Source organism: Arachis stenosperma, chromosome 4 (assembly GCF_014773155.1).
Source record: "Arachis stenosperma cultivar V10309 chromosome 4, arast.V10309.gnm1.PFL2, whole genome shotgun sequence".
Lineage (NCBI taxonomy): Eukaryota > Viridiplantae > Streptophyta > Magnoliopsida > Fabales > Fabaceae > Arachis > Arachis stenosperma.
Genome location: NC_080380.1, coordinates 146395749 through 146522477, shown reverse-complemented (window position 1 = coordinate 146522477; position 126729 = coordinate 146395749). Strand labels below are relative to the sequence as shown.

The following is a 126729-nucleotide window of genomic DNA, read 5'->3' as shown; positions in this document are numbered from 1 at the left end:
CACCCTGATTATATGTGATATTATGTATTTATTTAAACAATAATTAATAAATATAAACAAAAGCCAAAAAGATAATACTATTTTTCTTTCTGTCTATATTTCTTTAGATAAATACTATTTCATGACAACTATTTCACTCGGTTAAAACTTAAAACGCATTCTATATGATGATGATTGGCCTAACAATTTGTCCGATTGTAGTGTGAAATTTTGACTAACAGTTTCACTAGAGTTGCGTTATATACTAAAATATCTCTGTCATGATAGAGACAAGTCTTTTTTGTCTTTCTTGGATTTCTTTTCTATATACCTAACCATAACTTGAATCTTAGAGTTGTTCAAAAATAAATAACCACAAACTCTGATCTCCATGGCTAACAAGGTGAATCATAATGACACAGTAGTGAAAATCATAGAGCAATGTCAAGTTGGTCCTCCACCAGGTTCTGTTCCTTCAACCTCTCTTCCCCTTACTTTCTTTGATCTTCCATTTTTATGCTGTCCTGTTACATGTACACGCATCTTCTTCTATGAATTCCCTCACACCACAACACACTTCATGCAAACACTGCTTCCAAATCTCAAACACTCACTTTCACTCACTCTTCAACACTTCTTCCCTTTCTCTTCACACATAATATTCCCTCCAAAGCCACAAGCCCCTCACATTCTCTATTCCCAAGGTGACACTACTCTTCATTTCATAGTTGCTGAGTCCACAACAAATTTCAACAACCTCGTATGTAACACCCCAAGAGATGTTACAAGCATGTACCCTTTTGTTCCTGAGTTACCTCAAACAATTGCCTTACAAGATGGCACCTTGTTGATCCCTCCAATGGCAATTCAAGTCACTGTTTTTCCCAATTCTGGCTTCACCATATGCATCAACTTCAGCCATGTGGTCACCGATGGAAAAACCTTCCACAGTTTCATCAAGTTCTGGAGCTCACTTTGTAGGTCTAAAGAGAATAATCTTGTTGCTCTGCCATTGCATGATAGAGACATCATTCAAGACCCAAATGGGCTTAACCCCATCTTCTTAGAATCAGTGTGGAATTCTCCAAGAGAATTCATCATGAACCCTATCTATAATGTCCCTAATGACAGGGTTCGCCACAGGTTTGTGTTGAAGCGTGAACAAGTGGAGATTTTGAAGAGATTGGTTTCTACTAAACACCAAAGCCTATTACATGTATCAACATTTGTTGTGACATGTGCTTTGATTTGGGTTTGTAAGGTAAAATCATCAGAAGATGATATAAAAAGTAGTGGTAATGATGAAGAATTATACCTAAGTTTTTTGATAGATTGTCGTTACCTTGCTGAATTGAAAATTCCCTTAACATATTTTGGGAATTGTTTGGGTAATGGCATTGTAGGAATTAAGAGAAGCAAGCTAGTGGGGCAAAATGGTATTTTTGAAGCAGCTGTTGCACTTAGAAGCAAGATTAAAGAATTGCAATCTGGTCCCTATGAAGGTGCTGAAACATTGATGTCGATTTTTAGTAAATTTGCAACAATGGGGAATCGTATCACGGGAATTGCAGGTTCACCAAAGTTGGATGCATACGAAAGTGATTTTGGGTGGGGAAAACCCAAATTGAGTGAAGTACTTCATGTAAATTCTCCAGAGTTGGTGTCTCTTTCTGATTGTAGGGACAAAGAAGGTGGAATTGAAGTTGGTGTAGCATTTGGGAGGGCTCAAATGCAAAAATTCAACACTATTTTGGAAGAGATCCTTGCTGATATTGCACTTCATGACTCATGAAAAGGTTTTCGACTAGTTTTAAATACAATATTTAAGGGTTTTTATTTTAGTCTATGTTCTTGATGTTTTTGCAAGAATTTTATTTTCAATTGAAGTAATGGTATTTGCCATTATAAGATGAGACAAACAAATTACAAGTTTGCTGTAGTGTAAGCCTTTTAAGTCCCTTAAATAAGTAATATGATTTAAATTCTATTTTAATCCTCGAATGTGTTGTATGCCACCCCTCTTATTTAAAAATAGAGTTCATCATCGGTCCTATTCTACTAGACAAGTATTACCCCTTTAACAATGAATATCTTAATTTTATCCAAAACCTAGAAAAAAAAATGATTTAACTATCCTATGTTTTAAGAATAGGTTTAATTTTTAAAATTATTTTATGTATTTAATATATTAAAAAAGTAAAAAATGATTTTTTTAAATAATTTTTACTAAAATACAAGTGTAATTACCCGTGCGCCATGCACGTGATAAAATTGAAATTATAATTTTAAATTATTTTTAAAAGTAATTTAAATTATAATAATTTGATTAATAAAAAAATAATATGTTATACATTGTTTGTTTTTTTTTAATTTAGTATTAATTGGATTAACTCTAAAATAGTTATTAATCGATTTTAATAATCTACTTCTTTTAATAAATCAAACATATATACTGAATGTGATCATAAATAATATAGTAATAGTTAAATCTACCAACAAACATATTGGCTATTATCACACTCTAAAATAAATTAAATATAAAGGCTATTAGTACGCACTTATAAATCTATAAAATCGCACTATCTTTAATTTGTGCAAAAGTTTATTTATCAAATAAACTTAAAATATAAACAAAAAATATTTATAAAATAGACCTAGCATCACTTGAAAGAATCATGAAAAATAATCAACTTACCTTATCATCCATAAGAACTATTTTTATGTAAGTTGTGTTGTTCTTGTCAAATTTGGATGAGACTTTTCATAACCTTATAATTCTTGCCTATTTTTCAAACTTTTTCATTACATAATCTATCATAGGTAATACTATTGATAGAATCGTAGTTAGTATCCCTTAGTTATGAAAAATAATAAATAGAAGAAGTTCTATGTTGAGGTACGAATTTTCTAAATGATAAATAATTGTAACAATTCACTATTAATCCTTATATATATATATACACACACACACTAATTATACACGGTATTAGTTAACAAATATTTTCAATGGAGATACTTACTCAATATATATGTTATCGACATTAATTATATGCCAATATTTTTAGGAAAGAGATAAAAGAGGAGATATATAAATATATAATATTATTGCTATATAGGAAGCATACATAAATTGCTACATTTTTTTATTATATTATACAACTTAAAATTATACTATCATGTTATTATTAATTCTAGATACTTGTTATAATTATATCAAATTTAATTATGAATCTAAATAAATAAAATAGATAATATTTAATATTATTTTTTTCTTTTTTACATTCAATATTACTGTAAATATAAAAAATAATATAATTAATGAAAAAATATGAGCAAAAAATAAAACATATTAATTAAAATTCAATTTGTTATCTAATTAATCTTGTGTCCATACGATATAACTTTACAAAAATATTATGAATCACAACCTTTTTTATTCTACAAAAAAGAAAAAACACTATATGTAGCTTTTAATAGTACAAAAAATAATTATAAAAATTAATTATTGATATTGATATTAATCATAATTGATTATTAATACTCTAATTTTTTAAAATATATTTTACCTTTTTAAAATATAATGCATGTACCATGTAGACTTTATTATTATTATTATTATTGTTGTTGTTGTTGTTGTTGTTGTTGTTGTTGTTGTTGTTGTTGTTGTTGTTGTTGTTGTCCACTAATTGATATCGTATCAATTATCTCCTAATAAAATTATTGCACTTGAATGAGAATTAGAACTATATCAATTGATATAATTAGAATGATTAAAAATATCGATGATTTATAAGTAGTTGAATAACGCATTAAATATTAATTTGATATAATTATAATGAAGATATTTTCTTAAATTAATATAATCATGCATTATTCACGAGCTAATTGTAATATAATTAGAATAAATTTATTTGAGAAAAAAATTCGTATAATTTTCAGAAATTATAATAATTTTTTTATTTATATATATGTATATATTAATTTTGTTAAATAATTCTATATATATATATATATATATATATATATAAATAAAAAAATATGAATTATATTTTGTTAAATTTCATGTTACCGATTATTAAAAATATTTAAATCACATGTATTAATTTTTTTTTGTTATAATTATTTCGTTTTATATATATGATTATTTTTTATTCTACAATCGTGCAATAATATTTTCTATAATATTATTGCTATATATGAAGCAGCTTTATATTACTATAATTATATCAAATTTAATTATGACTGTAAATAAATAAAATAGGAAACAATCAAAACTAATTTTTTTTTTATAGTCAAAATTTACTGTAAATATAAAAAATAAAATCACTAATGATTAAAAATTTGAGTAAAAAATAAAAATCCATAAGCTAAATTCAATTTGTTAACTAATTAATTTTATGTCCATATAATAATATTATTATTATTATATATTGATTAAAACTGTGAATACATACTAATAAAATTATTACATACGAATGAAAATTAGAACCATATCAATTATATCAATTATATAAATTCGAAATTATTATTATTATTATTATTATTATTATTATTATTATTATTATTATTATTATTATTATTATTATTGAGTAATGATGATAATTCATGTGATAATGAATATTACCTATAAAACATCTAAAATTAAATAATATTCAAGTATAATTATGTGACAATTATAATTCAAAAATTACTGTATATAAAGTCACGTGAATTATTATTATAATTGATATAATAATTGCTATAATTGCTACATATTCTCAATCTTATCGGTTGTATCAATTTAACTATATCAATTATATTCAAATTAGTAGTCAATTATTTTTATGAAAATTCTTGCTATAATTAGGTTATACTTATGAGATTATCTTGTATTAATTGTTATAATTAATTTAATAAAGATATTTATTAACTATATATATGTTATCTATATTAATTATATGCTAATATTTGTAAGAATGAGTTTAAAAAGGTGATATATAAATATATATAATATTATTGTTATATAAAAAATAGATTTAAATAATATATTAAATATTAATTTGATATAATTATAATAAAAATATTTTTTTAAAATAATATAATCATGCATTATTCATGAGCTAATTATAATGCAATTAAATATATAATATTATTCTATATTATTTATTTACCGTCATTATTTGATTTGATTGTTTTCTAGTTTATTTACTTACATAAATGATTAAAATATATAACATAACTATCGTAATTATTATAATTTTATGATATAATTATAATTAACATATTTGATCATAATTAAATGTTGATTTGATATAATTATAATGAAAAATTTTTTCTAAAATAATATAATCATACATTATTTATGAGCTAATTATAATACAATTAAAGATATTATTATATCATAATGTCTACTTGCTATATTAATATAATTTCAAAAGATACATATTTCATTTTTATTGGCAACTCAATTGTGTTTAGGTCAACGAAAACTATATGTTTAGGTAGAGATTTTTTGTCAAATATAATAAAAATACAAATAAAGAAATAAAGGATAAAAATAAATTTAAATAATATATCTGACACCATTTTATTTTATTAATTATTAAATTATTTAAAAATAGTACATCCACGAAAAATATTCATAATATATAAATTGAGGCAATAATTTAAAATTTTTTAATTATAATTTAATCAAATACTAATATTAAAACCAAATTACTTAAACAATATTGAATCTATTATAGTTCTTAGTCACGTATAGTATAGAATCATTATCGTAACGATAACCAACTGAAATAACATCATAAATATCAACATTTAGAATTCGTGCAAATTCAAACTATCCTCTTGTTAAATAAGCTTCATCATCCGCTATCCATGCAATGCGGCAAGGTATAAAATTGCCACACCGAAAAACCAAACTAACCCTTATTCCTTTCAATGGCATTGCATGCATGCAAAAGAAAGCCGGTAATTTCTGAAAAAAATCACAATATGTTATAAAATTATTCTAATAATGAACAACTTAAAATAAGAAAATTTAAATATATTACCAATCGTTGAAATTGTATATCCGAGTTTGTCACGAATTTAGCAAAACTAAACTTAAACGGAGAGAATTCAATCTCATTATGTGCACCACTTCAAAGATTTTCGGGCAGACGTAAAAATTATGGAGGGGATGGAACTTGAACTTGCCCTATAAAGTTCTGTGGATGCAATTTCTCAATAAAAAATCGAGCTCCTCCCAAGAAAGCTAACTTTAACCACATTCTATTAGGTTGGTCATAATAGGTGAGTAGATCCAACCATCCTTCGATAAAGTAGAGATTATTGTCCTTTCTTTGAATGCTTACATCCATGTAGTTGGAACCTGAATCAGTGAAGACAACTCGATGAGGTATCTCATGGATGTGATACATTGTAAACGATTGTGGTAAAAGACAATCGAACTGAAACATTAGATGATAAGAATAACTTAGAGTAACAATAATTAATAAATTATTAAAAGAATAATATAATAGAATGAGTATATGAAAAATATTATAAAAAATTATAAATTGTACCTTAAATGATCAACTTTAATAAAAAACAAATAATACATTCTTATTATATGAAATAGTAAAAAATACTAAATATAAAATTATGAGCTGATGACTCTCAAATTTAGATTCATGTACCACAGAAAAATACTATTTATAGACCTTAGTAAAACAAAAATAAATATGTAAATTATTATTATTAAGACAATTTTTTATTATGTACAGTAATTACGTATTATAATTGATAAGTAGTTTAATAGTGCATTAAATATTGATTTGATATAATTATAATGAAGATATCTTCTTAAATTAGTATAATTATATATTATTCATTAAATATTAATTATAATATAATAATATAATTATAATAAAGGTATTTTTTATAAAATAATTTAGAATAGATGAAAAATTTCATTCGTTTTGGAGGAAAAACAGACTCACGAAAAATCGATACGTCACCCTTATTAGTTGAGGGAAAACACAGTTTTAGTATATTAAGTAGATTTTTTTATAATATTCTTGAAGTGTGCTATTAAAACACATCTTAACAAGTCTTTAAAAAAAAAAGAAATCATAATTTTTAATTAAACAGAAATTTTTACATATGAATGCGTCATTAACGTAGTCTAACGTATTCTCTCACCAAGAATGTTAGAGATTAATAAATTTTGTAATTTATAATTATTAATTAATTATTATTAATATTTTTAATAATATTAAATTATTTATTTTATTTTATTAATTAAATACTAGTCATATTTTAATAAAATTATTGGCGTCTCAATTTTCTTTTCCCTCACGTCATGGCAACTATGAACATTGAACTTTTTTATACAATACGATCCAGCTCTACAAGTTGAAGTTTTGAGCATGTGGTCCTACATATATGACAGTAATTTTTTCTGAGCAATTTGTTTATCTTTAATCTAATAATATTTAATTCGTTTCTTCCTTTTCTAGTCTTATATCTACATATACATAGCCATCCGTTATTTGTAGTATTTGTAGAATTAAAGGTGAAAACTAGGTGTAATCGACTTCACATGAAGTTGATAATTAAGAGTTATTAGATGAAAATTTAGTCAAATCAATCAAACTATCTCATAACTCTCAACTATTAACTTCACATAAATTCGACTGCACCTGAATTTTCACTAGAATCAAAACGTAAAGTACCAAATTAAAAGAGTTCCATTATTAAAACTTGACGGCTAATAAAAAGTGAAGGTGATAGATCAGTTAAAAAATTTAGTTATAGATTTATTATTGGTGTTTTATTTGAAAATGGGTGCAGTGAATGTATTACAAATTGATAAAACTGTCAGATGAAAGATTTAATATGGAGAGGGGCGTGTTGCATGCAACACATGGGGGACGTGATAGCTACATGGCGAAGTCTGATTGCATGAATTTGCAGTACATGAGAAGCATGCTGAATCAGTACAGGAGTGGACGTGTTACACGTGGCAAACTGTCATTAGCTGATGAATCAAAAAGTTGGAGAGGGGGGAGGAGATCAGAGGCGTGCTGAGTCAGCACTTGGAGGGCTTGTTGAGTGCTACTCTATATATAAGACAAAATTCGGTATCATTTTCATTGCAAGGAAAAGTGTCCTTTGAGTGTTCTTTTATTGTGTTGCTAGTGTAATGGAGGGTACCACAAATTTGATATTATGCCGATCGTTGACGAAGTGAGTATGCAGAATATGTTCTAAATTCACCGACAGACTCAGATGCGACAGCCACGGATTGAGTTGTATGTTGAATTTGAAAACGTAGAGGCAAATGAAATTCAAAATGATTTAGATATAAAGGATGATAGAGCTACAGTGTACGAAAAAATGAATAGTGACAGCGAAGAGGACTTCGAAGCCACTTATGAAGCTTGCGACGAAGACGAATATGTTGATGTGGGAGTCGAGGCAGCAACGGAGAATGCAGTGGTTCATCCCGCAGTTAGTCAACCGATGAATGTCTCCCTTTTATGCGTAGCTTGGATCTTGACGCCATGAATGCACCGGAATTCCCAGAATATGCAAACATAGGTACGTGATGAGTGAATAATACGTTTTTATGTTTTTATATTTTGGATGGATCAATGAATGATGATTTCTGCTTTCTATATAGGTGTTGCTGATCTTGAGGATAGAGAGTTCAGGATCTGAATGGAATATAGTTCTAGAAAGTCTGTTGTCGCAGCAATTAGAAGTTACACTATCTCTTGAGGAGTCGATTACAATGTTTATGAGTCCGAACTACAGACATTCTATGCAAAATGCAAGACGTATGGGCGTGGATGCGACTGGCTTATCCGAGCCAGCTTGATACGAAAAAAAGGTTGTTGGGAAATACGCAGATACAATGGTAAGCACACGTGCACCATGGGAACGATTTCACAGGACCATTCCAAGTTAGACTCGGACACAGTTGCTGATGATATAAGGCCATTGGTTGAGACTGATCCGTCCATCAAGGTCAAATCTATAATTGCGGAAGTCTATAGCCAAAGTTTTCGGTGGTTGGGAGGATTCTTACCAAACTTTGCCATGCTGGCCCTCGGTCATGATTCAGAAGATGTCAGACTCAATTGTCCAAATAGAAACAAGACCTTTGTACAACAGGAGTGAGGAGGTGGACGGTGTCAAAATACTTCACCGCGTATTTTGGACTTTTAATCCATGCATTAGGGCGTTCAAGCATTGCAAGCCTCTAATTCAGGTTGACGACACACACCTATACGAAAAATACAAAGGTTGTGCCTATCGCATTTGTCCTGGTTGAGGGAGAGACAGCTGATGCATGACACTTCTTTCTCAAGAATTTATGAAGGCATGTTGTTAGAAAAGACGGTGAGAATATGATTTCAGACCGACATGAGTCAATCCGGACAGTAATAAATCGATCGAAAATAACTATGTAAATATAAATAATATTTGTTTTCGAAAATATATAAAATATTTAACAATATTTATATTCAAAAATAAAAAATCTAAATAATATTAATTATAAAAAATAAATAATTATAAATAAAATTTTTATTTAAATACATAAAATAACAAAATTATCCGCTTACATAAATTAGATAATTCAAATAATTGATAATATATTGTTCGAATGTCGTTTAATTACATACCATTTTTTTTAATCACTACAAAATTAATAATTTTTTTTCTTTAAACACACCTAAATAAAATCTAACTCTCCTTATATAACACACATTTCACAACACGGTCAGCTTCTCCTCTCAGCCTATCTTCTTCTCCTTTTTCAGTATCACACACAACACATATTAAAATATCTCGGTCATGATAGAGACAAGTCTTTCTTGGATTTCTTGGATTTCTTTTCTATATACCTAACCATATCTTGAATCTTGTAGTTGTTCAAAAATACTTAACCACAAACTCTGATCTCCATGGCTAACAAGGTGAATCATGATGAAACAGTAGTGAAAATCATAGAGCAATGTCAAGTTGGTCCTCCACCAGGTTCTGTTCCTTCAACTTCTCTTCCCCTTACTTTCTTTGATCTTCCATTTTTATGCTGTCCTGTTACATGTACACGCATCTTCTTCTATGAATTCCCTCACACCACAACCCACTTCATGCAAACACTGCTTCCAAATCTCAAACACTCACTTTCACTCACTCTTCAACACTTCTTCCCTTTCTCTTCAAACATAGTATTCCCTCCAAAGCCACAAGCCCCTCACATTCTCTATTCCCAAGGTGACACTACTCTTCATTTCATAGTTGCTGAGTCCACAACAAATTTCAACAACCTCGTATGTAACACCCCAAGAGATGTTACATGCATGTACCCTTTTGTTCCTGAGTTACCTCAAACAGTTGCCTTACAAGATGGCACCTTGTTGATCCCTCCAATGGCAATTCAAGTCACTGTTTTTCCCAATTCTGGCTTCACCATATGCTTCAACTTCAGCCATGTGGTCACCGATGGAAAAGCCTTCCACAGTTTCATCAAGTTCTGGAGCTCACTTTGTAGGTCTAAAGAGAATAATCTTGTTGCTTTGCCATTGCATGATAGAGACATCATTCAAGACCCAAATGGGCTTAACCCCATTTTCTTAGAATCAGTGTGGAATTCTCCAAGAGAATTCATCATGAACCCTATCTATAATGTCCCTAATGACAGGGTTCGCCACAGGTTTGTGTTGAAGCGTGCGTGAACAAGTGGAGATTTTGAAGAGATTGGTTTCTACTAAATACCAAAGCCTATTACATGTATCAACATTTGTTGTGACATGTGCTTTGATTTGGGTTTGTAAGGTAAAATCATCAGAAGATGATATAAAAAGTAGTGGTAATGATGAAGAATTATACCTAAGTTTTTGGGTAGATTGTCGTTACCTTGCTGAATTGAAAATTCCCTTAACATATTTTGGGAATTGTGTGGTTAATGGCATTGTAGGAATTAAGAGAAGCAAGCTAGTGGGGCCAAATGGTATTTTTGAAGCAGCTGTTGCACTTAGAAGCAAGGTTAAAGAATTGCAATCTGGTCCTTATGAAAGTGCTGAAACATTGATGTCAATTTTTAGTAAATTTGCAACAATGGGGCATCGTATGACGGGAATTGCAGGTTCACCAAAGTTGGATGCATATGAAAGTGATTTTGGGTGGGGAAAACCCAAATTGAGTGAAGTACTTCATGTAAATTCTCCAGCGGGGGTGTCTCTTTCTGATTGTAGGGACAAAGAAGGTGGAATTGAAGTTGGTGTAGCATTTGGGAGGGCTCAAATGCAAAAATTCAACACTATTCTGGAAGAGATCCTTGCTGATATTGCACTTCATGACTCATGAGAAGGTTCAAGTTTTCGGCTAGTTTTAAATACAATATTTAAGGGTTTTTATTTTAGTCTATGTTCTTTATGTTTTGCAAGGATTTTACTTTTAATTGAAGTAATGGTATTTGCCATTACAAGATGAGACAAACAAAAACAAATTACAAGTTTGGTGTAGTGTTAGTCTTTTAAGTCCCTTAAATAAGTTGGTATATAAGAATAAAGAGATAGGAGTGGAACCAATATGTATAATTTCACAAAAAATTTGTGGAAAAGTATTGTGTCTCTAGGAATTGAGTTGCTGATGTGGTTTGTAATTTTAGAAAGATTGAATACTAAAGATAAATTATATAAGTTTAAGATTGTGTCAAAAGTAAAATCCTTTTGTGTATATGAAAGGTGTGAGGATCAATTTTGGTGGAGTGGAGTGTGAATTGGATTTGGCCACAAACCACCAAAAAATGCTTTCAGGTGTGGATAGATAGATAAGAAAAGATGTGAAGGAAGTGGATGGTGTTATTTTTTTTTATAATATAATGCACATGGAGATATAAAAATAATATTATATTGATAATAATAGGGAAAATTCCACTCCCCTTCCCTACGAGATGTTAAAATGACACTCTCCTCCCATCTATTTTATAAATGTACATTTCCTTTCCTTCTAACTTTTAAAAAACCTTCTCTTTAATCCATTTTAAACTTTTTGTGTTAACTAATGTTAACTTTATCCATTTTTTAAGAAAAAATAAATTATTTTTTAAAAAAATACCCATTAACAAAAATTTTATTTTTTATTATTATATTTTTTTACTAAAATATTTTTTAATAAATTATTTTTTATTGATTAAATTGTATTTTTTAAAAAATTTAATAATTATATTATTTTTTTTCTAAAATATCCTTCAATAATTTTTTAATTATTAAATTATAATTTTACCAAAATTTTTGTTAACGATTTTTTTATATTTTACTATTAATTTTTTGATATCTATATATATTATTTTAACATTAAATAAAAAATTTTAGTAAGATTATTTTTCAATATCAATATATATTAATTGTTATATGACGTGTCCCCCGATATCTCGGCCTTAGAGTAAGCACCAGCTAAGCAACATATGTTCGCCCAAAGAGATCAGCCCAAAATAACCGAATTAACACTCCCCTGCTAAGTCATAAGCTTGATTAGCGATATCTTCGGCCACACCCATTATCTTCGGCCTCTTACGAATAACAACAGAACCCACTCCTTAAGCAAGATCGCACCTCTGGTCAAAGATACTAACAACGGCCTTTGCCAGATACCTCGGAACAGACCACATCTCTACACTGAACGCACTTATAAGAACCAACCAACGCAACCCATAAGGGCAGGTCACAAAAACTTCACCTCAGCTTTAATTACTCCTTATCTCTTAAGTCACACACTTACTTGAGCGTCGGAGTCCTTTTTGCACGTGCTCCCGCCACCGTGTTTCAAGGTACCGAGGTCATCCACAACGCTGTTCCCTGGCGACTTATAGCTCGGACCAGGAACATTGCAGTCACTCTAGACCACGCACACCTCGGTTCATTTAGGACGGAACATTTGGCGCCCACCGTGGGGCCCGAATAATTAGCCCCACTTTTTTCTTTTTATTGTTACTTCGTTGATCTCCTTTTTTCAGATCACACGATCCCCGACTATGGCAGACAACGGGGCCCGCCAACTCACACAAGCCGAGCTTATGACCCAGATGGCTGAGCTCCAAGCAGAGGTCAAACGGCTAGCCGAACTGACGCAACAAAATCAAGCCAACAAACGGGACGAAAGCAATCCCAAAAGCTCAACCGTGGCCGGGACTGATCTATTGATTACCAACCCCCCGAAAGAGAGACTAACGTTGGACAACCCGTTTTCCGAAGAGATTACCAACTACCAAATGCCAAAACATTTTACACTACCTTCCTCGCTCGAGCCATATAAGGGGATTGGTGACCCCCGGGCTCACATTAAGAAATTCCAGTCTATGATGTTCTTTAACGGACCTAAAAACGAACCTATTCTTTGCAGGGCTTTTCCGACCTACCTCGACGGCGCGACACTCCTCTGGTTCTCAAAGCTGCCGGAAGGATCGATCTCCTCTTTTGAAGAATTGGCGAGATCCTTCATAGACTATTTTGCTGCCGCCCGCATCTACGTGCACGGATCAGACTACCTCGGCACCATCCGCCAAGGTCCACAAGAAAGCTTGAAGGACTACCTAACCAGATTCGCGGACGCAATAATGGAAATACCTGACCTAGATCCTGCTGTTCATCTCCATGCCATAAAGGCCGGCCTCAAACCAGGGAAGTTCAGAGAAACAATTGCTGTTACGAAGCCGAAGACCTTGGAGGAATTCCGAGAAAGGGCCGCGGGCCAGATGGAAATTGAAGAACTCCGGGAGGCCGAGAACAAGGATAGAAGGCAACCACGAAAAGAAGAAAACCGACCAATCAAAACGGGGGACGATAGAGGCGTCAGGAAAATGTTTAAACTCACACCGAAGTTTGACAACTACACCAGATTCAACACCAAAAGAGAAAGGATCATAAAGGAGATACTCAACGCCAAAATCATCAAACCCCCTGTCAGAGCCGGAAGTTACCAAGACCAACGGTTCGTGGACAGAACCAAACATTGCGCCTTCCACCAGAAATACGGCCATACCACCGATGAGTGCATCATAGCCAAGGATTTGCTGGAAAGACTAGCCCGACAAGGACTCCTGGACAAATACATTGAGGGTACAAGACATAAAGGAGCGAAAACGAACTCGGATGAGCAACAAACTTCGAGAAACAAGGAAAGCGACAAGTGGCAAAATAACAACCCCCCAAAAGGAATCATCAACTGCATATCAGGAGGTTTCGCATGTGGCGGAGAAACAGCGTCGGCACGGAAAAGAAGCTACCGCACCATGCTGGCAATCGAACAAACAACCCCACAGAGCCATACAGAAGTCGACAACCTCGAAATCATCTTCAATCAATCAGACGTGAACTTGGCCGTACCAAACACAGACGACCCCGTGGTAATTTCCATCCAAACAGGAGATCTATTGGTAAGAAAAGTCCTTCTGGACCCAGGGAGTAGTGCAGACGTTCTTTTCTATTCTACCTTTTCAAAAATGAACTTATCTGAAAAACTAATACAACCTTCATCCGGAGAACTCGTGGGATTCTCCGGAGGAAGGGTACCAATTAAAGGATACATATGGTTAAAAACGACGATGGGTCAGCACCCACTATCCAGAACATTCGATATACAGTATCTGATAGTGGACTGCAGCAGCCCTTACAATATTATTCTCGGGAGACCAGCTCTGAACATGTTCAGAGCGGTAATATCAACCTTTCATCTGTGTGTTAAGTTTCAGGCACAGGACGGCAGGGTAGCAACGATTCATTCAGATCGCCAACAAGCTCGGCAGTGTTACAACTCTAGCCTAAAAAGGTCGGAGACGAAACAAAGGCGGCACGAAGTCAAAACGGTACAAACTCGGAAGGAGGCCCTATCCCACGCCGAACTCGATCCCCGAAAACACACACAAGAAAGACCTCAACCGACAGATGAGCTTCAGAAAATCCAACTGACATCAAAGTCAGAACAGGTAACATACATTGGTCAAGCGCTACAGGAACAAGAAAGGTCGGACCTCATAAAACTGCTACGAAACAACTCTGACCTATTCGCCTGGACTCCAGCAGACATGCCAGGAATAAGTTCCGATGTCATTTGCCATAAACTCGCCATTAACCCAACAAGCCGACCTATAGCCCAGAGGAAAAGGAAGCTAGGAGCAGAGAAATCCAAGGCAGCCCTGGAAGAAACAGATAAGCTCCTTCAGGCCAATTTCATCAGAGAAATCCGCTTCACCACGTGGCTCTCAAACGTGGTAATGGTAAGAAAAAGCTCAGGTAAATGGCGCATGTGCGTCGACTTTACAGATTTAAACAAAGCATGTCCTAAAGATGCCTACCCCTTACCCTGCATTGACAAGCTCGTAGACAACGCATCAGGCTTCAAAAGCCTGAGCTTTATGGATGCCTACTCTGGGTATAATCAAATACTCATGCATCCCGGAGACCAAAGCAAAACAGCATTCATCACAGAACATGGAAACTTTTGTTATCGAGTAATGCCTTTTGGCTTGAAGAATGCAGGTGCAACCTATCAGCGCTTAATGGACAAAGTCTTCCACCATCAGATAGGGCGCAACATGGAAATCTATGTGGATGACATGGTCGCCAAAACCACAGAGGGAATGTCACACTGTGAAGACCTCAACGAGATATTCAGACAAATCCGGGCATATAATATGAGACTGAACCCGGAAAAGTGCGCTTTTGGAGTAAGAGGAGGAAAATTCCTCGGATTCATGCTTACCTCGCGAGGTATCGAGGCAAATCCCGAGAAGTGCTCGGCGGTACTCAATATGTCAAGCCCTACAACAATAAAACAAGCGCAACAATTAGCAGGAAGAATAGCAGCATTATCTCGGTTCATACCCGCAGCATCAAACAAAGCATATCACCTTTTTCAAACAATATCGAAGAACAAAAAATTCCATTGGACAGAAGAAGCCGAGAAAGCTTTTTCCGAGCTTAAGACAATTCTATCATCACCTCCAGTGCTGCAAAAGCCAGAAATCGGTAAACCTTTATATTTATATTTATCTGTTTCAAATTTTTCTATAAGTTCGGCTCTTGTAATCGAAGCAGGAAAGATACAACGACCAGTGTACTTCGTCAGTAGAGTCATGCAACCAACGGAACAACGATACCCGAAGATAGAACAACTCGCCCTGGCACTGATAACCACGGCAAGACGGTTAAGACACTATTTCCAGAGCCATACAATCATAGTAAGGACAAACCAACCATTAAGGCAGATACTGACAAAGCCAGAGCTGGCCGGACGCTTCACCAGATGGTCCATCGAACTTTCAGAATTCGACGTCCAGTTCCAACCAAGGTCGGCACTAAAATCACAAATGATGGCTGACTTTATCTCGGAAATGACAACTAAAACACAAGACAAGTCTTGGGAACTACATGTGGACGGAGCATCAAGCCGAGAAGGGAGTGGGGCAGGAATAATCCTCAAAGAAGGAGATGAGGTGATAGCCGAACAAGCACTCCAATTCCACTTCCCAGCAAGCAACAATCAGGCCGAATATGAAGCCCTCATCGCAGGACTCAAGCTCGCCCTCAACTCCCAAGTACAGAGCCTGACCACATATTGTGACTCTCTCCTCGTAGTCCAACAAATCCGAGGAGAATTCCAGGTAAAAGATCCGCTGCTCGAGCAATACTGGCTCCTAGCAAAGGATCTCATTTCAAAATTTAATTCATTTAACATACTGCATGTTAAAAGAGAACAAAACGTAAGAGCAGATATACTATCCAAACTCGCAGCTACAAGAGCAAACACACAAACATCTGCATTAACACAACTCTCACTTGAAAAACCAAGCACCGAGCTATTACATGTGATAAATGTTAACCACCTCCACGATTGGAGAACCCCTTTTCTTGAATATATTAGTACAGGTGCCATACCGAGACAGGAGCTCAAACCACAACATTTCAGGCAAAAAGCCAGTCTTTACACGAGCATAGGTGGAAAACTCTATAGACGAGGATTCTCACAACCACTGCTAAGATGCCTAAACGACGATGAAGCAAAAGAAGTAATGAACGAGGTCCACGAGGGAGTCTGCGGAAACCACATCGGAGGACGAGCACTAGCAGCTAAGATTGTCCGAACAGGGTATTACTGGCCGACCTTAAAGAGGGACTGTATCACAAAGGTCAAAGCGTGTGAGAACTGTCAGAAACATGCAGCTATATCTACCAGGCCAGCCGAGCTATTACACACCATGGAGGTAAGCTGGCCATTCCATAGATGGGGGCTCGACATACTCGGCCCATTTCCAACAGCACCAGGACAGGTAAAATTTCTTTTAGTAGCAGTAGACTATTTCTCAAAATGGATAGAAGCACAACCATTAGCCAGGATAACCGCCGAAAAGGTACGATCATTCATATGGAAAAGCATTATTTGCCGATTTGGAATTCCTAGGGAAATCATATCTGACAACGGTAGACAATTCACAGACAATAAGCTCCGCTCATTTTTAAGAAATTTTAATATAAAACATCACTTTAGCTCGGTCGAACACCCACAGACTAATGGGCAGGCCGAGGCTGCTAACAGAGTTATATTGCAGGCATTAAAGAAAAAGCTAAGCGATGCCAAGGGAGAATGGGCGGAACTAATCCCGGAAGTGTTATGGAGCTACAATACAACAATTCAAACCACAACGGGAGAAACACCGTTTAAGCTCGTCTATGGGTCCGAGGCACTGATCCCCATTGAGATCGGCATCCCCACCCTAAGAGCCGACCTATACGACGAGCAACACAACCTGCACGCACGCAGCGCCGAGCTTGACCTAGCCGAGGAAACCCGGGAGCTAGCAGCCATAAGGCAAAGAGCGGCGAAGCAAATAGCAGAAAAGAAACATAACAAAGGAGTCTCGCCTAGAACATTCACAATAGGAGACTTGGTGCTCAGAAAAACGGAAGAGGCCAGACGTCCCCCAACGCATGGGAAGCTCGCCGCCAACTGGGAAGGTCCGTTTCGAGTTATAAAGGTACTCGGCATGTGGGCTTATCAATTGCAAACACTACAAGGCAACCCAATTGCCGGGACCTGGAACATTTCCTCCTTGAAAATGTACCAATCTTGATCTGTACAAATAGCGGATGAAGGTACTCTTTTTCCCCCTTAGAGCTTTTTTCCCAAAAAGGGGTTTTTGCCTAAGGAGGGTTTTAACGAGGCCTGACCCACAATATATTCCAATGGTGTTCAAAGTATATCCAAATATTCTAGATTCCACAATACACAACTATGAATTATAAAATATATTCGTTATCATAACCATTCAAGTTCCAACACAAAAGCCGACCTAAAACACGGTCGGAATCAACAAGTACAGTTCAAATTAAATAAACATTCCATCTACAAAACACATTCATTTCGCTTACAAATATGACTACGGAGGGGGAGGAACAGTCTCACCATGCTCCTCCGCCGACCCATCAACAACCAATTTCCCATTAATAACCACTTTCGTCATATCTAACTGATCAATATCAAAATCAGGAACCAGCAAAGAGATCTGACTCACAGCCCGTTCAAAGCCATAGGAGAACATCTCCATGCCATTCTCCTCCAACTCGAGAACACGAGCTGTGAGTCTCCCTTTCGCAACATCACTGTCTTTCACTTCATCTTGCAATTGCCGAATCTGATCCCTCAGCCGAGTCACCTCCTCTTCCGACTCTTTCACTTTAGCAAGGGCATCATTTTTCTCCTTCAGTGACTTCTCCAAAGCTTCTATTTTTGACCTGTAAGACCTCTCAATAGTTTCGGCCTTGTCCACGTCTTTTTGCTGTTCGGCACCAATCAACTCGCCGGTACAACCAACACACATCAGACGAGAACCAACAATCTGTAAGCATTACAACTGAGTAAGCATTCTTTAAAGAGAAAGCAGTAAGCATTTTTAAAGAGAAAAACAAGAAGATCCCAAACAAGCACAACACAAACCTGAATAAACTTGCAAAGTCCCTCCATACCAACCCGAACGAGTCATAAGCATGTCTCCCGGATACTGAGAAGCTCGGTCAGATAGCTCAGCGAAGTTATAGTTCTCACTCCACAAGGAATGAGAATTCGACCCCGCAATAAAGCCGTGAAGCTTTTTCTGCCGATCAAAAGCAGAATCACCACCATGAACTTCTTGGTCATCCTCAGAAATGACTTCCAACGAAACATCATCCCTTTTCCTTTTAAACGATGAGGCCGGCCGACTAACGGAGGAAAGAGCCTGATCACCTCCTCCCTTAGGCTCAGCAGGACCAACGCCTTTTTCCTTTTTCTTGTTCAAAAAGGTTTGCAGCTTCGTAGGATCTAAGAGAGGTACTCGCCCACCTACGAAGAAGTCAACAAACGTCAGAAGGGTAAAGCAAGTAGCAACATCAACAAAGAACAGATAAAAACGTTACCTATGTAAGTCCTCAAACCCTCAATATCACCCGAATCATATAAACGTAACAGTTCGGAAATAGACATACACTCCCCAGCAGCAACGCTCTCAACTAAAAAATCCAACACGATATCCTCCTCCTCACTCCTCTCACACGCCTCCAGAATCTGATTTGGCTCGGCGCACCAGAAAAGAGGGAATCTTTCACAGAGCTCGTCATCTAGATAAAATGGGTACTCTGACTCAACAGACCGGACTTTGACAAACAGAGACTTAAAGTTCTTAAAAGAAGATTTGTAGAGGAGGAAGACAGAACGACCAGGAAAGCTACTGAGGCAAACCCACAACCCTTTTCGAGTAGCTTTGGCTTGAAAAAGTGAGAAAAACAAATTCAGAGAACAGGGGAAGGAAAGATAATCCATCAAAACCTCGAAAGCGCGAAGGAATGCCCACGAGTTAGGGTGTAGTTGGGACGGAGCACAGTTCAGTTGGGTAAGAACAACGCACTCGAAAAACGAAAATGGAAATCTCAACCCAAGCTCCACCAGACAAGGGGTGTACATGTAAAAATATAACCAATCCCCCCTCCTCTCATAAACCCTATCGTCACTAGAACAGGGAAGAAGCTCAACAGTAACTCCGGAACCACTCTTGGCAAAGTTCAATCGTTTCAAGTCAGAAAGGGAATCGGCACTAACAAAAGAAGATGAACGAGTCCTAACATCTTCATTAACCCAATGGTAAGGATCACCCTCCCTAACTTCGACAGCTTGAACCTTCTCTTTCAATTTTTCCCCCGCCATGAATCCACAGAAACGCAGTAACAGTAAAAAAGCAAAGAAAGAAAACTGACCTTTCGAAGACATGGCAGCGACAAAAAATAATGAGAAGATAGGGCAACAAAAGCGTAAGTTCCAAAAGATGTGATTATTGCAAAGCCCACTACTTTAGTGGGCAACATTAAAACATAACCGCAAGGAACGTGGGAAGCTGAAACAGAAATTAATGTGCAATAAAAATTGGCACAGGTTACTAAACAGGAACGGGTTTCAAAAAACCGTTCAAAACCCACTAAGCATTTTCAAATCTTACAAAGTACAACATACAAAAAATTCCAAATTCTCAAAAGCTCAGCTGATGTTCCTAACACAACACCAGCCGAGCTTGGGGGCTATGACGTGTCCCCCGATATCTCGGCCTTAGAGTAAGCACCAGCTAAGCAACATATGTTCGCCCAAAGAGATCAGCCCAAAATAACCGAATTAACACTCCCCTGCTAAGTCATCAGCTTGATTAGCGATATCTTCGGCCACACCCATTATCTTCGGCCTCTTACGAATAACAACAGAACCCACTCTTTAAGCAAGATCGCACCTCTGGTCAAAGATACTAACAACGGCCTTTGCCAGATACCTCGGAACAGACCACATCTCTACACTGAACGCACTTATAAGAACCAACCAACGCAACCCATAAGGGCAGGTCACAAAAACTTCACCTCAGCTTTAATTACTCCTTATCTCTTAAGTCACACACTTACTTGAGCGTCGGAGTCCTTTTTGCAGGTGCTCCCGCCGCCGTGTTTCAAGGTACCGAGGTCATCCACAACGCTGTTCCCTGGCGACTTATAGCTCGGACCAGGAACATTGCAGTCACTCTAGACCACGCACACCTCGGTTCATTTAGGACGGAACATTATATATATTAACAGTGGTAAAATTTTTTTATTTAATGTTAAAATAATATATATTGATATAAAAAAATTAATAGTAAAATATAAAAATAATTGTTCATAAAAATTTTGGTAAAATCAAAATTTAATAATTAAAAAATTATTGAAGGATAGATATCTTAGAAAAAAAATAATTTAATTATTAATTTTTTTAAAAGTATTTTAATAAAAATACAATTTAATCAATAAAAAATAATTTATTAAAGGGTATTTTGGTAAGTAAAATTTAATGATAAAAAATAAAAATTTTTGTTAATGGATATTTTTTTAAAAAATAATTTATTTTTTCTTAAAAAATAGATAAAGTTAACACAAAAAGTTTAAAATGGATTAAAGAGGAGGTTTTTTAAAAGTTAGAAAGGAGGGGAATGTACATTTATAAAATAGAAGGGAGGGGAGTGTCATTTTAACATCTCACATGGGAGGGGAGTGGAATTTTCCCATAATAATATAATGTTAGTATTAGAAACGTTAAAAGAGAAAATTATAAAATGCACAAATCGATGGTGTGAAGATCGACAATAATTTGTGAAGATCGACAATATAAGAGTAATTGATATGTTTATAAGTGCAAATATCAAATCTAAGATGAATTAAAAGACATAAGAAAATAATTTATGATGATTTGCTGTTTAATACTAGGTGCTATGTTTTCTTTTATTATTATTGTCCTACTGCTGTTTTTTAAAACTATGCTCATATTTTTTAGAGTTGAGTGAAGATGTAATTATCTGAAAAAAATTCCTTAAATAAGTAATATGATTTAAATTCTATTTCAATCCTTGAATGTGTTATATACCACCACTCTTATTTAAAAATAGAATTCATCATCAGTCAGTCCTATTCTACTAGACAAGTAGTTAACCCTTTTAACAATGAATATCTTAATTTTACACAAAACCTAGAAAAAAAAATGATTTAACTATCTTATGTTTTAAGAATATGTTCAATTTTTAAAATTTATGTATTTAATATATTAAAAAGTAAAAAATAATTTTTTAATAATTTTTACTAAAATATTTTTTTTATAATATTCTTGAAGTGTGCTATTGAAACACATCTTAACAAAACTTTTAAAAAAATAAGAAATTATAATTTTTAATTAAACAGAGATTTTTACATATGAATGCGTCATTTCCCATACTTTATAGTTTATAGGTGGCGTTTGATTTGTAGATCAGAATAGAATATGAGATTGGAATTTGGAACAGAGACTAACGCAGCCTAACGTATTCCCTCACGTCATGGCAACTATGAACATTGACCTTTTTTTACACAATACGATGCTCTACAAGTTGAAGTTTTGAGCATGTGGTCCTACATACATGACAATAATTTTTTCTGAGCAATTTGTTTATCTTTAATCTAATAATATTTTATTCTTTTCTTCCTTTTCTAGTCTTATATCTACACATAGTCATCGGTTATTTATAGAATCAAAATGTAAAGTACCAAATTAAGAGTTCCATTATTAAAACTTGATGGCTAATAAAAGAGTGAAGGTGATAGAGCAGTGTCATATCGGTCCTCCACCAGGTTCGGTTGCTTCAACTTCTATTCCCCTTACATTCTTTGATATTCCATGGCTTTGTTGCCCTCCAATCAAACGCGTTTTCTTCTATGAATTCCATTATCCCAAATCACACCTCTTACAAGAAGTGATTCCAAATCTGAAACAATCACTTTCACTCACTCTCAAACACTTCTTCCCTTTCTCTTCCAACATAGTGTTCCCTCCAAAGCCACAAACCCCACACATTCTCTACAAAGAAGGTGACACTCTTCCCTTCATAGTTGCTGAGTCCACAACAACAAATCTCAACAACCTCGTATCTGACTCACCAAGAGATGTCACGTGCTTGCACCCTTTTGTTCCTGTTTTGCCCTCACCACGTGCCTTGGAAGAAGATGAAAGTGGAACCTTGTTGATTTCTCCTATGGCCATTCAGGTAACTATTTTCCCCAACTCCGGCTTAGCCATATGCATTACTTTCAGACACGTGGTTGCTGATGGAAAAGCGTTTCATCACTTCATGAAGTTTTGGGCCTCGCTTTGTGGGCCTAAAGTGGGCCATGATTTACCATTGCTTGATAGGAACATGATCCAAGACCCAAATGGGCTCAGGCCCATTTTCCTAGAAGCTATTTGGAATATCCCTATTAAAACCATGGAATCCAAAGGCCAAGTTAATAATGTTCCTAGTGACATGGTGAGGCGCACGTTTGTGTTGAGGAATGAGCACGTTGAGAATTTGAAGAAATATGTGACTACTAAATGCCAAAACCATGGTCTAGAGACATTGCATGTTTCGACATTTGTGGTGACATGTTCTTTGATTTGGGTTTGTAAGGTGAAATCAGAAAATAATACCAAAGATGATGATGAATTACACATATTAGCAATTATGGCAGATTCTCGTAACCTTCCTCAATTTTCAATTCCATTAACATACTTTGGTAATTGTGTGGTTTGTGGCAATGCAGAAATTACTAAGAGCAAATTAGTGGGGCAAAATGGTATTTTTGAAGCTGCCATTGCTATTGGAAGCAAAATTAGATGCTTGCAATATGAAGGTTATAAAGGAGCTGAAACATTAATGTCAAATTTTACTGAGTTTGCTACATTGGGGAAGCATATGTTATTAACTGCTGGTTCACCAAAGTTGGATGTGTATGAAACTGATTTTGGGTGGGGGAAGCCTAAGATGAGTGAAGTAGTTCAAGTAGAGTCTTCAATGTCAGTTTCACTATCTGATTGCAAGGGCAAAGGTGGAATTGAAGTTGGGATAGCACTTGGAAGGACTCAAATGATGAAATTCAATACCCTTATGGAAGAGTTCCTTGAAGAAATTGCCCTTCATGATTCATGATTGAAAATATAGGCGAAATCTCTCGTGCCTTTAACTTGCTGTCGAAATTGCCGAAAAGTAACAAGTGGGTTCCAGTAGTCAATTCACTGGGTTAACGGGGTTAGCATCCTATCGTTAAGTAGCACTGTAGCTATGTAGCATGTTATTATTTTTTATTTTAATTTAAAATTGGTAACTCCACTAAGGGCTTGTTGGATAGTCGACGTATATGAGTCTTTTTTATTATGGATTATGAAGGGTAAAAAAAATTCTTATTAAAAGCTATCAGAGGTTGTTTGGGTTAATTTTTGATAAAAAAAAAGATTTTTTTAGTTATTTTTTTTAATTTTATAAAAAAATAAAAGTAATTTTATATTTGGATATTTCATGTATGTAAGAAGATTTTTTTATTTATCAATTATGTTTGGGTATAACAATATAAAAGTATTTTTTTTTATTTATTATATAAAAAAAACATCTTTTTTTAGAAAAAAAGATCTTTTAAAAAAAGATATAAATTACAACTTCTCAAAAAGGATGTTTTTTTTATTTTTTAATATTTTTACTACTAGAAATTTGCCAAACACGTTAAAAAAAATATTTTTTTTATCAAAATAATGACACCCAAATAAGTACTAAATTAGATTTTTAATAATAATTATAATAAATAATAATATCAACAACAATATTGATAATAAAATTTGGAGTGAATATTCATTCTTGATTTCTAACAAATTTTTTTGAAGAATTATGAGATTTTTTTAAAAAAGAAAATATTTTTGACTCTTGACTTTTAACTATATTAAATTAATTAGTCTCTTTGTCAATGGTGTTTAAGTGCCAGCTAACATTGACAAAATTTTTTTGTTGAAAGTCTTATTATTTTTTGAGATAATTGTTAAAGCTTTTTAAGAGTTTTTCTCTATGTTTTGGTATCTTTATTTATATATATTAGTTAAAATTATTGTGTAAAATTAAAAAATATTAATAATTTTTAATTTTTTATTTATAAAAATTGAATAGAAGAAACATATTAATAAAAAAATATTACTAATTGTTGTTATTAATTTTATCTATTTGTTATCAAGTTATTTTAAAATATTAAAATTAAAATTTTTAATATTTATCTACATAATTAGTTGACATAAATATTTTCATTTGTTATATATATTTTAAATAAAATATTGTATTAATTTTTTATTATCTATTATAAAATAAAATATACACTTCTTCTAATAATAATGAGTTTTTGTGAATTATAATGATTAATTTAAATTGAATCACCTAAAATTTAACATAATTTTAATAATATAATATCTTAACAACTTTTATCAATAACAATAAAAATATTAAAAAATATATCCTCTATCTAATTTCTATAATAAAAAAATCACTAATATTTTTTAATTCTTACACAATAAATTTAGCCAATATATATAAAAAATATAATAAATAAAAAAATCTTAAAAAAGTGCCTGATAATCATCCTAAAAAAATAACGAAATTCTTAATAAAAAAAATCAATCCTAATTGATAATAAATAAATCAGCAGTTTAATGTGTTATATATGTATATTCTATTAATTCAATAAAAAAAATATTGACGAAAAAGACTATCCAATCTCACGAAAATAAAAATTAAAGGTTGAAAAGAATTTTTTTTATGTTAAAAGTCTTGTTGTTTTCTAAAATAATTTATGAGGAGACCGTATAAGATTTTTTCCCCTAAAATTTGTTATAGTGTTATTTTTAATTATTTTATAATAAAATTTATTATTTATCAGAGACGAAAATAAAAAATTATAATTCCTCCTTCTGTCGACTAGACGATAGTGTTTTTAGCCATTAATATTTTGATGTTATATTATAGAATTTTTTTTTTAAATTTTAAAATTATTAAATAAATAGATCAGATCAGGTAAGCTTGATCTGTTATATAGTTAATTAGACTCAAAGTCTTAATAAGCCTGATCTGTTATATAATTAGTTTGAGCCTATTCTATAGTCTATTATAAATTTTTTATAAAATACTAAATCTGATTTGTTATTCAATCTGGTCTGATCTAAAATTTATTAAAAAATTTGATTATTTTTTTAAAATATTATTTAAAAAAATTATTTTTAATAAAAATATTTATATGTAATATATTATATTTAATATTTATAAAAAATTTTAATTTTTTAAAATATTTAAATATACAAAAAATATTTATAATAAAATATAAAAAGACCGCTGGGAAGAGATTCCCCTAACAGACTCCCCACCTTTTCTCACCCCTAGTTCTAAAGTTAAATATTAGAAAGACCAAATATAATTTAGATTATTGTGGTTTTGTTTTTGTTTTTTTTTTTTTGTCATGACCGCGGGCCACATAACTGACCCGGCCAGACAACCAGAAGTCCAGAACAAGAGAACCCCCAAGACCCGACCTCTTGGTGCCCGACCCTGCCCCTCTGCTTCCCGACCCTGAGAACAAAGTTCATCTTCTTCGAAACACTCTCTGTTGGAGGTAGCCATTGTCGCCGGAAACTTCAACACGGGTTGAACAACTAGATGCATGGATCTGAAGCCTGGAGAATTCCTTCGTCGTTGTTGTTGTCAGCCTGAATCTGCCGGGATTCAACTTGGGTTCTCCGTTATCGCAATTCGTCTTAAACCCCAGATGATGACGCCCCTGGTGATGGAACCGCGTTGAAGCTCCTGCAGGGACTTTCGCGTTCTCAGCGCCGGATGTCCTCTGCCTCGCAATCGATTGCACATCTATGGGTTTGACAGCACTCCCTCTTCTTTCCACACTCCGTGGTTCGAATTTATGCTAGCTGATGTCTGAGGTTGGTCGATGGACCTCGGTAGATCTCAGCTGCACTCCCCCTTCAGCTAGTTGCTTGTCCTGAATCTCCATTTCCGTCCTCTCAGGTAACCATTCTTCTCGATGTTGTCCTTGTTGGTTGGTAGGACCTGAGACTCCTTTGATTTGATTTTGCATTCGATGATTGTGCTGAAGAATTGCGAATCTAGCTTCTGTTCTGATTGTGTTCCTGAATTAATTAGGAGGGTCAAATATCCACTGCCTCCTTAGTTCATTCCCTGCTGCCATCGCTGCCAGTTGGTGAGCTACTTCATTGCCTTCCCTTGGAGTCCAGGTAGCTCCCACATCCGCGTCCAGCAGTTGGAAAATGTCTCTGATGATTGCATCCGCTTCTGCTATGGGCACTCTAGCCTTGATGGCTTGAACCAACGGTAAGCAATCAGTTTCAATTATGCAATTCACAATATGTAAATTCTTAATTAGAATGATTGCCTCTCTGCATGCTTGAGCCTCTGCTGCTATGCTGATGTTGTGGTGAACCTTGATGTTGTTCCAGTGATGATCTTTCCCTGCCAGTTTCTGACGACGACTGCTGAAGCTGCGATGCCGGTTTCCCTATGGAATGCCGCGTCAGTATTTACCTTCAACCTGTTCTGTGGCGGGGGCCTCCAGGTAATTCTCCTCCTCTCTTCATCCCTATCTGCTCTTGGTATGTTATCTGTGCTGCGCCCTTTTGTTGTATTGTGGTATTCTGATGCTAGCTGCTCTGCATTGATAATTACCTGTTCTGGATTAATTTTTGTTTGCTGGAAAATGTACTGATTCCTTGCCTTCCATATGCACCAACAAACACATCCCAAGTTACTCAAAATTCTGTCCTGTTCCTTCCCTGTCCCGCTCTTTATCTTCCGAACTGTATCCATCATCCATTTTTCGAAAGATGAGACATTATTGGTTGTAGGCGCTATTTGAATGCTTGAGCCGAACCAAACCGCTCTAGTCCACAGACACAATAGTAATGCATGTTCGACTGTTTCGTTTTCAATCTGGCAGATGCTGCATGATGGTTTAATTGCGCATTTTCGCTTGCACAAATTGATGTTCACTGGCAAGATTCCATACACTGCCTTCCACAAAAACATTTTGACCTTTTGTGAGATTGGTAATCTCCAAATAGTTTCCCAAACCTCCCTAAAATTCTGACTTGTTGAGGCTTTGTTGCGTTTTATCTCCTCCTTTGTATCTTTCTCCTCTTTCGCAGATTGGTATCCAGATTTCACTGAATATTGTCCATCCAACCTGTTTGGCCATACAAAATGATCCTTCTTGTTAATCAGACTGATGGGTGTTCTTTTAATCAATTCAGCTATGTTCTTTGGAAATAACTCCTGAATTCTATTTGCGTCCCATCCCTCGACTTCCTTTATCAACTCGCTTACTCTTCTGGTTTGCCCATCACCATGTCTCCCCAGTTTGTCTATTCCTACCACCCAATTGTCATTCCAAATGTCTATCTCCGTTCCACTCCCTACGCTCCATCTACCTCTCCTTCTCAGAAAGTCTCTTCCCTCCAACAAGCTCTTCCATATCCATGACGCATTCCTTCCTTCTCCAGCCTTCCAAAGGCTGCAATTTGGATAATAAATGGCCTTTAGCGTCCTAGCCCAGATAGCGTCCTCCTCCTTTAGTAATCTCCATGCTTGTTTTGCCAAGTGCGCAATGTTTTGACATTCTACATCCCTAAATTCCAGGCCACCATTTAATTTACACTTTGTCAAATCTGTCCAGCTTTTCCAATGAATGCTCCTTGTGGTTTTGTTTAAGCTTTCACTCCTATTATTTCAGTCACGTGGCTGTAGATGGGAAGGGATTCCATCACTTCATGAAGTTTTGGGCCTCAGTTTGTGGATCTAAAGAGAATGATATTGTTCTGCCATATCATGATAGAAACATGATTGAAGACCCAAATGGGCTTAAGCCTATATTCTTAGAAACAGTATGGAATTCTCCAAGAGAAAGGTTCATGAGCCTTGGCCACAAGCCCACAACGTTCTTAGCGACAATAACCATGTTCGTCTCACGTTTGTTTTGACGCGTGACCATGTTGATAATGTGTTTGAAGAAATGTGTCTACTAAGTGTCGAAGACATGGTCTAGAGATATCACATTTGTCAACCTTTGTTGTCACATGTTCTTTGTTTTGGGTTTGTAAGATAAAATTAGAAGATATAAAAGTTAATGAAGTTACCAATACAAGTTGGCATAGATGGATGAGGATATGTGTCTCTTAATTATCTCTTTCAGGTTGAATATTCAATGGAGAATGGGAATGGAACTTATTTGCTTGGGAAGGTTGCTTACTTTGCCTCTGCAGTAACCGAGAAATTAGTATTTTTAGTGAAGTTGCTACAATATGGCACCGTATGTTGCGGATTGCATCTTCACCAAAGTTGCATGTGTATGAGACAGATTTTGGGTGGGGAAAACCCAAATTGAGTGAAGTAGTTCACCTACATTCTCAGTTGGTGTCCCTCACTGATTGTAGGGACAAAGAAGGTGGAATAATTGAAGTTGGTGTAGCACTTGGGAGGACTCAAATCCATAAATTCAACACCATTTTAGAAGAGGAGCTTGCAAATATTGTAGTTTGTGACTAATCAAATGGCACAATCTTCGTGGTCATGTTTTATTGTTATAAGTGGAACAATGTTATTCGAATTCTAATATTTCGAGACATGTTTCGGAGAATTGTATAACTTCAATTATAAATTCACAATGTAAGAAAATTCATGTCCTTCATGCTTGGCACTTTTGCTAGAACCATACCGAAGCACTGGCAATTTTCACTATGATGATGCTAGAGCGCCGCATAATAGTATATATTAGAGTGGTGGACTTAAGAAATTAAACTGTTAAGTAAAATTATTGCCTTATTGGCCAATTGTCCAATAAAACATAAAAGATGAATTCTAATATGATTATATTATGGTGGCTATAGTAACTATACAAATGTTGTTAAAATTAAAGTTATATTTTTTTTTATATATTTTGGTAACACTTTTTTTTAAGTAATACTTTTTAAAATATTATAGTCATAATAGTCAACATAACATAATCATATTAGAATTACCCGACATAAAATTGTTGTACAGCTTTTCTCTTTTCCAAATCTCATATATTTTTCACCCTTCTTAAGAGTTTTATTTGAATACATTAACAACAACAATAACAACAATAATGTGACATTTAACAGGCAGCAAAGAAGGAAACAGAAACAGGATTAGTAAAAGCAGGACATGAAATTCAGCTGATACTTGCTCTTAGTCACTACTTTCTTCCGAGAAAGAGCCTTCCTCCATTGAAGCATCAAAGGTCAGATTACCATTACTTATACAACCTGAAAATATATGGGACAAACAAGTAGTGGATAACAAAGTATAGTGAGCAGCATTGGTGTTTGTAATATCAGCTTGTTCCTGCAATGAGAGAGCATTCTCAAGCAATATCTCAACTTCGCCCATTGTAGGTCGCTCATCTGCTTCGTGCTGCAAGCATCTCTGTATGACACTAGTGAATACCTGCCAACATTCTGGTGCAATCTTCCCATTCAGATTTGGATCTATTGTCTCCTCAAGAGTGTCGGCATCATGTTTGAAGCACGAAACATCGTGGCCCATCACGAATTGCAGAACGATACCAAAGGAGAAAACATCACTTTTATCAGTGACATAACCATGCCGGATGTGTTCAGGAGCAATGTATCCAACTGTGCCTGCAACGCAATCTACTTCAATTTTCTTTTCCTTTGATGCAGAGAGCGCTCCGTACAATGATAACTCAAAACCCGAGATTTTGGGAACCATATTCCCATCCAATAGAATGTTATGAGGTTTTATGTCACGATGAATGATACAACAACGCTTGGCTCCAACGTGAAGGTAGTGAAGAGCACGTGCTACTCCGATGCAGATCTCTAGTCTCTTCTTCCATGATAGTGGTTCTTTGTTCTTATTATTCAAGTAATCATGGAGTGATCCATTCACCATGTACTCATATACAACAATACGTTTCTGTTTTCGGTAGCAGAAGCCTATAAGGGAGATTATATTTGTGTGACGAAGCTCACATAGCATCTCAATTTCCTTCTTGAACTCATAATATTCATGGGACATCCAAATAGGCATCACCTTCAATGCGATCGTATGATCACTTGCATCACCATTATTATGTTTGAGACAACCTTTGTACAACTTACCAAAGCCTCCTTCTCCAATTTGAAGATTCTCGTCAAAGTCGTTGGTTGCCTTTCTAAGAGCTTCAAATGAAAAATGATGGCATTGCTCTTCTATTACTATTGGATATTTTCCCCCCTTCTTTGAATCAGCAAAGCGTAAACATTTGAGGAACATTATTCCAATCTGAAACATTGTCAGTCATGAAAAGATAGATGAGACTTAACATTATTTCTATTCAATCATTTACATATATATAGAGAGAAAAGTTTGCCAAGTACCTTGATGGAGAAGTGAAGTAGCTGAAGCCTGGGTGAAAACGAAGTTAGAGACAAAAGCTTGCTTGACTAGTTTGATTCTGCTTCTTCACTTGTTATGTTTTCGTTATATAATTGCATCTCCGTTTTTTGCTTAACGCGTTCCCTGTTGAAAATCAAAGTCAAACAAGCGTAGAAGATGGGAATGGAAATGGAGTCAATAGCCCTTCCGAATTTACCTGGAAATGCATGCTTTCTTATATTTACATTTTAGAGTCAAGAGTTTCATTCAATGGGTCCTTGTATTAATTAACCACTGGACTAACTCAAATGTTAATGACTATATAGTAATTTATTTCAAAAATAACATAAACAGCTTAACGCCTTAACCTAACACAAGGGTCAATGCAAAAGTAAAGAGGAGAAAATTAGTGGGACTAAATGATATTTTTTGTTGTCCATATGTCAGCTGCATAAAGATTTCTGAAAATTAACTAATTTGTAATCTTTTAAGATTTCTGAAAATTAACCCTTTATTTTCAACTATGCATGTTGTCTTGTGTCCATTTGCGTATACTTTACTTTCTACTAGTTTATTTTGTTACTCTATTTAAATGGAAGAGACAAAAATGACTGTGGTGTGAGGCCGTAGTGTTTTAAAATATGGTGGAAACTCAGGTGTCAATTTTACGTGAAGTTGATATCTAAGAATTGTTAGATGATTTGACTGATTTGACTAAATTTTTATTTAACGGCTCTCAAATATCAACTTCACGTAAAGTCAACTTCACATGAATTTTCACCTTAAAATATCTTATTAATATTGTAATTTCAACCCAATCTCCTCATAAATAAAGGATTGATTATCCTCTTTAACTTGTTCAATTATTATTGAAAGAATTAATTTCTATTATTATAATTAATACTAATCATCACTACTCTAATCTTAATTAAGTTAATTAAACTCAATTTCTAATCCATGATCAAATTCATTTTGCAAATTATAATTTCTAATTAATTTTTTGTAAATAATATATAATTTATTCTATGTGACATGTTAATTTTTTATTAATTAATTTTTATATAGTTATTAATTACACTGTTAATTTAGATTGCTTAAATTTGATCAAAATTAATATTTAACTATAGTTTGTTACTTTACATTTGAATTCTTGTGTAATTTTTAAAAAATATTATCCCAATTTAAAATTTTCAAAATTTTTTTTTAATTTCAGTTTTAGACAAAAAATAAAATAATAGAAAAGGAGCTATATTATATATATTTTTTAACAGTAATGCATAGAAGTGTTTAGATTTAAATCGATCCAAAAAAAATTATAAAATTGTATCGATTCAAACCGAAAATCGAACTAAATTGAACCAAACTAAATCTCATATTGTGTATATAATGATAATATATAATATTAAATAATAATAACAATAATAATAAGACCCTTAGGTAGCGTTTGGTGGAGAGACAGAGACAGAAAGACTGAGACTGAGAGACAGAGACTAAGAGACAGGGATTGAAACAAATCTCAGTATTCTGTTTGGTGCAAAATGGGAGACAGGAATTGAAATATGAATGAAACTCTAATTTAATTTGCACAAAGGGTAAAATTGGAATTAATTAATTGAAATGAAAGTATTTTAGGTATAAAATGTTATTAAAGTTTCAGTCTTCATCTCTAAAAATTTCAGTCTCCTGTGTCCCTACTTTTTGGAGGTACTGGAATACTGAAATTTTGGAGATAGAGACAGAAATTTTAGTACCAGTCTCTAAACTAACAAACACAATACTGAGTCTCAGTCTCTCAGTTTCTGTCTCAGTACCTGAAAACAAACGCTACCTTAGTACTTAGGAGCGTCGCACACACACCCCAATCCCTACAAACACAAACCCTAACCTAAAAAAGAAACTCCTCTCTCGTATTCTTATTTCACTCGCTCTCACTCACTCTCACCATCACACGCCTTTCGCTGTCTCCTCTTTTCAATGATATCGTTCACCGTCTCCTCTTTTCAGTGACAATACTGCCGCCTCCTCTTTTCGATATGTTTATACTTGTTTTTGTTTAGTTTTGTATTGTTTTAGAGAAACTTGTTATTGTTTTTGTTAAACTTTGTGTTATTCTTGTTATTTTTGACAATTTGGTCTTATTGATTAAAATTTGTTAAACTTTGTGTTAAATTAAGTATTCTATTCTTGTTGGATGAATTCTATTTTTTTTTATCTACATATATTAATTAACTTTACTATTTGATAATATGTTTAAGCTACTGATATTTATTTATTTTATTATATTTTATTGTAAAATTTGAGCTAATTCCTCAACTAATAGATGAAGAAGGCTCTGGTGATGAATCTGAGTAGTAAGTAGTGGTCAATGCTTCACTTCTCAACTTATAGTTTTTATGTTATATTTTTATTAAGACTTAGTATATTATTTAATTTTGTATTGTTGAGACTTGTTTTTATGTTGAAGAATTATTATTTTACCAAAATTTGTTGAATTTATTGGATGAATTATTCGACAAGTTGTTTTATAATGTTTATAGAATTTATGTTTTATTATTATGTTGGATTGTTGGACATGTTATTTTATAATATTTATGGAATTATTAGTACTTTAATAGTGTGCATTTATACTATGCCATACAGCATTAATTTTGTAAATTAAGTTATTATTTTTTATTTAAAAAATTACAAATTCAAATTGATCCAAAATCGCTTATAATCGGATCGGATCGAATCAGATTTTCAAAAAAAAAAAAATTATCTAATTCAAATTCCATTGCATATAAAATAAGTATTTACATCAAATGCATATAAAATAAGTATTTACATCGAATGACTTTTTTTTTTAAAATTAAACCAAATTGCACTGCAAATATTCCGCACAAATAATGAACGGTTTTTGCATCAATTCTCTGTTATAATAAAAATTGTATTTATATGTTTACTATGTGTCACGGTCTTGGACACATTCCAACGTTACCGTGCCGGCATTCGGACTTACTCAACCTCTTGAGTTAAGACCAAGTCAGCCTAACCCTCAATACTTAGCAAGAAAGCTAAGAACACAAGAGAACACAAGAAAAAAGAAGCTTGGTAGAAAGAACACTTTAGTACTCAAGTGTAGTTACAAATGATTCACACACCCTCACACTAACTCTTACCTCCTATTTATAGCCATCCACCTCCTCAATGGATGGTTAGGATTAAGTCTAATCAATGATCTAGATTAATCATCTAGAACCTTCTTTATAAATATCTATCCTACCACTACTTTCTAAATACTTCTAGATTGTTCTATACAACTATTCATACTTTTATATCAATCCACACTTTTCTAAAATATTCTATGATCTTCTAGAGTCTTCTAGAACCTTCTAGGGTATTCCAGGAATTTTTAGGACATTTTAGAACGTTCCAGAACCATCTAGAATATTCTCAAATACTCCAAAAAACTATACAAACACTGTTAAATCTAACATTCTAAAAATTTACCGTGACATATAGCTCCATTTCATCGCTGTGTTTTTTTTTCAAAAATAATATAAAAAATGAATTGGGCTAATATTTTTTAAAAAATTGCATAACAAAATTTTAAAAATAAGTTAATTACGGACTCTGTCATAATTGAAATACTAATTTTGGTTAACTTTTAACAATCCAAATTAAAAGTGAAGTTAATAATCAAATCAAAGAATCAACTAATCATAAGTTAACCTATTATAAAAGATAAATTACATATTAATTTAGAGAAAATTAGTTAAAAATCATTTATAAAAAAAAGTATCTTCACATATTTCTTATAAAAAAATTCGCCTAATAAGTTATAGTTTTTGTCTCATTTAATGTTTTATCATTGTACCAAAGCAAAATATTTATTTTAAGTTTTAAAAATATAATAATTTGATTTTCAGTGTTTTAAAATGATAGTTCCAATTCTCGAAACTAAATTACAATAATTTTTCAAGTAGTGGGATAAATAAAGCAAAAATGATGCAAATGACCTAGAATCATTTGGGCTTATATCAAAATAAAATTTAATTAAGGAAGAAAGCTAATTTTCTCTCAAATGTTTAACAAAACTACATTGAAACCGGATATATATTTCATCTATTTGATGTCCTGATTTAACCCATCAATTTGTTTAATTGTATATATGATCATTTTCAATAGAGTATTTTTTAGAATATTAATTTTGATATTTTTTAAGAAATAAATTGATTTAAAATTAAAATCTGTATTAAAATTTATTAATAAAATAAAATTGGTATCACTTTAGAGATAAGATACTACTTAATAGAAAACTAATAAAATTTTATCATTTATATAATTATATTGATAAAATAATTAAAAATAATATAAAATTATAATTAAACTAAAACTAAGTATTAGATTGACAATTTTTTTAATTTTAAATTATTATTTATAACATGTAATTTTATAAATATTTATGTATCATTTTATAGAACTCAAAATAAAATTAAATTAAATCTACCATTAGCATTGAAAATGCTCTAAAACTTCTCTCTCTGTAATAGAGACAACAACTCTCTCTATAATAAGTAATAATAACCATTCCCATCTTGGTTTGCTTTTCTACATAAATATATCCATTTCTCGAGGAATCAAAGTATTAAACTAACACAAACTCTCTGTATCCGAGTTTCATTTCATCATTCCATGGAGAAGAAGGTGAAGCATGATGACAGAGTGAAGGTGATAGAGCAGTGTCAAGTAGGTCCTCCACCAGGTTCTGTTCCTCCAACCTCTGTTCCCCTTTCTTTCTTTGATGTTCCTTTTTTATGCTTGCCTGTAACATGCAAACGCATTTTCTTCTATGAAATCCCTTACTCCACAACACACTTCTTACAAGAAGTGATTCCAAATCTGAAACAATCACTTTCACACTCTCTCAAACACTTCTTCCCTTTCTCTTCCAACATAGTTTTCCCTCCAAAGCCACAAACCCCTCACATTCTCTACTCAGAAGGTGACACTCTCACTTTCATAGTTGCTGAGTCCACGACAGCAAATCTTGACAGCCTCGTATCTGACACACCGAGAGATGTCACGTGCTTGCACGCCTTTGTTCCTATGTTGCCTTCTCCACGTGCCTTAGAGGATGGCACCTTGTTGATACCTCCTATGGCTATTCAAGTCACTATCATTCTTCCCCAACTCTGGCTTCAATATATGCATCAATTTCTGGTATGAATTTTCAAGTGCAGTTTGGATTAAACTACTTGTAAAAATTATGTCTCTCTTAAAAACATAACTGATAACATATTAGATAAAAACGTATGAACTCTTATATGTTCAATACTATCTATTTGAATTGCATTAGATTATTTGAGACTAGATCTGAAATCAGATTCAATGTATGCAACTATTTTTAAAAAGAAATTCAATCTAATTCGTTTTTGTTTCAGTCACGTGGTGGTGGACGGGAAGGGATTCCATCACTTCATGAAGTTTTGGGCATCAGTTTGTGGGTCTAAAGAGAACATTGTTACTTTGCCAATCCATGATAGAGATATGATTGAAGATCCAAATGGTCTTAAGCATATATTCTTAGAAACAGTGTGGAATTCTACAAGAGAAAGGTTCATGAGTCTTGGCCACAATGTTCCTAGTGACAATGTTCGCCGCACGTTTGTGCTGAGGCGTGACCATGTTGATCATTTGAAGAAATATGTGTCTACTAAGTGCCAAAGCCATGGTCTAGGAACATTACATTTGTCAACATTTGTTGTGACATGTTCTTTGATTTGGGTTTGTAAGGTAAAATCCCAAGATATTGTAAGTAATGATGATGACGAATTATACATATGTCCTTGGTTAGATTGCCGTAACATTGGTGAATTGGAAATTCCCTCAACGTACTTTGGAAATTGTTTGGTTAATGGCATTGTTGCAATCAAGAGGAGCAAGCTAGTGGGGCAAAATGGTATTTTTGAAGCAGCGGTTGCTATTGGGAGCAAAGTTAGAGAATTGCAATCTGAACCTTATAAATGTGCTGGAACATTTATGTCAAGTTTTAGTAAATGGTCGCATCGTATGTTGGGAATTGCAGGTTCTCCAAAGTTGGATGTGTACGAGACTGATTTTGGATGGGGAAAACCCAGATTGAGTGAAGTAGTTCAACTAGATCCTCAGTTGATGTCCCTCTCTGACTGTAGGGACAAAGAAGATGGAATAATTGAAGTTGGTCTAGCACTACTTGGGAGGACTCAAATCCATAAATTCAACACCATTTTAGAAGAGCTTCTTGCAAACATTGTAGTTTGTGACTAATCAAGTGGCACAATCTTATTATTATTGGTGTTTTTAATCCCTTTTGGTGGTCATGATTTATTGTTATAAGTGGAACAATGTTATGCGAATTCTAGTATTTCAAGACATGTTTGGGACTTCGTATTTATTTATTTTGCATTGCGCTCTCTGGAGCTTTATGATTTCTAAAGTTTCTATTGCAAAATTTAATAATGTTGTAGTACTTTTAATTGAAATTATTATATAAATGCAATTATAAATTCACAATGAGTAGATAAGCGATTGAAAATTAAGACCTGGGCAAACTTATTCTAAAATCAGCAATATTAGAGAGACAATATTTAAAATTATTTTATATAATATAAAATCTTGTTATATATTTAAGTTTTTTATAATTAAGACTAATTAAATTGGTTTAAATTCAATAAAACTCAATTTCATTAGTAAAAATGTATTTACACGCTCCAATTTTTTAGCTATTAACGTGAATATGTGTTCCTCTTCTTTTTTTTTGTTCGTATTTTTTTTGTTTGTTTTGGTTCATTCTTCTTCTTTATGTGTTTTCTCATCATTGTCGTTCTTTTATTATTATTATTGCTGTTGCGTTTGTTTTTTTTCTCTTTTTTTTAGTGATTTTACAGCATTATGTATTTTTTTGTTTAATTTTTTTTATTCTTGTTAAGAGGGTAAAATAAGAAAAATTATAAGAAGGTAAAATAAGAAAAAAAAGATGAATAAAAAAAGAAGATAAGAAGAAAAAGAAGATGATGATGAAGAAACAAAGGAGGAATAATTTTGAGTTATGCATAATTTATCAAAAAATAGTACCGAAATTTTTTAGTCGTGACACAGAAATTTCTTAATTTTGACATCAAAATTTTTTAATCACAATACAAGTTCTTGTTAGGAGTTAGGAGGGTGAAACAAGAATTATGAGAATGGAAAACAAGAAGAAGAAAAAAAAGAAAGATGATGAAAAAGAAAAAAAGGAAGAGGAGGAGGAAGAGGAGTTTTGAATTATGCATAATCTATCAGAAAAATAATATCGAATTTTTTAACCGTGACACAAAAATTTTTTTATTTTGACACCAAAATTTTGCTAAAAAACATAGAAATCTCCTCTTTATTGCTGTTTTTTTTCTTCTTATTATTCTTATTTCTTTCTTTTTTTTCTTTATTTTTTGTTGTTCTTACTTCTTCTTTTAAAAATATTGTTTCTCATGTTAGACTTAAATAAATATGTCTGTATTATAATCTTATTTAATTGAATTAATGTAGATTTACACTCATTGAATTAGATTCTTGCTAGGAACAAAAATAGCACCGAAATTTGTTTAAATTGATATCGGAATTTGAATATAATGATACAAAATATAGAAAGTAAATTACATAATAAAAAATTACGTTGACTCTATAAAATAAAATAAGATAGCATCAAAATTACTTAAAATTGATACTAAAAATTCAGTAATACGACACAAAAATTATTAAATTTCTATAAAAAATATTACATATTTAATGAATTGAATACTTATCTCATATATAAAACAATATATAAAAATATAAAAAATAACATCGAAATATCTTCGGTCTAACACCAAAATTTTTAACTAAATGATGTGATACTAGTAAGAACTTATTTCATGAAAACTTGAGTTGTAGATTCACAAATTTTAATAGAAAAGAAAATAAGTGAAAAAATCTGCAGATAACACAACGAAATTAAGCAGATACAAAAATTCCAACGTATAAGAAGAAGACGACGACGCATCTTATATATAAATTAACACATGAATTTCTAAAGAATAATACCGCAATGTCTTCATTATAATGTGATAAAGCTAAGAATTTATTTCACAAAAACTTGAGTTATAGATTTACAAATTTTGTTAAAAAAGAAAATAAGTAGATAACGCAACAAAATTAACTAGAATAAATACAAAAATTTGAAAGAGAATAAATAGTGTTATTTACGTAAGAAGGAGATAATGATGATGATGATGACGACGACGGTGATGATGGGGAGGGAGGAAAAGGAAGAAAGAGAAGAATTTCAGATGAAAAAAGAAGGAGGAGGAGAAGCTGATGGCAGTGGTGGTGGTGGCGATGACGACACAATAACGGAAAAAAAGAGAAAAATGGAGGAGAAGAATTCGCATAGCAATAGGGGTGTAAGAAGAAGACGACGATGACGTAGAGTACGGGCGTAAAACACATTATAATAATAATTTGGTTAGATTTAGTTAAATATTTTGTTTAATTGTAAAGTTTTATTGTATAGTATAAACATAACATTTATAATTTCATATATATATATATAACATCCGTAATTACATATTTATTACACCTAAAATTGCACAATTATTTTACAGTACAAAAAGGAAAGAATTAAAAACATAAATAGATTTAAGAATAATATTACACATCCAAATCTTTTTGTTAACTAAGATTAACCAAATTAGTCTAACCTAACAAAAATCAGTTATAACTTGCAATATTCTAAGTGTTATTATTTAATTTAGTTAGACATAATTCATTAAAAAATTTGAATATATAGTATTATTTTAAATTTAAAGTCTTTTAAAAGCAAAATACAGAAATAAAATAATAAATAAAAAGATCCATCCAATTTAGGTGAAGCTTATCAAAAATTCATGTCATTCTGCTTAGCACTTATGCTAAAACCATATTGACGCAGAGGCAAAATCTGATAGATAATACACCGTTCTCGTTAAGAGTTTTATTTGAAGACATCAACAACAACAACATCAATAAAAGAAGGAAACAGAAACAGGATTAGCAAAAGAAACACATGAAATTCAGCTAATACTGCTCTTAGTCACTACTTACTTCCCGAGAAAGAGCCTTCCTTCATTGAGGCACCAAAGGTCAGATCACCATTACTTATACAACCTGAAAATATGATAAAAACTCAGGTACAGTCAACTTCACATGAAGTTGATAGTTGAGAGCCATTAAATAATTTGACTGATTTGACTAAATTCTTATCTAACGGCTCTCAGCGTAAATGTGACTCTACCTGAGTTTCTACCTGAAAATACATCGGACAAACAAGTAGTGGATAATAAGGTATAGCGAGCAGCATTCCTTATAATATCAGCTTGTTGCTGCAATGAGAGAGCATTCTCAAGCAATATTTAAACTTCGCCCATTGTAGGTCGCTCATCTGGTTCGTGCTGCAAGCATCTCTGTATGACACTAGTGAATACCTGCCAACATTCTGGTGCAATCTTTCCTTTCAGAATTGGATCCATTGTCTCCTCAAGAGTTTGCCCTTCATTATGGCCAACCACGGCTAGTAGAACCATGCCAAAGGAGAAAACATCACATTTATCAGTAACAATACCATTCCAGACATACTCCGGAGCCATGCATTTACATGTACCTACAATCATATCTACTTTGATTTCCTTTGGCTTCAATGTAGAGAGCGCTGCCTGCACTGATATCCCAAAATTTGCACAAGATAAGAGAAAATTAGTGGGACAAAATGGTATTTTTGTAGTAGCTGTCGCTATTGGAAACGAAATTAGATGCTTGCAATCTGAAGGCTATGTAGGACCTGAAACACTATATTCATGTCAAATTTTACTTGATTAGATTGCAATGAAATTAGCATTGATTCTGCAGCCGGGATAACCAGATAACAATACCTATAACAATGAGCCCACCATTTTTGTAATGATAAATTGATAATTGTGTAATTGTGTTGTATGTATTTGAGAAGGGAATGGATTTTTTTGGTGACTAGAAGGGAATGGATTCATTCCTATTCTCTCCATTTTTTTAATTATTTTGTAAAATATAATTTCTAATCAATAATTATATATTTTTAAAGTAAGACAAAAAAATTTTAAATAATAAAAAATTATCATTGACAAAACAGTTAAAAAAATTGAGAGAAGTTATTTTTATTTAAAAAAATTATTATTATTAAAAATTTTCTAATGACTTAACGAAAGAGATTGAACTAAATAAATAAATTTAATAGTTATAAAAATACTTTTTTTTAATCCTAATTTCTCTCCACATTTACTTTCGTTTAGGTTAAAAAGTAAAAACACCTTCCACGACTAAATTCCACTAGTAGCACTGTCTTTCATGTATATTTTTTTCTCCCATTATATTTAATTTTAGAGTTTTATTTTCTATTTTTTTATGGTTAATTATGAGCTTTTTTTAATGGACAAAGTAAATAACTAAATGTTTAATTATTCTTAAATTAAAATAAGAGAAAATTCCACTCTCTTCCATGCGAGATGCTAAAATGACACTCTCATTCCTTCTATTTTATAAATGTACATTCTCCTTCCTTCTAACTTTTAAAAAACCTCCTCTTTAATCCATTTTAAATTTTTTGTGTTAATTAATGTTAATTTTATCCATTTTTTAAAAAAAATAAATTATTTTTTGAAAAAATACCCATTAACAAAAATTTTATCTTTTATCATTAAATTTTGCTTACCAAAATACCCTTTAATAAATTATTCTTTTATTGATTAAATTGTATTTTTACTAAAATATTTTCAAAAAACTAATAATTAAATTATTTTTTTTTCTTCAATAATTTTTTAATTATTAAATTGTGATTTTACTAAAATTTTTGTTAATAATTATTTTTATATTTACTATTAATTTTTTATATCAATATATATTATTTTAACATTAAATAAAAAAATCTTACCATTGTTAATATGTATAATAATTAATATATATTGATATTAAAAAATAATCTTACTACAATTTTTTATATAATGTTAAAATAATATATATAGATATCAAAAATTAATAGTAAAATATAAAAAATTGTTAACGAAAATTTTGGTAAAATTATAATTTAATAATTAAAAATTATTGAAGTGTATTTTAGAAAAAAAGAATATAATTATTAAATTTTAGTAAAAATACAATTTAATCAATAAAAGAATAATTTATTAAAGGGTATTTTGGTAAGAAAAATTTAATGATAAAAGATAAAATTTTTGTTAATGGGTACTTTTTCAAAAAATAATTTATTTTTCTTAAAAAATGGACAAAGTTAACATTAGTTAACACAAAAAAATTTAAAATGGATTAAAGAGAAAAATATACATTTATAAAATAGAAGGGAGAAGAATTTTATTTTAATATCTCGTAGGGGAGGGGAGTAAAATTTTTTCTTAAAATAATAATATTTAAATACAATAAAAATTACAAATTTAATTATAATAAATTTTTTATTTTATTACTTTACCAATTTTTTCATTATATATTCTCTCAAAATTTTTTCGCTTAGCATCAAACCAAAAGTACTTTCAAGACTCAATTTTATTTAGTAGCATATTTTTCAAGTACATTTTGTTCTGATTACATTAATTTTAGAGCATTATTTTTTTATTGTTTATAGTCAATTATGAGTTTTACTTTAATTCTAATTTTTTTCCTTTTCCTATTCCCATCACAATTGTAATAATTTTTTTAGTTATATGTAATTGTAATAAGAATGTTTTATCTTTGTATAATTATGAATATAGTTTAGAAGCTTTTTAAGAATAAAAAACCATAAAAGCTTTATTTTTTAATATGACTTTTATGTTACTTAATTAAAAAAATATTTTTTATCCAAATAAAAATAAAAATACTTTTAATATTTAAAAAAAAATATGATCTAAATGTTAAATAACTTTTTAAATATTTTTTAAAAAATAAAAAAATAATTTTTTTCCAATATCCAATTCAGAACCTTTCCTTGGTCCTCTGTTTTTAACCCAATTTCCTTGCTCTTCCCTTTTACGAATTGCGAAAAGCTCAGCATTTCATTTAAATTACCAAGCATGGATAAGAAGAAGAAGCAGAAGCACATAACACAGAACAAACCAAAACAGCAATCGACCATGGAAAAGAAGAAGAAGAAGCAACAGCAGAATGAGAATCACAAGAGCAAGAGCATTCACGATATTCTCCCTCTTGAGCTGATTCACAGAATCTTACTTAGGGTTCCGCTCAAACAACTCGGTCGCCTCAAGTGCGTTTCGAAGATTTGGAACACTCTCATTTCCGATCTCGACTTTGCGAAATCGCATGTTCACCTCTCTGCCGCACCCACCCATGTATGCCTCTTCATAGATGACTACTCCGAGGCTTGCTCCGTTGACATTGACGCAGTATTTGACCGCCACAAGAGTGCTACTGCATTAAAAGAGGTATCTCTCCCTTTCAAGATGAAAACACATTATGATTTTGAAGTTATGTGCTCCTGCAGAGGGCTTGTTCTCTTACATCGAGCCCCGCATTTTTTTGTCGTATGGAATCCAGTGACTGGATCCAGCAAAAGAGTATCCTACTCTCACATTGTTTCTTGTTATAATCGCAAGTGGTTTATGTTTCCCCGTAGTGCGATTTTGTATGGATTTGGTTACGATGCTTCACAGGATGACTACTTAGTTGTTGTAGCTTCTCAGGATAAGAATGGCCAAGAGCACTTTGATTGCCTGTCTTTGAAAACCAATTCATGGATTAATCTTGATTTTGCACTCTCCAAACCCTTGGGTTGGAGCAACTGGGAATCTAGTGGCAGTGGGTTCTTCTTGAATGGCGCTATTCATTGGTCGTCTTGCACTCTTAGAGTTAGAGATTATAGTATTCTTATATTTGATTTGAAGGAAAGGAGTTTCTCAACCATATCTATGCCTGAACAAGTGATGGGTTATCTCAATCCCACTCATCTCGGCCTACTAGGAGGGTGCTTGGCCTTGTATTCTTGTGAATGCGATAAAACTAACATATGGGTGATGAAAGAATACAAAGTGCATTCATCTTGGACTTTCTATCAGATTTCTCGTGGACAGTATGCACCTCTATGCTTATCCAATGGTAGTGACATTGTTGCACTAGATTCTAGTCTGATATTTATAGATAGCTACTTAAGGTTTGCCAAATCTAATGTCAGAGGAGAGCTCCTCCAACTCAAATGTTTTGATTGTCGTCATGTGAGACATTTTAAAGGTTGGTCTAGTCGGTGGTGTAAGGACTGCAAAAACTACATTGTATACACAGAGAGTCTCGTGCCAGTCCCTAATGAGATTAAGGATAAGGATAAGGATAAGAAGAAGAAAAATGGTATGTAACTATTCTCCTAAGGATTGCACTATGTTATTCCTCATAGTTTTCATTGCTTTGTGATTAATTAAAAATACCTAGCAAGATGCATTATGCATCAAGTTGCAATCAGATGCGGGGTTTGGCTGTTTGAATTTATCAATGCTTATGGAATAATTGATCACTGTCTTGCTTCCTGAAGCTTACTCTTGTGATGAGGGGTTTTAAGTTATTTCCTTTTTCATGTCTAATGCGGTGCTTATCTTTTCTATAGGCCATCCGAATAAGAAGAACGATGTCAAACAAGGAAAGAGAACTAGGAGCGAATGACTCAACAACAGAGACACTTAATTATGTTGTAAATAAAGTGTAGGATTGGCAAGTTCAGCTGGAAGAAGCTTCGAGAGAATTTTGTTTTATTTTGCTTTTGCATTAAAGTTTGATTTCCCTTCCAACTATGAATGCCAAAAAGTGGAACATTTGAAAGTGCAGATAGAGTTTCCTCTAGTTAAATCAAATCTCTTATATTATCTGTTTTATCTTTATTCAATATTGCCTTGGTTGAGTTATAATGTCTGCAACAGAATATCACACATCAATATTAGATTTAACATGTAAACTAATTGTTAGTTTGTCAATTCGGTTGGGACTTTTGTAGCAAGTATTTCAGTATTTTGTTTGTTGGAACTACAGTTGGGATGTTTGTGTTTGCCCCTTGAATTCTTCAATGTTCATAGAGCATGTGCTCGTAGGTCTTTCTTTCATGGGACGTGGTAGGTTAATTGAACCTAATTAAACTTTACATGTTGATATAATCACTATAGTGGTGTAAATTTTACATTTTTATATATGGCTTTCAACTTTATTTTATTCAGGTGCTTCCGAGTATATTTACTATCCGATGGTCTCTCGGGTTTTATTTAACAGTGCGGTACTTTTAATATAAATCACTGTATAATTGCAATTATAAGTTCACAAACGAAAGTGGATTAGTCATTGAATTAAGTCCTGATTAAACCTATTCTAAACACAACTTTAATTTGCTTTGATTTCTGGGATATTGATTGCAGGATCAAAATGCAGGTTAACATTTTAAAGCGAAAGTTAACGTGTACTAGCAATAAGTTCCTCTTATTCTTTCTTTTCTTAATCTATTTGAGATGTTACATATTGCTCGATAGATCACCACTAATCATGTGTAACATGATATGCCTCATTTAGTGCAAACCTATGTGAGAACTATACATATTGTGTTTTTAGAACCTGAATAACGAAAAGAAAACAGAGCATCCATAAAAACTATTGATTAGATGAGTAGAAAAGATCCAGCACTATCTGGGTAGTGATTCATGATCATTATATCGCTCTTAACAATAACAAGGGATAGTGGATGATAAGGTATAGCGAGCAGCATTCCTTATAATATCAGCTTGTTGCTGCAATGAGAGAGCATTCTCAAGCAATATTTAAACTTCGCCCATTGTAGGTCGCTCATCTGGTTCGTGCTGCAAGCATCTCTGTATGACACTAGTGAATACCTGCCAACATTCTGGTGCAATCTTTCCTTTCAGAATTGGATCCATTGTCTCCTCAAGAGTTTGCCCTTCATTATGGCCAACCACGGCTAGTAGAACCATGCCAAAGGAGAAAACATCACATTTATCAGTAACAATACCATTCCAGACATACTCCGGAGCCATGCATTTACATGTACCTACAATCATATCTACTTTGATTTCCTTTGGCTTCAATGTAGAGAGCGCTGCCTGCACTGATATCCCAAAATTTGCACAAGATAAGAGAAAATTAGTGGGACAAAATGGTATTTTTGTAGTAGCTGTCGCTATTGGAAACGAAATTAGATGCTTGCAATCTGAAGGCTATGTAGGACCTGAAACACTATATTCATGTCAAATTTTACTTGATTAGATTGCAATGAAATTAGCATTGATTCTGCAGCCGGGATAACCAGATAACAATACCTATAACAATGAGCCCACCATTTTTGTAATGATAAATTGATAATTGTGTAATTGTGTTGTATGTATTTGAGAAGGGAATGGATTTTTTTGGTGACTAGAAGGGAATGGATTCATTCCTATTCTCTCCATTTTTTTAATTATTTTGTAAAATATAATTTCTAATCAATAATTATATATTTTTAAAGTAAGACAAAAAAATTTTAAATAATAAAAAATTATCATTGACAAAACAGTTAAAAAAATTGAGAGAAGTTATTTTTATTTAAAAAAATTATTATTATTAAAAATTTTCTAATGACTTAACGAAAGAGATTGAACTAAATAAATAAATTTAATAGTTATAAAATACTTTTTTTTAATCCTAATTTCTCTCCACATTTACTTTCGTTTAGGTTAAAAAGTAAAAACACCTTCCACGACTAAATTCCACTAGTAGCACTGTCTTTCATGTATATTTTTTTCTCCCATTATATTTAATTTTAGAGTTTTATTTTCTATTTTTTTATGGTTAATTATGAGCTTTTTTTAATGGACAAAGTAAATAACTAAATGTTTAATTATTCTTAAATTAAAATAAGAGAAAATTCCACTCTCTTCCATGCGAGATGCTAAAATGACACTCTCATTCCTTCTATTTTATAAATGTACATTCTCCTTCCTTCTAACTTTTAAAAAACCTCCTCTTTAATCCATTTTAAATTTTTTGTGTTAATTAATGTTAATTTTATCCATTTTTTAAAAAAAATAAATTATTTTTTGAAAAAATACCCATTAACAAAAATTTTATCTTTTATCATTAAATTTTGCTTACCAAAATACCCTTTAATAAATTATTCTTTTATTGATTAAATTGTATTTTTACTAAAATATTTTCAAAAAACTAATAATTAAATTATTTTTTTTTCTTCAATAATTTTTTAATTATTAAATTGTGATTTTACTAAAATTTTTGTTAATAATTATTTTTATATTTACTATTAATTTTTTATATCAATATATATTATTTTAACATTAAATAAAAAAATCTTACCATTGTTAATATGTATAATAATTAATATATATTGATATTAAAAAATAATCTTACTACAATTTTTTATATAATGTTAAAATAATATATATAGATATCAAAAATTAATAGTAAAATATAAAAAATTGTTAACGAAAATTTTGGTAAAATTATAATTTAATAATTAAAAATTATTGAAGTGTATTTTAGAAAAAAAGAATATAATTATTAAATTTTAGTAAAAATACAATTTAATCAATAAAAGAATAATTTATTAAAGGGTATTTTGGTAAGAAAAATTTAATGATAAAAGATAAAATTTTTGTTAATGGGTACTTTTTCAAAAAATAATTTATTTTTCTTAAAAAATGGACAAAGTTAACATTAGTTAACACAAAAAAATTTAAAATGGATTAAAGAGAGAAAAATATACATTTATAAAATAGAAGGGAGAAGAATTTTATTTTAATATCTCGTAGGGGAGGGGAGTAAAATTTTTTCTTAAAATAATAATATTTAAATACAATAAAAATTACAAATTTAATTATAATAAATTTTTTATTTTATTACTTTACCAATTTTTTCATTATATATTCTCTCAAAATTTTTTCGCTTAGCATCAAACCAAAAGTACTTTCAAGACTCAATTTTATTTAGTAGCATATTTTTCAAGTACATTTTGTTCTGATTACATTAATTTTAGAGCATTATTTTTTTATTGTTTATAGTCAATTATGAGTTTTACTTTAATTCTAATTTTTTTCCTTTTCCTATTCCCATCACAATTGTAATAATTTTTTTAGTTATATGTAATTGTAATAAGAATGTTTTATCTTTGTATAATTATGAATATAGTTTAGAAGCTTTTTAAGAATAAAAAACCATAAAAGCTTTATTTTTTAATATGACTTTTATGTTACTTAATTAAAAAAATATTTTTTATCCAAATAAAAATAAAAATACTTTTAATATTTAAAAAAAAAATATGATCTAAATGTTAAATAACTTTTTAAATATTTTTTAAAAATTAAAAAAATAATTTTTTTCCAATATCCAATTCAGAACCTTTCCTTGGTCCTCTGTTTTTAACCCAATTTCCTTGCTCTTCCCTTTTACGAATTGCGAAAAGCTCAGCATTTCATTTAAATTACCAAGCATGGATAAGAAGAAGAAGCAGAAGCACATAACACAGAACAAACCAAAACAGCAATCGACCATGGAAAAGAAGAAGAAGAAGCAACAGCAGAATGAGAATCACAAGAGCAAGAGCATTCACGATATTCTCCCTCTTGAGCTGATTCACAGAATCTTACTTAGGGTTCCGCTCAAACAACTCGGTCGCCTCAAGTGCGTTTCGAAGATTTGGAACACTCTCATTTCCGATCTCGACTTTGCGAAATCGCATGTTCACCTCTCTGCCGCACCCACCCATGTATGCCTCTTCATAGATGACTACTCCGAGGCTTGCTCCGTTGACATTGACGCAGTATTTGACCGCCACAAGAGTGCTACTGCATTAAAAGAGGTATCTCTCCCTTTCAAGATGAAAACACATTATGATTTTGAAGTTATGTGCTCCTGCAGAGGGCTTGTTCTCTTACATCGAGCCCCGCATTTTTTTGTCGTATGGAATCCAGTGACTGGATCCAGCAAAAGAGTATCCTACTCTCACATTGTTTCTTGTTATAATCGCAAGTGGTTTATGTTTCCCCGTAGTGCGATTTTGTATGGATTTGGTTACGATGCTTCACAGGATGACTACTTAGTTGTTGTAGCTTCTCAGGATAAGAATGGCCAAGAGCACTTTGATTGCCTGTCTTTGAAAACCAATTCATGGATTAATCTTGATTTTGCACTCTCCAAACCCTTGGGTTGGAGCAACTGGGAATCTAGTGGCAGTGGGTTCTTCTTGAATGGCGCTATTCATTGGTCGTCTTGCACTCTTAGAGTTAGAGATTATAGTATTCTTATATTTGATTTGAAGGAAAGGAGTTTCTCAACCATATCTATGCCTGAACAAGTGATGGGTTATCTCAATCCCACTCATCTCGGCCTACTAGGAGGGTGCTTGGCCTTGTATTCTTGTGAATGCGATAAAACTAACATATGGGTGATGAAAGAATACAAAGTGCATTCATCTTGGACTTTCTATCAGATTTCTCGTGGACAGTATGCACCTCTATGCTTATCCAATGGTAGTGACATTGTTGCACTAGATTCTAGTCTGATATTTATAGATAGCTACTTAAGGTTTGCCAAATCTAATGTCAGAGGAGAGCTCCTCCAACTCAAATGTTTTGATTGTCGTCATGTGAGACATTTTAAAGGTTGGTCTAGTCGGTGGTGTAAGGACTGCAAAAACTACATTGTATACACAGAGAGTCTCGTGCCAGTCCCTAATGAGATTAAGGATAAGGATAAGGATAAGAAGAAGAAAAATGGTATGTAACTATTCTCCTAAGGATTGCACTATGTTATTCCTCATAGTTTTCATTGCTTTGTGATTAATTAAAAATACCTAGCAAGATGCATTATGCATCAAGTTGCAATCAGATGCGGGGTTTGGCTGTTTGAATTTATCAATGCTTATGGAATAATTGATCACTGTCTTGCTTCCTGAAGCTTACTCTTGTGATGAGGGGTTTTAAGTTATTTCCTTTTTCATGTCTAATGCGGTGCTTATCTTTTCTATAGGCCATCCGAATAAGAAGAACGATGTCAAACAAGGAAAGAGAACTAGGAGCGAATGACTCAACAACAGAGACACTTAATTATGTTGTAAATAAAGTGTAGGATTGGCAAGTTCAGCTGGAAGAAGCTTCGAGAGAATTTTGTTTTATTTTGCTTTTGCATTAAAGTTTGATTTCCCTTCCAACTATGAATGCCAAAAAGTGGAACATTTGAAAGTGCAGATAGAGTTTCCTCTAGTTAAATCAAATCTCTTATATTATCTGTTTTATCTTTATTCAATATTGCCTTGGTTGAGTTATAATGTCTGCAACAGAATATCACACATCAATATTAGATTTAACATGTAAACTAATTGTTAGTTTGTCAATTCGGTTGGGACTTTTGTAGCAAGTATTTCAGTATTTTGTTTGTTGGAACTACAGTTGGGATGTTTGTGTTTGCCCCTTGAATTCTTCAATGTTCATAGAGCATGTGCTCGTAGGTCTTTCTTTCATGGGACGTGGTAGGTTAATTGAACCTAATTAAACTTTACATGTTGATATAATCACTATAGTGGTGTAAATTTTACATTTTTATATATGGCTTTCAACTTTATTTTATTCAGGTGCTTCCGAGTATATTTACTATCCGATGGTCTCTCGGGTTTTATTTAACAGTGCGGTACTTTTAATATAAATCACTGTATAATTGCAATTATAAGTTCACAAACGAAAGTGGATTAGTCATTGAATTAAGTCCTGATTAAACCTATTCTAAACACAACTTTAATTTGCTTTGATTTCTGGGATATTGATTGCAGGATCAAAATGCAGGTTAACATTTTAAAGCGAAAGTTAACGTGTACTAGCAATAAGTTCCTCTTATTCTTTCTTTTCTTAATCTATTTGAGATGTTACATATTGCTCGATAGATCATCACTAATCATGTGTAACATGATATGCCTCATTTAGTGCAAACCTATGTGAGAACTATACATATTGTGTTTTTAGAACCTGAATAACGAAAAGAAAACAGAGCATCCATAAAAACTATTGATTAGATGAGTAGAAAAAGATCCAGCACTATCTGGGTAGTGATTCATGATCATTATATCGCTCTTAACAATAACAAGGGATAGTGGATGATAAGGTATAGCGAGCAGCATTCCTTATAATATCAGCTTGTTGCTGCAATGAGAGAGCATTCTCAAGCAATATTTAAACTTCGCCCATTGTAGGTCGCTCATCTGGTTCGTGCTGCAAGCATCTCTGTATGACACTAGTGAATACCTGCCAACATTCTGGTGCAATCTTTCCTTTCAGAATTGGATCCATTGTCTCCTCAAGAGTTTGCCCTTCATTATGGCCAACCACGGCTAGTAGAACCATGCCAAAGGAGAAAACATCACATTTATCAGTAACAATACCATTCCAGACATACTCCGGAGCCATGCATTTACATGTACCTACAATCATATCTACTTTGATTTCCTTTGGCTTCAATGTAGAGAGCGCTGCCTGCACTGATATCCCAAAATTTGCACAAGATAAGAGAAAATTAGTGGGACAAAATGGTATTTTTGTAGTAGCTGTCGCTATTGGAAACGAAATTAGATGCTTGCAATCTGAAGGCTATGTAGGACCTGAAACACTATATTCATGTCAAATTTTACTTGATTAGATTGCAATGAAATTAGCATTGATTCTGCAGCCGGGATAACCAGATAACAATACCTATAACAATGAGCCCACCATTTTTGTAATGATAAATTGATAATTGTGTAATTGTGTTGTATGTATTTGAGAAGGGAATGGATTTTTTTGGTGACTAGAAGGGAATGGATTCATTCCTATTCTCTCCATTTTTTTTAATTATTTTGTAAAATATAATTTCTAATCAATAATTATATATTTTTAAAGTAAGACAAAAAAATTTTAAATAATAAAAAATTATCATTGACAAAACAGTTAAAAAAATTGAGAGAAGTTATTTTTATTTAAAAAAATTATTATTATTAAAAATTTTCTAATGACTTAACGAAAGAGATTGAACTAAATAAATAAATTTAATAGTTATAAAAATACTTTTTTTTAATCCTAATTTCTCTCCACATTTACTTTCGTTTAGGTTAAAAAGTAAAAACACCTTCCACGACTAAATTCCACTAGTAGCACTGTCTTTCATGTATATTTTTTTCTCCCATTATATTTAATTTTAGAGTTTTATTTTCTATTTTTTATGGTTAATTATGAGCTTTTTTAATGGACAAAGTAAATAACTAAATGTTTAATTATTCTTAAATTAAAATAAGAGAAAATTCCACTCTCTTCCATGCGAGATGCTAAAATGACACTCTCATTCCTTCTATTTTATAAATGTACATTCTCCTTCCTTCTAACTTTTAAAAAACCTCCTCTTTAATCCATTTTAAATTTTTTGTGTTAATTAATGTTAATTTTATCCATTTTTTAAAAAAATAAATTTTTTGAAAAAATACCCATTAACAAAAATTTTATCTTTTATCATTAAATTTTGCTTACCAAAATACCCTTTAATAAATTATTCTTTTATTGATTAAATTGTATTTTTACTAAAATATTTTCAAAAAACTAATAATTAAATTATTTTTTTTCTTCAATAATTTTTTAATTATTAAATTGTGATTTTACTAAAATTTTTGTTAATAATTATTTTTATATTTACTATTAATTTTTTATATCAATATATATTATTTTAACATTAAATAAAAAATCTTACCATTGTTAATATGTATAATAATTAATATATATTGATATTAAAAATAATCTTACTACAATTTTTTATATAATGTTAAAATAATATATATAGATATCAAAAATTAATAGTAAAATATAAAAAATTGTTAACGAAAATTTTGGTAAAATTATAATTTAATAATTAAAAATTATTGAAGTGTATTTTAGAAAAAAAGAATATAATTATTAAATTTTAGTAAAAATACAATTTAATCAATAAAAGAATAATTTATTAAAGGGTATTTTGGTAAGAAAAATTTAATGATAAAAGATAAAATTTTTGTTAATGGGTACTTTTTCAAAAAATAATTTATTTTTCTTAAAAAATGGACAAAGTTAACATTAGTTAACACAAAAAAATTTAAAATGGATTAAAGAGAGAAAAATATACATTTATAAAATAGAAGGGAGAAGAATTTTATTTTAATATCTCGTAGGGGAGGGGAGTAAAATTTTTTCTTAAAATAATAATATTTAAATACAATAAAAATTACAAATTTAATTATAATAAATTTTTTATTTTATTACTTTACCAATTTTTTCATTATATATTCTCTCAAAATTTTTTCGCTTAGCATCAAACCAAAAGTACTTTCAAGACTCAATTTTATTTAGTAGCATATTTTTCAAGTACATTTTGTTCTGATTACATTAATTTTAGAGCATTATTTTTTTATTGTTTATAGTCAATTATGAGTTTTACTTTAATTCTAATTTTTTTCCTTTTCCTATTCCCATCACAATTGTAATAATTTTTTTAGTTATATGTAATTGTAATAAGAATGTTTTATCTTTGTATAATTATGAATATAGTTTAGAAGCTTTTTAAGAATAAAAAACCATAAAAGCTTTATTTTTTAATATGACTTTTATGTTACTTAATTAAAAAAATTTTTTATCCAAATAAAAATAAAAATACTTTTAATATTTAAAAAAAAATATGATCTAAATGTTAAATAACTTTTTAAATATTTTTTAAAAATAAAAAAATAATTTTTTTCCAATATCCAATTCAGAACCTTTCCTTGGTCCTCTGTTTTTAACCCAATTTCCTTGCTCTTCCCTTTTACGAATTGCGAAAAGCTCAGCATTTCATTTAAATTACCAAGCATGGATAAGAAGAAGAAGCAGAAGCACATAACACAGAACAAACCAAAACAGCAATCGACCATGGAAAAGAAGAAGAAGAAGCAACAGCAGAATGAGAATCACAAGAGCAAGAGCATTCACGATATTCTCCCTCTTGAGCTGATTCACAGAATCTTACTTAGGGTTCCGCTCAAACAACTCGGTCGCCTCAAGTGCGTTTCGAAGATTTGGAACACTCTCATTTCCGATCTCGACTTTGCGAAATCGCATGTTCACCTCTCTGCCGCACCCACCCATGTATGCCTCTTCATAGATGACTACTCCGAGGCTTGCTCCGTTGACATTGACGCAGTATTTGACCGCCACAAGAGTGCTACTGCATTAAAAGAGGTATCTCTCCCTTTCAAGATGAAAACACATTATGATTTTGAAGTTATGTGCTCCTGCAGAGGGCTTGTTCTCTTACATCGAGCCCCGCATTTTTTTGTCGTATGGAATCCAGTGACTGGATCCAGCAAAAGAGTATCCTACTCTCACATTGTTTCTTGTTATAATCGCAAGTGGTTTATGTTTCCCCGTAGTGCGATTTTGTATGGATTTGGTTACGATGCTTCACAGGATGACTACTTAGTTGTTGTAGCTTCTCAGGATAAGAATGGCCAAGAGCACTTTGATTGCCTGTCTTTGAAAACCAATTCATGGATTAATCTTGATTTTGCACTCTCCAAACCCTTGGGTTGGAGCAACTGGGAATCTAGTGGCAGTGGGTTCTTCTTGAATGGCGCTATTCATTGGTCGTCTTGCACTCTTAGAGTTAGAGATTATAGTATTCTTATATTTGATTTGAAGGAAAGGAGTTTCTCAACCATATCTATGCCTGAACAAGTGATGGGTTATCTCAATCCCACTCATCTCGGCCTACTAGGAGGGTGCTTGGCCTTGTATTCTTGTGAATGCGATAAAACTAACATATGGGTGATGAAAGAATACAAAGTGCATTCATCTTGGACTTTCTATCAGATTTCTCGTGGACAGTATGCACCTCTATGCTTATCCAATGGTAGTGACATTGTTGCACTAGATTCTAGTCTGATATTTATAGATAGCTACTTAAGGTTTGCCAAATCTAATGTCAGAGGAGAGCTCCTCCAACTCAAATGTTTTGATTGTCGTCATGTGAGACATTTTAAAGGTTGGTCTAGTCGGTGGTGTAAGGACTGCAAAAACTACATTGTATACACAGAGAGTCTCGTGCCAGTCCCTAATGAGATTAAGGATAAGGATAAGGATAAGAAGAAGAAAAATGGTATGTAACTATTCTCCTAAGGATTGCACTATGTTATTCCTCATAGTTTTCATTGCTTTGTGATTAATTAAAAATACCTAGCAAGATGCATTATGCATCAAGTTGCAATCAGATGCGGGGTTTGGCTGTTTGAATTTATCAATGCTTATGGAATAATTGATCACTGTCTTGCTTCCTGAAGCTTACTCTTGTGATGAGGGGTTTTAAGTTATTTCCTTTTTCATGTCTAATGCGGTGCTTATCTTTTCTATAGGCCATCCGAATAAGAAGAACGATGTCAAACAAGGAAAGAGAACTAGGAGCGAATGACTCAACAACAGAGACACTTAATTATGTTGTAAATAAAGTGTAGGATTGGCAAGTTCAGCTGGAAGAAGCTTCGAGAGAATTTTGTTTTATTTTGCTTTTGCATTAAAGTTTGATTTCCCTTCCAACTATGAATGCCAAAAAGTGGAACATTTGAAAGTGCAGATAGAGTTTCCTCTAGTTAAATCAAATCTCTTATATTATCTGTTTTATCTTTATTCAATATTGCCTTGGTTGAGTTATAATGTCTGCAACAGAATATCACACATCAATATTAGATTTAACATGTAAACTAATTGTTAGTTTGTCAATTCGGTTGGGACTTTTGTAGCAAGTATTTCAGTATTTTGTTTGTTGGAACTACAGTTGGGATGTTTGTGTTTGCCCCTTGAATTCTTCAATGTTCATAGAGCATGTGCTCGTAGGTCTTTCTTTCATGGGACGTGGTAGGTTAATTGAACCTAATTAAACTTTACATGTTGATATAATCACTATAGTGGTGTAAATTTTACATTTTTATATATGGCTTTCAACTTTATTTTATTCAGGTGCTTCCGAGTATATTTACTATCCGATGGTCTCTCGGGTTTTATTTAACAGTGCGGTACTTTTAATATAAATCACTGTATAATTGCAATTATAAGTTCACAAACGAAAGTGGATTAGTCATTGAATTAAGTCCTGATTAAACCTATTCTAAACACAACTTTAATTTGCTTTGATTTCTGGGATATTGATTGCAGGATCAAAATGCAGGTTAACATTTTAAAGCGAAAGTTAACGTGTACTAGCAATAAGTTCCTCTTATTCTTTCTTTTCTTAATCTATTTGAGATGTTACATATTGCTCGATAGATCACCACTAATCATGTGTAACATGATATGCCTCATTTAGTGCAAACCTATGTGAGAACTATACATATTGTGTTTTTAGAACCTGAATAACGAAAAGAAAACAGAGCATCCATAAAAACTATTGATTAGATGAGTAGAAAAAGATCCAGCACTATCTGGGTAGTGATTCATGATCATTATATCGCTCTTAACAATAACAAGGGATAGTGGATGATAAGGTATAGCGAGCAGCATTCCTTATAATATCAGCTTGTTGCTGCAATGAGAGAGCATTCTCAAGCAATATTTAAACTTCGCCCATTGTAGGTCGCTCATCTGGTTCGTGCTGCAAGCATCTCTGTATGACACTAGTGAATACCTGCCAACATTCTGGTGCAATCTTTCCTTTCAGAATTGGATCCATTGTCTCCTCAAGAGTTTGCCCTTCATTATGGCCAACCACGGCTAGTAGAACCATGCCAAAGGAGAAAACATCACATTTATCAGTAACAATACCATTCCAGACATACTCCGGAGCCATGCATTTACATGTACCTACAATCATATCTACTTTGATTTCCTTTGGCTTCAATGTAGAGAGCGCTGCCTGCACTGATATCCCAAAATTTGCACAAGATAAGAGAAAATTAGTGGGACAAAATGGTATTTTTGTAGTAGCTGTCGCTATTGGAAACGAAATTAGATGCTTGCAATCTGAAGGCTATGTAGGACCTGAAACACTATATTCATGTCAAATTTTACTTGATTAGATTGCAATGAAATTAGCATTGATTCTGCAGCCGGGATAACCAGATAACAATACCTATAACAATGAGCCCACCATTTTTGTAATGATAAATTGATAATTGTGTAATTGTGTTGTATGTATTTGAGAAGGGAATGGATTTTTTTGGTGACTAGAAGGGAATGGATTCATTCCTATTCTCTCCATTTTTTTAATTATTTTGTAAAATATAATTTCTAATCAATAATTATATATTTTTAAAGTAAGACAAAAAAATTTTAAATAATAAAAAATTATCATTGACAAAACAGTTAAAAAAATTGAGAGAAGTTATTTTTATTTAAAAAAATTATTATTATTAAAAATTTTCTAATGACTTAACGAAAGAGATTGAACTAAATAAATAAATTTAATAGTTATAAAAATACTTTTTTTTAATCCTAATTTCTCTCCACATTTACTTTCGTTTAGGTTAAAAGTAAAAACACCTTCCACGACTAAATTCCACTAGTAGCACTGTCTTTCATGTATATTTTTTTCTCCCATTATATTTAATTTTAGAGTTTTATTTTCTATTTTTTTATGGTTAATTATGAGCTTTTTTTAATGGACAAAGTAAATAACTAAATGTTTAATTATTCTTAAATTAAAATAAGAGAAAATTCCACTCTCTTCCATGCGAGATGCTAAAATGACACTCTCATTCCTTCTATTTTATAAATGTACATTCTCCTTCCTTCTAACTTTTAAAAAACCTCCTCTTTAATCCATTTTAAATTTTTTGTGTTAATTAATGTTAATTTTATCCATTTTTTAAAAAAAATAAATTATTTTTTGAAAAAATACCCATTAACAAAAATTTTATCTTTTATCATTAAATTTTGCTTACCAAATACCCTTTAATAAATTATTCTTTTATTGATTAAATTGTATTTTTACTAAAATATTTTCAAAAAACTAATAATTAAATTATTTTTTTTTCTTCAATAATTTTTTAATTATTAAATTGTGATTTTACTAAAATTTTTGTTAATAATTATTTTTATATTTACTATTAATTTTTTATATCAATATATATTATTTTAACATTAAATAAAAAAATCTTACCATTGTTAATATGTATAATAATTAATATATATTGATATTAAAAAATAATCTTACTACAATTTTTTATATAATGTTAAAATAATATATATAGATATCAAAAATTAATAGTAAAATATAAAAAATTGTTAACGAAAATTTTGGTAAAATTATAATTTAATAATTAAAAATTATTGAAGTGTATTTTAGAAAAAAAGAATATAATTATTAAATTTTAGTAAAAATACAATTTAATCAATAAAAGAATAATTTATTAAAGGGTATTTTGGTAAGAAAAATTTAATGATAAAAGATAAAATTTTTGTTAATGGGTACTTTTTCAAAAAATAATTTATTTTTCTTAAAAAATGGACAAAGTTAACATTAGTTAACACAAAAAATTTAAAATGGATTAAAGAGAAAAATATACATTTATAAAATAGAAGGGAGAAGAATTTTATTTTAATATCTCGTAGGGGAGGGGAGTAAAATTTTTTCTTAAAATAATAATATTTAAATACAATAAAAATTACAAATTTAATTATAATAAATTTTTTATTTTATTACTTTACCAATTTTTTCATTATATATTCTCTCAAAATTTTTTCGCTTAGCATCAAACCAAAAGTACTTTCAAGACTCAATTTTATTTAGTAGCATATTTTTCAAGTACATTTTGTTCTGATTACATTAATTTTAGAGCATTATTTTTTTATTGTTTATAGTCAATTATGAGTTTTACTTTAATTCTAATTTTTTTCCTTTTCCTATTCCCATCACAATTGTAATAATTTTTTTAGTTATATGTAATTGTAATAAGAATGTTTTATCTTTGTATAATTATGAATATAGTTTAGAAGCTTTTTAAGAATAAAAAACCATAAAAGCTTTATTTTTTAATATGACTTTTATGTTACTTAATTAAAAAAATATTTTTAGTGATTTTACAGCATTATGTATTTTTTTGTTTAATTTTTTTTATTCTTGTTAAGAGGGTAAAATAAGAAAAATTATAAGAAGGTAAAATAAGAAAAAAAAGATGAATAAAAAAAGAAGATAAGAAGAAAAAGAAGATGATGATGAAGAAACAAAGGAGGAATAATTTTGAGTTATGCATAATTTATCAAAAAATAGTACCGAAATTTTTTAGTCGTGACACAGAAATTTCTTAATTTTGACATCAAAATTTTTTAATCACAATACAAGTTCTTGTTAGGAGTTAGGAGGGTGAAACAAGAATTATGAGAATGGAAAACAAGAAGAAGAAAAAAAAGAAAGATGATGAAAAAGAAAAAAAGGAAGAGGAGGAGGAAGAGGAGTTTTGAATTATGCATAATCTATCAGAAAAATAATATCGAATTTTTTAACCGTGACACAAAAATTTTTTTATTTTGACACCAAAATTTTGCTAAAAAACATAGAAATCTCCTCTTTATTGCTGTTTTTTTTCTTCTTATTATTCTTATTTCTTTCTTTTTTTTCTTTATTTTTTGTTGTTCTTACTTCTTCTTTTAAAAATATTGTTTCTCATGTTAGACTTAAATAAATATGTCTGTATTATAATCTTATTTAATTGAATTAATGTAGATTTACACTCATTGAATTAGATTCTTGCTAGGAACAAAAATAGCACCGAAATTTGTTTAAATTGATATCGGAATTTGAATATAATGATACAAAATATAGAAAGTAAATTACATAATAAAAAATTACGTTGACTCTATAAAATAAAATAAGATAGCATCAAAATTACTTAAAATTGATACTAAAAATTCAGTAATACGACACAAAAATTATTAAATTTCTATAAAAAATATTACATATTTAATGAATTGAATACTTATCTCATATATAAAACAATATATAAAAATATAAAAAATAACATCGAAATATCTTCGGTCTAACACCAAAATTTTTAACTAAATGATGTGATACTAGTAAGAACTTATTTCATGAAAACTTGAGTTGTAGATTCACAAATTTTAATAGAAAAGAAAATAAGTGAAAAAATCTGCAGATAACACAACGAAATTAAGCAGATACAAAAATTCCAACGTATAAGAAGAAGACGACGACGCATCTTATATATAAATTAACACATGAATTTCTAAAGAATAATACCGCAATGTCTTCATTATAATGTGATAAAGCTAAGAATTTATTTCACAAAAACTTGAGTTATAGATTTACAAATTTTGTTAAAAAAGAAAATAAGTAGATAACGCAACAAAATTAACTAGAATAAATACAAAAATTTGAAAGAGAATAAATAGTGTTATTTACGTAAGAAGGAGATAATGATGATGATGATGACGACGACGGTGATGATGGGGAGGGAGGAAAAGGAAGAAAGAGAAGAATTTCAGATGAAAAAAGAAGGAGGAGGAGAAGCTGATGGCAGTGGTGGTGGTGGCGATGACGACACAATAACGGAAAAAAGAGAAAAATGGAGGAGAAGAATTCGCATAGCAATAGGGGTGTAAGAAGAAGACGACGATGACGTAGAGTACGGGCGTAAAACACATTATAATAATAATTTGGTTAGATTTAGTTAAATATTTTGTTTAATTGTAAAGTTTTATTGTATAGTATAAACATAACATTTATAATTTCATATATATATATATAACATCCGTAATTACATATTTATTACACCTAAAATTGCACAATTATTTTACAGTACAAAAAGGAAAGAATTAAAAACATAAATAGATTTAAGAATAATATTACACATCCAAATCTTTTTGTTAACTAAGATTAACCAAATTAGTCTAACCTAACAAAAATCAGTTATAACTTGCAATATTCTAAGTGTTATTATTTAATTTAGTTAGACATAATTCATTAAAAAATTTGAATATATAGTATTATTTTAAATTTAAAGTCTTTTAAAAGCAAAAATACAGAAATAAAATAAATAAATAAAAAAGATCCATCCAATTTAGGTGAAGCTTATCAAAAATTCATGTCATTCTGCTTAGCACTTATGCTAAAACCATATTGACGCAGAGGCAAAATCTGATAGATAATACACCGTTCTCGTTAAGAGTTTTATTTGAAGACATCAACAACAACAACATCAATAAAAGAAGGAAACAGAAACAGGATTAGCAAAAGAAACACATGAAATTCAGCTAATACTGCTCTTAGTCACTACTTACTTCCCGAGAAAGAGCCTTCCTTCATTGAGGCACCAAAGGTCAGATCACCATTACTTATACAACCTGAAAATATGATAAAAACTCAGGTACAGTCAACTTCACATGAAGTTGATAGTTGAGAGCCATTAAATAATTTGACTGATTTGACTAAATTCTTATCTAACGGCTCTCAGCGTAAATGTGACTCTACCTGAGTTTCTACCTGAAAATACATCGGACAAACAAGTAGTGGATAATAAGGTATAGCGAGCAGCATTCCTTATAATATCAGCTTGTTGCTGCAATGAGAGAGCATTCTCAAGCAATATTTAAACTTCGCCCATTGTAGGTCGCTCATCTGGTTCGTGCTGCAAGCATCTCTGTATGACACTAGTGAATACCTGCCAACATTCTGGTGCAATCTTTCCTTTCAGAATTGGATCCATTGTCTCCTCAAGAGTTTGCCCTTCATTATGGCCAACCACGGCTAGTAGAACCATGCCAAAGGAGAAAACATCACATTTATCAGTAACAATACCATTCCAGACATACTCCGGAGCCATGCATTTACATGTACCTACAATCATATCTACTTTGATTTCCTTTGGCTTCAATGTAGAGAGCGCTGCCTGCACTGATATCCCAAAATTTGCACAAGATAAGAGAAAATTAGTGGGACAAAATGGTATTTTTGTAGTAGCTGTCGCTATTGGAAACGAAATTAGATGCTTGCAATCTGAAGGCTATGTAGGACCTGAAACACTATATTCATGTCAAATTTTACTTGATTAGATTGCAATGAAATTAGCATTGATTCTGCAGCCGGGATAACCAGATAACAATACCTATAACAATGAGCCCACCATTTTTGTAATGATAAATTGATAATTGTGTAATTGTGTTGTATGTATTTGAGAAGGGAATGGATTCATTCCTATTCTCTCCTTTTTTTTTAATTATTTTATAAAATATAATCTCTAATCAATAATTATATATTTTTAAGTAAGACAAAAAAATATTAAATAATAAAAAAATTACCATTGACAACACAATTAAAAAAATTGATTGAATCTATTTTTATTTAAAAAAAAATTATGATTAAAAATTTTCTAATGACTTAATAAAAGGGATTAAACCAAATAAATAATTTTGATAATTGTAAAAATATTTTTTTTTAATCTTAATTTCTCTCCACATTTACTTTCGATTAGGTTAAAAGTAAAAACACTTTCCAATATTAAATTCCACTAGGAGCACGTCTTTCATGTATATTTTTTTCTCCCATTATATTTAATTTTAGAGTTTTATTTTCTATTTTTTTATGGTTAATTATGAGCTTTTTTTAATGGACAAAGTAAAGAATTAAATGTTTAACTATCCTTAAATTAAAATAATAAAATTCATATATAATAAAAATTACAAATTTAATAATAATAAAATTTTCATTTTATTACGTTACCAATTTTTTTGTTATATATTCTCTCAAGATTTTTTCGCTTAGCATCAAACCAGGAGTACTTTCAAGCCTCAATTTTATTTAGTAGCATATTTTCCAAGTACATTTTGTTCTGTTTACATTAATTTGGGCCTGCTACACATACAAGCAACCAAGCAAACAAGTTGGCCCAGCCCAAACACCAAACACGCGCATCAAAGACAGATAAAAATGCCGCGTCCAACTCACGCGCTGAGCAATCGAACGGTTACGTATGGGAGACTCTTCCACTTCTTCCACTTCTTCCATTTCTCAACGCACGTTCAAAACAAAGAAACCCTCTCATTTTCGAGCGAAAATCAACTTTCAAAATATACAAATCGTAGTTCGAAAACTTCATCGAAACACCATCAACCTCTCTGTGAAGAAGAATCTGAAGAAAAAACACACGAAGAATACTCAAGGTAAGTGCATTAAAGTACTGTATATTTCACTTTTCTTCTACGTCGTTCTGCTACGGTTTACTGTTACTGTTGCTTCTTTGCTATACGTCGTTCTTCTGAGTTATACGTCGTTCTTCTAAGTTCTACGTCGTTTACGTTGTTATTCTAAGTTCTCCTGCTATTTTTGTTGATTTTTGGGGGTTTATTCCGTACATTCGGGGGTGTAAACTGCTTAAGCTTGTAATGTGGCTTTATATTGAAGCATGGCTGAGTGATATCTGTCTGATATCTATATGGATGTATCTGAATAATATCTATGGGTGTATCTCACTGTAATGAATGGGTGTATATTGTTTGACATTGTTGGGTGTATCTGAATAATATCTATGGGTGTATCTCACTGTTATGAATGGGTGTATCTTGCGAATATCTGGCAGTCTTGACTCATATATATGGCTGTATCTTACTGTTATCAATGGGTGTATCTTAATTGTTATCAATGGGTGTATCTGGGTCATATATATATGGGTGTATATTACTGATGCCTTTGGGTGTATTTTTATTTTCAGAGAAAATGGCAGCAGCAAACCAAACCAAAGACCTCAAATGTGCCACACATCTCCTGAATGATAAGTTCAGGAACATGACTGAGGAGAAGAAGGCCATTGTCAGGGATCTTGGATTCGGTGGGTTGATGCACATCCCACCACTGAGGGTGGATCACCAACTCTTGAGAGAGTTGGCAAAAAACTTCAAAATTGGGGAGAACAAACTGAGGACAGGGTATGGTTCTTTCCATATAACCCCAAAAAAAATTGGTGATGCGCTTGGCATCAATGCAACAGGTAATTAGCTCAAAATTATAGATATATATTAAGTTGTTGCTTGGGTGTATATTAACCTGATGCTTGGGTGTATCTGAACTGACTTGGATGCTTTGTTGTTTTCCTTTTTGTAGGAAATCTGTTTCCTGAGAAAGTTGACTACAAGAAACTTTCTGAATCTGACAAAATAATTTATAAAAGATTCCAGGGTAAGACCCTCAAAAGTCTTACCGATGAGATGATGCAAATCGGCGTTGGCAACGAAGAGGAACGCCTGATGTTCAAGAGGATATTCATCCTCTACATACAGATGGCGTTCCTTTTGCCAACGACGATAAACAAAATATCGCCGGTGCACCTGGTCCCGATTTTTGAGATGGAGGGCATAGAGGACAGAAACTGGGGGGGGCATGTCTTGACCTTTTTGATGAGGGGCATAAAAGACTACCAGGAGAAGAAGAAGAAGGCAATCAATGGCTGCCTCTTCGCCCTCATGGTAATCTACTTTCACCTCTCAAAAAACAGACGCAACAACAGGGGTGAAAGACCACCAAAGCCATGGATTGCCAACTGGAGTAAGGAGCAGTTGGTGAAAAGAATGAATGAAGAGAGAGAGGAAACTTTGGTGAGTAATCATAATAACTTGGTGTACTTTATTTACCCGAATGGTGCTAACTAAAATATCTCATGTTTCAGGGGATTCTGAATTTGGCAGAGACAAAAGAAAAAATGAGAAAAAAAGAAAAAAAACAAAAAGAAGAGGAAATAAAAAAAACAAAAAAAAGGAAGGCGAGCTCAACATCGTCTTCGGAGACAGAAACTACCGAGAGTGACACTTCTACCTCTGAGTCTGAGGCTGAAGAAGACTCGGAGGATTCGGGAATTAAACACCCCGGCAAAAAGGGGAAAAAGTAAGTACAATACTTGGGTGTAATTTCTTTATTGGGTTTGGGTGTATTTTGTTTGTCGACGTTGGGTGTATATAGTTTATTAAGCAGGGTGTGTTTCGTTTTGCTGTTTTGTTCTAAATGAGAATTGTTTGCTTTACAGAATGGACTCAAGAAAAAGAAAGCAGAGGGAAGAGGAGTCAGATTCTGATTCAGAATCTGAATCTGAATCAAGTGACGAGTAATGTCCTGAAATTATTACTCCTTTCTTTTGGCTTTGTTATAAAGATTTCGTGTATTAACTGAGGTGTCTTTTATTGACTTATAGGAGCGAAGAATCATCTCCTGCGGAGAAGGAGAAGGAAAAGAAAGAAACAAAAACAACTCCAAAAGAGTAAGCACTTCTTTCATTAATATTCTGTGATAAAATTAATTTTTTAATTCTGATTGGTACTGTTTTTTTTTTCCACCCAGAACACCACAAAAAAAGAAAAAAGTAGTTGTTGAGGATTCACCTCCTGAAGAAGATCAATACTTTGACGGGTACAGTACCTCGTAAGCTATACTACGGTGTATCATCGTAATTATCTTTGTTAACGTCTTATTTTATGAATGTAGTGAGACATATGAAATATCGAGTGACGAACTCGATGAATTGCTAGGGGTAAACGTTCAAAAATCTGCTGCAGAGGGGTATGTCTTGCTGTGCTGTGTATTTGAGATTTTGGTGTCTTTTGTTTGCTAATAATTGTATCTTGTTTCGCAGGGACAACCAGGCTGACCTGCGATCGACAGAAGGTCGCAATGTGTCCTCTGAAACGTAAGAAGCTTTATTACTTAATAAATTCTTGTTATCGTGATTTGGATGAATTCTGTGAAACAATATGGGTGTATCTTTATAACTAAGTTGGATGTATATTTGTTTTGAATAACATGAAATCTGTTTAGACTACCGGCTGTCAACTTGGGAAGTGATGATACTTCCTCTCAGAGACGCACAGAACAGAGCAGTGTAAACCAGTCGTCTCAGAGCATGTAATTTCTCTTTCAAATAACCGTTACTTTTCTTCTTCTAATAACTTCTACTTCTAATTCTGTATATATTTTTTTTAGAAAAAAAAAGCCCTTTATTATTTTATTCAAGAGAAAAAAGGCAGCAAAAAAAAGCAAAAACTGCAACTATGTAAGTTCTCAAAAAACAAAGTCCGTCTCCTTTTTGAATTATTCAGGTGTATTTGTTGACCTTCTTTGGGTGTATTTTAGGTTGACTCCGGATGATCCGAATGCGATGGTTGTTAGGGAACAAACGCCGTCGGAAGCGCTTGCAATGTGAGTTATCCAAGAATATTTCAACCTTATAACCTTATTATTTTCAAATACGTTGTTAACCTTTCATTTTTATTCTTGTTTAGAGTCCCGATCCAATTTTTTGTGCCGCCATCCCAGCAAACAACCACTGAGGCAGATTCCGAACCAACCCCTATGCTACAGATTGAAGGGGCTAGAGAAACGTAAGAAAATAGTATTGGGTGTATATTTATTTAGGGTTTGGGTGTATATTTGCTATGAGTTTGGGTGTATACTCTTCCTGATCGATTTTGTGCAACTGTGCAGTACTCCTGAAACCCCCAAACAACATCAAGAAACAACACCCAAGCTTCCCCCAGCTCCAACAAAAATGTAAGTTAATTAGACTAGAATCAATCTTCGCTTGTCATCCGTATATTCTTACTCTTTTTCTTATACATAATGATGCAGTCATCCAGACGCCGAGGAAGCTGCTGCCCTGTTGATGATGGCACGGACAGCAAGCTATGTTCCTAAAACAGATCCGGGGATGCCATCATTCAGCCTCGGATTGACAGATTCAAGCCAGGAGGGGGCGTCGACGCAGGAGACAGAAAGGGAAAAATCTCCAGGAACTGCAACTATGCTAGAACAATTGGACAGTTTGGTCCAAAAGATAGCAGCCAGTGCGTCAAAGGGAAAAGACGAAAGTCCGCAAATTCGGAGGGAGACTGGGGGAGAAAGTTCTGCTAAGTTTGAAACACCGGGGAGAACAAATCAAATTCCGGATGATATGAAAGAAAAGTGCTACATCTGGGGGACGAGAATGAAGGAGGATGCAAAGGGCAACACTAACGAGTTTGAGGAGATATGCACTCTGACTGGCCAAGGAGAATACATTTTGATGAGAACACACCTTGCATCCCTCAAGGCAAAAAGTGATATAGAAAGTCAGGTAATTTTAGACTAACATTAATGTTTTTACACCAAAGTCAACTGCAATATTTATTAATTTAAAATTGATTTCTAGATTGTATCTGCCATCTGCCTCATCCTAAACCAGAAAAAGGAAAAGAGGTTTCATGCACAAATATACTGTCTCCCCCCAGATATTGTGGTAAGTGTTACTTCTACTAACTTTGGGTGTATTTTATGAAAGGTTTGGGTGTATTTTTTTAGCTTAGATTGGGTGTAAGTTGTTTATGTTCATGTTTTCATTTCTTGTATTGCAAATCTTGCAGAACATGGCACTTGGTGATCACCCAAACGGGGAATTCATATCTCCGACAACGGACAACGAATTCAGGGTGGAAGCCTACCCCAATTTCATTCCCTTCATAGATAGGAAGAAATTAAGTTCGCATCCATATGTAAGTTTTTGTTTCGTAAATTTGTTAGTACGCTTATTTACTTATACGCCAGATAAAATAACAGACTGTTGAAATGTGGCAATCCGTCAGATTTTTGCTCCTGTTTGCCACTGGGGACATTGGTGGTTGTGGCTAATAAATACAAGAACGCGGAAATGTCAAATACTTGACCCCCTACACAAAAAAGCTCCAAGCGATGAGAGAAAGAAGCTTAATAAATTCACTGTAAGTTGCCTCTGTCTTCTTTACTTTAATAGATAGGTCTATTTTGAAATTTGAGTTGGGTGTATATTCCATATTCGATTGGGTGTATCTTGCCCATTGATTCGGGTGTATTACTGACTTCTTTTGGTATTTAAGGGATATGTATTTTCGAGATTGATAGCATATGCTGGCGGGAAACCTCTCGAGAAAGGCGAGAAGGAGAAGGAAATAAAAGCCCCATATGTTAAAATTTCAGGCCAAAAAACAAGGTATAGATTTGTGACTCTGAACCTTAAACTTTACTAAATGAGATTTGTAATTTATTTTCTTCGTTTTCAGCTATGACTGCGCTATTTACGTAATGAAGTGGCTTGAGTTAATAGAGCCGGAAAACATTAAAAAGGGGAAGTATGAATGGGATAACTGGACACAGGTAACTGTCTTTAGAACTATATAACTCTGAATTACTTTACTGAATTAATATTTCTGTTTAAACATAACATACTTTTTAATTGTAGGAGGAGGTGGACCACTACAGAGTAGAATATGCTTCGAGGATACTTTTCAGTGAGTTGAATATACAGAGAGATCAGGCAATTAGAGAGAGTAGTGCTATAAGGCTGTCGAAGCCATCCTCTGTATTATTGAGTCCGTTTTGTCAGATTAATTCTGAGGATATAGAAACTGGGTAGCTTGTAAATTGAACAAAAGATGTAAATGTTTGCCATTCAATTTATTCAATGTATTTTTTACCATAGTTAAACTATCTGTGCTGCTAAACTGTCTGTGATGTATTCAAAAACTGTATTACAGGTGGTAAAACATAAAGAAAAAAATCAAGGCATACGCATATTATAAATTGTTACACCCAACGATAGTCTAATAATACACCCGAGGTTGAGTAAAAATATACACCCAATTGTCTGTGCTGTATTCAAAATGAATGAATTACATCTACTAAAATATGAAAAAAAAACATCAACTGAAATATACGCCCATAACCTGTGAATTTTTACAGCTCTTGTTCTATATGTATCTATATATGTGTCTATATGTAAATTGTCTATTAACAAAAAATACACCCAAAGGTAACAGGAATTTTACACCCATTCTCCCTATAACTATACACCCAAAGAGTTATCCCCTGCTGCTGGTACCCTGAATTGATAATTTATAACTTGTCCCTGGTATTGGCTGCTACTTGAATGCGGCGCTGATGCAGCATCAAACAGGTTTATCTGAATATAACACTCACGCATTAGCTAAAACAATTAACTAGAAAAATAAACTCAATCGCCACAGATTTAAAGAACATTACATTTACCTCGCTTAAAACTTTTGTCTTCTTCTTCTTTGTGGCATTTGCAATCTGTTTCTCCAGCTTTGAACCTAGCCTGTTTTTTGGACGTCCTCTTGTTCGAATCCTTGGCGGGCTTTGAAGCTCGTTAACGGATTCCAAGTTGGCGTCTTCGTGGGATAAAGAGGATGTCCCATTCCTTTTGGCTTTTACTGCTTCCATCTCGGCCATGACGTTGTCGTACGCACGGTGCAGAATTGCAGTCAGCTCCTCCGATTCGGATGCAAATTCACAGATATTTGCGAACGGAAAACAAGTTGGTCGAACCTCTTGCTTCTTGGCTCAATTAGTGGCTCGTCGTGGCTGCTCTTGATGTGTGTGTCGCCTCTTTACCTTCTTGCTCCATCGTTCCAGTATGTACCTAGGGGACACTTGGCTTACTTGTTCGAAGCTTAACACGCTTAGTGCGTGACGGCACAGTATCCCTCTCGACTCGAATAATAAACATTGGCATTTTACCTCGGCTGCAACTGAGTCGTAGGTAACCGCGAACTTGTCCAATATTGAGCTGGAAACTTGTTCTCCAACTTCGTATACTGAATAGCCTAGAGCAGAATTCTTTAATCTGGTGATGCAATTCGCCTTTGCTCTGAATTGGGCTTGGACTTCCCTAAACTTTGCTTGGGTGTACGCATCTTGAAACTGAGTTTCGATGGGGGATTTGGTTGCACATGGTATGACCGTATGAAAATCTGCAGCATCTGATTCTCTCTCTGCTTGCTCCCTGCTTCCGAGGCAATTATCGTACTGTTTGACGAACTGAATGAGCGAGCTGTTCCGGGTGATGTACTTGTTAAAAAATGAATGCATGCTCTCGCTCCTTTGTGTGCTTCTCATCCCTGCCCAGAAGTGGTGGTCCAGATAGACAGGAACCCATATGTGACGGTCTTCGTACAGATCTGCATAATACACCCAAACACACACATTAAAATACACCCGAGAGTCAGTACAATTTACACCTCTGCTGCAGATTTTAAAAACACATTACCTGAGAGCCACTTGTTGTCGGCAAGACCAAAATTCACCAGAAAATCGTTCCAATTCCTATCGAACGAGTCTTTGTTGTGAGAGTTCCAAACAACATGGCTCATTTCTTGTTCGATATCGGCGTGTCCCTTGTACCCGTTTAATTTGCTTGGAATCTTCTTCATGATGTGCCAAATACACCAGCGGTGAACTGTTGTTGGCATACAGGCCTCTAGAGCCCTTTTCATTGATGCGCACTGATCGGTGAGAAACCCTTTCGGAGCGTTTCCTCCCATGCAACGAAGCCAGCATTGAAATAACCATTTGAATGATTCAATTTCTTCGTTCTTCATCAAAGAGCATCCGAGAAGTGTTGACTGGCCGTGGTGATTCACCCCAACAAAAGAACCACAGACCAAATTATACCTGAAACGAATTGCCATGGTCCAGAATGCAAAATCATTAGGTACACCCGAACAAAATGCTAAGAATACACCCAATGACACGGCCAATATACACCTCTGCTGCAGATTAGTAAAAATAAATTAATTTAGCATCATAAAAAGGGACAGTTTGTTACCTGTTTGTATTGTAGGTGGTGTCGAATGAAATGACGTCTCCGAAATACTCACAGGCCGCTCTGCTTCTTGCGTCGGCCCAAAAGGCGAGCTTAATCGATTGATCCTCCTCGAGTTGGAGCTCGAAAAAGAAATTCGGATTCTTCTCTTTCATCCTTAACAAATATTTCCCGAATTCCTTTGCATCTTCTTGTTCGGAAACATTCCGCACTTCCCTGGTAATGTAATTCCTCACGTCCTTTTCGATGAAATTTAACTCGCGGTGACCCCGGCAGCCGCAACAAATGATTGGTAGGTTTTGCTTGGTCTGATACCGGCCTCGTCGTTATTCTCTATCGTACGACGAATGGACATGCTTAGTTCCCTGTGCTGTTTGAGCATCTCTGCTTTGCTTGGACAGCAGGGGTGTGAATGATCCAGCACAACCTTTGAAATGATCCAAGCACCGACATCCTTCAATGTGTGTATATAAATTCTTGCAGGACAGTTTAAACCGGCTGTCGGATTGGTCTTCTCGGTTGGAGATATTTTAGATTTCCATTTTCCCTCTCTGCTACATGTAATCAGTTGATTCTTAATCTCGTTTCCCTTCCTATTTGTGCAACGAACTTTTGTAGAGAAACCTGCAGCCTTGGCGTAGTTCCTGTAAAATTTTCCGGCATCTTCAAGGGTCCTAAAGGTCATTCCGACCTTCGGAACAAGCTCGTCATCAACAACAGAGAGAGGCTGCACAATAAACCGTGTCAGAACTGTGAATACACCCATAGATATGATACAAAATACACCCAATCATGTCTTATATGATACACCCGAACCGAAACAACTCAACCACAGAATGACCTTTAAAGCCATAAACTGTGAATACACAGACTGCAGAATACATCATCTCAAAAACTAAAAACACACAATCATGTCTCATATAATACATATAATACAACTGAACAACAACAACTCAATTAAAAATAACAAAAAACCAGTAAAGTGTATATACACCCCACACTAATAGCTAAAATACACCCAAAGCAGATATAGATCTACACCCGAGCGTCTGCTATAAATTCCAGTTAGTTAAACAATGTTCAGCAATTTTTAAACTACACAGTGCTATACAAATTACTGTAAATCAAACCTCAGGAACTTCGTTAGATTCAAATTCATAATCCACATCGCCTGGATTCAGCGCAGAATCTGAGCTTGAAGGATCCATTATCTTCAAAACGAGTTCGAACTTTGATTTCAGAAAACAACAAATCAACAGAGAAAACGAAGCTCGAGTTGCAGAGAGAGAAAAAGAGAACGTAAGCGAAGAACATACCAGTGAGAAAAGAAGAGGAAAAGATCGATGGAGAAGAACGAGCGAAAACGCGCGAGAAGAAGAACAAGCAAATCTCAAAATAACGAAAACGAAGAAGGAAACAAATATTTTAAATTTGGAAGTTAGATATACGCGGCATATTATATAGCGCGTGTAATCAACGTGGCTGGAGGAGCGAGTATTTTAAATTTATCATTTAATAAACTTGTAAAGCATACAAGCCCTAATGGCTTGTATGCAGAGCTTTTCCGTTATTTTTTTTATTGTTTATAGTCAATTATGAGTTTTACTTTAATTCTAAATTTTTTTCTTTTCCTATTCCCATCACAATTGTAATACTTTTTTTTAGTTATATGTAATTGTAATAAGAATGTCTTATTTTGTATAATTATGAATATAGTTTAGAAGCTTTTTAAGAATAAAAAACCATACAAGTTTTATTTTTTAATATGTATTTTATGTTACTGAATTAAAAAAAATGTCTTTATCCAAATAAAATTAAAAATACTTTTAATATTTAAAGAAAAAATAAATATGATCTAAATGTTAAATAAATTTTTAAATATTTTTTAAAAAATAAAAAATAATTTTTTTTAATATTCAATTCAGAACTGACTCTTCCTTTCATTGGTCCTTTGTTTTTAACCTTAATTAAGTTAATTAAACTAAATTTCTAAACCATGATAAAATTCATTTTGCAAATTATAATTTCTAGCCAATTTTTCGTAAATTAATATATAATTTATTCTATGTGACATGTTAATTTTTAATTGATTAATTTTTAATTTAGTTATTAATTATATTGTTAATTTAGATTGCTTAAATTTGATCAAAATTAATACTTAACTATGGTTTGTTACTTTCCATTTGAATTCTTGTGTAATTTTTAAAAAAATATTATCCCAACTTAAAATTTTCAAATTTTTTTTAAATTCATTTTTAGGGGAAAAAATAGAATAATATAAAAGAAGCTATATTATTTATATTTTTTAATAGTAATGCATAGGAGTATTCAAATTTAAACCGATTCAAAAAAATTACGAAATTGTATCGATCCAAACCGAAAATCGAAACAAATTACTCAATTTTAGGATTAGTTTTATTGTGGTTCAGTTTGGTTTGTAGTTTTATTCTGCACAATCAAACTGAACTAACCCAAATCTCATATTGTGTATATAAAAATGATAATATAAATATCAATCCTACCACTGAATCAAGAGGGGTCTAACCAACAATAACCCAAAAATATTTTTAAATTATATTCTATATTAATTAATGACATTAATTGTTATTAATTAGTGGTTATTTAAAATTTTTTTTAAAAGATATAAAATTAATAATTATTAATTGTCTCTTCTTACTCTAATTCATCTTTTACCATTTATTACACAAACACTAATTATTTTTTCTAAAAAAATTTTGAAACTCCAAAAAACAAAAACAACAAAACATAAGATAAAGAATGATCTAAATCCTAAGAAAAAAACATACCGAACATAGAAAAAAAATCATTCAAAACTAATAAAAAGAATCATCCAAATCCTAAGAAAAAAACAAAAAGAATCATCCTAAATGTAGAAAAAAAAGAAGTATAAAAAATTAGTTAAAAAAAATCATTCAAAACCAAATAGGAGGAGGAGAAGAAGAGCCGCAGGGTGGCCGGCGACAACGTCTTGGACGGCGTTGCGTGGACAGTGGGGACATTCGCGGTAGCGCATTGCGACGAGTGGAGGAGTCGCCATGAATCGGAGTAGTTAATCACGAGTCACCAATGGGGACCTGGTGGTGGCTACGTTGCGACGGATGGAGAATTGTTGGGTGCGAGTGGCGAGCGATGGGGAGTCGTGATGGGATGCGAGGAGGGTGAACTAGAAGCACGATGGTGGTTGTCTTTCCTGCGCGAACGGTGTAGCGATGACGCTAGCGGTGCAAGGATGAAACCGCAGCAGTGTGGGACATTGGAAAGAGGGATTAGGATTTGTAGTTTTGTATGGTGAATGGTGAGTGGAAAGAAAAACAAATTAAAGTAAGTTTTGATTCAAAAATATCATTAATGTCAATTAATTAAATTTTGAATTTAAAAAATTAATTTAAAATTAATCATTATTAATTGAGTTGTTCAATTCTTGGCCAGTAGACATTTGACTTCCTATACTTTTCCTATAACAATACTTTTCCTATAAATATTAAATATAATGATGATAATAAGACCCTTAGTACTTAGGAGTGTCGCATACCCCAATCCCCACAAATATAAACCCTAACCTAAAAAAAAAACTCCTCTCTCGTATTCTTATCTCACTCGCTCTCACTTACTCACTCTCACTATCACACGCCTTCCGCCGCCTCTTCTTCTCAATAATGCCATTCACTACCTCCTCTTCTCAGTGACACTTCTGCGGCCTCCTCTTTTCGATATGTTTGTACTTGTTTTTGTTTAATTTTGTATTGTTTTAGAAGAATTTGTTCTTGTTTTTGTTAAACTTTGTGTTGTTCTTGTTATTTTTGACAATCTGGTCTTGTTGATTAAAATTTGTTAAACTTTGTGTTAAATTAAATATTCTATTTTTGTTGATTGAATTCTTTTTTTTTTGTCTACATATATTGATTAACTTTACTACTTGATAATATGTTTAAGTTACTGATATTTATTTTATTATATTTTATTGTAGAATTTGAACTAATTTCTCAACTAATAGATAAAGAAAACTCTAATGATGAATCTGAGTAGTGATCAATGCTTCACTTCTCAACTTGAAATTTTTATGTTATATTTGTATTAAGACCTGTTATGTTATTTAATTTTGTATTGTTGAAACTTGTTTTTATGCTAAAGAATTATTATTTTATCAAGTCTTGTTGAATTTATTGGATGAATTACTCGACAAGTTGCTTTATAATGTTTATGGAATTTATGTTTTATTATGATAGATTGTTGGACATGTTACTTTATAATGTTTATGGGATTATTAGTACTTTAGTAATGTGCATTTATATTATGTCATGCAGTATTAACTTTATAAACTAAATTATTATTTTTTATTTAAAAAAATCACAAATTCAAACTGATTTAAAATTGTTTGTAATAGGATCTAATTGAGTCAGATTTTCAAAAAAAAAATTATTCAATTAAAAGCACATCGCACATAAAATAAATATTCAAATTGAATGATTTTTTTTTAAATTGAACTAAATTACACTCCAAACATCCCTAATAATGCACAAATAATGAACGGTTTTTGCATCAATTCCCTGTTATAATAAAAATTGTATTTATATGTTTACTGTGGCTCCGTTTCATCGCTGTGTTTTTTTTTTAAATAATTACGGACTCTTAGGGGTGTGCATGGTTCGACCCAACTCGAAGATCCGGCTCGGTCTCGAATATTTTAGGGGCTAATTTGGTGTAATTTCATCGGGTTTAGAGTTGGGTAAGAGTCTCAAAAATAGACCCAGTCATTATTTCGGTCGGGTCCAGGCGATAGCTCGGGCCTCCCGAAATCGGCCCGGTGACCCGGTCATTATACACAATTAATATTTTGTATTATTAGTGATGGATGATGGCTATTATTATGTAGAATTTAAGTATTGTAAATCTTAATATTTTGTGTTATTAGTCATTGTATATAAGGCTATAAGTTAATATTTTATGTTTAAAATGCATAAGACTTTAGACTAATGCATAATATTGTGTTATTTGTATTGATTTAAATATTTGGTGTTATTAGGCAATATTAGTATTGATTATGGTTATACTTTAATTTTAGAGAAGAGTTGGTTCTTGTTATATTTTTCTAAGTGAATTTTACCATGTCAAATAATGGTTGGAGTTTTGAAAATTTGGATATTTTTACATGCTAACTTACAAGAAGGTATCAAGGTAATATAATGTCAACGGCTCGGTTTTCACCCGGTTTTTACCCAGTATAATCGTGGCCCAAAAGTTTATAGGTTTCAACAGGTTTAGGGCCGGGTTCGAGTCTAACAAATAGGCCCGATATATATTTTCGGGTCGGGTCTGTGTCACATCAAACCCGGTTTCACCCGGCCCATGCACATTCCTACGGACTCTGTCATAATTGAAATACTAATTAATTTTGGTTAACTTTTAACAATCCAAAATAAAAGTGAAGTTAATAATCAAATCAAAGAAGCAACTAATTAACCTATCATAAAAAATAAATTACATATTAATTTATTAGAGAAAATTAGTTAAAAATCATTTATAATAAAAGTATCTTCACATATTTCTTATAAGAATTTCGCCTAATAAGTCCTAGTTTTTGTCTCATTGATTTAATGTTTAATCATTGTACCAAAGAAAAATATTTATTTTAAGTTTTAAATATATAATAATTTGATTTTCAGTGTTTTAAAATGATAGTTCCAATTCTCGAAACTAAATTACAATCAATTTTCAAGTAGTGGGATAAATAAAGCAAAAATGATACATAGAAGACCTCGAATCATTTGGGCTTATATCAAAATAAAATTTAATTAAGGAGAAAACGCTAACTTTTTTCTCAAATGTTTAATAAAGATACATGTTGAGTTTAAAAAACTTGAAATATGATGATGATCAAATATTATTAAAAATATTAATTATAAAATTATTAATTTAATTTTTTATTTTAATTAATTGTTTAATAATTTTGTTAAGTGTGCAGATTTTTTGTTATTGGACTAAAATTTACATGAGTCCAATATGATGAGAAAATATTCGACCTTAGTGCAAAAATAATTCCAAACAAAGTGGCTAAATTATTTTTGATGCATAAACAAATGCTTATTGGTCAGAAAACTAATATGAAGTCCAAATTAATTTTAGATGTGAGACCAACAAGTTTTGGTCCGAAATTGAAAGAAGAAAGAAAGTAGTGGAGCATGATGAGTTCGGTACCAACTTTCTTTCGCTGGGAGCTGCACCCGGGTTCGAATCCTCAGTGAGGAATATAGAACCCATGTTAGTAATACCCATGTAGTGTGTGTGAGTGTGTTGTGTGAGTGTGTGTAATACATGGGTATAATGCCTAGGATTGGGGGTTGTCCAATCCACTTGACCAAAAAAAAAAAAAAATAAATAAATTGGTTTAATTACATGCATTGGTAAAAAGAAAAAGAAAATTAAAAGTGATTTGATTGCTTTCAATGATTTCACTTATTACTATGCATAGGAGAATGGAAGGTGAAATTTAATTAGTTTTAATTTCATTCATTGCATCCAAAGCTTTTTCTTTCTTCTTTCTTCTCTCTCTCTCTCTTTGCATTCGGTCATGTCAAATAGGAAAGAAAGAAGAAGCTATCAAAAAAAATAGTGAAGCTAGAAGAAGGAAAAAGGTTAGAGTGAAGATGGCCTTTGAGAAAAGAAGATCTAAAGCATGGCGTGACTGAGATTTTTGCCACTAAAGGTAAGATGTGAAGAAGAAGCTTCAAGATCTCCATGCCAAAAGTATAAGCAATTGGTCTCAGTCAGAGAAGAAGATCTCTATGGTGAAGCTCGTTCCTACTCTTGTTCATCCAAGACAGAAGGTAGTTACTGTAGCTACGTGGAGGAAGAAGCAAAAATTGGACAGATGGAACTGTCAAGGCTCAAGAGTTCATCAAGGGTTAGAATTCTTTCTTGGGGACAAAGTCAAGATGAAAGGCTCAGATTGATGAAGCTTGATGAGAAGGGATGAGAGAGCGGTATATGCATATTGATTTGCTTTGAGTTTTTCCTCTCTATTCTCTCTGTCCGAACCGACCTTTATATTGAAGAAGAAAAAGGTGGTTTGGTTGAACCGGTTTCAACCTTGGAAGCTTCCATTTCTATAAGCTTGGAAGAGTTTTATTTTCTATTTTTTAATGGTTAATTATGAGCTTTTTTTAATGGACAAAGTAAAAAACTAAATGTTTAACTATCCTTAAATTAAAATAATAAAATTCATATACAATAAAAATTACAAATTTAATAATAATAAAATTTTCATTTTATTACTTTACCAATTTTTTTATTTTACATTCTCTCAAGATTTTTTCGCTTAGCATCAAACCAAAAGTACTTTTAAGGCTCATTTTTATTTAGTAGCGTATTTTTCAAGTACATTTTTTTCCGTTTACATTAATTTTAGAGCATTATTTTTTTTATTGTTTATAGTCAATTATGAGTTTTACTTTAATTCTAACTTTTTTTTCTTTTCCTATTTCCATCACAATTGTAATAATTTTTTTTAGTTATATGTAATTGTAATAAGAATGTCTTATCTTTGTATAATTATGAATATAGTTTAAAAGCTTTTTAAGAATAAAAAACCATACAAGTTTTATTTTTTAATATGTCTTTTATGTTACTTAATTAAAAAAAATATTTTTTTATCCAAATAAAATTAAAAATACTTTTAATCTTTTAAAAAAAATAATATGATCTAAATGTTAAATAACTTTTTAAATATTTTTTAAAAAATAAAAAAACAATTTTTTCCCCAAAATCCAATTCAGAACTGACTCTTCCCTTTCCTTGGTCCTCTGTTTTTAACCCAACTTAAAATCTCGGGGCTGAGTGAATTGGTATACGAATTGCGAAAAGCTCAGCATTTCATTTCAATTTCCAAGCATGGATAAGAAGAAGAAGCAGCAGCACACAACAGAGAACAAACCAAAACAGCAATCGACCATGGAGAAGAAGAAGAAGAAGAAGAAGAAGAAGCAACAGCAGAATGAGAATCACAAGAGCAAGAGCATTCACGATATTCTCCCTCTTGAGCTGATTCACAGAATCTTACTTAGGGTTCCGCTCAAACAACTCGGTCGCCTCAAGTGCGTTTCGAAGATTTGGAACACTCTCATTTCCGATCCCGACTTTGCGAAATCGCATGTTCACCTCTCTGCCGCATCCACCCATGTATGCCTCTTCATAGATGACTACTCTAAGGCTTTCTCCGTTGACATTGACGCAGTATTTCACCGCCACAAGAGTTCTACTGCAGTAAAAGAGGTATCTCTCCCTTTCAAGATGAAAACACATTATAATTTTGAAGTTATGTGCTCCTGCAGAGGGCTTGTTCTCTTACACCGAGCCCCGCATTTTTTTTGTCGTATGGAATCCAGTGACTGGATCCAGCAAAAGAGTATCCCACTCTCACATTTTTTCTCATTGTTATCCCAAGTGGTTTATGCTTCCCTATGGTGCGATTTTGTATGGATTTGGTTACAATGCCTCACAGGATGACTACTTAGTTGTTGTAGCTTCTATGGATAAGAATGGCCATGAGCACTTTGATTGCCTGTCTTTGAGAACCAATTCATGGATTAATCTTTTGCACCTTCCAAACCCTTGGGTAGGAACAACTGGGAATCTAGTGGGTTCTTCTTGAATGGCGCTATTCATTGGTCGTCCTGCACTCTTAGAGTTAGAGATTATAGTATTCTTATATTTGATTTGAAGGAAAGGAGTTTCTCAACCATATCTATGCCTGAACAAGTGATGGGTTATCTCAATCCCACTCATCTCGTCCTACTAGGAGGCTGCCTGGCCTTGTATTCTTATGATCGCGATAAAACTAACATATGGGTGATGAAAGAATACAAAGTGCATTCATCTTGGACTTTCTATCAGATTTCTGGTGGTGGTGAACAGTCTGCGCCTCTGTGCTTATCCAATGGTAGTGACATTGTTGCACTAGATTCTAGTCTGAAATTTATAGATAGCTACTTAAGGTTTGCCAAATCTAATGTCAGAGGAGAGCTCCTCCAACTCAAATGTTTTGATTGCCGTCATCTGGGACATTTTAAAGGTTGGTCTCGTCGGTTGTGTAAGGACCGCACAAGCTACATTGTATACACAGAGAGTCTGGTGCCAGTCCCTAATGAGATTAAGGATAAGGATAAGGATAAGCAGAAGAATAATGGTATGTAACTATTCTCCTAAGGATTGCACTATGTTATTTCTCATAGTTTTCATTGCTTTGTGATTAATTAAAAATACCTAGCAAGATGCATTATGCATCAAGTTGCAATCAGATGCGGGGTTTGGCTGTTTGAATTTTTCGATGCTTATGGAATAATTGATCACTGTCTTGCTTCCTGAAGCCTATTCTTGTGCTGAGGGGGTTTTAAATTATTTCTTTTTTCATGTCTAATGCGGTGCTTATCTTTTCTACAGGCCATCAGAATCAGAAGAACGATGTCAAACAAGGAAAGAGAACTAGGAGCGAATGACTCAACAACAGAGACACTTAATTATGTTGTAAATAAAGTGTAGTATTGGCAAGTTTAGCTGGAAGAAGCTTCGAGAGAATTTTGTTTTATTTTTGCTTTTGCATTAAAGTTTGATTTCCCTTCCAACTATGAATGCCAAAAAGTGGAACATTTGAAAGTGCAGATAGAGTTTCCTCTAGTTAAATCAAATCTCTTATATTATCTGCTTTATCTTTATTCAATATTGCCTTGGTTGAGTTATAATGTCTGCACAGAATATCACACATCAATATTAGATTTAACATGTAAACTAATTGTTAGTTTGTCAATTCGGTTGGGACTTTTGTAGCAAGTATTTCAGTATTTTGTTTGTTGGAACTACAGTTGGGATGTTTGTGTTTGCCACTTGAATTCTTCAATGTTCATAGAGCATGTGCTCGTAGGTCTTTCTTTCATGGGCCATGGTATGTTAATTGAACTTAATTAAACTTTATATGTTGATATAATCACTATAGTGGTGTAAATTTTACATTTTTATGTATGGCATTCAACTTTATTTTATTCAGGTGCTTCCGAGTATATTTACTATCCGATGGTCTCTTGAGTTTTATTTAATAGTGCGGTACTTTTAATATAAATCACTGTATAATTGCAATTATAAGTTCACAAACGAAAGTGGATTAGTCATTGTATTAAGTCCTGATTAAACCTATTCTAAACACAACTTTAATTTGCTTTGATTTCTGGGATATTGATTGCAGGATCAAAATGCAAGTTAACATTTTAAGTTAACGTGTACTAGCAATAAGTTCCTCTTATTCTTTCTTTTCTTAATCTATTTGAGATGTTACATATTGCTCGATAGATCACCACGAATCATGTGTAACATTATATGCCTCATTTAGTGCAAACCTATGTGAGAACTATACATATTGTGTTTTTAGAACCTGAATAACGAAAAGAAAACAGAGCATCCATAAAAACTATTGATTAGATGAGTAGAAAAGATCCAGCACTATCTGGGTATTATTATATCGCTGTCGACAATAACAAGGGGTAGTGGATGATAAGGTATAGCGAGCAACATTCCTTATAATATCAGCTTGTTGCTGAAATGAGAGAGCATGGTCAAGCAATAGTCGCTTATCTGCTTTGTACTCCAAGCAATTGGATCCATTGTCTCCTCAAGAGTGTGCTCTTCATATTGAATTAAGTAGTTTAACACATTATGGCCTATCATGTGTAGTAGAACCAAAACAAAGGTGTAAACATCACGTTTATCAGTAACAATACCGTGTATAGCATACTCCGGAGCCATCAATGCAGATGTACCTACAATCATATCTACTTTAAAATTTGCTTTGGCTTCAATGTAGAGAGCCCTCCCTGCAATGATATCCCAAAATTTGTAAGTTTGGGCATCATATTCATATCCAGAAGAATATTACTTGGATTTATATCACGATGAATGATAGCACGCTTGGCTCCTGAGTGAAGGTAGTGTAGAGCACGTGCTACTCCAATGCAGATGTCTAGTCTTTTCCTCCATGACAGTGGTTGGTTATTCCTATTCCTATCTCTCAAGTAATCACCAAGTAATCCATTGGCCATGTACTCATACACAACTATCTTTTCCTTTTCTTGGTCGCAGAAGCCTGTTAGAGAGATTATATTAGGGTGACGAAGCTGACATAGCACCTCAATTTCCTTCTTGAATTGAAGTGAACCTTGGATGGGGTATTGAGGCACCGTCACCTTCAATGTAATGGTATGTTCAGTTGCAGCATCATTATGTTTGAGCCAACCTTTGTATACCATACCAAAGGGTAACCACCCAATTACTAGTTTATCGTCAAAGTTGTTGGTTGATTTTCTAAGATCTTCAAAGGAAAATTGATGGCATAGCTCTTCTATTACCGTCGGATAATTTTTCTCCTTCTTTGAATCACCAAAGCGTAAACATTTGAGGACCATTATTCCAATCTGAGACACTAGACAGATAGATGAGATTAATGATTGTTTCTATTCTGATGTATTGGGACTCTCACACTGTCACAGAAGTAATATATCTTGAGCAATTTCCGCTTTGTGAAATCAGTGATATAAATATTGGGGGAAATATAAAGATACTTATCAAATAATCACTAGTTTGGTTCTGTACCCACCTACTCTGCTGCTTCGCTTCTTATGTTTTCATTATAATTGCATCTCTTTTTCTTCGCTTGATGCGTTCCACGAAGTCAACAAGTGGAAATGGAAATGGAATTTTTCTGGAACGTATGCTTTCTTATATTTACATTTTAAGATCTTTTCTGTTGCTATCAAATCCTCATGGTTAAAGAATTAAAGTCATAATGACCATACCATATGGTAACATAAAGTCATAAACAGCTTAACCTAACAGGCTGTCAATGCACAAGACATGTTTCATTGTTATAAGTGGAACAATGTTATTCGAATTCTAATATTTCAAGACATGTTTCGGAGAATTGTCTTCATATTTATTTATTTTGCAATGTTTCTCTCTGGAGCTTTATGATTACTAAAGTTTCTACCTATACTGCAATTATAAATTCACAATGTAAGAGTAGATAAGCGATCGAAAATTAAGACGAGCAAACTTATTCTAAAAATAGCTTTCCTTTGATTTCTAGGACAGTAGAGATTTAGAGAATAGAGAGAGAGAGTATGTTTAATTGCTCACTTTTTATTTTTTATATTGAATTGAGAATGGTGTTTTTTTATATTATAGATGGTTAGAGTATTATTCTTAAATGTGGTCTCAATTTGTGCCATGTACAAAAATTGGACTCTTTGATTTATAAGAGTATAGAAATTGAACCTTTCGATTTTTATTTAAAAAAATAAAAAATTTAAAGTATAAAAATCGAATCTAACTACATTCCATAATTTTAAAAAATATTTAAAATTACCATATCAAAAAATATCACCCATCTTACATCTATAAAAAAAAAATAGCCTTGCTAGGCAACATGTGCATAATTTTACAGCCAGCAAGGAAGGAACTAAAACATGAATAGATTTATAGCCTTTTAAAACAAAAAATAAAAATAAAATAAAAAGAAAAGATCAATCAAATTTAGGTGAAACTTGTGGAAAATTTTTGTCATTCGTAATCGTGCTTAGCACTTTTGCTAGAACCATACCGAAGCACTGGCAATTTTCAATACCATAATGCTAGATGATTGTAGAATTTATTTCTTTTATCCAATCGTTAGATAACTTAAAAGTATTTGCTAAAGAGCAATGCTAGGGGGCCAGCAGTTTTATTGAATTTTGGCCAGCATGTAACCAGTAGAGGAAGGTGAGCCATTGGATGAAATCTTACACCAATCTCACACCATCAAATCATCATTGATGGCTAGGTGATGGCTAACAATCACAAAAATTGCTGGCTCCCTAGACTTTTCCTTTGCTAAAAATATATTGTTAAACTGCTGGACTAAAAATATTAAATTGCTGACTGACATAATATAAAATTGTTGTACATGTCGCTTTTTTCTTTTGAAAATCTCATATATTTCACCCTTCTCGTTAAGAGTTTTATTTGAATATACATGAACAAAAACAAAAACAACAATAATAATATTTGTATACATATTTGACATTTAACAGGCAGCAAAGAAGGAAACAGAAACAGGATTAGTAAAAGGACATGAAATTCAGCTGAAACTTGTTCTTAGTCACTACTTTCTTCCGAGAAAAAGCCTTCCTCCATTGAAGCATCAAAGGTCAGATGATCATTACTTATACAACGTGAAAATATATCGGACAAAGAAGTAGTGGATAATAGAGTATAGTGAGCAGCATTGGTGTTTGTAATATCAGCTTGTTCCTGCAATGAGAGCGCATTCTCAAGCAATATCTCAACTTCGCCCATTGTAGGTCGCTCATCTGCTTCGTGCTGCAAGCATCTCTGTATGACACTAGTGAATACCTGCCAACATTCTGGTGCAATCTTTCCTTTCAGAATTGGATCCATTGTCTCCTCAAGAGTTTGCCTTTCATTATATTTATGGCCTACCACGTCTAGTAGAACCATGCCAAAGGAGAAAACATCAAATTTATCAGTAACAATACCGTGTATAGCATACTCCGGAGCCATCAATGCAGATGTACCTACAATCTTATCTACTTTGATTTTCTTTGGCTTCAATGTAGAGAACCCTCCCTGCAATGATATCCCAAAATTTGTAAGTTTGGGCATCATATTCTTATCCAAAAGAATATTACTTGGATTTATATCACGATGAATGATAGCACGCTTGGCTCCTGAGTGAAGATAGTGTAGAGCATGTGCTACTCCAATGCAGATGTCTAGTCTTTTCTTCCATGACAGTGGTTGGTTATTCCTATTCCTATTTCTCAAGTAATCACCAAGTGATTCATTGGCCATGTACTCATACACAACAATCTTTTCCTTTTCTTGGTCGCAGAAGCTTGTTAGAGAGATTATATTAGGGTGACGAAGCTGACATAGCAGTTCAATTTCCTTCTTGAATTGAAGTGAACCTTGGATGGAGTAATGAGGCACCATCACCTTCAATGTAATGGTATGATCAGTTGCAGCATCATTATGTTTGAGACAACCTTTGTATACCTTATTACCAAAGGATGACCATCCAATTACTAGTTTATCGTCAAAGTTGTTGGTTGATTTTCTAAGATCTTCAAAGGAAAATCGATGGCATAGCTCTTCTATTACTGTCGGATAATTTTTCTCCTTCTTTGAATCACCAAAGCATAAACATTTGAGGACCATTATTCCAATATGAGACACTAGACAGATAGATGAGATTAATGATTGTTTCTATTCTGATGTATTGGGACTCTCACACTGTCACAGAAGTAATATATCTTGAGCAATTTCCGCTTTGTGAAATCAGTGATAGAAATAATGGGGGAAATATAAAGATACTTATCAAATAATCACTAGTTTGGTTCTGTACCCACCTACTCTGCTGCTTCGCTTCTTATGTTTTCATTATAATTGCATCTCTTTTTCTTCACTTAAAGCGCTCCACAAAGTCAACAAATGGAAATGGAAATGGAATTTGATATTTACATTTTAAGGTCTTTTCTGTTGCCATCAAATCCTTATGGTTAAAGAATTAAAGTCAAAATGACCATACCACATGGAAACATAAACTAACCTAACAGGCTGTCAATGCACAAGATAAGAGAAAATTAGTGGGACAAAATGGTATTTTTAGAGTAGATGTTGCTATTGGAAATAAAATTAGATGCTTGTAATCTGAAGGTTATGTAGGAGCTGAAACACTATATTCATGTCAAATTTTACTTGATTAGATTGCAATGAAATTACCATTGGTTCTGCAGCCGAGATAACCAGATAACAAGACCTATACCAATGAGCCCACCATTTTTGTAAGGAAAATGATAAATTGATAATTGTGTTGTGTTGTATTTGAGAAGGGAATGGATTCATTCCTATTCTCTCAATTTTTTTTCTTTAATTATTTTATAAAATATGATCTCTAATCAGTAATTATATATTTTTTAAGTAGGACAAAAAGATATTAACAAAATAATTAAAAAATTGAAAAAAATTATTTTTATTTAAAAAACTTATTATTATTAAAAGTTTTTTAATGACTTAACAAGAATCAAATAAATAATTTTGATAGTTATAAAAATACTTTTTTTTTTAATTCTAATTTCTCTCGCATTTAGGTTAAAAACACTTTCTAAGACTAAATTCTACTAGTTGCACGTCTTTCTAGTATACTTTTTCTCCTATCGTATTTAATTTGAGAGTTTCATTTTCTAATTTTTTGTGGTTAATTATGAGCTTTTTTAATGAAGAAAGTGAAGAACTAAATGCTTAACGATCCTTATATTAAAATAATAAAATTCACATACAACTATAGTGGTGTAAATTTTACATTTTTATGTATGGCTTTCAACTTTTATTTTATTTAGATACTTCCGAGTTTATTTAATATCCGATGATTTCTCGAGTTTTATTTAATATTTTACTAGTAATATATTTTTCAAGTACATTTTTTTTAGATTAGTTTTAGAGAATTATTTTTTTAACTTTTTATGGTCAATTATAAGTTTTGTTTTAATTGTAGATTTTTTTTCTTTCCTTATTTTCATCACAATTGTAATAAAGGTATGTTTGGGAAGTTTTAAAAATTATTTTTTTTGAACTTTTAACTTATAAAAAGTTGTAATGTGCAATTGTTAAAATCAAATTGTAACTTTCTAAAAAATTATTTAAGTTTTTTAGTGACTTAAAAAATTATTTGTGATTTTAAAGAAGTTAAAAAAATGATTTATCTCATAATAAAAAGTTTTTTTATCACATTTTTTTTAAAATAAATATTTTTTTAACTAAAAAATCAAATACAAAATAGCTTATTTATAAACTCCTTTTAATATAAGTATTTATTGTTTAAACTTATTTTTTCAAAAAAAAATTATTAAGCTGTTTATTTAAATTGGGCAAAATTTCTTTTAGTTATGTATAATTGAAATAAAAATATAATATTTTTGTAAAATTATGAATATAGTTTGGAAGTTTTTAAGAATAAAAATCATACGGGTTTTATTTTTGGACATGTCTTTTATCAGTTTATGTAACTAACAAATTTTTTTTTATCTAAATAAAATTAAAAATACTTTTAATATTTGGAAAAAAAAATTATTACTTTTTTAAAATATAAACAAATAAGTATCTTTTCCCAATAGCGCATTCAAAACTGACTCTTCCCTTCCCTTTGGTCCTGTGTTTCCAACGCAATTTCAAATCCCGGTGCTGAGTGAATTGCTATATGAATGGCAAAGCATTGCATTCCATTCCATTCCAAGCAATCAAGCATGGATAAGAAGAAGCAGCAGCTGAAGCACGCGGGGAACAAACCAAAACAGCAATCGACCATGGAGAAGAAGAAGAAGCAACAGCAGAATCAGAATCACGAGAGCAAGAGCATTCACGACATTCTCCCACTTGAGCTGATTCACAGAATCCTATCGAGACTTCCGCTCAAACATCTCGGTCGCCTCAAGTGCGTTTCGAAGCTTTGGAACACTCTCATTTCCGATCCCGACTTTGTGAAATCGCATGTTCACCTCTCTGCCGCACCCACCCATGTATGCCTCTTCATAAATGACTACTCCAAGGCTTGCTCCGTGGACATTGACGCAGTATTTCACCGCAACAAGCGTGCTACTGCAGTAAAAGAGGTATCTCTCCCTTTCAAGATGAGCACACATTATGATTTTGAAGTTATGTGCTCCTGCAGAGGGCTTGTTCTCTTACACCGTGCCCCGCATTTTTTTGTCGTATGGAATCCATTGACTGGATCCAGCAAAAGAGTATCCTACTCTCACATTGTTTCTCGTTGTAATCGTAAGTGCTTTATGTTTCCCCTTAGTGCGATTTTATATGGATTTGGTTACGATGCTTCACAGGATGACTACTTAGTTGTTGTAGTTTCTCAGGATAAGAATGGCCAAGAGCACTTTGATTGCTTGTCTTTGAGAACCAATTCATGGATTAATCTTGATTTTGCACTCTCCAAACCCTTAGGTAGGAACAGCTGGGTATCTCGTGGGTTCTTTTTGAATGGCGCTATTCATTGGTCGTACTCGTACCGCACTCTTTGTGTTAGAAATTATAGTATTCTTGTATTGGATTTGAAGGAAAGAAGTTTTTCAACAATATCTATGCCTGAACAAGTACTGGGTTATCTCTGTCCCGCTCGTCTCGCCCTACTAGGAGGCTGCCTGGCCTTGTATTCTTATGGAAACAATGGTGATAAAACTAAGATATGGGTAATGAAAGAATACAAAGTGCATTCATCTTGGACTTTCTATCAGATTTCTCGTGGACCGTTTGTGCCTCTCTGCTCATCCAATGAAAGTGACATTGTTGCATTATATGATGTTTGTTTAAAATTCAAATTAAATTTTACCAAATATAATGCCAGAGGAGAGCTCCTCCAACAGGAATGTTTTGATTATCCTCATCTCGAAGATTTTAAAGATCGTTATCATCGGTTGTCTAATTACGGCACAAGCTACACTGTATATACAGAGAGTCTCGTGCCGGTCCCTAGTGAGATTAAGGATAAGGCTAGGGATAAGAAGAAGAAAAATGGTATGTAACTATTCTCCTGCACTATGTTATTCCTAATAGTTTTCATTGCTTTGTGATTAATGAAATGAAAAATACCTAGCAAGATGCATTATGCATGAAGTTGCAATCAGATGCGGGATTTGCCTATTGTTTGAATTTAACAATGGTTAGGAAATAGTTGATCACCGTCTTGCTTCCTGATTCCTATTCTTGTGGGTAGGAGTTTTAAGTTATTTCTTTTTTCATGCCTAATGCGGTGGTTATCTATTCTATAGGACATCAGAATCAGAAGAACGATGTCATACAAGGAAAGAGAACTAGGAGAGAAGGACTCAACAACAGAGACACTTAATTATGTTGTAAATAAAGTGTAGGACCAGCAAGTTCAGCTGGAAGAAGCTTCTACAGAATTTTGTTTTATTTTGATTTTGCATTAAAGTATGATTTTCTTTCCAACTATGAATGAAACATTTGAAAGTGCAGATACAGTTTCCTCTAGTTAAATCGAATCTCTTGTATTATCTGCTTTATCTTTATTCAATATTGCCTTGTTTAAGTTAGAATGCCTACGTAGAATATCACACATCAATATAAGATTTAACATGTAAACTAATTGTTAATTTATCAATTCAGATTGGTCCTTGTAGCAAGTATTTTAGTATGAAGAGATTATGCTATTTGAGTTATAACTCATTGGCATGGGCACATGTTGCTATAATCACTATAGTGGTGTAAATTTTATATTTTTATGTATGGCTTTCAGCTTTATTTTATTAAGGTACTTCTGAGTTTAGTTAATAACCGATAGTCTCTCGAGTTTTATTTAATAGTAAGGTACTTTTAATGTAAATCACTGTATAATTGCAATTATAAGTTCACAAGTGAAAGTGGATTAGTTGAACTAAGACCTGATTAAACCTAATCTAAAGACAACTTTAATTTGCTTTGATTTCTGGGGCATTGATTGCAGGATCAAAATGCAGGTTAACGTTTTAAAGCTAAAGTTAACCTGTACTAGCAATAAGCTCCTCTTATTCTTTCTTTTCTTAATATATTAATATTGCTCGATAGAAGACCACTAATCATGATCACCACTATACATATTGTGTTTTTAGAGCCAGAGTAAAGAAAAAAAAAAAAAACAGCATCCATAAAACCTATTGATTAGATGAGTATATCTGTTGAAGACTAATGATTGGAGTAGAAAAAGATCCAGCACTATCTGGGTAGTGATTCATGATCATTATATCGCTGTCGACAATAACAAGGGGTAGTGGATGATAAGGTATAGCGAGCAGCATTCCTTATAATATCAGCTTGTTGCTGCAATGAGAGAGCATGCTCAAGCAATACCTCTACTTCCCCCATTGTTGGTCGCTTATCTGCTTCGTACTCCAAACAACTTTGTATGACACTAGTGAATACTTGCCAACATTCTGGCGCAATCTTTCCTTTCAGAATTGGATCCATTGTCTCCTCAAGAGTGTGCTCTTCATATTGAATTAAGTAGTTTAACACATTATGGCCTACCATGTGTAGTAGAACCAAACCAAAGGAGTAAACATCACATTTATCAGTAACAATACCGTGTATAGCATACTCCGGAGCCATCAATGCAGATGTACCTACAATCATATCTACTTTGATTTGCTTTGGCTTCAATGTAGAGAGCCCTCCCTGCAATGATATCCCAAAATTTGTAAGTTTGGGCATCATATTCATATCCAAAAGAATATTACTTGGATTTATATCACGATGAATGATAGCACGCTTGGCTCCTGAGTGAAGGTAGTGTAGAGCACGTGCTACTCCAATGCAGATGTCTAGTCTTTTCTTCCATGACAGTGGTTGGTTATTCCTATTCCTATCTCTCAAGTAATCACCAAGTGATCCATTGGCCATGTACTCATACACAACTATCTTTTCCTTTTCTTGGTCGCAGAAGCCTGTTAGAGAGATTATATTAGGGTGACGAAGCTGACATAGCACCTCAATTTCTTTCTTGAATTCAAGTGAAACTTGGATGGAGTAATGAGGCACCATCACCTTCAATGTAATGGTATGATCAGTTGCAGCATCATTATGTTTGAGACAACCTTTGTATACCTTATTACCAAAGGATGACCTCCAATTACTAGTTTATCGTCAAAGTTGTTGGTTGATTTTCTAAGATCTTCAAAGGAAAATTGAGGGCATAGCCGCATAGCTCTTCTATTACTGCCGGATAATTTTTCTCCTTCTTTGAATCACCAAAGCGTAAACATTTGAGGACCATTATTCCAATCTGAGACAGTAGACAGATAGATGAGATGAATGATTATTTCTATTCTGATCTATTATGATTCTCACACTGTCACAGATGTAATATATCTTGAGCAATCCCACCTACTCTGCTGCTTCGCTTCTTATGTTTTGATTATAATTGCATCTCTTTTTCGTCGCTTAACGCGTTCCACGAAGTCAACAAGTGGAAATGGAAATGGAATTTGGCTGGAACGTATGCTTTCTTATATTTACATTTTAAGGTCTTTTCTGATGCTATCAAATCCTCATGGTTAAAGAATTAAAGTCAAAATGACCATACCATATGGTAACATAAACAGCTTAACCTAACAGGCTGTCAATGCACAAGTTAAGAGAAAATTAGTGGGACAAAATGGTATTTTTGGAGTAGCGGTTGCTATTGGAAACAAAATTAGATGCTTGCAATCTGAAGGTTATGTAGGAGTTGAAAGACTATATTCATGTCAAATTTTACTTGATTAGATTGCAATGAAATTAGCATTGGTTCTGCAGCCGGGATAACCAGATAACAATGAGCCCACCATTCTTGTAATGATAAATTGATAATTGTGTTGTATGTATTTGAGAAGGGAATGGATTCATTCCTATTCTCTCCATTTTTTTTAATTATTTTGTAAAATATTTTTATTTTTTAATATGTATTTTATGTTACTGAATTAAAAAAAAATATTTTTTTATCCAAATAAATTAAAAATATTTTTAATATTTTAAAAAGAATAAATATGATCTAAATGTTAAATAACTTTTTAAATATTTTTTAAAAAATAAAAAATAATTTTTTTTCCAATATCCAATTCAGAACTGACTCTTCCCTTTCCTTGGTCCTCTGTTTTTAACCCAATTTCAAATCTAGGGGCCGAGTGAATTGGTATATGAATTGCGAAAAGCTCCGCATTTCGTTTCAATTTCCAAGCATGGATAAGAAACAGCGGAAGCACACAACAGGGAACAAACCAAAACAGCAATCGACCATGGAGAAGAAGAAGAAGCAACAGCAGAATGAGAATCACAAGAGCAAGAGCATTCACGACACTCTCCCTCTTGAGCTGATTCACAGAATCTTACTTAGGGTCGCCTGAAGTGCGTTTCGAAGCTTTGGAACACTCTCATCTCCGATCCACACTTTGCGGAATCGCATCTTCACCTCTCTGCGGCACCCACCCATGTATGCCTCTTCATAAGTGGCAACTCTAAGGCTTGCTCCGTTGACATTGATGCAGCATTTCACGACTACAATTGTGCTACTGCAGCAAAAGAGGTATCTCTCCCTTTCAAGATGAAAACACATTATGATTTTGAAGTTATGTGCTCCTGCAGAGGGCTTGTTCTCTTACACCAAGCACCGCATTTTTTGTCGCATGGAATCCAGTGACTGGATCCAGCAAAAGAGTATCCTACTCTCACATTGCTTCTCGTAGTAATCCCGTTACTCCTTCTTTGTATGGATTTGGTTACGATGCTTCACAGGATGACTACTTAGTTGTTGTAGCTTCTCAGGATAAGAATGGCCAAGACCACTTTGATTGCTTGTCTTTGAGAACCAATTCATCGACTAATCTTGATTTTGCACTCTCCAAACCCTTGGGTAGGAGCAGCTGGGAATCTCGTGGGTTCTTCTTGAATGGCGCTATTCATTGGTCGTCCTGCACTCTTAGAGTTAGAGATTATAGTATTCTTATATTTGATTTGAAGGAAAGATGTTTCTCAACTATATCTATGCCTGAACAAGTGATGGGTTATCTCAATCCCACTCATCTCGGCCTACTAGGAGGGTGCCTGGCCTTGTATTCTTATGGATGCGATAAAACTAACATATGGGTGATGAAAGAATACAAAGTGCATTCATCTTGGACTTTCTATCCGATTCTGGTGGTCGTGAACAGTCTGCGCCTCTATGCTTATCCAATGGTAGTGACATTGTTGCACTAGATTCTAGTCTGATATTTATAGATAGTTACGTAAGGTTTGCCAAAACTAATGTCGGAGGAGAGTTCGTCCAACTCAAATGTTTTGATTATCGTCTTCTGGGACATTTTAGAGCTCGTTGTTCTCGTTGGTGGTCTAAGCACGGCACAAGCTACATTGTATACACATAGAGTCTCGTGCCAGTCCCTAGTGAGATTAAGGATAAGGATAAGAATAAGAAGAAAAATTGTATGTAACTATTCTCCTAAGGATTGCACTATGTTATTCCTCATAGTTTTCATTGCTTTGTGATTAATTAAAATTACCTAGCAAGATGCATTATGCATCAAGTTGCAATCAGATGCGGGGTTTGGCTGTTTGAATTTATCAATGCTTATGGAATAATTGATCACTGTCTTGCTTCCTGAAGCCTATTCTTGTGGTGAGGGGGTTTTAAATTATTTCTTTTTTCAAGTCTAACGCGGTGCTTATCTTTTCTATAGGCCATCAGGATCAGAAGAACGATGTCAAACAAGGAAAGAGAACTAGGAGCGAATGACTCAACAGAGACACTTAGTTATGTTGTAAATAAAGTGTTGGCAAGTTCAGCTAGAAGCAGCTTCTAGAGAATTTTGTTTTATTTTGCTTTTGCATCAAAGTATGATTTCCCTTCCAAGTTTCAACTATGAATGTGTGATACTGGAACATTTGAAAGTGCAGATAGAGTTTCCTCTAGTTACATTCAATCTCTTATATTATCTGCTTTATCTTTATTCAATATTGTCTTGGTTGAGTTATCATGTCTACACGAAATATCACATATCAATATGAGAGATTTAACATATAAACTAATTGTTAATTTGTCAAGTCAGTTTGGTCTTTAATTTGCTTCAGTAGGTTGTTTTGCTTAGATTTTTATTTTTTAAATTTTAAGTTACCTGCTTGTGTTGTTCTAAATAAGTTCACGTATTTATTCATTATTGTAACTTATATTTCTAAACTAATAAATTAAATTTTTTTTAAAAAACTAATCTAAATTTATTTTTATTTAAATTTATTCTTAAACTAATAAGTTCATGTAATTATTGTGATTTTTTAAAAAATTAAGTTCTATTTAAACAAATTAAATAAAAAAAAAGAGAGTAAGTTCACGTAATAAAAATAATAATTCTATTTAAACAAACTAAATTTAAAGAAAAAAGAGTCACCAAAAACTAAGAACGAATTAGTTTTATCACTTAGGATTTATAACTAAGTGCGAATTAATTTTGAAGTAATAATATTAATTAATAATTAATCAATTAGTTTTTGTGTAACAATAATAATTTAGTTTGTATTATATAGTCTTTTAGTTAGTTGTTAAGATTTATATTTTAAATTCAAATAAAAATCAATTAGGTTTTAGAAAACAAAAATGCTATTTGTACACCAAAATTAACCACTAAAATCAGTCATCAATATATTTATATATAAATATATGTGTGGTTTAATTTATTTTCAATGTATATGTGTATTCTACCATGTATTTTATACTGGTGACTGACTTTGGTGGCTAATTTTGGTATACACGTAGCATAACTCTTCAGAAAATTCTAGTTATAAGTCAACTATAAAAATACGAATTAAAAATGCATAACACCACATCTTCCTTACTTAGTACAATTAATTACTCCTTTTAAAATTTTTCTATCTTTTTTTGGTGGAGGTTCATATTCACAAAATTGTTGAGATCAATCCTAGAATTGATAGTTTGTGTGTACGTATACGAGTGATAAGGTTATGAACACTAATGAGTTATAAAAATTTTTCATTGTCATACTCAATTGTAATTGTTTCGCTTGATGAAGACGTGAGTTTACTACCATTTTTTTAACAATATTAAATTTACATTATTGATATTTATTCTATTTTGTGATTAGATTAAACGAGTTTTCTATTTTAAAACGAATATTTGTTTTATATCTTATATAATTGCTAATTAAGAAAGTATATTTAATATTTATTTTATATAGAAAGAAAATTTATCGAATACACCTACACTTTTGTTCAACTTAATTGATAAGACCTTTCTCTTTTTCTTTATCATTGAAGTCCAAATATTTGATAATCCACATTTTTTACCTTCTTATAAAGTTAGAAAGATGACTGATGATATAGACCTCATAAATAAATTCAGAGAGACTCACTCTATTCAAATTGTGGGTGCAGTTACAAATACAATTTCTATTAAAAATCAATTAACGTTTTGATTCTATGGTCATTGATAGTATCTAATTTATATAAAATAATTAATAATTAATTATAATTTTAGAATGTTGACTACACTGGTGGTTTGCTTCCAACCTCAGACATTCTCAGTTATTGAAGGAGAGGGAATAGAAGGTGCAAAGGTAGTTATTCAAAAAATATTATTGAATTAAAATAAAATGTGAAAAGGATGTCTTTAATTTAACATATTATTTTCTACAAAATTTATTACTTGAATTCTCCAATAAAATTACGGACAATGGTGAATCTGAGGTGTTGAAAAATGCTATTACACCAATCAAACGACTATCTTCGAAGTCTAAAAATTCAAGGGTGGAAGGAGATACCTCAACTTATTGATAATAGTGGATACCCATCATATAGAAGACGAGACACAGGAGTAATTATCGAGAAAAAGAGAGTCCATATGGATAATAGAAATGTTCCATACAATGCATATCCAAGCGCATGTTAAAGTAGAGTACTGTCAAATGCTATCAAATATTTATTCAAGTACGGAATAGAGGTCCAGACAGGATAGCAATTGGAGTTTTAAAGAAAGCTTTCATTGGAGAGGATGCTCAGGTTATTGATGAAATCAAACAATTTTATGATTGTAGGTATCTATTTTGCATGTGAGACTGTGTAGAGAATTTTGGCTTATGATATTTATCAGAAGTGGCATTCAGTGATGAGATTAACCTTTCATTTGCTTGGAGATCATCTTTAAAGATGATGACAATCTTGAGAAAATCGTAGAAGAAGAGAAGGGAAAATGTACGATGTTCTTAGTATAGATAGAGGTCAATAAATAATTTGAAGCATGTCAAACTTTGACGTATACTGAGTTTCTAAATTAGTTTGTTTATGATAGAAAAGCAAGGGAATGTCATCCACGCAAAAAAGCATTCTATTGGGAGGTTAAACTATGTTCCACCGGGTATATGTGATATCTACTATATGAGAATTTTGTTAGCTATTCAGAAATTTTGCACAACATATAAGGCTATTAGGACAGTTAATGAGATTACATATTCTAACTTCGAAGATGTTTGCTATTCCATGAGACTATTGTGTGAAGATAGAAAATTCATTGCAGCTATTAATGAAGTAGCTGAATTTGCATCTGGTCATCAATTGAAAAATTGTTTGTGATGCTACTGATATCTAATAGTATATTAGCAAATCAAATCGTATTTAGTATGCAACTTGGACATTAATAGCTGATGGAATACTATATGAGAGGAGAAAAATATTGAAAAACTAAAATATTTCACTATCTTTTTTTATATCAAGATTGTATTATCTTATTACTTTTATTTTTATTAATAATATTAATGGTTTTTATTTTGGAATTACTTATTAAATATTTCATAAAACCATCACGTGCTTTTGCTAGGATTAAACATGATTGATAACGAATTAAATTTTTTTTTGCCTTATTGAGATTGAGAAGATATTCAACAACAATACGAAATCTTTAAAAGAGTATCAATCAATGCTATATCCTGAGTTGTTTGATGTTCGCCTTTTTCAGAATAAACTAATAGAGGAGAAGTTAGCATATGACACAAATGAGTTGACTCATACAAACTTATAACGAAATAAAAGATGACTCATAAACAAATATTAGTATTCAATGAGATACTCAATGTTGTTATTACAGACTCTGGTAGTTTTTACTTCGTTTATGGGTATGGTGGGTGTGGTAAGACATTTATTTGAAATAGACTATCTTCTGTTATTCGGTCTAAAGGAAAGATTATTTTAAACGTTGCATACAGTGGAATTGCATCTTTACTCCTACCTGGTGGCAGAATGGCTCATTCTAGGTTTTCAATATTCATTACAATTACTGGTGAATCTACTTGCAACATCAAGCATGACAGTTTGAAGACTGAGCTGTTAATCCAAAGTACCTTAATAATTTGGGATGAAGCAGCAATGCTTAATAAAATGTGCTTCAAAGCACTTGATCAGACACTCGCGGATCTTATGTCAGTTACCAATCAACATAAGATACATCAACTATTTAGTGGTAAGATTGTGGTTCTAATAGGTGATTTCAGACAAATAGTTCCAATGATTCTAAAAGGGAGTAGACACGATATATTATTATCAGCTATTAACTCATCCCATATATAGTCATTCTGTAAGGTTTTGAAGCTTCATATGAATATGAGGCTTCTAATGGCTTCTTCATATCAATATGATGGTGAAATAAAGATATTTGCTAATTGGATACATGATGTTGAAAATAAAAATATTGGTTCTGCTGTTGATGATGAATCAGAAGTTGAAGTTCCAAATGATCTGATTGTAACTACTGATAACCCTCTCTCTCATTTGGTAGATTTTGCATATTTAAATTTGTTGCAAAACATGTTAGATTACAGGTATTTTTAGAATAGGATAATTTTTGCACCCACACTTGAAAGTGTTAAAAAGGTAAACGATTTCATCTTGACAATCTTCCCAGGGATGGAAAAGGAGTATCTAAGTTCTGACACATGTCAAGCTGAAAAGAATGAAGATGTAAAACAAGAGTGGTTCACACCAGAGTTCCTAAATGACATCAAATGTTCGGGACTACTAAGGTTTTGAGAACCAGACCAGTCATCAAACCGTTCTAGTCACTGATTTACTAGTTCAACTGATCCAACCGTGGTTCAACTGAAAAAACCGTTTTAGAATAAAATAATAAATAAATTATAAATAAACATTTTAAAATATAATTATAGAATAATATAAATCTTAAAATATCTTACAAATTTAAAATACTACAACAAGAATTTCAAATTTATCAGCATTTCAGGATTTCAAGATTCATATACAAGACAAGAAGACTAAAATCCCACAAGCATTCTCATACACAGGTGGATAGCAATTAAAATAACAATAGCTGATAAACTCGGCTTATATGACACATCAACTAGGTTAAAACAGTAACATGATTTAGTATGTGAACGTTATTGAGAAAATGAATAAGTTATACATAACCAATTAATCTCAATTGGAAAATGCTCTAAATTCTTTAGTGAAGCTATGCATAACCAATTCATCTCAATTGGAAAATGCTCCAGATCCTATAAATAAACAAGCAACTCTACCATAGTCAACAAGAGGTAAAAAAGAATAAACAATCAACATATATCACACATTCATTTGTACAACAATTAAAAAGTAGAGGAAGGTACTACAGAAACAAATTGGAAGCTTGCTGATAAACATAAATGAAATATAAATCAACAAATTCATTGAATTTAGATGATAAACATAACAACTACCTAAGTGAAAAATTAATTTAGATTCATACCATGAAATAGAAACAAATTATTATAAATAAAACAAACACTTAAAAAATGAGGCCAATAAAAACCATTCCTAAAACATGAAGCTGTGAAAAAAACAAGTATGCAGCAACATAAAACCTTAGCACAAACATCACAGTATAAGTTATCAATAGGCACTAAACCATATCTAAACAGTAGCAGCATTTAGCAACAAAGAACAAACATTTAAAAGGTGACACTAAATTAATCATCAGCAACACCATATCTAAACTCAATAATCACCATTCAGCAATTACAAAACACTGAAAACAACAGTACATTATAAAACACTAAAACAGCAATACCAGTATATTATCGAACAGCAACACCATTCAGCAAGACAGTGATGACACTAAATTAAATATTAAACACTGAATGAAATTTCAGAAATTAAACAGAGCATTAGCAAGGCAGAAATTCAAAAGTTCAAAATAACAATAAATTAAACAGAGCATTAAACAGAGCATTAACAAGGCAGAAGAAGAACATTAGCAACAATATTTGAGCAAAAATTTCAGAAATTAAAAGGAAGAAGAAGAACCAAGCATTCAGTAACCAGAGCAAAATTAAAAGGAAGAAGCAAAGCACGACCACCCATCTTCGGCGGAGACACGGACGGCAACCAACGAGAGATGAGACAACGGCAACAGGTGAGACGACAGCAAATGGCGAGTTGCTCCAACCTCCAAGCCACGAAGAGAGAAGCTAGTAAACGACGGGCTGAGTTACCTGAGTTCCGGAGCTGGGGAAGAGGAAGAAGCGGAGGTGACGAGAAAGGAGAACCTGGGGCGGCTGCGGCAAGGAACCTGAGGAAGAAGCGGCTAGGGTTTTGCTCCAAAGAGGGGGGGGTTTCACAAATGATTGGGGAAGAGGGGGTTCACGAATGGAATGGCCGAATGGCTTCAGAGGCTTGGACATTTGGGTTTTGTTTTTGTTTTAACACAAAACGGCGTTGTTTTTATAGAACCAACCGGTTACCAATCCGGTCCAACTAGCAGTTTCCAAACAGTTTTTTGATCGGCGGTTATTGGCAGCGGACCAGAATGTTTTCATTGCCGGTTTCTAGTTGAACCGGTTCAACCGATCAATCTGGTCTGATTTTCAGAAATTATGGGGACTACCCAACCACAAGTTGACTTTGAAGCCATGAGTCACTGTAAAGCATAGACCATACTTCAGGTTTATGCAACGGGACAAGGTTAATAGGTAACGAAATTAGCAACAACGTAATTAGAGCGACGGTAGTAACCGGTAGAAATATTAACGACAAAATGTACTTTTCAAAAATGAACTTGATCTCTTCGAATTCAGGATTGCCATTTAAGTTCTAATGGAGACAATCTTCATTAACAGCGTGCTTTGAAATGACCATCAATACGAGTCAATGTCAATCATTATCACATGTAGGGCTTTACTTGCTAAAATTAGCGTTCACCCATGGACAACTTTTCGTTGCTTTGTCAAGAGTTAAGAGTCATAGTGGCCTCAAGGTTCTAATTCTGGACGAAGACGGTAATCCAAAGTCATTAACAACAAATATCATGTTCAAAGAAGTTTTTAATAATATTTAGATAAAAAAAATAGTATTTTCATTTTAATAACATGTTAAGATTTATATTTTTGCACAAATATTTACAGTAGATATATCTAATTTATCAATAACTCTACTTTCATACTTGAAATGAAGTGTGTAACACGGAGCACATCATATACTAATTGCTTTTCTAATGAGGTTAATAAAATAATAGGTTGTCGATAAATTTTTATTAGCCTTTTGATATAAAAGTTTACTATAAAATTGACATACTACTATTACAGTTATATATGTTCTTATTTTTTCAGGCCTCTCTCTTTATGGTTCAAGAATATTATAGACTTCAAACGGTTCTATTTGTATTTTACTTTGAATAAATATGAAACAATATATTTAATACGTTTATTATATAATAACGGTGATAATGTTATACTAAACTTGAAATATTTATGATTATAAAATATTATTTTCAATTTACAATGTCAAATTAAAATGTAAATCCGTGCATCATATGAATTTAACACTAGTAAATAGTAAAAAATGAATTAGGGTAAAAAGAAATCATTAATAATCATTAATTTTATATTTTTTAAAAAATAAAATTTAAATAATTAATGATAATTAATTAATATAGAATATAATTTAAATATGTTTGTTGGGTTGTTATTGATTATACCCCTTGTTGATTCCCTAACGAAATTGGTTATTTAATAGTGCAATACTTTTAAATTTTTAATGCAAGTCACTGTATAATTGCATTTATAAATTAAAAATTAACAAATGTGAGTGGATAATTCGTTTAGATCTCATTAAATTTTAATTTTTCTTCACATTTACTTCATTTAGATTAAAAATACTTTCCAATACTAAATTTCACTAGTATGCAATTATGCATCTTCCAAGTATATTGTTGTCTCTTGTCATATATATTTAAATTTAGAGCTTTATTTTTTTATTTTGTAGTTAATTATGAGCTTTTTTAATTGACAAAATAAAAAAATAAATATTTAATTATTCTTAACAAAAGATAAATTTAATATTTTATTATTTTACTAATTTTTTCCCTTAACAAAAGAAATCCAAATTCATATTTATATATTCCGTCAAAATTTTTTACTCTTAGCATCATTATAAGTTAGACTAAACGCTTTTCAAGGCTGGTCACACAAAAAAACGTTTTTCAAGGCTCAATTTTACTAATAGCACATTTTCAGGTTTTTTTTAAATAAATAATTTAATTATTTTAATTATCAAAATAAATAATTTATAATATATTTATTAATTTACATCATATATATTTATCTCATTTAGATGGTCAATGAGATATATAAAAACATTTTAAATAATTAAAAATTATTTATATATTTATAAATAAGGCATTTTACTTAAATAAAATAATTGAGAGAATTGTTTACTCAAATACAACAATTGCAATTTTTTTACTTGCGTGTCCTAATTTATCATTATATAAACTGTGGTAAATAACCACCGTGGGAAGTAGGTATAGTTTATGACTGAAAAACAATGAGTATAAACTACAGTATTTAACCACGGATTATGCACGAAAAAAGTGGGTGGAAACCGTGCTATGTTATCACGGTTTATGAATAAATTATGTGATCATAATAGTCACAAAAAAAACTATATGATCATAAAATTCCTTAAGTTATCACAGTTTATGCTTAAAATAATATAAATACATAATTCGTGTTATTTATCATTTATATTTTTATAATTGTATTATTAATAATTAAAAATAAAAAAATAAATTATTTATTAATAATGATCTTAATTATGGTATATGAATACGGTATGAGATCTTTTAACTAATTTGATTTCTAAAACTTAATTTTTTTTTGTAAAACTAAGATTTAATGTTAAACATTCTTTTGAAGTGGAGAAAAAGAAAAAACAATGTGAAATGTTTGCGATTAATCTAATCCATTTAATTTGACACCAATTGAATTAATAAGTAATAATTAGTGTCAAATAACTCGATCATGTTAATCGATTTAATAGATAAAATAATCAATTGTTTTTAACAAAATTGATTGAAATAGCGAATCAATATGTTTTTTCTATTTCAATTATTAGTTGGTCAATAATTGTTAAGTTAAATTTGTAAATTGTAAAACAATTATTTTACTTGGTCAATAAAATTAATTAATTGTTATAACTAACAGATCATAATTTGATTCAAATTTTAAATTAAAAATTATTTAAAATTAATTAATTAATTTTAATTTAATTATAATTTCATTGTAAACGTTGTATAAAACATTACATAATTGTTAGCTCCTCGTACTTTTCTTTATTAATACTATTGCTTCTTCCATTCACTTACTTCCATCCATCGACGTTTATGGAGAAGAAGGAGCAACAGCAGGATGAGAATTACAAGAGCAAGAGCATTCACGATATTCTCCCTCTTGAGCTGATTCACATCATCTTACTTAGGATGCCACTCAAACATCTCGGTCGCCTCAAGTGCGTTTCGAAGCTTTGGAACACTCTCATTTCCGATCCACACTTTGCGGAATCGCATGTTCACCTCTCTGCCGCACCCACCCATGTATGCCTCTTCATAAATGAGTATTCCCAGGCTTTCTCTGTTGACATTGACGCAGTATTTGACGGCTACAAGCATGCTACTGCAATAAAACAGGTATCTCTCCCTTTCAAGATGAAAAGACGTTATAATTTTGAAGTTATGTGCTCCTGCAGAGGCTTTGTTCTCTTACACCGAGCCCCGCATTTTTTTGTCGTATGGAATCCAGTGACTGGATCCAGCAAAAGAGTATCCTACTCTCACATTGTTTCTCGTTGTAATCGCAAGTGCTTTAAGTTTCCCGGTAGTGCGATTTTGTATGGATTTGGTTACGATGCTTCACAGGATGACTACTTAGTTGTTGTAGCTTCTCAGGATATGCATGACCAAGAGCACTTTGATTGTTTGTCTTTTAAAACCAATTCATGGATTAATCTTGATTCTGCACTCTCCAAACCCTTGGGTAGGAGCAACTGGGAATCTCGTGGGTTCTTCTTGAATGGCGCTATTCATTGGTCGTCCCGCACTCTTAGTGTTAGAGATTATAGAATTCTTATATTTGATTTGAAGGAAAGAAGTTTCTCAACCATATCTATGCCTGAACAAGTGATGGGTTATCTCGATCCCACTTATCTCGTCCTACTAGGAGGGTGTCTGGCCTTGTATTCTTATAGAACCAAAGGCAATAAAACTAACATATGGGTAATGAAAGAATACAAAATGCATTCATCTTGGACTTTCTATGAGATTTCTCGTGGACAGTCTGAGCCTCTCTGCATTTCCAATGAAAGTTACATTGAGCCTCTCTGCATTTCCAATGAAAGTGACATTGTTGCATTATATGATTTTTGTTCACGTCTCTTCTTAAATTTTACCAAATATAATACTAGAGGAGAGCTCCTCCAATACAAGTATTTTGATTATCGTCATCTCGAACATTTTAAAGATCGTTATCATTGGTTCTCTGATTACGGCACAAGCTACACTGTATACACAGAGAGTCTCGTGTCACTCCCTAGTGACATTAAGGATAAGGATAAGGATAAGAAGAAGAAGAAAAATGGTATGTAACTATTCTCCTATGCATTGCACCATGTTATTCCTCATCATTTTCATTGCTTTGTGATTAATTAGAAGTACCTAGCAAGATGAATTATGCATCAAGTTGCACTCAGATGTGGGGTTTAGCTATTGATGGTGAAATTTGAATTTATCAATGCTTAGGGAATCATTGATCACTGTCTTGCTTCTTAAAGCCAGTCTTGTGGTGAGGGGTTTTAAGTGACTTTTTTTTCATGTTTAATGCCATGGTTATCTTTGCTGTAGGCCATCAGAATCAGAAGGATGTCAAACAGGGAAAGAGAACTAGGAGCGAATGACTGAACAACAGAGACACATAATTCTGTTGTAAATAAAGCGTAGGACTGTCAAGTTCAGCTGGAAGAAGTTTCTATAGAATTTTGTTTTATTTTGCTTTTGCTTTAAAGTATGATTTCCCTTCCAAGTATGAATGTGAAAAACTGAACACTTGAAATTGCAAATAGAGTTTCCTTTAGTTAAATCCAATCTCTTATATTATCTACTTTATCTTTATTCAATATTGCCTTGGTTGAGTTATTTCATGTCTACACAGAATATCACATATCAGTATGAGAGATTTAACATGTAAACTAATTGTTAATTTGTCAATTCAGTTTGGTCTTTAGTAGTAAGTATTTCAGTGTTTTGTTTGTTGGGATTACAGCTGGGATATTTGTGCTTGCCACTTGAATTATTCACTATTCATAGAGCATGTACTCCTAGGTCTTTCTTTCATGGTAGGTTAATTGAACCACGTTAAATTTTCTATTTTCAACTTATTTTTGGTTGTATCTGGTAATGAAGCCTTGTAGCATGTATATATAGTTGCTACAGTGGTGTAAATTTTACATTTTCATGTATGGCTTTTAACACGTTAGGGAGGAGAGAAGCCCGTTTGAACTTCTTGAAAGTTTCACTTTGATGTTTGGCAATTTTTATCTTTGTGAACGCAGAATTGATTTTGACTCTGAACCCACGTTTAGGAGAAGTTCAAATTTGTAGCTTTTGCGTTTCACGTTTCATGTTTAGGAGAAGCTAAAATATTTCTTTTTTACCAACCCTACCCTTTATTTTCTTCTATAAGAATGATACTAGTAACTATTATCTTCACAGTCATTCTTTGTAGTTTTTCCTGCTTCTTCATAATTTTTTAGTTCCATTTTTTTTCATCAAAATCGTTTAGATTTATTTCAATCACTAACAAATTGAAATTTTTTTATTTTTATTTAATTTTATTCATATGAATTTTATTTACGTTTTATGGTATTTTTTTTGTTCATATGATATATGTTGTTGGTTTTATGGAATTTTTATTATTTCTTATTTGTATAATTTTTTTTCTATTCTTTGATGTACTCTATCTTTGTTTTGTATTAATTTTTTTATTTTTTTATTCTGAATTTGTAAAATTTGTAATTGTAATTGTAATTATTATATCCTACGTTTATTATCAAAATTTTGAATAATATAAATTATGATCCTATAAAAAAAAGGACAAAATAAATAAAAAATTAATTATAAGTAACAATAGAGTCATAAATAATAAAAATTTATAGTCTAAAATAATACTAAATTAAAGAGTATTGACGATACTAAAAAAAATTATAGAATATTTTCTTTTTGTGTGACATTATAAAATTTATAGTACTCTCTTTTATATTTTTATTTTTTATTGTATTATTTTATTTATATGATAAATATTTTTTATATTATTTTTTATAGTATTCTGATTTTGCAGGTATATAAAATTGATGTCTATTTTAGTAATTTTTTATCTATAAGTGATTTTGAGTAGTATAATCCAAACAACATTTATTTTACTATAATCAATTTTGATATAAAGATTACCAAACATAAATCATCGTTAACCCAAACTAACTTATCATCAAAATCAATTTTACAAAATTAATTTTATACAAACTCTAGTTTGCAAACTGTAATCCAAACACACACTCAACTCAATAGTGCAATATTTTAAATGCAAGTTACTGTATAATTACAATTATAAATTAAAAATTCACAAATGAGAGTGGATAATTCATTAAGATCCGATTAATTTTTTTTCATATTTATTCTCATTTATATTAAAAACACTTTCCAATACTAAATTTCAGTAGTAACGCATCTTTCAAGTATATTGTTTTCTCTGGTCGTATTTAAATTCAGAGCATTACTTTTCTTTTTAATTTTTGTGGTTAATTATGAGTTTTTTAATTGACAAAGTAAAAAAGTAAATATTTAATTATTCTTAAATTAAAATAATAGAACTCACATAATAAAAAATTATAAATTTAATAATAATAATTTTTTTATTTTATTATGTTTCTAATTTTTTTGCTGAAATCCAAAATCATATTTATATATTCCGTCAAAATTTTTTACGCTTAGCATCATTATAAATTAGACTAAACACTTTTTTTTAAGGCTCAATTATACTAGTAGCACATTTTTTAGGATTTTTTATTTTAATAAATAAATTAATTATAATAATTACTGAAATAAATAATTTAAAAAATATTTACTAAAAATATTTACTAAAATATTTACTTGAAAAATGAGTTTTTTTTTATTTTAATAAATAAATTAATTATAATAATTACTAAAAATATTTACACTGTAAATGAGATACATACAAAATTATCTCGTTTAAAGTGTAAACGAGATAAGAAAATATTTATTTTAGTAAATATTTTTTAAATTATTTATTTCAGTAATTATTATAATTAATTTATTTATTAAAATAAAAAAACTCATTTTTCAAGTATATATATATTCGATTAATTGTAGAGCTTTATTTTTTTATTACTTACGGTCAATTATGAGTTTTATTTTAATTCTGATTTTTTTTGCTATTTTCATCATAATCGTAATAATTCTTTTAAGTTATATATAATTGCAATAAAAATATCATATCTTTATAAAATTATGAATATAGTTTAGAAGCTTTTTAAGATAAAAATTATATAATTTTTATTTTTTGATATTTTTTATGTAATTTAATTAAAAATTATTTTTTATTTGAATAAAATTTAAAATACTTTTGATATTTAGAAAACATTTTTAATTTTTTTAAAAAAAATAAGGAATGAATACCTAATCTCATTCCTGATAATTTTTTCGAAAGACAATAAGATCTTTAGAAAAAAAATCATTTTTAGTCCTTGATATTTTATCTTAGACAAATTAACCCCTACGTCAATAATCTATTTCTGGATTTAACAAAATATGAATACGTAACATGTTAAGATGGTGATGTGTCCGTTAAGTGTCAGGTTGGATTGACATATTAATGAATCACCCAATTCGGCCTGATAATTTTTTAAAAATATAACTTCTTATTTTATTAGCATAACATGAGCAACTTTAAGTGTCCCTTACTCTTTCCTCCTTGTGTAGAACTCTAATTGTGCTACCACCATGAGCTATGGAGACAATTCTTCATAAACTAGGAGTCGCACTCTACGTGGTTATAGTGTTGGCGAAGGTAGTAGGAGCTACATTTTTTTTTTTTTCTGGAAGTGTTGGGCAACTCAAAAACAAGAAATTCATGTCTCCAAAATGTCACTTATAATTTTTGTATGAAGTTGATTTTTTTGTATATTTAAATATAAAAAATTTAAATAATTTTTATATTTTTACCGTCAAAATTTTTAATTTTCATGCACCTATTCTACACTGTAAGTATTTCAAGTGGTTAGATGTATTAGTTCAAAAAAATATCGATGAGGACATTATTTCTAAGAATGCTGTTTTAATGGAAAGGAGATTAAAAGAGGCAGAACATAGAATGAAAGAGTTAGAGATGAAATTGAATTTAAAAAATCAAATAAAATTATATCTCAAGATAGTAGATATTACTTCAAATATTTTAGACTTATAATTTTGGATATAATTAGTATCATAATTGCTTTAGCCTTTAGGACATGTCCTAAATGATTGTCATAACCTTAGTTGTGGTATTTTGTGATAATTATGTTGCTTTATTATGCTTTTAAGATGTAATTAAATTTGTGTAAGATTATATTTTATGTTAATGAATTTACTATCATTTTAGTCTGAAATGATATTGTATTGAAAAAAATTAGATTATAAACTATAAATGTATAATTACATATTTTGATGGATGAATATATAAAAATTTGGGTATACAACGATCGTAAACTAAATCTAAAATATATATTTTATTAATCTGCAAAAAATCTCTACAATATAATTTTCATATGTACTATACGATAGTAAAGATGGAACTATAAACACAATCTAAAATAGTTCCATAATCTATTATAATAAACCTAACACTAAAGTATGATTGTTTGTGCAGTAATAAAATAATGTGTTTTTAAATTGCTGGTTGTCTAACTTATATACCAGCTAATAAGTTTACAACTATTAATGAAGCAAAAGATAATTAATTGAGTTCATAAGATACATATGACTCTTGACTTATAGAACAACAAAATACACATGAGTCTTCACGTGGTGCTTGCAATCCATTAATGAATCTCCTCAAGTGTGACTTGGAAGCCTAAGGTGTTGGCATGAAGGTAAACAAGTTTTCGGGTATTGGCATGAAGGTAAACAAGTTTCTAAATGTCCTTGAGGTAGCTGCTCCAAGTAGCTGTAGATGGTTTTGAGTGGATGGTATTAGAGGCCTCACAATGGTTTGCTTCATTCGGAACCCAACAAGAGGTTTGAAAATTTTCTGAGTAGCCTGCATAAGATAAAATAACCATTTCAGCACAAAAAATAAACAAAACTAAAGTCACCAAATACAATCCTATACTCACAAGTCTATCATGGGGGTGCAAATTGAGATAAATCAATCTTTTCAACAAAATTTACATTGGACAAGTCCCTCACTTTTGGCATCTTTTTCTTATAAACTTCCACTAATACTCCGATAACAGAATTTAGCAACACCATAAACATCATAAATAAACTTCACTAATAAAGTCCTGTAATAGAATTCAGCAAAACCATAACATCATAACTAAACTTCACTAATCATACTCTTATAACAAAATTTGGAACACATTATAACAGAATTTATAACACCATAAACACAATTTAAATAAACTTTGCTAATAAACTCTTATAACAGAATTAAGCAAAACCATAAACATCATAAATAAACTTCACTAATCATACTTTGATAACAAAATTCAAAACACATTATACCAGAATTCAAAACACCATAAAACATGATAAATAAACTTCACTAATCATACTCTTATAACAAAATACACTATAACAGAATTAAAAACACCATAAGTATCATAAATAAACTTCACTAATAAAGTTCACTAATAATACTCTTTAGCATGTTATAGAATGCTTACCTTCTATTGGTCCGAGAATTTAGTTATTCATTGCAAACATCACCCAAGTCTTCTTTCAACCTTGTTAGAAACCACTCCCATGTCTCAGTATTTTCACTGTCCACTACTGCATAAGATATGATAAAGAAATGATTGTTTACGTCTTGTGCTATTGCAGATAGCGGAGTTGTCCACCATAATATCCTTTCAGAAATCATCCATCAAGACCAATCAACCGCCTGCAACTAGCCTTGAACCAAAGCTTACAAGCCTCAAGAGAGATATGTAAAGCATATCAAACAGTGACAGGCCCTTTGGTTAAGATATTGTCCACATCACTGCAGTGGAACCTGGGTTGCTCCTTAACAGCTCACTCAAGTAGTCTTGTATTTTACTGTATTGTTCTTCTTCTTTTTCAATTATTTGTTCTCTTACACCCTTCAAGGCTATTGTGATCATCTTATCATGCAGTTAGCCATATTAGAACCCACTTGCAACCAATTTGCTCCTTAACCAATTTGCTTGCAACCCACTTGCAGTCAGCCATATTAGAACCAAAATTCCTCCCACACGATGGTTATTTACAAAAATTTTGATCTAATAGCAATAATCTCTAGAATTATATGAGATTATGAGGTATAGATTAACTACAAACATTCTTCTTCAGCACACATCACCCTAATTCTTTCTGGTTTGTTCCTAATATATCGGCATTTCTTTCTCTCATAGACAAAGTAGTCCTTCAAGCATTCCTTGAACTCAGCCATTGTGTCAAACTCCATACCCAACTCAAAGTACACTTCTCCATAGCCATAATCGGTTTTGTACTTTGGCCATTGTGTTTATTACCTTCCTTATCATATGATAAAACAGGAGAGACAAATGCTTCACTCTCATAAACATACTCCTTATCTTCTTTAGAATCAACCTATTTTATAATGGGCTCAACACTTTTAGTGTGACTTGACCCACTTTTATCTTGTCTAGAACTAGGTTGGGCCTTAGAACTATTAAGCCAAGTATGTTGTCCACCTATATTGCCTCTAAACCAATTCTAACATTACCCCTTCTACTAGGATTAAAGTTGGGCATAGCATATTTCTTTCTCTTCCCAGCATACTTTCTTGAATTAGTCTTCTTCTTGTCCGTGTTTAAATTCCCCAGCAGCCTTCCCATTACCACAATTATCTTTTTCATCAACAGCCTTCTTTTTAGTAGACGTCCTTAGCTTCACTCTGTCTTTGTCATTATCAGTGTCACTACTCATCATATGCATCTGAAGGAGGATTGCATACCTCATCCTTAGAACTTCCGTCATTTTCATCAGATGTGGATGAGGAAGAAGAGTTATTAACTTAACCAGTAACCTAACCTAAATCCTCGTTAACATAGTAAGGGTCACCATTTGAGTGTTCAAAATATAAATTAAAATCCAGACAGTCATTCGCCAATAAACTGTTTCACAAATCATTTATCTCAAAATCTTTCTTAAATCACATGAAATTCAAATTATAAATTTTGAGCTGTGGATTCTAATTAATATATTGAAGCATAATTAGTATATCCTAAACTCTTTAGTAGTTCTTCCAAATAAAAGAGTTCACTAAATCTAAGTCTATTAAAAAAAAAATTATGTACCTTTTCATTTAAATATTGCAACACTTCATTATTATCCTTCCCAAGTCTCCTAGCATAGTTAAACACAAGAACTACAAAATTAGACATCTACAACACTACTAACAAAAGACAAATTCAGCAGCAATAATAATAATTAATACATTTTAAAATGGTTTCATAATAATACTACTAAGGCATAAAAGCTTAATAACATAATAACAATACTTTAATATCATGGACATGTTCTAAATTGATAAAAAAAAAACTTCACCTCCAAATATAATTATAAACTATACTCCTAATAGTAAAATGATAAGAGATAGAGGTAGTTAAAGGTTTTATTATTTTCAAATATACGTAGTCTTATAAATTGTAATGTTCCCTAACAATCTATCTTATTATTTCCTTATTTATATATTGGGATCTATTCTTGTAGACCTAATAGTCAGAAAAAGGTATTTGAAGTTCTCTATCTTCACAGAGAATCATATTATATATAAACTTTGTTAATTCATTAAATGTTTGAGTCTTCAATTTATCGATAAATATATTATTAATGATAACAATGAAAATGGACATTACATTTGTTGTAGAGTGTCACACAATGAGTTACCAATTTGTTTAAATACGGCTGTCTTTCTTGTGATAGCTATTTCTTGTGATAGTTATTGTGATAATAATATGTTGAAGATCTAATTTATTATGATTGATTATCGTACAAATAGAAAATTGTTAGGAATAAGTAGTATGTTCACAATCTAATTAATTATGTGTTAAATAATTTGTTATTATTATTATATTAAATTGTTAATATAATAAAATTTTTAATTAAATTATAAAAGATTTATCTCTTAATACTATGATCACTATTATAATGATAAATTCCTAAATTTGATCAAAGACTTTATTATATTAATATTTTAATATAATAACAATAACAAATTATTTGACACATAATTGATTAGATTATAGTCATATTACTTAATTCCAGTAATAACTTGTCTCTATGTTCCTACATTCGATTCTAATGGCCTAAGTCATGTTCTAATTTAGTCCATCATGCAAAATTTAAATATAAACTATACTCCAAATTATAAGTTTCAAAGCATATTCAATAGGAGAGAGTGTGAATAAAAACATATTTAAGTTGATCATACATATGCAATGAGAGAAAGAATGAATAACAAAACTTACCTCAACAGTAAGTTCTTCCATTACGGCGCAGTCAAAACGTCATCAATAACTCCATCGGAACTAATTTCTTTTTCCAAGTGAAGCGTCGTCAACAAATTTTTGAGAGGAAAGGTTAGAATTTTCTATAATTTCAGAAAGTAAAAAAAGGGTTGTGTTATCAGAGTTGAACATTTTTTTTTAGTAAAATTGTTAGGGATTAGATTGAATGATCCATTAATCTATTCATCCACATTAATATTTAATTGATACATTATTAATTTGGATTTGGATTCTCTAAAGTTTGAATTTTACTTTAAAGAGTAAAGTATGATCTATCACTATTTATTTTATAGGTTAGACAAAAAATAAATATGAAAAAAAACCATTTAAAGATAAAAAATCACATTTACTCTCTAAAATAAAATTCAAACTTTAGAACATTCAAATCTCATTAATTTAATGTGTCACATATTTATGGTCAATTAGCTCTAGACAAAAATTAATATAAAATTAATTTATCTAATAAAACTAAAAAATAAAGGCCAAAATTTTTTTTTTTAAAAATCTCATTGTTTACCTATATTTTTTTCATTGTAAATTTTTTTTTCTCAACAAATTTCATTGTCTTTTGATATTATAGCGAAAGAGTCGTTTAGGGTTTTTTTTTGAAAAAAAAAGTGTTGTTTCTTCAATAGCCAATTCAAGTTTCAAATCTCGGGGGCTGAGTGAATTGCTATAGGAATTGCGAAAAGCTCAGCATTTCATTTCAATTTCCAAGCATGGATAAGAAGAAGCAGGAGCACACAGGGAACAAACCGAAACAGCAATCGACCATGGAGAAGAAGAAGAAGAAGAAGAAGCAGCACCAGCAAAATGAGAATCACAAGAGCAAGAGCATTCACGACACTCTCCCTCTTGAGCTGATTCACAGAATCTTACTGAGGGTTCCGCTCAGACATCTCGTTCGCCTCAAGTGCGTTTCAAAGCTTTGGCACTCTCTCATTTCCGATCCCGACTTTGCGGAATCGCATGTTCACCTCTCTGCCGCACCCACCCATGTATGCCTCCTCATAAACGATTACTCCGAGGCTTGCTCCGTTGACATTGACACAATATTTCACGGCTACAAGCATGCTACTGCAGTAAAAGAGGTATCTCTCCCTTTCAAGATGAAAAAACATTATGATTTTGAAGTTATCTGCTCCTGCAGAGGCTTTGTTCTCTTGCACCGAGCTCCGCATTTTTTTGTCGTATGGAATCCAGTGACTGGATCCAGCAAAATAGTATCCTACTCTCACATTGTTTCTCGTTGTAATCGCAAGTGGTGTTTTGCGATTTTGTATGGATTTGGTTACGATGCTTCACAGGATGATTACTTAGTTGTTGTAGCTTCTCGGGATAAGAATGGCCAAGACCACTTTGATTGCTTGTCTTTGAGAACCAATTCATGGATTAATCTTGATTCTGCACTCCCCAAAACCTTGGGTGTGAGGAACTGGGAATCGTGTGGGTTCTTCTTGAATGGCGCTATTCATTGGTCGTCTTGCACTCTTGGAGTTAAAGATTACAGTATTCTTATATTTGATTTGAAGGAAAAGAGTTTCTCAACCATATCTATGCCTGAACAAGTAATGTGTTATCTCAAACCCACTCGTCTCGCCCTACTAGGAGGGTGCCTAGCCTTGTATTCATATGAATACGGTAAAACTAACATATGGGTGATGAAAGAATACAAAGTGCATTCATCTTGGACTTTTTATCAGATTTCTCGTGGAGAGTGTGTGCCTCTATGCTTATCCAATGGTAGTGACATTGTTGCACTTGATCCTGCCCCAATATCTACATATACTGACTTAAGGTTTGTCGAATATAATGCCAGAGGAGAGCTCCGCCGAATCAATTATTTTGATTATCCTCATCTCCAACATTTTAAATATAGTAGTCATGGATTGTCTAATTCCGGCACAAACTACACTGTATACACAGAGAGTCTCGTGTCACTCCCTAGTGACATTAAGGATAAGGATAGGGATAAAGGACAAGAAGAAGAAAAACGGTATGTAACTATTCTCCTATGCATTGCACTATGTTATTCCTCATAGTTTTCCTTGCTTTGTGATTAATTAAAAGTACCAAGCAAGATGCATTATGCATCAAGTTGCAATCAGATGCAGGGTTTGGCTATTGTTAGAATTTGTCAATGCTTAGGGAAGAATTGATCACTGTCTTGCTTCCTAAAGCCTATTCTTGTGGTGAGGGGTTTTAAGTTATTTCTTTTTTCGTGTCTATTGCGGTGGTTATCCTTTCTGTAGGCCATCAGAATCAGAAGGATGTCAAACAGGGAAAGAGAACTAGGAGCGAATGACTGAACAACAGAGACACTTGATTCTGCTGTAAATAAAGTGTAGGATTGGCAAGTTCAGCTGGAAGAAGCTTCTAAAGTATGATTTTCCTTCCATATGAATGTGAAAAACTAGAACATTTAAAAGTGCAAATACAGTTTCCTTTAGCTAAATGCAATCTCTTATATTATCTGCGTTATCTTTATTTAATATTGCCTTGGTTGAGTTATCATGTCTACACAAAATATCACACATTAGTATGAGATTTGATTTGTCAATTCAGTTCGGTAGTAAATATTTTAGTATTTTGTTTGTTGGGATTACAGTTGGAATATTTGTGTTTGCCACTTGAATTCTTCACTGTTCGTTGAGCATGTGCTCCTAGGTCTTTCTTTCATGGTAGGTTAATTGAACTACGTTAAATTTTCTATTTTCACCTTATCTTTTGTTCTATCTGGTAATGAAACCTTGTAGCATGTTGATATAATTGTTATAGTGGTGTAAATTTTACATTTATATGTATGGCTTTCAACTTTCTTTTATTAAGGTACTTCCTAGTTTATTTAATTTCTAATTGCTCTCGAGTTTTATTTAATATTGCAGTACTTTTAATGTAAATCACTGTACAATTGCAATTATAAATTATAAATTCACAAACGAAAGTGGATAATTCATTGAACTAAGACCTGATTAAACTTTATTCTAAGCACAGCTTTAGTTTGCTTTGATTTCTGGGACATTGATCGTTGAAACAAAATGCAGGTTAACGTTGCAAAGCAAAAGTTAATAACCTGTACTAGCAATAAGTTCCTCGTATTCTTTCTTTTCTTAATCTATTTGATATGTTACATAGTGATCGATAGATCACCACAAATCAAGTGCAACAGGATATGTCTCATTTAGTGCAAACCTATGTTAGATCTATAAGTACTGTGTTTTTAGAGCGAGAATAAAGAACAGAAAGCAGCCATAAAACCTATTAATTAGGTGAGTGTAGCTGTTGAAGACTAATGATTGGAGTAAAAAAAGATCCAGTACTATCTGGGTAGTGATTCATGATTATTATATCGCTGTCTGACAATAACAAGGGGTAGTGGATGATAAGGTATAGCAAGCAGCATTCCTTATAATATCAGCTTGTTGCTGCAACGAGAGAGCATGCTCAAGCAATACCTATACTTCCCCCATTGTTGGTCGCTCATCTGCTTCATACTCCAAGCAACTTTGTATGACACTAGTGAATACTTGCCAACATTCTGGCGCAATCTTTCCTTTCAGAATTGGATCCATTGTCTCCTCAAGAGTGTGCTCTTCGTATTGAATTAAGTAGTTTAACACATTATGGCCTACCATGTGTAGTAGAACCAAACCAAAGGAGTAAACATCACATTTATCAGTAACAATACCGTGTATAGCATACTCCGGAGCCATCAATGCAGATGTACCTACAATCTTATCTACTTTAATTTGCTTTGGCTTCAATGTAGAGAGCCCTCCCTGCAATGATATCACAAAATTGGCAAGTTTGGGCATCATATTCCTATCCAAAAGAATATTAATTGGATTTATGTCACGATGAAAGACTGCACGCTTAACTCCAGAGTGAAGGTAGTGTAGAGCACGTGCTACTCCGATGCAGATGTCTAGTCTTTTCTCCCATGACAGTGGTTCTTTGTCCTTGTTATTCAAGTAATCATGGAGTGTTCCATTGTCTGTGTACTCGTACACAGCAATCTTTTCCTTTCCATGGTGGCAGAAGCCTATAAGAGATATTATATTTGGGTGATGAAGCTGACATAGCATCTCGACTTCCTTCTTGAATTCAAGGGGAACAGTCATCACCTTCAATGCCACCGTATAATCAGTTGCAGCAGCACCATTATTATTATTATTATGGTTGAGATAACCTTTATAAACCTTATTAAGGGCTCTTTCCCCAATTATTAGTTTCTGGTCAAAGTTGTTGGTTGACTTTCTAAGATCATGAAAGGAAAAGGGATGGCATAGCTCTTCTATTACTGTTGGATATTGTTTCTTAGATGAACAACTTGCATTCCCCTTCTTCCAATCACCAAAGCATAAACATTTAAGAACCATTATGACAATTTGAGACACTGTCAATCATGTACAGATAGATTAGACTAATGATTATTTCTGTTCTAGTGGCCAATACACACATGTAAATTTTCTAAAATCTAATATAGATTCTGCTTTGTGAAATCAGTTATGGAATAATAAGGGAATATATAGAAAAGGTTTCAAAGTACCCTAGAGATGGATAAGTACGAAGACCTGAAGGCTGAAGATCAACTTGGAGACAAAAGCATTAGTTTCATTGAGTTCTGCAAGGAGTAAAAAGTTGCCAAAGCCCAATTAGGATAGTTTTATTAGTAATTAATCTACTACAAATAGATATAGAAAGAATGTAAATGGTAATGAATGATTTTAGTGATTGGTTCCTTCCTCTTTGGCCTTAATTTAATTTGGATTCTCTCTATTCTTTCTTCTCTCTATTGGCCCATAATTGGGAAATTTCTTATTCTATCTCTATCAAATTCTTCCTCCTTACAGATTCCACAAACACCTTGTTTTGTATTTTATTATTCATCTTTCAAATAAAGTATTAACAAATCGTTGATCATTAAAGTGGTACCTATTAGCTAGAACATTACTATTATCTTTTACCTTCATTAATAAAGCATAAGGAAGAGGGGATGAAAGAACTATTTTTTAAGCTTAAAAGTGATTAATGGTTAAAAATTACATAAATGAACTTAAGTTGATGAATAAATAACTTGTGGAAATGGAAAAGAACCTGAGATGGAAGAAATGAAGCTTCATATAGCTCCAGCCTTGATTGTTGCAGTCCAAGAATGCAGTGGCTCATCCAACGCATGGTTTGTGTTTCTTTCATATCTAGGCGTTTACTGAGTCAACACCTTTGACCAAAACAGCATAACTCCTTAAATTTTTTGTATTTTATTATTTTATATTGTCAAAAATAAAAATTATTTTTAAAATTTTACTCTTTTAAAAATTAAGATAATAATTAAAAGGATAGTTTAAAGGTTGGATCTTTTTTCTTTTGCCTCTATGTATGTTTGCCTTTTATAATCAAGTGGAAATAAAAATAATCACTTAACTATTATTCTTTCTCACCTATCCATAACATTTACTAATTCAGACAAATAAAAATTTAAACATCCAAAAAGTTTTCTTAAATCCTGAAATATCAACAATGAGGCAGCAAATGGATGTAACTAGAGGCTTTCCAAAGCTGAATGTGTATGAGAATGAGAACAAAAACATCATCATTTTTTTGTAGTCTCCATGAAAAGACTAGACATCTGCATCATGGTTCCGGGCATGCATCTTCATCCTCTTGTAGTGCTAGTGCTTGCTCAAGTTCAACTTGTACTTCACCCATATCTGGTCTTTCGTTTGCATCTTTACTTAAGCATCTTTTTGTGATATCTATGAATACTCCCAAACATTCTGGTGCAATCTTTCCCAATAACACTGGATCAATAATCTCATCAACCGAAATCCTCTCCAAAAAGCTAGGTATATCCACATATGGAGTCATTAAAGACAATGTCTCTTCTAAAAACAAATCTGAGTCGGCCATCATGTACATCTTCTCAAAGAAGCTCTGCTTGTGGCTAGTGGATAAAACTACCATTAAAACTATCCCAAAGGAATAAACATCACATTTATCTGTGAAGGTTTTGGTTAGGACATACTCAGGTGCCATGAAACCAGGTGTACCTAGCAAATAATAAGCAATAGTTTTAGTCAAGTGCTAACATATTTTGAAGACATCTTTGTGAGAACAAACGATTTAAGATAATTACCAATCATCATGTCCACTTTTATAGGCTTTGCCTTTGACCTTAATAATGGACCTTGTAAGGAAAATCCAAGATGTGAGAGTTTTGGTACCATGTTGCTATCCAAAAGAATATTTTGAGGTTTGATATCGCAGTGAAAGATAGGGCGCTTAGCTCCCGTGTGAAGGTAGTGTAGCCCACGCGCTGCTCCGATGCATATTTCTAGCCTTTTCTTCCATGAAAGTGGCTCGATATCCTTGGAACGCAAGCAATCATAGAGAGAGCCATTGGACATGTGTTCATACACAAGAATCTTCTCTTCTTTGTGGTCACAGAATCCTATAAGAGAGTCCAAATTAGGATGAGAGAGCTGGCAGTGGAACTCAATTTCCTTCCTGAACTTCCATTGGTCAGATTTACTTTTCAACCTCTTCAATGTCACTGCATAATCAGTCACACCATTATGTTTGAGACAACCTTTGTATACTGTGTTAAATACTGATCTTCTAGTTACTTGATTTTCATCGAAGTTGTTGGTTGATTTCCTAAGATCAGCAAGAGAAAATTGAGGGCATAGCTCTTCAATCACTGTTAGATAGCATTTCTTAGATGAACTTGCATCCTCTGAATGGCAGAAGCTCAAATATTTGCCAAACATTATCCCCAGATAATTTTTCTGTCTCTTGGAATATGCAGATGAACTCCCTATATATAGTTTGCCATTATCACAGAAAATAAAATTGAATTTAGTTTCATTGAGATTCCAAAAACCACCTTGCTCTGTGTTCTATTATTCATCTTTTACATAAAGTATTATCAAATCATTGATCATTACAGTGGTACCTAGAACATTATTATTATTTTTTACCTTCATTAATAAAGCATAAGAGAAAGGGGATGAAGGAACTTCTTTTTAGGCTCAGAATTCATTAATGGTTAAAAAGATTTAACATAAATGAACTTCATTTGATGAATAAATAACCTGTGAAAATGGAAAAGAACCTGAAGGTGGTGGCAGAAATAAAGCTTCATACAGCTCCTACCTTGATTGCTGCGGATAAATTTACCATGGCTGGTGTTATCTCTCAGATCTAGGCGTTTACTAAGTCTATAACTTTGACCACAAGAATAAAAATATTTAAATGATATTGATTTTTTTGCTTAAAATCCTCACCTCTTTTCCTGTATTGGGTTAATAGTTAAATTAGTTCCTCAAAATAAGACATTTTTTAAATTTGTCTTTAAAAGATTTTTTCAATCAAATTGGGTATTCAAATATTACGAATTATTCATATTTGTCCTTCAATTACTCCATTCACAATTTTCATCAACGATTAATGATGTGAAATGTTAAGTGATAGCTTACTTGACATATAACATGTTCAATTGGACGTTGACTAGATATGTTTACGAAAATCTATCAATTTTGTCCTAGGTCATATTGGGAATAAGATTTTTATAATTGAGAAAAATGATTAAATTAATAAATTTTCATAAACATATTTGGTCAATATCCAATTAGACATATCATGTATTATATCCATTATCAATTAACGTTTTACAACATCAATCTTTGAAAAAAATTATTAATGGAGTGATTGGAGAACAAATATGATTAATTCGTAATTTTTGAAAGACCAATTCGATTAAAAAAAATCTTTTCAGGATAAATTTAAAGAACGTCTTAATTATCTTCTAGGAACTAATTTGACTATTAACCCTTACTATATTCTTAATTTCTTTCTAAATAAAGAAAATTTTGATTTTTCTTTTTCAGTTTGGTATTTTCAAAAATAAAGATATATTTAAGATTTAAATCTCTTAAAAATTAGAAAATAATTAAAAAGATAGTTTAATACTTGCCATAATTTTTCTTTTACCTCTATATTTACATTTCGTGTTTATTGTTCTTTCAAACAAAACAAGATGGATGTCGAAAACGTTTTTCTTAAATCCTGAAATATCAAAGAAGGGTGTTCTTCTGTGAGAGGTGAAAGAAGAAATTTTTTACCATGTAGTTATACATAAAAATCTAATTAAAAAATTACCAAAAAGTATATAACTGTTGTGATAAAGATGGATGGCCACAGTGGATTTCATTCTCAAGATTGAATGAATCTATTTACAATACAAAAAGCAATAAATAAAGGTTGAAACTTGAAAGTAGCATCACTTCACATGTATAAATACCAAGCATCGTCACATGCTTTTGACCATGGTTTTGAAAATCGAACCGGACTGGCCGGTTCAACCGAATTAACCGGAAACTGGTCACCTAGTCGATCCGGGTGAGGTTAGAAACTGCTTGGCAAAAAACTGGTGAAAAATCGGTTGAACCGACAGTTAACCGATAAACCGGAAGAACCGTTCAGTTTTTTAACGGTTTTTGGTTTGAAAATAATAGTACTAACGGCGTCGTTTTATCTCTTTTAAAAAAAAACGAAAAGAAAGGCTAAACGCCTAAGCAAAACGCAGCCCCCTCTCCCTTCTCCCTCACTATTCACTTATTCAGTATTCAAGCAAAATCCCAAATTGAACCCTACCAGAGCAAACACCCACTAGAAGCCCTAGCCACCACCTTCTCCACCATTGATCTCCTCTCCTTGGCTGCTGGCGGGACAGACCATGGCTGTCGCCCCTTCTCTTCTCCTCTGATTTTAGGTAACTCTGTCTCACACTCTTCGAGCTCATTCTGTCTTCGCTATTCATCTTTTTTCCAACTAATTTTGAAGACTCTGAGCTGAGTCTCTGTTCTGAGTTTGAAATTAGATTATTTATTTGATTTGTTAAGTGTTAAACCAAACATGCTAGAATTTGTTGAATGTTGATGTGATTCTGAGTATGGATTTTGAATTCAATTTGCTGAATGTTGAATTGGTTCTGAATTTAATTTTAGGTAACTATGTCTCACACTCTTCGAGCTCTCTGAGCTGATTCTGTATTCTGAATTTGAAATTGGATTATTTAATTTGTTGAATGTTGATGTGATTCTGAGTATGGATTTTGAATTCAATTTGTTGAATGTTGAATTGGTTCTGAATTTAATTTCAGGTAACTCTGTCTCACATTCTTGGAGCTCATTCAATTACTTTTGTTGTTGATGTGTTTTTAGATTAGTTTGGATTCTGAAATGAGAACATGTTGATTAAACTAATTGATTAGTATTCCAAAAAAAATATGATTATATACTTTGGCGGTCTTATATTCGGCGGATTTAGAAATTTGTAATTGAATTGAATTTTGTTGTGTTACTGATTATATTTGAAATTGTCTTATATTTTGTAATTGAAATTATTTTGTAATTGAATTTTGTAATCGAATAGAATTGAATTTTGTCTTATATTTGAAATTTGTAATTGAATTAAAATTAATTTTAATAATTTTAATGTATATTTAATTAAACCGGTCTGATCCCGGTTAGACCATTGAACCATTGAATCAGTCACGTTACCGGTTTATTGACCGGTTCGGTTCTCGCAACCTTGCTTTTGACACACACAAGCAATAAAGCAAATACTTCCTCTCTCCTTTCTTCTTATACAAAGCATTTCTTTCCTTTCTTTTTTTAGAAACTACTAATATATTATTAATATATTATCTTTATAGTAATATAATAGTGTTGGTAACTATTAATAATAGTGTTTTTATACTTTTATATTTGTTACCTCTTCCTTATTTATTTATTTAGTTATTTTACAACACGTTATCAGCACGAGACTCTGATCAAATTTTTAGGAAGACTCGGGTAACAAATTTTTATTATGTCGAAACTTTCTCATCTTGAATTCAATGCTCTTGATATATTTGGAAACAACTATTTATCATGGATATTATATGCTGAAATCCATCTTGATTCAATGGATCTTGGAGATACCATTTAGGCTGAAAATAATGCATCCCAGAAGGATAAAGCCAAAGCCATGATTTTTCTTCGTCGTCATCTTGACGAAGGATTGAAAAATGAATATCTCACATTAAAAGATCCTGCAGATCTTTGGAAAGACTTTGAAGAAAGGTATAATCATCAAAAAACGGTGATACTTCCTCAAGCCCGATATGAGTGGACGCACTTGCGTCTGTAGGATTTTAAATCCATAAATGAATATAATTCTGCAATGTTTCGAATCACCTCACGAATAAAATTATGTGGGGAAAAGATAATTGATCATGATATGTTGGAGAAAACTTTCTCAACCTTCCATGCCTCGAATGTGCTCCTGCAGCAGCAGTATCGAGAAAAAGGGTTTAAAAAATATTCTGAGTTAATTTCTTGCCTTTTTGTTGCTGAACGCAACAATGAGTTGCTTTTAAAGAATCATGAAGCGTGCCCAGCTGGCGCCGTCCCATTTTCTGAAGTAAATGCAGCAAATTACCCCAGAAGAGGTAAATGGCAAGGTTTTAATAACAAAAAAAATTATGGAAGAAAAAGGAATTATATTCAAAAGAGAGGATCTCACCAAAAGTGGGATAAAGAAAGAAATATCGGGCAGAGTAAATCAACAGAGGATAAGTGTTTCCGTTGTGGTGGAAAGGGCCATTGGTCACGTACCTGTCGTACCCCAAGGCACCTAGTTGATCTTTACCAGGCATCTTTGAAAAAGGATGACAAAGGAAAGGAAACAAATTTTGTTTCGAATGATGCTGAAAATTCCACCACTCATTATGATGTATCTGATTTCTTTGAGGATCCTGAAGGAAATGTTGGTCATTTGATCAATGATGGAATAGTTTAATGTGTGAGATTGTTAAGCATTCATGTAAATAAATAATGTAAAGAACTTATTAAGTTTTATTTTCTATGTATTTAAGTTTCAAAAGTAATGTATATAAATAATGAAATATTAATGTTTATGAATTTTGAAATCATTAAATGTGTTATGTTTTAAAATAAAATTTTAGTATATGATATTATTGTTATGTACAGTGTTTCTTAGGAAAATAATTCCGATCAAGTATTCAATTTAACTTTACATGCTACTCATTTTCTTATTATTTGCCTTTGAAGAGAATGGCAAGGATATATAATGAAGATTTATGCCTTGCGGATAGTGCAAGTTCGCACACTATTCTCAAAATATATGCCGAAAGAAGAATGTGTTAATACTATTATTAGCTCAGGCAATGTGATAGAAGGCTCCGGAAGAGCTATAATTTTGTTTCCTGGAGGAATAAAATTTATGATAAATAATGCACTGTTGTCTACCAAGTCTCGAAGAAACTTGTTGAGTTTTAAAGATATTCGCCGAAATGGATATCATATTGAGACTATGAATGAGAAAAATCATGAGTACTTATGTATCACAACTCATGATTCAAATAAGAAAGTTATATTAGAAAAATTACCCTCACTTTCATCTGGGTTATATTATACCAAAATTAGTGCAATTGAATCACATGCCACTGTAAACCAGAAGATTACTAGACCAAATGAATTCATAACTTGTCATGATAGATTGGGTCATCCAGGAACAACCATGATGCGGAGAATTATTGAAAACTCCCATGGACATTCACTAAAGAACCAGAAGATTCTTAAAACTAGTGAATTTTGTTGTGCTGCATGTTCTTAGGGAAAGTTAATATTAAGGCCATCACCAGTAAAGATTGGATTTGAGTCCCCTGAATTCCTAGAAATGATTTAAGGTGATATATGTGGACCTATTCATCCACCATGTGAATCTTTTAGATATTTTATGGTCCTAATAGACGCATCTTCAAGATGGTCACATGTGTGCTTATTATCTTCTCGCAACCTGGCGTTTGCGAGATTATTGGCTCAAATTATTCGATTAAAAGCACAATTTCCAGAAAATCCAATCAAAATAATTCGTCTTGACAATGCTGGTGAATTTACTTCCCAAGCTTTTGATGCTTATTGTATGGCCAATGGAATAAGTGTTGAACATCCAGTAGCTTATGTTCACACACAAAATGGGTTAGCAGAATCACTTATTAAACACCTCCAATTAATTGCTAGACCCTTGTTTATGAGAACAAATCTCCCAACCTCGGTTTGGGGGCATGCTATTTTACATGCCGCAGCACTTATTCTTTGAGGCCAACGAGTTACCATCAATTCTCTCCTATGCAATTAGCCTTTGGCCAGCAGCCAAATATTTTCCATTTAAGAATATTTGGGTGTGCGATATATGTTCCCATTGCACCACCTAATCACACTAAAATGGGACCCCAAAGAAAATTGGGGATATATGTTGGATATGATTCTCCCTCTATAGTGAGGTATCTTGAGATACAAACTGGAAATGTATTTAAAGCCCGGTTTGCGGATTGTCATTTTGATGAATCAAAATTTCCAACATTAGGGGGAGAGAATAAGCTTCCTGAAAAGGAACTTAATTGGAATGCATCATCCTTGATGCATTTAGATCCTCGATCAGGGCAATGTGAACTCGAAGTTCAAAAGATTATACATTTGCAAAGAATAGCAAATGAATTGCCTGATGCATTTTCCAATACAAAGAGGATAACCAAATCTTATATAACAGCGGAAAATGCCCCAATACGAATTGATGTCCCAATTGGACAAATTGCCACTGAAGCAAATACACGCCAGAAGCGTGGCAGGCCTGTCGGTTCCAAAGACAAAAATCCTCGAAAGAGAAAAGAGGTAAATATTATTCCTATTGAAAAAGACATAGTAGAGACACCTGCAGTTGTCCAAAATTCTGATATAGTTTCAACGCCAGAAGACGTTCAGGTACTTGAAAATAGTGAAAATGACGAGATCTCGATAAATTATGTCTTTACAGGAGAGAAATGGGACCGAAATAAGACAATTGTCAACAAAATATTTGCATATAATGTGGCATTAAATATCATGCATGAAAGTAAGGATCTTGAGCCAAGATCAGTTGAAGAATGTCGACAAAGGGATGATTGGCCAAAATGGAAAGAAGCCATGAAGGCTGAGTTAGACTCACTTGCAAAACGTGAAGTCTTTGGACCTGTAGTCCGTACACCAGAAGATGTAAAACCTGTTGGATACCGATGGGTATTTGTAAGAAAACGAAATGAGAAAAATGAAGTTGTGCGCTATAAAGCCCAACTTGTGGCACAAGATTTTTCACAAAGGCCCGGTATAGATTATAAAGAAACGTATTCCCCTGTAGTGGATGCGATAACATTGCGTTATTTGGTCAGCTTATCTGCATATCGTAAACTGCATATGCATTTAATGGATGTGGTAACAGCCTACTTATACGGCTCATTAGATCGGGATATCTATATGAAAGTCCCTGAAGGACTAAAGATATCTAAACCACCCAATGAATATTCGCAAGGGTTATACTCAGTCAAATTGTAAAGATCTTTATATGGTCTAAAGCAATCTGAACGAATGTGGTATAATCGTCTTACTGAGTATCTGGCCAAAAACGGTTTCAAGAATGATGATATATCCCCGTGTGTTTTCATAAAGAAAACTGCATCTGGATTCATTATAATTGCTGTGTACGTTGATGATTTAAATATCATTGGAACTCTTGAAGAGATTCCAACAATTATAAAAACTCTAAAAGAAGAATTTGAAATGAAAGATCTTGGAAGGACTAAATTTTGTCTCGGCCTGCAGATCGAGCATATAAAAAATGGGATCTTTATTCATCAACAACATACACAGAAAAGATCTTGAAGAGATTTTATATGGATAAGTCACATCCATTAAGTACCCCAATGATCGTAAGATCTTTGGATGTGGAGAAGGATCAATTCCGTCCTAAAGAAGAGAATGAAGATATCCTTGGTCATGAAGTACCATATCTTAGTGCCATTGGAGCGCTAATGTATCTTGCTAATAATACGCGACCTCACATATCATTCGCAGTGAATTTACTAACAAGGTATAGTTCCTCTCCAACCAGAAAACATTGGAGTGGAATCAAGCAAATCTTTTGATATCTTCATGGAACGACTGATATGGGATTGTTTTATCCCTACGGATCCAAGTCACAACTAGTTGGCTATGCAGATGCCAGATACTTGTCTGATCAACACAAAGGGAGATTTTAAATAGGATACCTGTTCACATACGGTGGTACAGCTATATCATGGAGGTCCACGAAACAGACGATTACAGCAACCTCCTCTAATCATGCTGAAATACTAGCGATTCATGAAGCAAGTCGCGAGTGTTTTTGGCTCAGGAGTTTGATCCAATATATCCTGTCATCATGTGGACTGATTGATCATAAGATAGCTCCAACTGTCCTGTTTAAAGATAATACAGCATGCATTGCTCAACTTAAAGGCGGATACATTAAAGGTGATATAACAAAACATATTTCTCCCAAATCCTTCTACACTCATGATCTTCAAAATCAAGGGACAATTGATGTCCAACAGATCCGCTCAAGTGACAATCTGGCAGATTTATTCACAAAGTCACTCACAAAATCCTCCTTTGAAAGATTGGTACATGAGATCGGGATGCGCCGATTTCGAGACATTAAATGATGTTGACAAGAGGGGGAGACTGTACTCTTTTTTCCTTAGTAAGGTTTTTTTCCCATTGGGTTTTTCTTGACAAGATTTTTAATGAGGCAGTCCCCATCACAAAGGATATTGTACTCTTTTTCCTTCACTAAGGTTTTTTCCCACTGAGTTTTTCTTTAGTAAGGTTTTAACGAGGCAATAATCCTAAATGGTCATCCAAGGGGGAGTGTCGTGATAAAGATGGATGACCACGGTGGATTTCATTCTCAAGATTGAATGAATCTATTTACAATACAAAAAGCAATAAATAAAGGTTGAAAGTAGCATCACTTCACATGTATAAATACCAAGCATCGTCAAATGCTTTTGACACACACAAGCAATAAAGCAAATACTTCCTCTCCCCTTTCTTCTTATACAAAGCATTTCTTTACTTTCTTTCTTTATAAACTACTAATATATTATTAATATATTATCTTTATAGTAATATAATAG

At 32.2% G+C, this 126729-nt stretch overlaps 15 protein-coding genes, 1 long non-coding RNA gene and 4 pseudogenes across 20 annotated transcripts; 14 read left to right on the top strand and 6 right to left on the bottom strand.

Moving 5' to 3' along the window:
* The first annotated feature begins 368 nt into the window (after window positions 1–368).
* On the top strand, window positions 369–1805 carry LOC130976974 (coumaroyl-CoA:anthocyanidin 3-O-glucoside-6''-O-coumaroyltransferase 2-like). Its single transcript, XM_057901960.1, has one exon. It carries the CDS (start codon window positions 371–373, stop codon window positions 1769–1771), a length of 1401 nt encoding a protein of 466 aa, XP_057757943.1. The 5' UTR covers window positions 369–370; the 3' UTR covers window positions 1772–1805.
* Window positions 1806–9803: 7998 nt separating this feature from the next.
* LOC130973668 (coumaroyl-CoA:anthocyanidin 3-O-glucoside-6''-O-coumaroyltransferase 2-like) lies at window positions 9804–11769 on the top strand (annotated as a pseudogene).
* Window positions 11770–12988: 1219 nt separating this feature from the next.
* On the top strand, window positions 12989–18082 carry LOC130975860 (uncharacterized). The gene has a single exon (XM_057900583.1). The coding sequence runs from the start codon at window positions 12989–12991 to the stop codon at window positions 18080–18082; it is 5094 nt and encodes a 1697-aa protein (XP_057756566.1).
* Window positions 18083–22541: 4459 nt separating this feature from the next.
* Window positions 22542–24250, top strand: LOC130976080 (coumaroyl-CoA:anthocyanidin 3-O-glucoside-6''-O-coumaroyltransferase 1-like). The gene has a single exon (XM_057900831.1). It carries the CDS (start codon window positions 22598–22600, stop codon window positions 23984–23986), a length of 1389 nt encoding a protein of 462 aa, XP_057756814.1. The 5' UTR covers window positions 22542–22597; the 3' UTR covers window positions 23987–24250.
* Window positions 24251–26331: 2081 nt separating this feature from the next.
* On the top strand, window positions 26332–29714 carry LOC130976081 (uncharacterized). Of its 2 annotated transcripts, none has more exons than XR_009084560.1 (4): window positions 26332–26881; window positions 27017–27205; window positions 27331–27446; window positions 28620–29714. It is a non-coding gene; the product is annotated as an uncharacterized LOC130976081 (long non-coding RNA). The 2 variants fall into 2 exon arrangements; XR_009084559.1 differs by having other exon boundaries at window positions 29079–29710.
* A 174-nt stretch (window positions 29715–29888) lies between these two features.
* On the bottom strand, window positions 29889–31353 carry LOC130973412 (putative receptor-like protein kinase At5g39000). Its single transcript, XM_057897908.1, has 2 exons — window positions 31288–31353; window positions 29889–31192 (listed from the first exon to the last, which is right to left on the bottom strand). The coding sequence occupies exon 2, from the start codon at window positions 31181–31183 to the stop codon at window positions 30095–30097; it is 1089 nt and encodes a 362-aa protein (XP_057753891.1). The 5' UTR covers window positions 31184–31192; window positions 31288–31353; the 3' UTR covers window positions 29889–30094.
* A 4606-nt stretch (window positions 31354–35959) lies between these two features.
* On the top strand, window positions 35960–37573 carry LOC130975859 (coumaroyl-CoA:anthocyanidin 3-O-glucoside-6''-O-coumaroyltransferase 1-like; annotated as a pseudogene).
* A 5777-nt stretch (window positions 37574–43350) lies between these two features.
* LOC130973224 (F-box/kelch-repeat protein At3g23880-like) lies at window positions 43351–45288 on the top strand. Its single transcript, XM_057897660.1, has 2 exons — window positions 43351–44671; window positions 44925–45288. Exons 1-2 carry the CDS (start codon window positions 43387–43389, stop codon window positions 44978–44980), a joined length of 1341 nt encoding a protein of 446 aa, XP_057753643.1. The 5' UTR covers window positions 43351–43386; the 3' UTR covers window positions 44981–45288.
* A 3470-nt stretch (window positions 45289–48758) lies between these two features.
* Window positions 48759–50696, top strand: LOC130973223 (F-box/kelch-repeat protein At3g23880-like). The gene is made up of 2 exons (XM_057897659.1): window positions 48759–50079; window positions 50333–50696. The coding sequence occupies exons 1-2, from the start codon at window positions 48795–48797 to the stop codon at window positions 50386–50388; spliced, it is 1341 nt and encodes a 446-aa protein (XP_057753642.1). The 5' UTR covers window positions 48759–48794; the 3' UTR covers window positions 50389–50696.
* Window positions 50697–54156: 3460 nt separating this feature from the next.
* LOC130973226 (F-box/kelch-repeat protein At3g23880-like) lies at window positions 54157–56094 on the top strand. The gene is made up of 2 exons (XM_057897661.1): window positions 54157–55477; window positions 55731–56094. The coding sequence occupies exons 1-2, from the start codon at window positions 54193–54195 to the stop codon at window positions 55784–55786; spliced, it is 1341 nt and encodes a 446-aa protein (XP_057753644.1). The 5' UTR covers window positions 54157–54192; the 3' UTR covers window positions 55787–56094.
* A 730-nt stretch (window positions 56095–56824) lies between these two features.
* LOC130975858 (putative receptor-like protein kinase At5g39000) lies at window positions 56825–82399 on the bottom strand (annotated as a pseudogene).
* On the top strand, window positions 78776–80704 carry LOC130976394 (putative F-box protein At4g21240). Its single transcript, XM_057901248.1, has 3 exons — window positions 78776–79223; window positions 79674–80136; window positions 80391–80704. The coding sequence occupies exons 1-3, from the start codon at window positions 78843–78845 to the stop codon at window positions 80444–80446; spliced, it is 900 nt and encodes a 299-aa protein (XP_057757231.1). The 5' UTR covers window positions 78776–78842; the 3' UTR covers window positions 80447–80704.
* A 1726-nt stretch (window positions 82400–84125) lies between the features above and the next one.
* LOC130975857 (putative receptor-like protein kinase At5g39000) lies at window positions 84126–85208 on the bottom strand. Its single transcript, XM_057900582.1, has one exon. It carries the CDS (start codon window positions 85206–85208, stop codon window positions 84126–84128), a length of 1083 nt encoding a protein of 360 aa, XP_057756565.1.
* A 2137-nt stretch (window positions 85209–87345) lies between these two features.
* On the top strand, window positions 87346–88959 carry LOC130973001 (F-box/kelch-repeat protein At3g23880-like). Its single transcript, XM_057897364.1, has 2 exons — window positions 87346–88574; window positions 88829–88959. The coding sequence occupies exons 1-2, from the start codon at window positions 87353–87355 to the stop codon at window positions 88903–88905; spliced, it is 1299 nt and encodes a 432-aa protein (XP_057753347.1). The 5' UTR covers window positions 87346–87352; the 3' UTR covers window positions 88906–88959.
* Window positions 88960–89675: 716 nt separating this feature from the next.
* Window positions 89676–90896, bottom strand: LOC130976997 (receptor-like protein kinase ANXUR2; annotated as a pseudogene).
* A 130-nt stretch (window positions 90897–91026) lies between these two features.
* On the top strand, window positions 91027–93388 carry LOC130975856 (F-box protein CPR1-like). The gene is made up of 4 exons (XM_057900581.1): window positions 91027–91050; window positions 91927–92115; window positions 92175–92765; window positions 93266–93388. The coding sequence occupies exons 1-4, from the start codon at window positions 91027–91029 to the stop codon at window positions 93386–93388; spliced, it is 927 nt and encodes a 308-aa protein (XP_057756564.1).
* An 8849-nt stretch (window positions 93389–102237) lies between these two features.
* On the top strand, window positions 102238–103802 carry LOC130975854 (F-box/kelch-repeat protein At3g23880-like). The gene is made up of 2 exons (XM_057900579.1): window positions 102238–103486; window positions 103750–103802. The coding sequence occupies exons 1-2, from the start codon at window positions 102238–102240 to the stop codon at window positions 103800–103802; spliced, it is 1302 nt and encodes a 433-aa protein (XP_057756562.1).
* An 8496-nt stretch (window positions 103803–112298) lies between these two features.
* On the top strand, window positions 112299–114464 carry LOC130972981 (F-box protein CPR1-like). 2 transcript variants are annotated; one of them, XM_057897340.1, is made up of 3 exons: window positions 112299–112762; window positions 112934–113667; window positions 113924–114464. In XM_057897340.1, the coding sequence occupies exons 1-3, from the start codon at window positions 112391–112393 to the stop codon at window positions 113964–113966; spliced, it is 1149 nt and encodes a 382-aa protein (XP_057753323.1). In that variant the 5' UTR covers window positions 112299–112390; the 3' UTR covers window positions 113967–114464. The 2 variants fall into 2 exon arrangements, with proteins under 2 accessions (XP_057753323.1, XP_057753322.1); XM_057897339.1 differs by having other exon boundaries at window positions 112299–113667.
* Window positions 114465–114749: 285 nt separating this feature from the next.
* On the bottom strand, window positions 114750–116833 carry LOC130972983 (probable receptor-like protein kinase At2g39360). 3 transcript variants are annotated; one of them, XM_057897342.1, is made up of 4 exons: window positions 116769–116833; window positions 116221–116295; window positions 115360–116067; window positions 114750–115263 (listed from the first exon to the last, which is right to left on the bottom strand). In XM_057897342.1, exons 3-4 carry the CDS (start codon window positions 116048–116050, stop codon window positions 115127–115129), a joined length of 828 nt encoding a protein of 275 aa, XP_057753325.1. In that variant the 5' UTR covers window positions 116051–116067; window positions 116221–116295; window positions 116769–116833; the 3' UTR covers window positions 114750–115126. The 3 variants fall into 3 exon arrangements, with proteins under 3 accessions (XP_057753325.1, XP_057753324.1, XP_057753326.1); XM_057897341.1 differs by having other exon boundaries at window positions 114750–116067; XM_057897343.1 differs by having other exon boundaries at window positions 114750–116014.
* A 373-nt stretch (window positions 116834–117206) lies between these two features.
* Window positions 117207–118834, bottom strand: LOC130976976 (receptor-like protein kinase THESEUS 1). The gene is made up of 3 exons (XM_057901962.1): window positions 118766–118834; window positions 117808–118488; window positions 117207–117721 (listed from the first exon to the last, which is right to left on the bottom strand). Exons 2-3 carry the CDS (start codon window positions 118439–118441, stop codon window positions 117306–117308), a joined length of 1050 nt encoding a protein of 349 aa, XP_057757945.1. The 5' UTR covers window positions 118442–118488; window positions 118766–118834; the 3' UTR covers window positions 117207–117305.
* Between the last annotated feature and the right edge of the window lie 7895 nt (window positions 118835–126729).

Excerpts from the sequence above, each read along its gene's own strand:
- LOC130976974 (XM_057901960.1), top strand. The coding sequence starts at position 371 with ATGGCTAACAAGGTGAATCATAATGACACAGTAGTGAAAATCATAGAG.
- LOC130975860 (XM_057900583.1), top strand. The coding sequence starts at position 12,989 with ATGGCAGACAACGGGGCCCGCCAACTCACACAAGCCGAGCTTATGACC.
- LOC130976080 (XM_057900831.1), top strand. The coding sequence starts at position 22,598 with ATGGCTAATAAAAGAGTGAAGGTGATAGAGCAGTGTCATATCGGTCCT.
- LOC130973412 (XM_057897908.1), bottom strand. The coding sequence starts at position 31,183 with ATGTTCCTCAAATGTTTACGCTTTGCTGATTCAAAGAAGGGGGGAAAA.
- LOC130973224 (XM_057897660.1), top strand. The coding sequence starts at position 43,387 with ATGGATAAGAAGAAGAAGCAGAAGCACATAACACAGAACAAACCAAAA. Across the intron at positions 44,672-44,924 it reads GGATAAGAAGAAGAAAAATG|GCCATCCGAATAAGAAGAAC; the intron begins GTATGTAACTAT and ends TCTTTTCTATAG.
- LOC130973223 (XM_057897659.1), top strand. The coding sequence starts at position 48,795 with ATGGATAAGAAGAAGAAGCAGAAGCACATAACACAGAACAAACCAAAA. Across the intron at positions 50,080-50,332 it reads GGATAAGAAGAAGAAAAATG|GCCATCCGAATAAGAAGAAC; the intron begins GTATGTAACTAT and ends TCTTTTCTATAG.
- LOC130973226 (XM_057897661.1), top strand. The coding sequence starts at position 54,193 with ATGGATAAGAAGAAGAAGCAGAAGCACATAACACAGAACAAACCAAAA. Across the intron at positions 55,478-55,730 it reads GGATAAGAAGAAGAAAAATG|GCCATCCGAATAAGAAGAAC; the intron begins GTATGTAACTAT and ends TCTTTTCTATAG.
- LOC130976394 (XM_057901248.1), top strand. The coding sequence starts at position 78,843 with ATGGATAAGAAGAAGAAGCAGCAGCACACAACAGAGAACAAACCAAAA. Across the intron at positions 79,224-79,673 it reads GTTCTACTGCAGTAAAAGAG|GAAAGGAGTTTCTCAACCAT; the intron begins GTATCTCTCCCT and ends TTTGATTTGAAG. Across the intron at positions 80,137-80,390 it reads GGATAAGCAGAAGAATAATG|GCCATCAGAATCAGAAGAAC; the intron begins GTATGTAACTAT and ends TCTTTTCTACAG.
- LOC130975857 (XM_057900582.1), bottom strand. The coding sequence starts at position 85,208 with ATGGTCCTCAAATGTTTATGCTTTGGTGATTCAAAGAAGGAGAAAAAT.
- LOC130973001 (XM_057897364.1), top strand. The coding sequence starts at position 87,353 with ATGGAGAAGAAGAAGAAGCAACAGCAGAATCAGAATCACGAGAGCAAG. Across the intron at positions 88,575-88,828 it reads GGATAAGAAGAAGAAAAATG|GACATCAGAATCAGAAGAAC; the intron begins GTATGTAACTAT and ends TCTATTCTATAG.
- LOC130975856 (XM_057900581.1), top strand. The coding sequence starts at position 91,027 with ATGGAAATGGAATTTGGCTGGAAC. Across the intron at positions 91,051-91,926 it reads AAATGGAATTTGGCTGGAAC|GGTCGCCTGAAGTGCGTTTC; the intron begins GTATGCTTTCTT and ends AATCTTACTTAG. Across the intron at positions 92,766-93,265 it reads GCCTCTATGCTTATCCAATG|GCCATCAGGATCAGAAGAAC; the intron begins GTAGTGACATTG and ends TCTTTTCTATAG.
- LOC130975854 (XM_057900579.1), top strand. The coding sequence starts at position 102,238 with ATGGAGAAGAAGGAGCAACAGCAGGATGAGAATTACAAGAGCAAGAGC. Across the intron at positions 103,487-103,749 it reads TAAGAAGAAGAAGAAAAATG|GCCATCAGAATCAGAAGGAT; the intron begins GTATGTAACTAT and ends TCTTTGCTGTAG.
- LOC130972981 (XM_057897339.1), top strand. The coding sequence starts at position 112,391 with ATGGATAAGAAGAAGCAGGAGCACACAGGGAACAAACCGAAACAGCAA. Across the intron at positions 113,668-113,923 it reads GGACAAGAAGAAGAAAAACG|GCCATCAGAATCAGAAGGAT; the intron begins GTATGTAACTAT and ends TCCTTTCTGTAG.
- LOC130972983 (XM_057897341.1), bottom strand. The coding sequence starts at position 116,050 with ATGGTTCTTAAATGTTTATGCTTTGGTGATTGGAAGAAGGGGAATGCA.
- LOC130976976 (XM_057901962.1), bottom strand. The coding sequence starts at position 118,441 with ATGTTTGGCAAATATTTGAGCTTCTGCCATTCAGAGGATGCAAGTTCA. Across the intron at positions 117,722-117,807 it reads AAAAGTGGACATGATGATTG|GTACACCTGGTTTCATGGCA; the intron begins GTAATTATCTTA and ends ATTATTTGCTAG.